At 42.8% G+C, this 144,179-nt stretch overlaps 3 protein-coding genes across 5 annotated transcripts in view; all 3 read right to left on the bottom strand.

Moving 5' to 3' along the window:
- shroom1 (shroom family member 1) overlaps positions 1-5,175 on the bottom strand; it is an 81,802-nt gene extending 76,627 nt beyond the window's left edge. Inside the window, exon 1 of the mRNA XM_084320715.1 lies at positions 5,025-5,175. The gene's annotated coding sequence lies outside the window, so the exon portion shown is untranslated. The remainder of the gene's footprint in view (positions 1-5,024) is intronic.
- Positions 5,176-23,155: 17,980 nt separating this feature from the next.
- On the bottom strand, positions 23,156-104,655 carry aff4 (AF4/FMR2 family, member 4). 3 transcript variants are annotated; one of them, XM_084320724.1, is made up of 21 exons: positions 104,415-104,655; positions 71,328-71,454; positions 66,113-66,919; positions 65,129-65,167; positions 64,351-64,437; positions 62,809-62,842; positions 60,766-60,829; positions 60,173-60,268; positions 58,363-58,507; positions 56,863-57,643; positions 56,188-56,327; positions 55,548-55,633; positions 53,728-53,962; positions 51,321-51,418; positions 49,266-49,329; positions 43,810-43,946; positions 43,112-43,183; positions 40,919-41,012; positions 40,431-40,474; positions 29,268-29,485; positions 23,156-28,052 (listed from the first exon to the last, which is right to left on the bottom strand). In XM_084320724.1, the coding sequence occupies exons 2-21, from the start codon at positions 71,448-71,450 to the stop codon at positions 27,925-27,927; spliced, it is 3,492 nt and encodes a 1,163-aa protein (XP_084176850.1). In that variant the 5' UTR covers positions 71,451-71,454; positions 104,415-104,655; the 3' UTR covers positions 23,156-27,924. The 3 variants fall into 3 exon arrangements, with proteins under 3 accessions (XP_084176850.1, XP_084176851.1, XP_084176852.1); XM_084320725.1 differs by lacking the exon at positions 60,173-60,268; XM_084320726.1 differs by lacking the exon at positions 71,328-71,454.
- A 13,258-nt stretch (positions 104,656-117,913) lies between these two features.
- zcchc10 (zinc finger, CCHC domain containing 10) lies at positions 117,914-139,087 on the bottom strand. The gene is made up of 4 exons (XM_084320152.1): positions 139,024-139,087; positions 136,246-136,407; positions 125,631-125,678; positions 117,914-118,960 (listed from the first exon to the last, which is right to left on the bottom strand). The coding sequence occupies exons 1-4, from the start codon at positions 139,062-139,064 to the stop codon at positions 118,729-118,731; spliced, it is 483 nt and encodes a 160-aa protein (XP_084176278.1). The 5' UTR covers positions 139,065-139,087; the 3' UTR covers positions 117,914-118,728.
- Between the last annotated feature and the right edge of the window lie 5,092 nt (positions 139,088-144,179).

Raw genomic sequence — 144,179 nt, 5'->3', positions numbered from 1 at the left:
TGTCCCGAACATTCCCGATGACATCATCAAGAACATGACATCACAGAATACCACATGAATGTATGGCATGCATCTCATAGCGGTTTGGTCTTAATCGACTAAGAGTTAGTCAAATGTTTTTTTTTCTCCATACTGAAGGACTTATTTCATGATAGATTATGAGCACATCTCGGGTAAATACGAGATTTAAAGAGGTGCTTTTGCATTACTGTACGTCGGAAAACTTTACTAATTTGTGGATTAAATCAACTAATCAATTAACTGACACTTTGTCAATTAATCAATTAGTTGATTAATAAACAAATGACTACTACTTGACTGCACTACGTCTTTCTTTGTTTAAAAATTAAAAAGGCAATGTTTAGATTAAAAACCTTTATCAATTTTACAATTGAAAAACAAATTGTGTGCACGTCAAAAACAGAACTCTTAATAAAAAAAAATATAAAAACGTAAACTCCTGTTGTGGACTTGTCCATTTGTCACAGTGACCTACACACAATACCCCTATCTCTCAAAAGTCGGATGATTCCCCACTTGTCTTGTTGGACTTCAGTCAGCTAAGTATATCATTACCATTACCATTACCACATACACACACACACACACACACACACACACACACACACACACACACACACACACACACACACACACACACACACACACACACACACACACACACACAACACACACACACACACACACACACACACACACACACACACACACACACACACACACACACACTGTGGAGTATTTATATCAAAAGAGAGAAAATAACTCTACACATCGGCTCTTGAATGAATGATGAATGAATGATATACTTGTGAGAATGACAGAAAGCTTGACATTCTAAGTGACATTAAACATTGATGTATCTTTAGCAGGTAAGTAATCGTTTTGAAACACAATGAAATTATCCAGAAATACATCATAAAAATGCTAAATTGGGTAAGTGACCCAAAGGCATCCCAGAGGAGTGCCAACCCCCCCCCCCCCAATATTTTTTGACATGCCATTATTTTGGACCATAGTGGTTAGAAGGTGTTAATTGTAGTGCTAACTTACTCTCAATATCATGTTGAAGGAAAAAAAAACAAAAAAACAGAGCTTCTTTTTCCCGTATCCAAGCATGTATTCTGGTTATTCAAGTGGCGTGAGCTCAACAAGGATATTTAAAAACATCACTGACACGTGTCATATTGTGGTTTACAGTAAACAGAATAACACCATGCATATGCATACTGCACCTTATGTGATACTGTGAATACTGTATATTTCAGTTAATTAGATAGTAAATTATTTTGACTTATTTGTTTACACTGCTTGTGTTGTTTTTACTACCTGTACCCCCCCCCCCCCCCCCCCCCCCATCCCCCATGCTGCTATGATGCCTGAATTTCCCCCAAGGGGATCAATAAAGGAATATCTTATCTTACCATCATCCTTCTCTTATCTGTATCCCCTGCCACAGAAGTCTACCTCTGTCCGACAGTATCGTTGGAAATGCTTGCAAATCCCCCCCCCACCCCCCCCCCCCCTTCTTGGGCGACCAGTACCACTCCGAAGAAATACACCCCACCCATCCCCTCTCATGGGAATTTGTCATTCATAACACTGGTATTATTTCCTTGAACTAAGCTCTAAGGTCTAAGGTGTGTAGTTCTTATTCTCTTGAGACTGGCTAGCATGAAAGGAGCAGGTGGGTTACAACATCACTGCTAGCATTACAGGAAGACGGATGAAACAATGACCCCTAAAAGAATAACCAGGAAACGATGCGTGTTGTTTACCGATGATATCTGGCTTTTAACTCCTACTACTACTTCCTGTACCTGTAGCTCCCCCCATGCTGCTATGACACCTGCATTTCCCCCGAGGAGATTAATGAAGGAACATCTGATCTCATCTTGTTTTTCTCTCTTGCCCTAGCTACAGTTTATATACCAGTGGTTCCTCTGCATTGCATTTCTCTTTGATATATTAAAGGTGAATTATGCAGTTTGGGGGAGACAATTTTGTGTATGCTTGTAGAGCCTGTAATTAGCTTGTAAAACAGATTTACTACGCATGTAGCCTAATTCTAAACTATTCTATTGTGTGTCATCATAAATCAAGACATATTAATTGTGGGGCACTGTGTGTGCACCAGAGCCAGGCCCCTCCAGGCGGACATAGGCATTGAAGAAGGTCAAGCGTAAACAAACCAGCCACGGCGACATCCACCACCAACACTGGGAGTAGTTTTCCACAGTGTAGAATAGGACCTGCCCTACGGAGTCACACAAGAACACACAACGTATTCACTCCAGCGCCTGTGTGTCACACTGCGCTGTTCCAGGCCTTCTCGTGTGTGTGTGTGTGTGTGTGTGTGTGTGTGTGTGTGTGTGTGTGTGTGTGTGTGTGTGTGTGTGTGTGTGTGTGTGTGTGTGTGTGCGTGTGTGTGTGTGTGTGTGTGTGTGTGGTTTCGCTATTGCTACTGAGCTACACAGGCAGCTCTGCAGTTAGTTTTGTTTACAAACATGTTTATTACTATTTAAAGACATATCTTCTATATAGGCTTAGGTTAGGTTCACACACAGTGCCCCAAAATGAATATGTCTTGATTTATGATGACACACGATAGAATAGTTTAAGAATTAGACTACATGCCTAGTAAATATGTTTGACACACTATTCCAGTCTATGTTATTCAATAGTCATAAGATGTGACAAATTTAAAAGGTCTGTTTAATCAACCAGTCTGTTAGATCCTGTTACTGGCTCATCATTGTTCTTAATACAAATTAAATGAATGCTATGAACACTGTGATGCCAGAGATGTGCTGCTCACTAAACTAGACTCGTTCAGCTTGGAAACACAACAACTACTACTACTACTGTACCCTAAATCACTGAACATATCTTTCTCAGATAAGACCCCTAAACAATTAGTCAACTAACCCACTAAGAAGAGGCAGGCTTATATTATTATCATTATCATCATCATCATCATCATCATCATCATCATCATCATGGAGAACTGAGAGAGGGAGAGAGAAAGAGAGAGCAGAGAGAGAGACACACAGAGACAGAGAGAGAGAGAGAGACACAGAGAGAGAGAGAGAGAGAGAGAGAGAGAGAGAGAGAGAGAGAGAGAGAGAGAGAGAGAGAGAGAGACACACAGAGAGAGAGAGGGAGAGAGAGAGAGGGGGGGGAGATACGGAGAGAGAGAGGGGGAGAGAGAGAGAGAGAGAGAGAGAGAGAGAGAGAGAGAGAGAGAGAGAGAGAGAGAGAGGAGAGAGAGAGAGAGATAAAGAGAGGGAGAGAGAGATAAGGGATCATACTGTATTCATCGTCAGGGTCAGTTTACCTGTATGGCTCATCATGGCTTTGTGGCTCTACTCTAGTGTTATAGCCCTGCCCTTCTACCCCTTTGTCTCAGTCAGAGAAGATTAATGAAACTCTCACACACACTCACTCACACACACACATACACACAAACATATACATGTACAGACACGAGGGCCACCTGACCTCACCAACGACTATGCATGTGTGTGTGTGCGTGTGTGTGTGTACGCGTGCGCTCGCGCGCGTGTGTGTGTGTGTGTACGTGCATGCATGTGCATGTGTGTTCACAAAGCAAGCATGCTAGGGGTAAAACCAAGGCAAAGTGCAAACCAATGCAACCCAGGGAGGGCAGGCTTTGTAACAACAGAGGCCAGGGTCAAGATGTATGTACCTGTATGTGTGTGTGCGTGTGTACGTGTGTGTGTGCGTGTGTGCGTTGATCATTCTCCATCATCACACACTGTGTCATGTGTGTGTGGTGCCATCAGCACGTGTCGTCGGTACTACTACGTATAGCCTCTGTCTGTGTTCAGCCACAGACACGCTCCACATCTTCACATCACACCTGTGGGTTGAGGAGCCAGTACCCTGCGCTGAGTCTGCCAGCCAGGCAGCCAGTCGGTTGGCAGCGGGCTGCACAGAGTGTGTTCCTGCTCCCAACCATCTGACCGGGACACTGTGCCACGAGGGCTTCGGTTTCAGCCGAGGGACAAAACACCAGTGTCTGGTTCCCTCCCCCCCCCCCCGTTCAACAGAGCTCTGTCCCAATGGTGGCCATTGTTCCCGCTTTAAATAAAACATCCTTATGTCATTAGGCAGAGAGGCCGTCCTCTGCATAATTCAGGGACAGGTATGGCTATCCCTTCCATTCGAGGTAAGGAAATAATGGACGGATGAATACTACGTTGTACTCACACTATACTAACTAACTATAAGTAATAGAATGGTAAATGGTAAATGGTGCATTTATATAATAGAACATGTTAGGGCCTAGCATGTTCTATTATATAAATGCACCATTTACCATTATATTACTTAGTTAGTGTATAGTGTGAGTACAGTACAACAAAGTATTCATCCGTCCTAGGCTGCAGTAAGAAATAGCAATTGTGTTGTGTTATGGATGCAATTTCTTGAAAACCATTAAAAGTTTTTGTGCAGTAATTATTTACAATGAAGTGCTGTTATCTTTGGCTGCAGTTAGGGTTTCAGTAGCCTGTGTCCACTATGCAAAGAAATCCCTCAGCGTTATCAACAGTGTGGCAGTGAACATGAGAGAAACAGAAACAGCAAGGCAACGACCAGATGAGAGATTAGTTGGGGGGAAAACATCTAATTATGGTTGCCTAATCTAACTGACAAATCACCCACTGAAAAACACTAACACAGCTGAACAGGCCAATTATTTCCCCCTTTCCTTCACTCAATAAATAGTGTATAGTATTCTAAATAAATAAATAAAAATACTGATTCTATATCCATTACAACTGCTGATCATACAACTTTATTCACAGCATGCCACCGCGATTGTTTTCTATAATCTATAAATCATAATTATGAATTATAATAGTCTATAAATTCCAGCCACCAGCGGACCGTTGATGACCGAAACTGTGCCCAGCGGAGCGATACTAAACACGCACCTGTTGCTGCCTCCGCGCCAGACTGCAAACACACACACAACATACCTGTTGCTTATCTCCTGCTGCGTCTCTCTCAGGCGTGCTTCATCTTTCTCAATGTTCTTCAACTCGATATAATAAACGTCGCTTCTATTCACATGTCACACTGACTTTGCTGTTCGTTATTATCGTTTGCGCAGAGAGCGCACTGCTGGTAATAAGCTTTCCTTTCCCCTTCCAGCTACCTTGGCCGCCAGAGAGAGGGAAGAGGATGAAAGGTAATAGACCTCTAACTCAACCAATGAGGCGTGGAGGGGGCGGGCCTTTGTAAATACTTAGTGGTGGTGGTCAGGCAAACAGACTAGGGGAGAGAGCAGGAATTCCACTGGTTTATGTATTTGAAAGTTATGCATTTAGGCTTTTGTGCTGATGTTCTTCAGTTCACTCATCCCATTAGCAACCCCATCAAAAACATGCATTTAAAAAAGTTTGCATCTTGTACTTTATTTTTGTTAGTTCGTACTTTAGTTGTATACTGTAAAAATTGTACAGTGTTTGGTCTTTATTATTTAAACTTTTTTACTGTATGGAGCACAATCTCAGGGGGCTCATACAGAACCAAGCATTTCACTGTAATGTACATGTACCAATATGTTATATGTGACTAATAAAGCAAAACTTGAAACTTGAAACCTCACCTCACCTCACCTCAATCATCTGTGACAATAAGTTCCACCGCAATGAAGTTCTCTTCTCATGATGTTGTGAAGACTATACACACAGTCAACACAGAAAGACACAAGCTTATTCAGAGTTGACAGGGAACAGAAACAACTTTCACTCAGTGACAGAAGTTTAGCCTAATTTGAAAGACAGCTTGTCAAGAATACAGCTTGTCGACAACGTCACTCCGGTGGTATCGAGGAGTTAATGTTCTCAAAGCAGTGCAATGTGTGGATTGACAATCTTACTAATCGTTTCTAAGAGGCTCCGCAACACAGAGAGCCGTATAAACTACTTTGAATACTTTTGTTTCACGCACAGAAAACTCAAATGAAAATGACGAATGAAATGAATAGAATATAGGCAACAGCTTGTGCCGTTTATTACAGCTGATCGATGCTTCACGGTACAGGAAAACACTGATATAATCAACCCTTTTTGAGGTTATGAGGATAGCTGACAACAGTGTTGTATTTTAAATTGTTTAAATTGTATTTTAAATGATTCACTCTTCTCCCTGAGTATAGCCTTGCTGTCACTGAAGACATACCAAGCTAGGACATCATTATAACCACAGGAGGACCTTTCAGAGCTAAACTCCATACAGGAGTGTCAAGAAGAAGGTCAAAGGTAATTTACCATGATGGCCATGATGTAAATATGTTTTATATGGTCATGTTTAAATAGGATTTATACGATTGTGTCTGATCTGCTCTGTGCTCTTGTGTTTCTAGCACATAGTCTCTCCTGGGGAATTAAGAAATGAATGTATTTGAGAGAATAGAAATAGGCTTATATTTACACAAATGTTCAGATTCTATACAAATTCAAATGTTTATGTCACGATTCGATAAAAAAAAATGTATCTATAGTGTTAAAATGAGCTCTAACTATACATTATACATATATACAGTATATACTACAGAGCTTGGTTTGGCTCAGAAAAATACAAAAAAATAATACAAAAATACAAAAAAATACAAACTAACCTTACTGTCATGCACTTGTCCTAATAAACTAACCTACACTCACTGTAACACGCAACACTTTGATGAACATTGTTACTCAGCTGATAGAGTTGTATCCTTCCTGATGACCTGTCGTACAGAACTTGTAAGTCGCTTTGGATAAAAGCGTTAGCTAAATGACTAAATGTAAATGTAAATGTAAGAGAAGCATCATCTATACAGTTTTCAGTTACACCTGATTGAACATACTTTATTTTTTTTTATCAACTGAGATTGTTACACTCATAGCTCATAATGTAGCCACAAGCTTCGATTTGAGAGTATGTCTAGAGACCAAATCTTTTCAGACGGACAAAATACAGTGGTTTGTAAATTGAGCATAGTGGTCAGTTTGGTTTATGGAAGGAATTTGTCAGAACCAACTAAGGTAAACAATAAAGTAAGAAAGGCTTTACTTCCTGGATGCTCTGTGGAATGATATGATGTGGTATCATTCTAAAAGGCTTCAGGCTTTAAAACTTGTTGTAAATTAGCTGTTCATCGTATACAATGGCCTAACTTTGTACCTAAACAGACTTCAGATTCTCATAACAAGGTCGTTAGGGTTATTCTGAATATCCGCATGAGAACACTCTCGTGCTGAGAGCCTTGGGTGGATCAGAGTACAGGAAAGAATCTCTCAGATTGAGTTGTGTGTTGCACTGTACATGGTTAAGTTAAATTAAGTTAAGTTAAGTTCAATTAAATTAAGTTAAGTTTAGTTAAATTAAGTTAAGATTTAAGTTAAATTAAGTTAAGTTAAATTAAGTTAAGTTCTGTATCGTTAGTGGCTTAGCTTGGCATCGCCTTCTGCACTATCTCGCGTACGTGCACGCGTACTGAATAAACCACAAATGTACCTCTAATACCAGTATTAGTCTGACCACACCCCTCATCAGCTTACCTTCATAAGCAGGTGTGTGGTCACCTGCTCTCCTCCTTCTCGCTTTCACCACAAGGAAGAGGTGCCTCGGTAGATCCCCACACTTGACACCATGATGGAAGAAATTGGATTAGGAACAGCTTGGGAAACAAGGATACGTTGACATCATATCTTTATTTTCTCTCTCACTATTTTCGAGAAAATACGGCGATATTGTCTTCGTACTGGAGTGTCTAGAAGATGATGATCATTCTACAAACCCTCCACCGGTTTTCGTATTGGGAGCACGCCGCTGCATGCTTCTCAACTGCAGTTCCTTGCTGTGTTTGTTGGGGTGAAACCTGTCAGGCCACAGCTGAACTGTCGGACATGCCGCTGTTGTGAGGAGCGGTGCGTTCCAGGTTGGGTGAGTAGTGTTTGCTGGCGGGCTCCACTTGTCTGTTAGTGCTATGGGGGCTACTAGACAAAGTTTATGGAAACCGGCCCCAGGCTAGGGTCCTTTGTTTAGCCGTCTAGGCGACAGAAGGCCTTGGTCTGGCGACCATTATAGTTTTAACTAGTGGGCCGCGACCATTGACACTGGTGATCCCTGTGTGTTCTGGACGAGTGGATTCTCTCTGTCACCGTGTTAAGACCCCATCTTTCATATCCAAATGAGAGTATTCCTTCACGAGGGGATATGTGCATGTAATGTGCGATAGCGGCAGATTCATGTTCAAAGTCAGCTATACAGGCCAGTTGGTACTGTGCTGATTCCGCCGGACGTGTTATTGTCACCGTTGTGAAGCGGTGTTGACGTCTTGTTTTCTCTTTTCTCTTAAAAAGTGAGGAGGGTTCAGAACGGCGGCCTGTCTGGGTGAGTGTTATGTCATTGTTTACATGTTCATAGCTTACGGTTAGCCGGTCGGTGGCCTGGCGCGGGGTAGCTTAGGCTTCTCGCGCGCCGCCGGGAGCTCGCTCCTGATCGCGTGCGTCGTAGATCGGTGTCTCGCGAGCGGAAGCGATAGCACCCGAACGGTTGGAGCAGCCGTTAGCTTGATGCTATTCTGTTGAACGTGCTTTGATTTTTAACATGTTTTACACTCTTGACCACGACGTCATCTTTGACAGGGGATGTTCGTCAACCCTGCCTGAGCCTAGACGGGGATTGCGTCAACAAAGAGGGCTGTGTTCTACGGTGGCTTATGACTGCACTTCGCTGATCTGCGTTCCGGGCAGGTACGGGGTTGGCCAGACCCTCATAACACGTCTTCTGGTTTTACCTTGCTAAATGTATTGTGAATGACGGTGTTTTTTCCCAAAACGTGTGTTGTTGCAATGCATTTGAGATACGTTGCGGGTTGTGTGTGAGCTGTTTTTGTCACTGGCAGTAGCTTCTCTGTGCAGGTCGTGATGTATTGATCTGGTTGTTGTGTGAGAAACATCATGGTGTTTATGTGTACCGTGTACTCACTACTAAGGCAACTAACCTATGAAGCTATGCTTGGTGACGAGTGAGTAAAAGAATGTTCTTTCTCAGACTGTAATGACAATGGACAGTGAGTTCACACATTAACAGGTTTTCCTGTTTTAACTGGCCGTATTGAGGGTAAAATAGGAGGATTGTGTTTTTCCCCCCCCGGTTCCCTGGGGACTTTATCACCTCCTATCAGACATGTTGTGCATTAATTGTGTCTTTTGTGTGGTAGGGATACGATGTAACTCTCAGCTTGATTGCTGAGGTTGTGCTAAATCTGCTGGAGAAACTTATTTCCTAAAGGGAAATTGGTTTGGTTGCTGTCATGTGTGCTTAGCAAGGCCTGTGGTCGATACTAATCAAGAATGATGTATTCTCTCATTGTGATGATGATGGGTTGTGTGTGTCATGTGACCTACAACTGGGTTGTACTGACCACAGAAGCACATGTGTATGTTGGACCGGGGTTCTTAGAGCCCTCTCTATTCTGTGTTTTTCCTTAGTAAAAATCAGATAGCAGGTTAGCTCGTGCGCTGTGTGGAGCTGTGAAACGCTTCATAGGGTTGACTATGACTGTGTCATATTCTCTTTTTGTCGTTACGTCGTATCATGGGTGTGGGGTCGTAAAGGGGTGAACTGGTAACCTTTCCTCTCCCCGTTGTTCTGTCGGTCAGGGGTACACCCCCTGTCCTTCAAGGTTCCCGTCACGTGGCGGTTCGGCACGTTACGGGGGGGGGGGGGGGGGGGGGGGGAGGGAGTTCCTGGTCCCACGGCCTGGTATATTGGGCGTGTGCACCGCAGGAATTCCCCCGCCATAGAGTACGTCACCGTGCGCGTCTCTGTTGGTAGGACTTCCGTGTGCTGTTCAGGTCCATGTGATGGATCTGTTTTCAGGGGGGGTGGTCAGGGCTCCTCCTCACCAAGCGCCTACTCAGGCCTTCTGTGAGTTCGGACTCCTTCTTCCATGTGATCCATGTGAGGAAGCCTCCATCAGAGTACAGAGCCTTCCTCCTCAGATTGTCAAAGTGAGTGGACCCTCTAGAAGGGTCCTTTTCTATTGTATGTATATTCGATTCAATTCGTTTATTGAGTGTGTATGGGTTCGGTGCCTCTTCCCCGGAGGCCCTAAAACCAGTTTTTTACATGGCTCAAGGTGCAATATATTCTTTTCAATCTGTACAGCTCGCGTGGGAAGTCTCTCTGGGGATCCCCGTCTCTTTCCTATGGGAGGGTGGTGGGATGTAAAAATGTGAACATTTTTTACCCCGGCTGTGTAGACTGGGATACATACTGTTGATGCTTCCTTCTTTCTATTCCAGAAGTGTTGGAGTTAGGGAGTGTCACACCCCTCTTGTCGTTCCCCTGGGCGCCTTGGGGATTCAATGGCAGGTCTAAATAGCCTGTTCATTGATGGGGGTGTGTCCCGACGCACGTATAGTGCTAGCTCGCTGTAAACAGGCGATTGACTGGCACGCCTTAGTTGCTTGTGGTTGAAACAGCGTTTTTATAAAGCAACTGAGATGGGGGTTTTTCCTCTTCCGGCGACCACATCCCATGACCTGGGTGGGTTGTCGACGGATCCTCGTTCATGTCTGGGGGATGATGACGGGATGGATCTGAACATATGTAGTGGGGTCTCACGCCCTTGGGGTGGGCCACCAGGCGCGGTTCGTCCCGACGTCTGGGTGGCGCCTTCTTTTCATGTTAAGATCAACACGCATATCTGCCCTTTTCCTGGGGCATGTCGGCGTGGTTAGGGCACGGGACTGGTTCTGGTCACGCTGGTCCAGATCAGTTGAACCCGTTGTCCGCCGGGGATGCAGATCTGCTGTTCTGGTACCCTGAGGGACTTGGGCTTTTTTCAGGGGGAAAAATGCCAGGTCGGTCTGGGTGTCACAGGGTTAAGCGCTATGGAGACCCTGGTTGGGTATGTTTTTACTCAGCACTGTCGTCATGGCTTACAGCCATGCCATTCTGTACGCGCTCGATCTCGTCGGATCTCGGCCGCTACACAGGTTGGTCCTGGTTAGTACTTGGTTGGGAGACCGCCGGGGAATACCAGGTACGGTGTGCTTAGGGGCTGGTTCTCCATTGTTTTTCGCTCCTCTCTCACGCATGGCGAAGAGGGGCCTGTGGGGGTGGTTTTTTGACCTCCTCTGGTGACCCTGTGCTTCCCGTACCGCCAGGCCCGGTCCGAAGTGATGTTTGCGACCCGTAGGCCTGGGTTAACCCTTTTTGGAAACTGAAACACTTGTACTGCGGTATAGCCGGTGTATACCCGCAGGTGTGTTTTGGAGTTTTTTCTTGAGGGGTTATAGGAACAACCACCGCATTGGGTAACACCGAGGTGGTTGATTCCCTGGTGTGTTGGAGCAGTGTCAACTCCCGGGTTCACCGGTTGAGGGTGCCCCTGCACGTTCATGACGTCTGCCAATCGTGTCAGCCTTCTCTGCCTCGACCCCTCTGGGTGGGGGTTGTTAAATGGAGGCTTGGTCATGCAACACCGCCAGCTTACGCTCCTTCCGCCGGGGCGGCTGTGTTCAGCTGTCCCCTCTGGCGCCTGTCTCGTCCGCAGTCTCCAGGCTAGGGTTAACAGCCTGTTGCCTGGTTTTTCCCCGGTGCGCTGCCTGCTTCCGTTGGTTAACCTTTTTTGTGTGCTTACGGCCATGCTGACTGCCTATTCTGCAGGGTCAGTGTGCCAGGCGGTGTACTATTGGGGGGACGGGGCCCGCTCGGCTTACTGGCCTGGTTGGTTCCGCCTGGGAATACCAGGTGCAGTAACTGAGGGGCCTTTGTCCGAATACGCTGGCGATGTGGGGGGCGGGGCACTACGTGCCCACCTGGTGGGGTCTTGATGCTGGCATCATGGACTTCTCCGGGCCCCCATTCCAGGGAGTCCAGTCCTTTTGGTGGGTCTGGGTCTTCCTTCGTGCTCCGCTGCTACGGCCTTGCCACGGGGTTGGGTTTGCCCTTGACCCCGTGATTCTGGGGGCAGTAACGAGGTTGTTCCTCCGTTCGTTCCCGGGTGGCATGCGGGTTGTGCGTGTGTGTAGTCGTGGGTCAAGCCACGGTCTGCTCACCCTGTGCGTTGAGTTGCTTGAGTGCCTCTTCGCACGGTCGGGTCCGTCGCCCTCCCGTGACGTCCCTAATAGGGGGGCTACCCTCCATTAGGGGGGGTCGGGGGGGCTCGGCCCTCCCTGTTCTGATGGTTTTGGGGGGCTGTCAGCGGGGTGTATTTGTCAGCCAAGTGGCTCCGCTTGGCCTCCCTTGTGCAGAAGGCGATGCCAAGCTAAGCCACTAACGATACAGAACGTTAGGTTATGACTATAACCAAGTTCTGTTAGTTAGGGGCGATGCTTGGCATCGGACGCCGCTGCAGCCCTTGTCCTCACCTTGTGGTGAAAGCTTGGGAAGGAGGAGAGCAGGTGACCACACACCTGCTTATGAAGGTAAGCTGATGAGGGGTGTGGTCAGACTAATACTGGTATTAGAGGTACATTTGTGGTTTATTCAGTACGCGTGCACGTACGCGAGATAGTGCAGAAGGCGATGCCAAGCATCGCCCCTAACTAACAGAACTTGGTTATAGTCATAACCTAACGTTAAGAGTTAAGTTAAATTAAGTTAAGTTAAATTAAGTTATGTTAAGTTAAATTAAGTTAAGTTAAATTAAGTTAAATTAAGTTAATTTAAGTTCAATTAAGTTCAATTAAGTTAAGATAAGTTAAGTTAAATTAAGTTAAGTTAAGTTAAAGGAAAACTCCAACATTTTGGGAAATTAGCTTATTTGCCATCTACCCTGGAGTTAGACAAGAAGATACATACCTTTTTCTTCTCTGTGCATGCAGTAGGAGTAGGACGACGTTGGGAACTAGGCTAATGGAGGAACCTACTTCCAGTGACTGACGCTAAGCTATAGGCTAACGGTGCGCGTCTTCCTACTCCTACTGCATACACAGAGAAGAAAAAAGGTATGTATCTTAACACTCCAACATTTTGGGAACCCTGGAGTTAGACAAGAAGATACATACCTTTTTCTTCTCTGTGCATGCAGTAGGAGTAGGAAGACGTTGGGAACTAGGCTAATGGAGGAACCTACTTCCAGTGACTGACGCTAAGCTAGGCTAACGGTGCGCGTCTTCCTACTCCTACTGCATGCACAGAGAAGACAAAAGGTATGTATAACTATATTCTTGTCTAACTCCAGGGTAGATGGCAAATAAGCTAATTTCCCAAAATGTTGGAGTTTTCCTTTAAGTGCTGTCCCTCAATACCTACAATATTATTGAATCCAGGTGAGGGATATTTACAGCCATTCCACTAGGGACAGTTCCACTGGTTTTGTTCCTCCTAGGTTTAAAAGTGACCGGAAGGAAACTGTACATGGCAACAAATCTGTGGAGTAGATCGCCAGGAAATGTTAAAATCATAAGCGGCTTGGGAGGTTGCAAGCTGGCGCTTAATAATAGGCTCAGAGGGTATTTACAGTAGGATATTATGTCTGATAATAGTGTCTTTTCTTTATTTCAGTTCTTGGTTTTGTATCGATTTAATTATTATGTACAGACTTACTTATATATAATCCATTGAGGGGTGCTGTGATGTAATGTTGATATCTTGATGTATTTATTTCTGACGTACAGAGTTTGAATTCGTTTTATTAACTGAGTGGCGAGTAGGGTCAGGCATTGAGGCACTGAGGTAGTGATTGATGTTGTTAATACAGTGAATAACTTGCTGAGTGACAGTGTAGGCACCGGTGATGCTTGTATTGTTTTCTATTATTGTTTTGATTCAGAGTCACATTTATTAGGCACGTCATCCATACTTTACAGCTCAAAGGAGTGATTCATGCTTTCGTATCATCATTACCATGACTGTGCGCTCACTCGCCTGGCAGTGCTGATGTTTTCTTTCTCTAACCACAGTCTTTATGAGGTGCTGGTATTGGCAGCAACCGCACATTCAATGTACCGTGTCAGACAGCTCGCTGTGGTTAAATAATCTATTACATTGAGTGTGTGGTATTCCCCCTTAGAGTTGATACCTTAAAAAGTCCATAAATATTTCAGTATACTACCATAAAGAGGACAGGTCACAGCTAGCTATAAATAAAAAAGGTGGCTAAACTGTATCCCCAGTGACCCCACTGCTGTTTATGTGAGGAGCTCTGACACCTGTGGACAGTGGTGGAAGAGGTACACAGTTCCTGACATCACACACTTTTAGCACACTTGGATTTAGATGAGAGTTGTTCAGGTTCTCTAATATTTGTGTACTGTCTTAGACCAGAGGAACAACGTTGTATGAATTCTAAAAAAGGCTGTAGCTTCCCTTTAACTTGTCTCCCTCCCTTATTATTATTATTATTATAGTTGAGGGTATAGTCTGGGGAGCGTGTATACCAAACCAAGCCGCATTTCTCGGAGACGCTCTCTGATTGGCACTGACTGACGCTCTCTGATTGGCCACTGACGCGTTTGCCCAATCCGTGACGAGCTGTGTCTTTGCCCATTTCCGGGTCTAACAGCCTGCAAACTACCTGGCGTTCTATCGCCATGCTCTAAGACAAACTCTAACCTTAACCAACTTCGAAAGAGTGCCTAAGCTTAACCGTCGAAAGAACTTGCCGTCACGCTCTAAGACAAACTCTAACCTTAACCAACTTCGAAGAGTGCCTAAGCTTAACCAGTGTAGAAACAGGCGTCGGCCAATCAGAGAGCGTCTCCGAGAAATGCGGCTTGGTTTGGTATTCACGCGTCTGGGGAGGATACCCACCTCTGTTTCCTGGTATGTAGACTGTAGAGTATACTCAGCTTCATTCCAATATAGCCCCCCCCCCCCCCCCCCCCTAACCCTAATAAATCTAACCTAAAATAGAGATGACGCTTTTTTTTGTATCCACTTTTTTCTCCTTATTTTTCTATTTTTTCTCCCATCCAATTCTCCCCTTCCCTGTCTTGAACGTTGCTCGCATATGCCCCCCACTGGTCGGTCGTAGGGAGGATAGAAGCCTTGCATCACGTGTCACCTCCGGTACACGAGGAGGCAGCCTGTCACATCTTTTCACCTGCCAGCGCAGACTCTCATTGGCGGGGTGGCTATTTCCTGTCTCTGCTGTGCAGGCGTCCCCCAACCGACCTGTAGGAGTCGCTGTCCACAACGTCCAGATTACCACCCATCGACTTCCACCCGCTAACTCTGCCAATTGAGTTAGTATGACGACCGGCCCAAGCCAGAGGCAACGCCGACAGCCGGAGTTGAACCCGGTGTCTCTTGCGTTGGTGACCAGGGCAATGTCCGCTGCGCCACCCAGCCGCCCCCGAGATTACTCTTTTTTTGACTAATTTACCTTTGTTCATTTTCATCCACCCATGATGCTGCGCTGGAGGGATGAGAACGTTTCCTCTTATCTTAAGCCTCACAGGACAGGTCTCCCCAGTCCAAACACCTTAAGGATTCCTGGTTGTGCCTCCTCCCAGCCAGAGAGGGCAGCGGTGGCCTAAAGCTTAGAGAAGTGGGGCTTGTGACCGGATTGGTCGCCTGGTTCGATCCACCGCTGGAGAGCCCTTGAGCAAGGCTGCCTCAGTGGAGCTGCTCAGAGGCCAACAGTGTCAGTCTGTGGTTGTACCGGGCAGCTCCTAGTGGTCAACAGTGTCAGTCTGTGGTTGTACCGGGCAGCTCCTAGTGGCCAACAGTGTCAGTCTGTGGTTGTACCGGGCAGCTCCTAGTGGCCAACAGTGTCAGTCTGTGGTCGTACTGGGCAGCTCCTAGTGGTCAACAGTGTCAGTCTGTGGTTGTACTGGGCAGCTCCTAGTGGCCAACAGTGTCAGTCTGTGGTCGTACTGGGCAGCTCCTAGTGGTCAACAGTGTCAGTCTGTGGTTGTACCGGGCAGCTCCTAGTGGCCAACAGTGTCAGTCTGTGGTTGTACCGGGCAGCTCCTAGTGGTCAACAGTGTCAGTCTGTGGTTGTACCGGGCAGCTCCTAGTGGTCAACAGTGTCAGTCTGTGGTTGTACTGGGCAGCTCCTAGTGGTCAACAGTGTCAGTCTGTGGTTGTACCGGGAAGCTCCCAGGTGTGAACGTGTGTGACTGTGTGAGTGTGAAGCAGGGCGTTGCTGGGAAAGAGCATCCGCGCTCAGAGAACCTACCCTGGGTAAATAATGGTTGGAAAGAAATGAAACTCACTTGAATCACTTTAACAGGTGCTCTCCCTCCTCCAGAGCACCAGAGGCTTCCAGCCACATCCTTTCAAGTTTCAAGTTTCAAGTTTCAAGTTTCTTTATTAGTTGTCATACAGAAGTACAGAATACTTTTATACAAAATGCTTCTTTCTGTTTCGCTCCAGAGACTGTGCTAGGCAAAAATAGATAATAAAATAAGTATAGCAAGTATAAAATAGAAGTCAAGTACGTAGACAAAAATGTTCAGTATATACATATATACAATGCTCTATGTAGAGTAGAAGTAACGAGTTACCATACAATATACTATACAGTGCAAAGCAGAAGTGGGATGAGGTACAATTTAGGTACAATATAATTTACAGTAAGGTGTAATGAGGTATGGGTTGTAGTGCAAATTCTTTACAGATAAATATAAAGTGTGCTTAGGTGTACTAAAGTGGTTAAAGTGGGTGCTGCAGTGAGTTGTATGTTTAAAGTGAGTGTGTGCGTGTGGATGTGTGTGCTGTGAGTGCGTTTGATGGTTGTTACATAGTGTTATTGTTCGTTGAGCATCCTGATGGCCTGGGGATAGAAGCTTCTTCTGAGTCTTTCTGTGCTTGCCATGAGACTCCGGTATCGCTTGCCTGACCGCAGCAGTTCAAAGAGGCAGTTGTTTGGGTGGCTCGAGTCTTTGATAATTCTCTTAGCCTTGCCCATGCACTGCTTGTTGTAAATGCCCTGGAGAGTGGGAAGCCCCCCTCCAATTGTGCGTTCGGCTGAGCGGGCCACTCTCTGTAGTCTGCTACGGTCTTGTGCGGTGCTATTCCCAAACCAGGAGGTGATATTGCCAGTCAGTATGCTCTCTATTGTGCATGAGTAGAAGTTCTTAAGGATCTTCTGACTGACTTGGAACTTCCTTAGGCGTCTGAGGAAGTAGAGGCGTTGCCGTGCCTTCTTCACAACACTGTCAATGTGTGAGGTCCATGTCAAGTGCTCGGATATGTGGACTCTGAGGTACTTAAAACTGTTCACTCTCTCAACCGGTGCCCCGTCGATGCTGAGGGGGCTGTAGTCCCTGACCCCCGACCTCCTAAAGTCCACAATCATCTCCTTTATTTTGCTGACGTTCAGGGAGAGTTCTCTTGACACCATCCCGCTAGAACCTTGACCTCCTCCAGGTAGGCCCTCTCGTCGTTTGTTTGTCTGTGTCGTCAGCAAATTTGATGATTGTGTTGTTGTTCCGCTGTGCCACACAGTCATGTGTGTACAGGGAGTAGAGGAGGGGATTCAGAACACAGCCCTGGGGGGGCCCTATGTTGAGAGTGATGGATGAGGAGGTGCAGTTGCCTGCTCTCACCACCTGGGGTCTGCCCGTCAGGAAGTCCAAGACCCACTGGCAGAGGTCATAGTTCAAGCCCAGGTCCCTGAGCTTGGCTATGAGTTTGGAGGGGACTATGGTATTGAATGCTGAGCTGTAGTCGATGAACAGCATTCTCACATAGTTCCCCTGCCTCTTGTCTAGGTGTGATGCTGCTGTGTGCAGCACATGGGCTATGGCGTCCTCCGTGGACCTGTTGGGGTGGTATGCACACAAGCCTGAGTAGTTTTTTTTCCACGTTTAAGTCAGTGATAAAAGTGTCTTTCAAGGATAAGTGAGCTCCTGCACTGATTATTATAGTTCAATATTCAATATTTGATCACCAAAACCCCCCAAAAAGCATAAAAAGCCCCCTCCCCCGCCCAAAAAGGGCCCCCAAAAATCGGGCTCACGCACTTCGCTCGCTTGCTTCGCACGCACTTCACTCGCTCGCTCGCTTCGCACGTGCACAGCCACAGGCCCAGTGCCCTTTTCAGCCTTTGAGCCTCTAAAGTGCTGTGCACGTCCCTGCACCTGTCCCCCCCATAGTCTGACACTGAACATCGTTGGCGCCATCGTAACACCAGAAGTGTTTCTTTAGGCACTGTAGATTGGAGGTGGTTGGGTGGCGTGTAGCTTTATGCCAAGCAAGCAGTGCAAAAATTTACCGTAGTGGCATGCAGTAATGCGCCTTTCATTTTCGCGGAAATAGGCTGTCTATTGCCATTCTCTTTGACAAACTCTAACCTTAACCAGCTCCTTAACAACGCCTAAACTTAACCGTTCTAACCTTAACCAACTCCGAAACAATGCCTAACCTTAACCTTAACCTTAACCATGCCTAACCTTAACCATAGAAATTATATTGCCATTCTCTTTGACAAACTCTAACCTTAACCAGCTCCTTAACAGCGCCTAAACTTAACCGTTCTAACCTTAACCAACTCCGAAACAATGCCTAACCTTAATCGGCGAAAGAATACACGTTAAAAAAAAATCACGTTAAAAAATATTTTCGATGGGATTCGAACTCGCCAGCAAACAAGCCATAGGATCCACAGCCATGTGTCCTTGCCAATTGAGCTATTTGCTAGATACTGAATAAGGGGCGGTGACTTATATATATTGAGCTCCGCTCGTGTCGCATGCGCGGGCACCTCGCGCGAGCACGCCGGCGCACGCACGCACCTGAGCGACCACGCCGCCGCCGGTGCACGCACGGTAGCATTTGTCTGAAAAGAAGGGCGCTTTACCGCACTAGCGTGCGGTGACGAATGCGGAAGCATTTTTGCACTGCTTGCTTGGCATTAACGTACAGGCGGTTGGGTGGGTGGGGTGGTGGGGGGACACTGTACAATTGTACAAGCAATCTGTGACAATAGACACTACCACCCTCTCTACTATGTCAGACCATGACTTTCTGCCATATTAATGCATGGACTTTCAAACATCCACGTTTACAACTAAATGTCTTAACTAATGTAGCAGGGTGGATTATCCCTGCTTTGTGGGAACGGTTGTTGGCAGTCACAAGGTAGCTGGACACAGCAGAGCTCCGTCTGACTGCACCCTCGTCTTTGGGCCTGGAGCGTCAAACTGGGGCCCGGTAGTGGGAGTGAATGGGGCCCGGGATTTACCAACCTGGTTTGGTACTCTGGTCTTCCTCGCCTCTCCGGGGCGGTCAGCAGTACTCCCCAACTCGCTCTCACTTCCCTGAATACCTCCGTTAACCCTCCCACACCTAGTGACTGACATGCATAGATAGATTCGTTCCTCCCGCAAGCAGTACCCTCCCTTGATGACCACTATAAACCTTATAATGAAAAGGGGAGTTGGATAGGAAGGGGTTAATTGTATTAACGTTACCCACACCAAAAGGAGTTGTTTATAGGCTCAGGAAGAGACACGCACACAGAACCCCATCTAATTCTTTATGTTAATTGTACTGTTCAGTTACAAAGATTTAATAGGAATGGGTCAAATAGAATGAAGTCCTACTATTACTCAATTTGTAACTCAATACCTTATAGACACTTATATTATACACCCACCTCTGGGTTAGTACCAGGAATAATATACTTCAATGTGCTTGACTCATCACCCACGTCTGGGTTAGTACCATGAATAATACCTCTCTCAGGCTTTAATTATATGGTAGGGATAATACCTCTCTCAGGCTTTAATTATATGGTAGGGATAATACCTCTCTAAGGCTTTACTTATGCTACAACAGGTCTGTAACCTCCCCACAGGGAAAGGGTTAATTAGATGGGAAAATATTATTAAAGAACAAACACGTTATCACACTCAAAGAAAATGAAAAGGTGGGCCCATTTTACCAAAACAAAAGTCCTATGCTAATGCCGGCATGTAATGTTTATGGGGTACCCCTATGAACTGTAGTTAGCAACGTTAGCTTCACGCGCAGGCCGCATCACACTGTGTACTGTGCAATAAGATCCTGAGCATCGAAGCTCTATTGTACTCAACCAAGATGGCGGCCTCGCCGCGCCACCCCTGTCCGGGTAGCAAGATGGCGTCGAACGCTCTCGTCACGGGCGCCAGCCAGCGGGGCTGGAGCAGAGGGAGCAGTAGCGGGCTGAGAGCGCGTGCTGGGTGATGGCGACCTCTGCTGGTCGGGACGAACTCCTGTGTTGGCTGAAGACAACCGGTGCAGAGCAGCTGACGAACGCCGGCGAAGACTGGTTGTTGACAGCCGGCGCTGGGTCGACGCGCAACGATACTCTGTGGGTCCCAGACAGCCCTCCTGCTATTCAGTTATACTGTTACGCAACGTGGCTGGCTACACCACCGGTCTCTTCAGCGCCTCGCGCCCGGTGTATACTGGAGTCAATATAGCCGTTAGCAGCATGCTAAATATACCGCACACACTGCTACTATAACACGTTAGCTATGGACGTTAGTCCTTGAGTTCAGTTTCTCTTACTCACACACTATCACGGATACTTCTAGAATAACCCGTCATATACTCAAGTTCAATACGTTCGCCCGTGTGGTCCACAACGGGGGCTCTGTCAAGACACGACCGATCACATCCAAGTCCAATCTCGAAGAGGCTCGTTCCTCCCCCTTCCGTCTCAGTTGGCTTGCTTCCTTCTCCGTCTCTCTCGTGCGCTCTCTGCCTGCCACCGCCGCCCCCTGCTGGTACCGCCAACTAGCCCCACAGGGAAACACTGGGTGGAAGAATATGATCCAGTGTTACTGTTTATAATCCATATTCCAGCCGGTAGGAGAAGGAGGGAATATTAATGGAAACTAATATGTCTTGGTGCACCAGGGGAGATAAAAGGCAAGTCAGCACTTCTGAATAATAGCCATATTTTCAGGGTGCTACACTACGTTTCATTGTGAAGTATAGCTAGTATAGCTTGGTAAACTCGTTTTAAAGTATTTAATCCCTACCTCATTTTAGCATTTTAAAAAGCTTGCATTTTGTACTTCATTATGTACTTTAGGTTGTATATATTTTGTATAGTGTTTGGACTTTATTCTTTTTCCGTTTTACTGTATGAGCAGAAGCACATTCTCAGGGGGCTCATACAGAACCAAGCATTTCACTGTAATGTATGTATACCTTATATGTGACAAATAAAACAAAACTTGAACTTGAACTCATGGTTTCCTCAACACCATCTGTAGGTAGACAGTAGACTTAACATGCTGGGGCGAGGAAGACAAGCAGGACACACTGAAATAATAAGGTGATAGATTATTTAGAACGACCCCTGCGGGTTTGTTTGAACCGTCAATAAAAGGAAGACTGATTCTAGCGCTATTCGTGGTATCCCGATGACGTGTTTCGCTCATTGGCTGCAGTTGCCATTTAATGATAATCATCTATTCGATCACCTTGCTATCGAATACTATGAATAATTCTGTGTTCTAGGACTGACATTACAACTCACGTCCACAAGGTGGCAAGTCAGTCAGCGTATGGGATCAACTACAGCCCCACAGGGCTGACTGGGATAAACCAGCTGATAGTATAATCAATCATTCTCACTGGTTTCATTGAGAACTGATGGTTGCCCATTAGCAGTTACAGTTGGTTGGGCTTTACGACACAGCTGAATAAATACAGAAGACAGAAAGACAGCTTGGTTTCTTAGCAATGTTCTGCAACTCACACACACTCTCCTGGGAGCAAAACCACAGTCTTCAGCTGTTGACCAGAAAGCAGCTCCCTGGAGCAATGGGGGGGGGGGGGGGGGGATAAGTGCCTTGCTCATGGGCACTCTCAACAGTAGTTGTCGAGGGGAGACCATACATTTTGCCCCCATCCAGGGATTTCAACCAACAAGCCTGTTTCTCTGATCTACAGGCTACCACTACCCAGTCACAATACTCAAGACATAATAGTGATAGTGAGAAATGAGACAAATCTGAAGTCTTTGTTAATCTGCTGTTTAATTTCCCATATCCCAGGGTCCCCACTTTCCCACTAAAATTCCCAAACGTTTCCATGACCTTTGCATAATATTCATAGCAGATTTCCATGACTGAATTTCTACAGTGTACTGAATAAAACAACCTTTACTTTAATCACAGCTAGGCCGCTGTGAACTTACATCAGTTACATCAGTTCTACTGTTGCTAGAGTTATGCAAAAAGAAATAGCAACCACCGGCGTCACTCTCTGACCTGTTCTCACCTCACAACTCTTGTCATTTATATTTTCAAATGTATCATAAATAATACATTTATGAGCATGATTTAAAACTTCCATGGCTTTTCCAATGGTTTATGGGTATCTCATAATTTCTCTAAACATTATCGAGGGTCTGGAAAACATTTTAAGATTCCCCAAGTTTTCCAGGATTTTCATGACCATGGGAACCCAGCCACACTCTGGCTCTCTCCGAGAAGTCGGTTAGGGGGGGGGGGGGGGGGGGGGGGCGACACTGCAGGGAAAAGTCCCAAGTCAAACAAGTCCAGTTTTGCTGGCCCCCCCCCCCTGAGTAGAGCAGTAAAGAGTAGAGGTACCTTTTCAGTGGGGGGGCCTGTTGAACTGTTCAAATGGACCAAACCAAATCAAATTACAGACTGTGGCAATTGGAAGTGTTGTACTTTCTTTTACAAGAATTTCTCCAGATACATCTTAGCGAGACGCACTCAACTGTGTCTTGCCGTTGCCAGAAAGCTGCTAAAGTCCAACTTCAGTGACTGCCCCCCCCACGTCATTAGACCGGGAACTCAAACAAAACTGGCCGTCCCGAGATGTCAACCTGAGATACAGACCAAGCCCAGACCCCTAAATGACAGTGGATTTTAGATGTGTGATATGTTCGATTTTAGCTTAGATAAGTGCACCATTTTAAATGTCTGATATACTTAGTATTGATGTTTCATTGTAACGGCAAAATAATTTTGTGTTTTTAATGACAAACTTGGAAGGTGTGGCCAGCGAGATCACCTCCTCCCTCTTCTGTGCAGCAGTTAAATGTTAAATGTCATCCAATGTTCCTAAATAAACTCAAAGCCCACCAGTTTGGCACAAAGTAAATGCGGGGGGGTTATGCAAGATTAATGTAAGCTGAAATAAGTGGGAACAGAATACAGAATGAAGAGGATGGCATAGAGATCCATTAAACATAACCATATATATTTTATTCTCAATACGGCAAAATACAAAGAATATTCAGGACAGACTCCCATTAGTAACAAGTAATACTCACTTCACAAGAATGTTTTTTTTGTTTTGTTTTTAAATTACATGATAGCCCAAGTTTGAAGACCAAACTCAATGAGTACCTTTACTTAATATTGCATCCATAATATATAGCATCTCTATCGTCAGTTCTTGTAAAACTAACCCAATTTCAAACTATTGTACTTTGTGTGTATGCTGCTTTGCTTGAGACAATTGTTCTTTAAAAAAAAAAGAAGTGGCACAACATACCGTATAAACTCCTACAACTCATTCTGACATTTAGAGAAATACCTCTTGTTTCAAAAGACATTTCAAATCAATTGTTCAAAAGGGATACGCATTAAGTAGAGCCTTCTCGTGAGGAAGAAACAGATGGTTTGTACATAATGACTTTTGACTGTATACACCTCATTTCCGCACGTCCGTCCATCCATTTTAAACGTGATCAACAATATACATTTCATGAATTTACACGTCTCTATATTAAATACAGAGGGGACAAAATATTAGCACTTGGATCTAAAAAGACATCGTTGATTATGATGGCGACCGTGATATTAACAGACCGTGTTCTGGAGCAGAAGACAAAGGCGTACAAATACGGTAACAAAATGATTAACAAATCGATATGCAATGTTTAAGAGACTAGGATGTCATCTATAACAACATGGAAGAAAAATACACAAAAGCTCAGAGAGAAAAGAAATGTGCATATAATATCTCACATATATATGTACAACATTTTTAAATTGCAATAAAAATGTCAACCTGTAGTAGAAATTCACCCTTAAAGAAATGTTCTATGTACAATTTATACATCTGTTTTTTTTAAATAGAAACATGCAAGTATTAACATCTTTCTACTGAATGTCAGAAAATGTAATATCTTACCCTGGATTCTTTCAAGTTAGAATTAATAATTACTACTTACACTGAAATCTCATAGTCAAAACAACCCACATATTATCAACATCCTCCTAAATAAAAATGGCATTCAGTACAAAGGCAAAGAAATAAAAATAAAAAGCTAAGAAGAAATTAACTAGGGCTAGGCAAAGGGGCAGAAAAATAAATAAATATGAGTAGCAAAATGTTAGAAATTACCCTAAAGCTAAATTTGTACATTTGACTATTATATACTGTATGGAACACAAGTGTTGGACCTAGAATTAGGAAGTGTACCAGTGTATGAAGACATTGAGTGGGTGGGCTGACCAAAAAAACAAACAAAACAAAACCACCCAGAGGAAATTAAATTGAGAAAAGTGGCCTCCAGCTTAAGGTACAAAATGGCTCAAGCCATCCGTGTTTGGTTATAAAAACAGACCTATATACACATATATACTAAACCAGTACACAAAGATGCAAAAGCTAAAAGGCATTGGACAGTTGTATCCAACAGGCTTCTTATCAGACATGGGGGGTGGGGGTGTCCCAAGTGTAAAAATTAAATATGTATTTTTCAGAAAACGATCTTTTTTGTTGTAAAAATCCTGCATAGATTAAAAATAAAATAATTGTTCCTCCGTCTCTCAATTTTTCCAATGTAAGATGAAATAACAGTATCCCCCCTACAAAAAAAAACAAACAAAAAACACAGGGAGCCAATAAGAAAAGGGTTCTAGTGTTCCAGCATGTTATTTTTAGGAAGTGGGCGAGGCAAAAAAAAAAAAACATCCTTTGTGTTGTTGTGGGTGACCACTAGGGCTGGGTTCAAAACATATATTCCAGATTCAAATCGATCATTTGAATAATCTGATATCAATTCATAAATCCCATATATATATATGCTATATTGTGTTGACTGCTGTAGTGTATTGGTCATGTATAAATAAAAAGTACATTAACGTAACCGCTTTGTGGTCAATTCAATATTCAAATGTAAACATTCATATTTTTAATACAGGTTAGAGGTCTCCAATTTACAGCATTCGTTCTCAGAGAATCCCCTTCATATCCAAGCAAAATTGGCAAATAAATCCATATCAAATCAGGACCTTGTGAATCGGAATGGATTGGGGGAAATGGGTGGCGACACCCAGCCCTAGTGACCGCTGATGAACATCACTGAAATCAAGCCAAGACAACTCTCTCAGGGCAACAGGTAGTGTGATTCTGTGGGCCCCACCTGCCTGCTGCATCATAAATAGACAATTAGGTGAAATATTCCTTAGTTTCTTTGTAATACACTTATGACTATTATGCTAGGTAGAGAATCAAGGAACTACTTATTTATTTTTTAATTTCATTTAAATAGCAATAATTACATATACAATAGAAATACTTTGCATTTCATGACCCCTGTTCAACCTTGTTTTAAGCCTTGTTTTAATGCATTTGAAAGTTATAACTTTGCTTCGCCAGAGAAACCGCTCGGTATATAAATAAAAATCTATATTGGCCATTTTTACTTTGCAATTGGAATATATAACCATCGTTTTTTTTCATTTTAATTGTTCAACACTGCTAATCTGAAGCTACTTTACAGCTTCATCCGTCCACTCACCTTCTTTCCTAAAAGGCCTTCTCTCCTATTTTTCAGTTCGCACTGGCCCTTTTCCTTCACAAACTGCAATGTAAATAACTGCATTGTATACACGAATACAATTTTGCAATACTTAAGACACACCCTGCTCTTCCTTAGAAAAATACACTATGAGCAGCAACCCTTTGCACGCCTCGGAAAGGTCAACAGAACGACACGTGTTTTGGAAGAGACTGTTCCTCTGGGAGATTCCTTAATGAGTAAGAAGAGTGTTAAAAACGTTTTACAGAAAGAAACACTGAAGTGTTCTGGAACTTCAGAGCATTAATGAGTCTCTTAGAGGAAGTGTAGTCGAGTAGCTACAGTTAAAAGGAAGAGTTTTTCATTTTTTGTTGGCTCAAAATAGACTACAAAGTGGCATTCCTCAAAGTTAACATTTCCATCAGTTTAATTCATAGGACAGACATTTGTAAAGAAATGTATGCCCACATTATCAAGTACCCACACTAGACCTTCCTCAGGCCATGTGGGCCTATCCCCAGAGCAACCTCTACAGTAGCTCCTAGAGGCGTGTTTGAAGGGAATAGATGACGGCAAAACAAGATGGGTGTACAGACGCTTGCCTGGTGGAGACAAACTGAGCGAAAACCATCTTAGGCGTTCATTCACCTTATTCACATATTGGTTGATGAGGTGGGGAAGATGAAGAGGTGCCGCCTCACTTCAATACTAAAACTTTAACACCATTAAAAACACCCCTAACGTAATTACAGACCCATGCTTACCTGACTCGGGTTGTTTTAAAACTGCCATAGTCTTCGTGTTTTGAAATTAATGTGAGTGAATTAGTAATCTGCTCACTGATCCATGTAAACAAACGGAGCCGCAAAAAAACAGCTACTTCGGAATGAAATTTGTAGCAGTTAGAATATGGCCTCCTCACCCCATCTTAATTTTCATTAAACATGGCTGTGAATAAGGCAAATGGGCACTCAGGATCTCTTGACTAGTAACTCACTTTCTTCTTTACATCAATGGAAAACATGGAAACACTGAATAAGGTTACAGGAAAGAGTAATTTTGACAGCTGGCTACCAGGTACCAAAGCCATTAAAACCGGAAACAGTTTATTTCCGAGCACTTCGACTATAACGAGTGTCTCCAGCAAAGACGAGTGTCTCCATAATTGGTTAAAATGTCCTTGAAGGACACATTATGCACTTTTGTTGCGTAATTGTTTTTGCGTAAAAATGGTGTTCGAAAGCACAAAATGGCTTCCATAGTCATAAGAAAGAAAAGAGTAAAAAAAAGAAAGAAAAAAAAATAATTAAAAAGAAGCGGAACATGTAAATACGTATTGGACATAATGGTACTCATCCGTTTTTCCTGTAGTTCACGTACAAGGCACAAAAAAGATAAAGAGAAAAACCTTCGTTTTAAAGCACCTTTGGTGTTCAAGGGAGGTACTTTGGTAAAAATTAAAAGAAAAGAAAAGAAAAGAAAAATAACTGAAAAAAACAATAGCCAAATTAAGTCAAAATGTGCTTGTAGCCCATAAACTAAACCACATTTTAGTGTATTCGTCTTCATAAATAACAATTCATTGAACGCTTCAGAGCCAGATAAAAGTTAAAAACATGGCTTTCTGTTACAAAACCAAAAGATAATGGAGTAATGACGCTGATATACGTAGTAGATAAAGACGCTTTTTCTTCTGTGCTGTGGTGGCGAAGACGCTGTCCTGCCCGTGCTGCAGTTGTGAGAGAGGGTGTGAGGGGTGCTGTGGAGGTTGTGAGAGGTGCTGTGGAGGGTGAGAGGCGCTGCGGAGGGTGTGAGAGGTGCTGTGGAGGGTGTGAGAGGCGCTGCGGAGGGTGTGAGAGGCGCTGCGGAGGGTGTGAGATGCTCCCAATTGCTCAGTGTTTTGGCAAAGCTGGTGTAGAGAACGGACACAGTGTTGGAGACATGTCTTGAGACGTTCATCACAAGTACATGGAGGACCAGAGGTGGACGGTGCCTGTGTGTGTGTATGTGTGCGCGTCTGCATGTGCCTGTGTGTGTGTGTGTGTGTGTGTGTGTGTGTGTGTGTGTGTGACTGACTGCATGTGCCTGTGTGTGTGTAACTGTGTGCACGCACAACTGAGCACACAGATGTGTGTATAGAAGTGCCTGTGGTGTGTGAGTGGAAGCAGCCTGTAAAAAAAAGGTAAGAGTCTCTCTCTCTAGGGAACAAGCTTGGTGTCCAGACGCAGCCAGTGGAGACCCTGCCGCGTGAAACGCACCAGTTCTGTCATACTGCTGGTGTTGAAGATCAGAGGCCCCATCGCCTTGTCCAAGTCCGTGAAGAACTCTGGGAAGAGTTACAAAAACATTACTTTATATTATTATTACTAAATGGCAGAAAATCCAATGCCGGTCACAGGCAAATTTGTAAAGCAAGTACAACGTTAGGTGGATAACTAATACTGTATTTTCCAAGATTTATGATTGCAATACAAGTGGGACAGGAAATATAGTCTTACATAAACTTTGACCTTTAGTTATTTTGGCCAATTGGGAGTAATGCTGCATATGAAGCTGGAAGGTCATGTTAGATTAGATTTAAATGTATTGTCATTATACAGCACAAGTACAGTACAACGTAAAGAGGTTTGGCATCTAACCAGAGAGCAAATGTAACGGTAAAATGCAACAGTATACAATGTACAGGTGATGAAACTGGGTATAAAATATATACATTAGTACTGCTGAGTGTAGTGCTAATCAGATGCATGTACAGAGTTGTACTACCAATATGTACAGTGATACAGGTATAAAGACAGTATTCATACTGGCCAGTAGCGTAACTAGCCTCCTCACCAACACCCGGTCCCGTGACCACATCACTCCTATCCTCCACTGGCTCCCGATCAAGGAACACATAAACTTCAAATGACTACTCCTGACCTTCAAAGCCCTCCATAGCCTGCCCCCCCCCCTACCTGACTGACCTCCTTCTCTCCTACCGCCCCACCCGTTCCCTCCGGTCCTCTTCCACGGCTTCCCTCACTGTGCCGTCATCCAAACTCAAACGTTTTGGTGACGGGGCAGTTTCACGAGCTGCACCCAGACTGTGGAACACCCTCCCTCAGACTGTCAGAGACTCTCCACCTTTAAATCCCAACTCAAAACCTACATGTTCTACCAAGCATACAACCTTCCCTACCCATAACCACCCTCCTCCAACCTACCACCTCCCCTACTTTCTCTCTCCCCGCCTCCCCTCGGTTTCCTTACTTCCCTGATTGTTCTCCTACTGGACTTTGTATTTGTTACCCGTTGGTTTTATGTCTTGCGTATTCATACTGTTGCTTATTCCCTGTGGTTCTTTGTTTCTCTGTTCATTTGTTTTGCTTATCGTCAGTGTCTTTGGGTTCTTGAAAAGCGCTATATAAATAAAATGTATTATTAGTAAGAGTAGGCAAGGGTTATGTATAGATATAGTATCTACAGATACGTAAGAGGATTATGGGCAGGCATGTATCAGAGTAGATATCAGTTTAAGAACAACAACACCACCGTTTACCTTTCTGCTCCTTCGCCAGCTGCTCAGCCTGGTCCCAGACCTCTGTGGCATACAGGAAGTTGGAGGTCACCTGGACGTAGCTGGCGGCCATCTGGTGGATGCGCTGAGGTATGGTTACTGACGAGCTGCCACTCCCACTGCTGCTGCCTGAAGAGTAACTGGTCGCCGTGCCGGGAGACAGCTTGGGGGAGACCGGAGACGGCATACCAGCGGCCTTACTGTGTGGGGGTTAGAAAAACATGGCTCAGACATGGGTAATAAAAGAATAGGCCTCCATTTATACATGTGTGAGAGAGAGAGCGAGAGAAAGAAAGAGAGAACGGCATTATTTCCCACATGTTTTAGGTTAGTGGTGGTGGCAAGCTGGGAAGGCCAATAAACAGTAGTGCAGTGTAATGGACCACGTACATGCAAGACAAGACATTATTAACCGGTTAAGCCCAAGCCATATTTTCAGAAAATGCGCCTAAAAGTACATACCCAGTAAATGGAAGATTACTCCATTTCTACAAGGACCATTTGCATGTTCTTGGTATCTAGGGACATCTATGGACCTCAGGGAATGTATTCCCAGTGCCAGAAATATTGTGTCTGTTACTATGCTTGAGTAAATAAATTGTAATGAAGCAAAAGTTGAATCAAATATTTTTTTTCATCTTTGATGCTAACATTGACCAGACGTGAATAATTGCCACTGAGCTCATTCAGCACAGTCTTGAGATCAAGTGTACTAAAATTCTAAGCAAATGAATAAAGGGCAGATGATTTACAGGTTTTTTTGTAGATACAGTACTGAATATTGCCACCCGGACACATGCAATTTGAAATATTAATATTGAATATCAGGTCAATAAATTACCTTATTATGGCCAAGTCTAGGGATGTCCGATATTGGCATTAAAATGTAATATCGGAAATTATCGGTATCGGTTTTCAACCTTTATTTACCCAGGCAAGCAAGTAAGAACAAATTCTTATTTTATTTATTGTCAAAAGTATACAAACGTACACACTCCACACACAGTCTGTATCAGTCCACTGGGTGCTATCATTGGCCAGGAGCCGACTCCCTAATGGCCACCATTGCTATACATACATTGTACAACATATATGTAGCCATCTGAGCCATGTTTTTGTTTTGTCCTTTTGTCATGTCCGTTAATGTACTTTTATAGTTTATATTATGTCTTTATTATGCTTATTGTCATTATTGTTGTTAGTGTCTGTTATTAAGTCTAATGTATTGTGATGTCTTGTTCTATGTATGTTTTGAAAAAATAAAATAAAAACATTTATAAAAAAAAGTATGCATAAAATGTGGTGTTAATTCCAAGACAAGAGATATGCAATGTTAATTACCTGAAATTGTTCAGTATTTTTTTGGGGGGAAACCGGTTGATATCGGTATCGGAAATTAAGAGTTGGACAATATCGGTATATCGGATATCGGTAAAAAAGCCAATATCGAACATCCCTAGCCAAGTCATACATCTATGGATTCAATCAATTTAATCTGGATTTAGTACCACCAGGCACCCGTTACAGGGCAGCAAAGAGCTGTAACAATATACGTTGTATTTTATGGCAATAACGTTCAGGTTTGTTTGACCTGTGAGATAGTCAATTTTCACGTCAATATATTTTTTTTTAACGTCAGCCGGCTGCAGCTTTGACATCGGCTGGTGCGAGCTGGGTAGTGTAGTTTTATGAAATTTTGACGTCCATTGAAAGCCCTGGGTCTCCCTCTTTCTTAGGACTATAACCATTTCATGACGCAGTCATTTCCTCGTGTCTATATCATCCGGTTTCCGATGCAATGCGCAGAGATTTCTTTATGCTGCCATCAGCGGCTAGTATAGATCTGGGGAGTGAGGTTCCACCTGTGATTTCCCCCCATTGTGGCCACCCATTGAAGATTAAAAACAGTATTACAGTCAAATCGTATTGTGTAGGTTCACTCTTTGACAGAGGTATACATTATTTAATTATTATACTGTTACAAACTTTACTATACGGTTTTATATTGTAATCTTTACTCTTTTCCATAGTGTATGAAACATTAGAAACATGAAAAGGCGTTTAAAAACAAACAAGTAATCATGAGTATAATTCCAATAGTGTTATGTCTGTAGTTTTGACTATTTTGGTTTCCTAATATCCTCTCAGCGCGGCAGCGTTTGCTCGAGACTGGTCGTCAAATGCAATTAATCCTTTCCTGGAAAGATGTAGTTTTGCATTAGGTACAGTCTTGTGCCCATGACTTTTTTTTCTTGTTTTTCTCAAATGTAAAAACGCAGATCTCATTTAATTCTGCTAAACTATGCTCCCATCAAATACCAGACCAATTGAATAAATCTAACCATATAAACCCTCTACCTTGAAAAACACCTATGGTAAAAAAAAAATCCAGAACCAGGCGGGTCTTAAAACTACCACATGACTCCCCAAGTCTAAAAGCCAATCTGTCAATCAAGCGGTCAGTTGGTAAAAATAAAATACAAATAAAAGTATAATCCCAAACGTGTCTAGGAATAGCAGAACAATGCAGGGTCTGCATTGCAGGAGGCCAAGGAAGGAATGCCAGAAGGAATGCCTCTGCTCAGGCCACTGTGGGGCAGCAGTGAACAGACGGGCAGCTTGTCAAACATAGCTGGCTCACTAGGGATGGGTACCGTTCACATTTGAACCGATACTGTGAATCGATACCGGTACCCAACGGTACCTTCTTTCTGTAGTTTACTCTCTAAAAATGTAATCTACCTAGAGGTGGGCATAGATACTTTTTTTAAATCTAGATTAATCTATCTGCAATCCTGGAGTTAATCTACCGTACTTTTCGGACTATAAACCGCGGCTTTTCCCCCCATTTTTCGACCCTGCGTCTTATATAACGGTGCGGCTTATATGTGACTAGACGTGACCAAACCTGAAAATGTAAAAATCTAAATATTGCTTTTTTGACTGCATTGAAATGTTATTCATCTGTTCCCCTATTTGCTAAACTTAATACAACTTGTAAATTAGTTAATTCTTGTTATTTGTCCGACAGTATTGTGTCCCAATGCTAATTACATATGGTAATTAAACATTAAAACACCTGCAGCTTATAGTCCAGTGCGGCTTATATATGTACACATCATTCAATTTAGCTGCGGCGGCTTATAGTCAGGTGCGGCTTATAGTGCGAAAAGTACGGTATATTAATCTAGATTAAAATGGCTCCAAAAAAACAAAAAAAAAGTCTGCCGAAGGCATTCAAAATATGTGTTCTACTCAAATAATGACCAGAGGAGGAGATTTATCCTCTCCTCTTCATCTGAGGAGTCACTAGCTGTTCTATCTCCTTGTTCAACAGCATGAACATGTCTCTTCTTTTTGTAATTTCCAGTGTTTCTTTTAAAACCAGACTTATCGTAATTTTCTGTGCCCTTCTTATTTCTACATGCACGGTTCTATGTGGCCTTTTTTACACAATTACTCCAATCCATTTCTTTACACCAACATGTTGGTGCAAGATGTCCTGTTTTTCCACAACGAAAACACAGACCCTGGCCGCTTTGCCCGTCACTGACCTGGTGCCCTCTACTGGTCGTTGCATGTAACTGCTGGGTTTCCTTTGATGCCATTTCCATTGTTACACTGATATTGACAGCTCTCTCCAGTGTCAAATCACTCAGTCAGTAGTTTCTTCTGTGCACCTTCATTTCTTAATCCACACACAAGCCTGTCTCTCAATGTGTCGTTTAGTGAATCTCTAAATTCACAATGTTCAGCTAATTTTCTTAAAGCTGCAACAAACATTGTAACAGACTCTCCTTCCTCCTGGCTGCATCTGTGGACAGGCGGTGTGGGGGGAGTGGAGCACAACTGTTCTCCACCACATGCTGCTCACACACACTGCTTCTGCAGACTGACTGCTCTCACACACACTGCTTCTGCAGACTGACTGCTCTCACACACACTGCTTCTGCAGACTGACTGCTCTCACACACTGCTTCTGCAGACTGACTGCTCTCACACACTGCTTCTGCAGACTGACTGCTCACACACACACTGCTTGTGCAGACTGACTGCTCACACACTGCTTGTGCAGACTGACTGCTCACACACTGCTTGTGCAGACTGACTGCTCACACACTGCTTCTGCAGACTGACTGCTCACACACTGCTTGTGCACTGACTGCTCACACACTGCTTGTGCAGACTGACTGCTCACACACTGCTTGTGCAGACTGACTGCTCACACACTGCTTGTGCAGACTGACTGCTCACACACTGCTTGTGCAGACTGACTGCTCACACACTTCTTCTGCAGACTGACTGCTCACACACTTCTTCTGCAGACTGACTGCTCACACACTTCTTCTGCAGACTGACTGCTCACACACCGCTTCTGAAGACTTTGTCCTCTTCAATTCCATTAGCTATAATGAAGTAATCAAAACGCTCAGTTTAACAGTTCCATTGCTCCACATTGTCATCAAACGGTCCAATATTTCCAATAACCCAAGTCATTTCTGTTGTAAACACTCACGATAGTCCAGTCGATCCTTCCTTTAGTGTGTAAAGTGGATTTCCTCTTCTTAATGTAGATGTTTCCAAGTGCCGGGCCACGACGTGAGCTAACATTAGGGATGGGTACCTTTCACATTTGAACCGATACGGTACCCAACGGTACCTTTTTTCGGTACTTTAGTCTCAAGAAATTTAATTTACCTACCTCAGCCGTGAAAGAAAAAATCCAAACTTCAAATAACTACAATTTCGACAGTTTTCGGCTTGCCATTGCTCCGACTGCTTTGTTGTTGAATCAAGTCAAATCCTAGGTAAGCATATATTGTGCGTGTGAACGTTGACATGAAAAGAAAAAAGTATCTCACTTGAATCGATACTCTGTAGTACCGACGTGTTTCGATTCGGTACCTCAAAAGTACCGAATTCGGTACCCATCCCTAGCTAACATGCTAACTCGCTAAGCTAACATGGTAAACAAAGGTCCCAACGGACTTCTTTCTTGCATTGCGCAGATTCAGACGTCCTCATCGCCGAATTGTGTTATATCCTGAGGACTTCTTAACCTCACCTGTATAACAATGATTACCGGACCACTACTTTAGTTTGACACCTTATTCAGACTACATCTCAGGTACATACGCGCAATCACTTCCTGAGACCACAGCGTCACGCTGGGAACTACGGCAAGTATTTAAGGACAATACATCACACTCCCAGACCCAACTTTGAGAAATAGATTAACGGCGTCAATTGTATTATCGCGCGATAATAGTCCCGCGTTAACGGCCCAGCTCTAATTATTATTACTTTATTATTATTTACATCTTACTGATGTAAAGCACTTTGAACTGCAATCCCCTGTATGAAAGGTGCTATACAAATAAAGTTATTATTATTTATTTAGATCATATATATATACTAGTGCCGTCAATCGATTAAAATATTTAACTCGATTAATCGCATTTTTTTTCTACCTTAAACAGATCTTTTTCAAGTTCCAAGTTTTAATACTCGAATCAACATGCGAGTCAACAAATGCTTGCTTTATGCAGCCATTTAACACAAAAGGATGACCCTCATGCATTGCAAATTTGTATCAAATTCAAAACAGAGTGATGCACAAAATAACTTAAAAGAAAATAATAATTTAAAACAATGAATAAAGTGTGCATGAAATAATAGGGGAAAGAGGAACTTGTTACTCTCCCAGCTCTCTTTCTCTCTTGCCCCTTCCTCATCTCTCTCAACCCCCTCTCTCTCTCTATATCTCACACACACACACACTTCAGAAACAAACATAGTATCAATGAGAGCATCAATAATACACCTGAGTGAAGTCTAGTAAAAAAAAAAATATTTTAAAGTAAAAAAAAATTAAATCAACAAAATGTCTTAAAAGTTAATAGTGACGCAAGTTAAAAAAAATAGTGGTGTTAATAGAATCGGGCGATAACGCATTAATACCGCGTTAACTTTGACAGCCTTAATATATACACAGTCAGTCACACACATAATATTATTCTTTTCATAAATTATGTATTAGAAGGAAGGGTCATCACGTCAAAATACCAGCGTTCTATGCTTATCTGCGAGACAGCGCCAAAATGCAAGCAGGAGCAGTGTCTCTGTCACTCTGCATGTCGACTGCTCCACTGTCTGTGTGTCCGTCAACTGAACTCTGCTTTGGTCAAATCACATTCCCCCACCCACAGTCTGCGAATCAGAGGCAGAGTAGGGCGGGTCTTCATGACACATTTGGTTGTCTCTCACCTGGGGGAGTGAATCTTTTTAGAAGGCTCTGGGGCAGTGTGTAACGCATAATTATGTTTATTATATATATCTATGGTGTAGCCAGGGCATGAAATTAACTTTTTGACTCACTGGCCAGTGGCGGGTAGATGGGAAAAATCTACCCGCCAAGCATATTTCTTACCAGCCAAATTTTTTGTAATTTTTTTTTTATAATAAAATATATATATTATATAATCATACTTGTAGTTGTATTATCTGCGAGACATCACCACCACGCAACAAGTCTAAATGCTCGCTATCTGCAAACAGCTCCACGGTCTTGTGTGTATACTCGAGTAGCCTCCAGCTCCAGCAAGGATTCTCCGGCGCTGCAGCTGGACCCTATACTCGAGTAGCCTCCAGCTCCAGCAAGGATTCTCCGGCGCTGCAGCTGTACCCTATACTCTACATTCAGCATGCCCTCATGCGATGGAAGCCAGGGGCTCGAATACGCATCGAATCAATGTCATAAGACATTGATATCAGGAGCTATCTGTAGCTACTGCTAGCCGGCTAGATAACGTTAAGACAACGCCTCAGTGAACTATTTTGTTTACTTGGTCATTTCGTAGTGAGCTAACGTGAGCTACCTAGCCAACGGAGGTATTATGCACTACTAGACTTGCTGGAGCATTTGTTGATATCAGGAGCCATCAGTAGCTAGCCGGCTAGATAACGTTAGACAATGCCTCATGTATGAAACTAAAAGTGAATAGTTGACTGGGTCATTTTGTAACGGTAGCTAACGTTAGCTCACAGAGGTCCCACTAGAGCAGTCAGCAGACTGCCCGACTCGCCCGAGGCAATAGCCTCTGTGTTTACACGGATTTGGGAGGGGCAGGAGGAGGAGGAGCCGAGGAGGAGCAGTGCGCTGCATGTCTGTGTGCTTGAGACAGCGAGTGAGAACTCCGCTAAGAATTGGATCATGTTTTTCTATCGGTTTTCAGATTACTATTTCGTTGCCCGCCACATGGCGGACAGACCTCTCAGTCTCACTCGCCAAACGTAAAATCTGCCCGCCAATGGCGGGCTCTAATTTCGTGCCCTGGATGTAGCGTATGTTAGCGGGCCTCCGTCATCTTACTACACTTAGTAAGTAACTTACTCGTCACACACAAAAAGTGCCAACGCTTGGTTTGCACAAGCTGAACCGCAACGTGTGGTTTTCGTTTTGCAGTAAACTAAATAAATAACCGAAAATTGGCACCGTTGGATCTCACGTGAATCGATACTCTGTAGTACCAACGTGTTTCGGTAGCTACCTTTAAAAGTACCGAATTCGGTACCCATCCCTATGGCTCACAGACGGAAAATTTCCGAAAAATATAAAGATTCCGTCATAAACGGCATTTACTGGAATATTCTCGAATACACTAGTCACGTTGTCATTTGTCGGCCTATTTATGAATAGTTTTCAAATAAACGCTAGATTATCGATAGTATATGTGTACTTATGCACGCTATAGAAGCGGGTTGAAAAATCAATTACCTCATTTCCTCAACATCACACACACATATACACATACGGGACACGATATCTCAGTGAAATCAGCTGATTATCCTAACATAGACTCCTTACCTTACAACAGATGTTCTCCAAAAAGGATTATTCCAATTCCTGATCGCCATTCCAAATATCGATCGAGTTTATTGATCGATTATTGGCTGCTGTAAATATATATTCCCGGCTGCTTTCCGTCTCGCTATCACTTCCCTCTTCATCAGACGGCTTGCCAGCATAGTGGAGCCAGTAGGCTCCCCACCCACCCATCAACCTGTGTAATCGAATGGGCTGCAGTTACACAGGGATAGACGATAGGGGGCGGTATTTTCCCATCGGAGCTCCTAGAGGGGCTGCTGTACCAACGGGAGACTCAGTTGATGAAATATGAATTCAGATCGGTAATATAAAAAAAAAACGATAATTGGCGTTGTCGGCATTCAACGGGCGGGGCGAAATAACGACATAACATGTCGCCGGCATCCAAAGTGTTAATGCAGATAAAACTGAGATGTTAATTGTTGGCCCCCCAAACCACAGAGGCCTGTTTCAGGACATCTCCCTCAACTTTGATACTTGTCATGTATCCCAGAGCTCCACCATAAAAAACCTCTGAGTCATCTTTGATTCCTCCCTCTCATTTAATGCACATAAAAAATTTCACCAAAATTGCCTTCTTCCATCTTCATAATATCGCAAAGATTCGCCCCATTTTAACTCTGGCTGATGCTGAAACCCTGATTCATGCCTTTGTCTCATCACGTCTGGACTACTGTAATGCACTTTTTTCAGGCCTACCTAATTCAAGCATCAAAAATCTTCAACTCGTGCAAAATGCGGCTGCACGGATACTAACTAGAAAATTTGATCACATCACACCAGTTCTGTCCACCCTACACTGGCTTCCTATTCAAGCCCGATCCGACTTTAAAGTGCTACTCCTCACCTACAACATTTTAAATGGGCTTGCACCGCTCTATCTATCCGATCTCATCTCTCGATACTCGCCTGCTCGTGCTCTGCGCTCACAAAATGCGGGACTTCTATCGATTCCTAGGGTTAAAAAGAAAGCCGCCGGCCACAGAGCCTTTGTCTAACGCGCTCCCTACTAGAGTTGTTAAATGCCGCCGATACTGCCTAAAATTCTGGTATCGGTATCGGCGAGTACCCTCTAATTCTGCGCTCTGATACCATATGACGTAATTCATCAACAACACTGCGGTCTGCTGAGTGAGCAATGAGCATTATAAAAGAAACGTGTTTTTAACCGACCATGAATTAAAGTCAATGCCATGTCATTTTAACAGCAGATACTTTCTTAAATGTCACATCGTCCCGACAGAGCGCTGTTGACGGGGAGCTCTGATGGGTTCGCTTGGTGGTGTTATTAGCATTGAACAGCTAACCGAAAGCTAGCGTTAACTAACGTTAAAGTTTTAGCTTTAGCGTTACCTTGGCTAAAGTTGGGGCTATTCATAATCCAGCAATAATGGCTGCAGACCTGCAAGCAAAGTACAGCAAGTTGGCAAAGGAGTATTCCAACGTAAATCACATTTTCACCAGTAACGTTAGTCTTTCCATCTACCGGTAGCTCATGCTAGCTAACCTAGCTCACGTTAACGTCGTCACTGATCGACCACCTCGCGTACACAATTAATGACATGTTGCGGACAGCCATATCGGTGACAATGTTTAGCTTTTAGTGCCAAATGATAAGAGTCTGAGGCGGAGTCTCAAAAGAGAATGTTGAATATTTATTGTGCAAAAATCCCAACAGAGCCTCTACTACTTAAACGGAGCCTTGTGGAAGCAAGTGCAGCAACGAATAATGTCCGTGTGGAACTAATGTGCCAACAACCTTTCCGTGGGTGAACTCATTGAGATAGTTTTCAATTACTGAAACTAATCTATACAATCACCTGTTGTTGAATAAATACCATTACTTTATAGTTATTACTAAAAAACTGTATATATAAAACAGTACCTGTATACATTTTTTTTTTTATGTTTTATAATTTATATAATATATATATATTTTTTTTTAATGTATGCACTGGTATCGGATCAGTATCGGTATCGGCCGATCGGATCGGGAAGGAAAAAATGGTGTCGGAACATCTCTACTCCCTACCTATGGAACAAATTACCTGCCGTCGTCAGGGGCGCCTGCTCTGTTGAAGCTTTTAAATCCCTGCTTAAGACCCATCTTTTCCCTCTCTCCTTCAACCTACCCTGATCTCACCTGGTTGGGGACTGACCTTTAGATTAATCCGTCTAGTTTAGTTAGGATGTCTATTTTCTCCCATGTCTGCTTTTCTGCAGACATGGGAGAACCTTTTGGCCTCTGTCTCTGTCTCGACCGGTCCCGTGGAACGGCTTCGTGCCGCCTTCTGTCTGGCCTGCAGTGCTGAACCTTCTGAGTGGCTCCTCTAGGGCTGGGCGATATATCGAGTATACTCGATGTATCGCGGCTTGTTCTACATGAGATGTAGTAAATTACTATATCGTGAACATCGAGTATATGTTGTCACGTCGCGGCTGAGATGAGACTTGCTTTAGCGCAGAGCTGTCCTCTCATTTCATTATAGACACAGACTAGCGCAGACCTTTAATGACATGCAATTTAATTAACGTGAGCAATGGGCTAACATTAGCTGCTAACTAGTTATCCCATGACTAGGCTAAGCGAACTAGCGTCAGCTGCTAACTCTGGAAACGCTCAAAGCAGACTCCACAATACTAGTTCCATTCGTGAGGAAAGGGGGTGGATTATATTGACGATGCTTGACAACCAGGCATCCAGTTCACTGGAGGATGCGACCCTCTCTGCGTGCCCTCCTGTCTCCGGCTGTCTCGTAGTGATGACCGGAGTGCTGGACGTCCCGCGATGATGACGGTGAGGTTGCGACCCTCTCTGCGCCGCCCCCTATCTCCGGCTGTCTCTGAGCGATGACCGGAGTGTTGAACGCCCTGTGAGTAAGACGGGGAGGATGCGACCCTCCTTGCGCCGCCCCTGTGCCTCAAATAGATCCGCTATCAGCTCTATCCTATCGGCTTTGCGATAGGTAAATTGGTCAGAGCCATTATTTCATTTGAGGTTTTTCCCAGAAATAAATGTTTTATTTCCAAACATCTCTTCCACGAACTAGAGGCCTGCGGGAGAGGAGGAAAACTAGAGAGGCCTGCAGGAGAGGAGGAAAACTAGAGAGGCCTGCGGGAGAGGAGGAAAACTAGAGAGGCCTGCAGGAGAGGAGGAAAACTAGAGAGGCCTGCGGGAGAGGAGGAAAACTAGAGAGGCCTGCAGGAGAGGAGGAAAACTAGAGAGGCCTGCAGGAGAGAAGGAGAAATGAACTTACTTTCCCACTCCGGGAGAGGGGGCCTGGGTGTTACTCAGGGAATTCTGGGAAACACAAAACACGAAGAGGAACGTCATACATGTGGGAGCCACAAAGTTAATTGATACAAATTCAGTGACTTTTGTTACAACTGAATATATAAGAACCAGAACATTTCTTCAAACTTGTATTACAATATTATAATTATTTTCTTATTTCTGACAGTATAGCGATATTTTATGGTATTTGGTTTTTCCAGTGCAAAGTACAGTGCGAATTAATCTATTGGTATCTTTTTCTTTTGGCAATACAATTGTCTTGGTGCTTTTTCATTCAAAAGAGTATATTTTAATCCAATCTTCATCCCAAAATCTTTATAATACTGCTTCAATGAACCATTTTAGATCAACTTAGAATATACTATATTTTATAAATATGTATACTTTTACGATTTGTATATATTTTATAAAAAAAATTATTAACCAAGCAATGATTTATTTTCTGTGTACCTTTAAATGTTCTGTGAGTGTTTTGGAGTATTTCATCGCGCTCTCTTTTCTAAGCTTGAACAACCGTAAGTACAGGAGGGACTGGCATCGCAGGCTGGAGGAACAAGAGAAGCACAAATTATTATGTAGAAATAACAGCAACAAGGCATATTTGTCAAGGAAAGAAGAAATTAACCGTTGCACAGAACTATATAAGTCAGTTTTGCAGCCAATATATTAGCAGTTGTAAAGTAAATCGTATTTATTTGGAGTGCAAGTGTGATTACATCACCTTTCACTATGAATGTAAGCAACACAATCATTTGTTTTGAAAACAACTATCTAAAAACATAATACAATAAGGACTTATATGGTTCCTCAGTGAAAGTCCAGACTGATTAAAACAAAGAAAAGACCATGTCTGTTTGAGTGGAGTAGGATGACACCATTAAAAGAGTAACTATGCCCAATTCAAAAATGCATACAGTTTATTCCTGTGGTCCAATAGTCAAAGAATATTGGACAATATTATAACACAGAGCACCCAGGGGAATGTTCAGAGTATACAGGTTATGCTTCAGAACTGAGAACATTACTATACAATAAACCTCAAGTGATTTGGGTTTTAAAGGAACACGCCAACATTTTGGGAAATTAGCTAACCGTCTTCTCCGGTTAGCCTAGGCCAGGGGTCAGCAACCTTTACTATCAAAAGAGCCACTTTTCCCCTGTCCAACAAAATAAAATGCTCAGGGAGCCCCACAACCTATTTACCCTTAAAATGAAGATAACAGTGTATAACGTTTTATATATCCCCAAGCATACCCCACATTTAGCATAAAACACCTGACAATTGCATACCCAAAGTAATTTGCGATTTATTATACTTTATACTTATAGCAGTTTGTTGCATTAATGGAGTTATAAAGCAACAAAAATTAAAAAAAATTACTTTTTATTGCTGTTTTTACCCGTTATAACAAAGGAAAACCTCAAACTCTTATGAAGAGGAGAAAAAATACTGGCTGTGTAGACCTATTTTTAAATAAAACACAGAAGAGGGGACAAAACACTGGTGTCTGTAGACCGACGTTGAAATAAAACCCTGAACTATTCAGGTATATTTGAGTCCTTCCCTTATTTGTGGAACATTTATAAAATAAAAAGTACTCCACTTTGAAAAAAAGACTACCATGTGTAGACCTACTTTGAAATAAAACACAGAAAAGGAGAAAAAACACTGGCATCTGTAGACCTACTTTGAAATAAAACCCTGAACTATGCAGCTCTATTTGAGTCCTTCCCTTATTTGTGGAAAATCTATAAAATAAAAAGTACATTTTTCGTTGTTCGCAAATTTCGCACCACATATCAGGCATACAGGTAAGCCTGCATCGTTAGTCGTGAAAGCAAATTAATCTGTCCACGCTGAATTAAACCCTCTATTTTCCTCAGACTTTCCTTTTTTGGATTTATCCATGGTTAGCTTACTGGGGGGGTCGGAAACTCAAGATTAGCCACTTGGAGACGGCAGGGAGAGGCTGTGACGTACTGTATATTTTAGTTGATGAAATATTTTTGTTGACTAAATATCTTAGTTGATGAAATATGTTTTCATTTCAGTGTCACAGTATGACAGCAATCTCCAAAAAAGAAAAAAAAAAAAAAGGTAAAAATATTTTCTTTGGGCCAGGGAGCCGCAGCTGATTGGCTAAAGAGCCGCATGCGGCCTCGGAGCCGCAGGTTGCCGACCCCTGGCCTAGGCATTGTCCAACTAACACCTCTCCCGAAGGCTAACCGGCACTGTCCGCTTCCATTCATTGTGCTAAGCTAGGCTAACATGCAGCCAGATAGCTTTCTACTGAATGCACAGAGAGGAAACTGGTATCAATCTTCTTGTCTCTCCCTGGAGAAGACAACCTAATTTCCCAAAATGTTGGCGTGTTCCTTTAAGAACTAAAAACTAAATTCTGTGGGTCCACAAAACCGGTGCCGCATGCATTGTCCATGGAGCAAGCTCCAGACTTTACACCTGATGACATCACAAGTTTTGAGTCTTATTTGCTTTGGGGAGAAAGTAGCTCATGTTCACAAATATTGATTCAACTTTCCTAGGTCATGGAAAAACAACCTATTGGAATTCTTAATTTGGTGGTGTTCCCCTTTCCATGGTATGGAAATCCAGCATCACCGTCAGACAGTCAGCGTACGTACCACAGCACAGCTAGCCTCTTGTCTGCCGATGTGGCGTCTGGAGCCATGTAGCTTTTTAACTTCATAGTGTATCTGAAAGGGAACAGCACATGTCCGTTTAGCCGCCTATTGGTTAAAGGTGCTGTACATGGAATTTATTTAGAAATCGACATGTTAAAATAACTACATTCCGACAGCCATCGCTGATATAGATTGTCTGGTCAGTAACATGGTTCTGCCAGTCCCTCCGCTCTGCAGTAAACAGAATTGATTCTGTTTTTTATTTATTCTGAGAACTCACTGCAAGAAATCTGAAAAAAATAAGAACTTTTAAGCAAATATGCACTTGAAACTAAAATGATCTGCCAGTGCAATAAGCTCATTTGGCTTGGTAAGATTTCTTGAAATAAGTAATAATACAAAAAATTTTATTGGTTGGATAAAATGGGAAGGGATACCAGGAAATGTATTTCCCGTTTACTGCAGAGCTGAGGGACTAGCCAAACACTCTATACATCAGTGAAGGCTGTCGGAATGTAGAGCTATTTAACACTTATTTTAACAAGAACACACACCACTTAGAGCAACTTTAAGAGTTATTAAAATAATTTACACAATACTTACATACCTTACCATTTAAATGTCAATGTTTTAAAGTGATATTGTGAAGAAAAGTAGCGCGTGAGAGATGAGTATATTTGTGTTGTTTTCCTCCTTACTTGATGAGCTCCACAGTCTCGGCATACATGGGGAAAGGAGACTTGGCCTCCTGGGCACTTTTCTCCAGGGCGTTGCCGCACTCCACGAAGGACACCACAGCATCCAGATAGAACACCGCCTTCTCAAACCGGTCCAACTGCACACAGGCACAGCGGAAACACAGTGGAAACACAGCGACGGGTTAACTATGTATCCCTTGGTAGTAAGCAACTGCTGGATAAACCATAAATACCGCCTTGCAGTTGTATGCCTCTGATGTGTGCCTTACCGTAATTATTAGGATGTACTCAAATCTGTGTTTAGGTTTAACTGAATAGAATATATACTATAGCATAGTTAATATTGTTTCCCATATTAGTCTTATTTAGTTTAAATATTTTTTTTCCCCTGAGAAACAATGACAGTCATAGATGCGTAGCAGTGTTTCCCATTAATTACCTAGACTGTGGCGGCCCGCTAATTAATCTACCGTACTTTTCGGACTATAAGCCGTGGCTTTTCCCCCCATTTTTCGACCCTGCGGCTTATATAACGGTGCGGCTTATATGTGGACAAAACGCGAAAATCGAAATATTGCTTTTTTTACTGCATTGAAATATTATTTATCTGTTCCCTTATTTGCTAAACTTAATACAACTTGTAAATGAGTTAATGTTATTTGTCCGACAGTATTGTGTCCCAATGGGAGTCATTCTCTGTAGAGGTGGGAACTTAAAGCTCAATATAAGAACGGCCATGCACCACCACTCACAGAATCGAGAAAGAGCAATCAATCTGTCAATCCTTTCCGTGTCCGGGCCGGGTGAGGTTTCCCGTGTTGAGTCAAATTAAGCCGCTCCACTCCTTACATATGGTAATTAAACATTAAAACACATGAGGCTGTCACCAGCTTGGCTGGCCGTCTGCACTGATACAATTGGCTGTATCAGAGGGTGGGAGAAGCTGGCGGGGTGGGTCCGGGTCGTTGTAAACAGCGACTCCTACAGTTCGGTCGGGGCGCCTGCTAAGCGCGGATTGGACGTGAGGGGGATAGTGTGGTCCTCCCACACGCTACGCCCTCTCAGGGAGGATCCGCGCTGCCAGGTGAAAAGAAGCGGTGATTGGCTGGACGTGTGTCGGAGGAAGCACGTGGTAGCCTCCACTCTCCCAAAATGATCTGACTGTGGGGGGTAAAGCGCAGCGACCAGGAAGGGACTGGGAATTGGCATACGACTAACATTGGGATGGGAGAAAATCGGAGGAAAAATGGAGGGGGAAAAAGACCAATAAAAAAAAAAACACATGAGGCTTATAGTCCAGTGCGGCTTATATATGTACACATCATTCAATTTAGCTGCTGCGGCTTATAGTGCGAAAAGTACGGTAATTAGTCCCGCCACAGTTTTATAATGAACCAAAAAAGAAATTGTATAAAAAATAAAAAAAAATTTAACATAATGTTTGCCAATAGGGATGGATCAGTAGTATTGGCAGTGGTAGTAGTCGTAATAGTAATCCAGTATATATTTTTATTTTCTAAAAAAATAAACCAGTTCAACACAGGTAACCACTTTTGTAGAGCCATATGAAATCAGTTTTATTTTTTTCCAAATTCCATTTATTTTTTTCCAAATTCTGTTTTTTCCGTTTTAATATTTCAGAATTCTGTATTTTGCTTTGTACGCTCATTTTACCATCAGAAATAGTGTCTAATAAGTGGGAATGAATAAATGTCCACAATTTAATAAGATATAACAGTCCATTTAATAGGGCTGTCTTAAATACTTCAAAGCTTTGTTCGGTATGAAAATAAAATTAGATTAAAAAGAAAAGAAAAAATATATATATATATATTTTTGCAAAATCAACTCTGCCTCTCTTTGTTAATTACAACAAGCAATGCCGTTTGTTATTTAAGATTAGGTCAGACTCGGCACTGACTGACAAATGACGGCTTACAATATTTCATGAAAGCAAAGTGTTTTGTTTGTCTAAGATTTAAAAAGGTTTAAACTTTACAGCACTGACAAAGTTGAACAAAGTGCTGTACAAGTCCCACAACAAAAAAAAATAAAAAGTTATAAAAAAAAAATAAAAAAAAATCTTTTTTTTATAGTTTATTCCATTTTTATTGCTCAATTCCGCGATTCCGTCCGCGATTCCGTGATCGCGGATTCCATATGGCTCTACACTTTTGCTTCATTTGACTAGACTAGTGGTTCCCAAACCTCTCCTCGAGGCACCCCAGCCGATCCATGTATTTGTTAAATTCCACCACCAGCACACCTAATTCAACTAATAAAGGGCTAGTTAAGTTGAATCAGGTGGTGGTGGAATTTAACAAATACAACGGCTGGGGTGCTTCGAGGAGAGGATTGGGAAGCACTAGTCTAGTCAATTTTGTGTTTTGAGCACAAAGTTCATCATAGATCTAGCCTATTTATTTTGCTCTCAAAGTGCACCAGATTGATGCATTTAACTTTAAAATGTACAAACAAATAATAGTTCCTAGAGGGCCTGAGGTTCACCCACCACCACAGTCTCACAAAATCCTGTGGGAAACACTGCGTAGCATTGTTGTATAGATTCAAGTTACACATGCCCTAGGTGAAGAGAGAGGCTGAGCTCTTACTCTCTCTTTCCTGCCAAATCACCAAATACTGCAAAACATGGTTCTAGCTAAACACGGTTCAGAATATCAGTAACTTAAATACTTAGCTAACGTAACTAGCTACAGTATAAACACGGCTCAGAATGTCCGTAACTTAAATAGTTAGCCAACATAGATACAGTAAACACGGTTCAGAATATCAGTAACTTAAATACTTAGCCAACATAGCTACAGTACAAACACAGCTCAGAATGTCCGCAACTTAACGACGATCATTTAAGTGGGACTTAACAACGAGTGCCAACGACGAGATATCTTGTTTGTTCATGCCGACCGCTGAGTGCCAGAGAGACGAGAGATCTCGTTTTTGATCGTTTATTTTTTTATTAGTGATTTCCATTCATATTTCATCAATCTAGCCTCCCGTTACCACTGGAACTCTCTCTGAGCTCCATTGGGAAAATACCGCCCCCTATCGTCTCTCCGTGGTACTGCACCCCTTTGGATTAGACTGAATGAAACGCATGGGGGGGAAAAAATCCTGCTTCCTCATTTTACTTCTCAGGCAAGTCACCCGAGACGATCGGATCCATTGTGGAGCCCCAGAACAGCGTGGAATACATATTTCCAGTACCCAGCGTTGAATCAATAAACGCGATCGATATTTGGAATGGCAATCAGGAATTGGAATCTTTTTGGAGAGCATCTGATCTGAGGTAAGGAATCTATTTGACCAGTTTTAGGATTATCAGAGCTTTTTTCACAGAGATATCAACGTGTGCCCTATGTGTGTGTGCGTGTGTGTGTGTGTGTGCTGATCAGGAAATGAGATAATCGATTTTTCAGCCCGCTTCTATAGCGTGCATAAGTACACATATCGATAATCTAGCGTTTATTTGAAAACAATCCATAAATAGGCCGAAAAATTACAAAGATTTTTGTGTATTACAGTAAAGGGCGATTATCACAGAATCTTCTGAAATTTTCTGGAACTTTCATAAAACGAGCGTTTTTCAAAATGGTATAAAACGGAAATTAACCGATTAAAAAACAATCCGTTTCGACAATGTTGACTGCAAACAAGTCATTGATAAGCGACGGTCATATTATACACATAGCCATAATTTAAGATGTAGTTTATGCGTTCGCAAATATGAGAGCTCTATCATTGAAGTGGTCGTTGGCACGCAACAGGGTTCTGGGGCACCGGAGCTCCGGCACGGAAAGTGTTAAATACGTTGCACGCATCGACCCTTCAGTAACCTAAATAATTGGCTAACGTAGCCACAGTACAAACACAGCTCAGAATGTCACCCTGTGATGTCAATGTTGTGCGGAAGTGTGATTGATGTTAATCAAATGCTTGTGGGACGGCCACTAGGGGGCGTAGCGGCTAAGTGTGAGTGAATCGGTGATTAAATTAAATTAGTGAGATTAGTGACCGGTAACAGAGGTGCTTTGCATCTAAAAATAAATGTAATAAAGAATTAAAAATGCTTATGACTGGCTTAAAGACTCCCTATGTAAGTGGAAATAAAGAAGCATGAGTTTGGTATCTGATGACCCTCAGGTGAATTATTAATACCAGACCCACAATCAAATTATAGCTCCACACCCTACTCGGCTTACAGTAGCTGGAGGAACAGGTAACAAAAGCATTTCGTTTTCCGCTTCAGGACCTGCTCTAACGCCAGGGTTTCCGTTAGCCGCTAAATACTGGCCAATGGCCATCTGGAATTTCAATTCGCCAGCAAATATAAATCTTCCCAATTAGGCTACAGCTAACGTTACATTGATTCTGCGTCTGAGCACGTCTTGATCTTAATACATTTTCAATGAGTATCATCCGTTTGTTGGACAGAGTTGATGCCGTGTACATCTTCACTAGATTTGTGTCCGTTTTGAAGGACAGAAAAGTTTGGACAGTGAACTTTTGGAACCGACTGATATGTTACCATCTGCAAAGCTGTAGTTTCTGCAAATGTCCGATTACATTAGGTTAAAGAAAATATTAATAAAAAAAACTGGGTATCGAAATGCAATACTTTTATGGTATCAATCGAATTACTTCAATTGTATAGGGTATCGAAAAATGCTGTGGTATCAACATTTGATATAGAATGACACTGTCATTCTATACCAAATTCCAATACCCAAGTAGTTAATCTCAGTCAGTGAGCCAATAAGCATGTTTGTTCCAAGACGCAACATTTGTTCTGTCCACAATCATCCAAAATGTAACAACGCCTCCGATTGGCTCACACAAAACATCCTTTAGGGCTTGTGTCCATAGGGGACGTTTTATGAGTTGTAAGCTCCTTTCTGTCATTCATTTATATGCTGGAGAAGCGTCAGGCGCGCTCCTCTTGCCAGAGCCGCGCCTCGCGTTTTATGAGCTCTCGACGGCAGCGTTTTTGGCGGAGCGCTCCCAGCTCATAAAGTTGAAACTAGTTCAACTTTTTTGGAAAGCAGCGCGCTCATCAATGGAACTCATCGAGGAAGGGGCGGAGCCGTGGCTGGCGAGAGCTCTGGGGAGACCCAGAAAGACGCTTGAAGCTTTTTTTTTCTTCTTTTTTCAAAGCGGTCCGCCTCGAAAAAAAGGCTATTAGTGGACACAGCCTTAAGCTGCCGCTTCTCTACTTTGCATATAACACCTGGTGGGGTACACACTTGGTTTCATATATACACTACCACAGTATATAACACCTGGTGGGGTACACACTTGGTTTCATATATACACTACCACAGTATATAACACCTGGTGGGGTACACACTTGGTTTCATATTATACACTACCACAGTATATAACACCTGGTGGGGTACACACTTGGTTTCATATACAGTATACACACTACCACGTCTTACCAGGGCGTCTGCATTGTGTTTGAGTTTCTTGGCCTCCTGTAAGTAGTGATCAGCAGAATGGACCCTGAAAGACATGTTCAAACACAGGTCAGTTGAAAGTTAACCACGTTTTGACAAGAGGTCACAACATGGGCCAGCTACTGCGTTCATTCCCTCTGCGCAGTGTACATAAAACACAGACACATTCTCTCAATCAACCAATCATCCGTCACCTTAACCTGTTAAGCCCTAGCCATATTTTCAGAATATTTGCCTAAAAGTACATACCCAAGTAAATGGAAGATTGCTCCACTTCTACAAGGACCATTTGTATGTTCTTGGTATCTAGGGACATCTATAGACCTCGGGGAATGTATTCCCACGGTCAGAAATATTGTGTCTGTTACTATGCTTGAGTAAATTGTAGTGAACCAAAGGAGAATATAAATTATTCAGTTTCTCCTCGTTTCTTCTTGATTTACATGGGGTTTTTGCAGGTAAAGTACTGAATTTTGCCATCCGGACACATGCAATATGAAATATGAAAATATCAGGCCTCGCCTATAAATTACCTTATTATGGCCAAGTCATACATATATGGGTCGGGCCAAATCTCCCCTTTCAAATGGCACAGTTAAAAGGCGCCCGGTATAGCAAAACAGTGAATGAAATCTACTGTAAGTACAGTCACTTTTGTATAATGTCCATAGCTCCGCCATTTTTACCGGATTGAGGAGTTTTTTTTCTAGACGTTCACAGAAAGGTAAATAAACAATATACGTTGTATTTTATGGCAATAACGTTGAGGTTTGTTCGACCCGTGAGATATAAACAGGACAATCGCATCAATATTTCTAAGAAAAAGGTTGGACTTCCGTTGTCTGCGGCTGGTGAGAGCTGGGTAGTGTAGTTTTATGAAATGTCGACGTCCATCGAAAGCGCTGGGTCTCTACAAAAATGTCATCATGGCTTCCTGTCCTCGCGTCTAAATCCTCAGATTTCCGATGCAATGCGCCAAGATTTTTACAAGCTCACATTTCGCTAATAACACAGAAAATCATTGCTAAACAAACTGCGGTTTTGATAGGGTCTTTACTCTTGGCTACATTTGAAAAAGAAACACAACATTACTTAATACGGACTGTATTGATCCATTTGTGATGGCCCGGTACCAGACCGATCGGGTTAAGACGCCCCTTAAAAAGGAGACATATGTATCTTTTCAACAATTTTATACAACTTTGAATCTGTGGAACCCATTTGTTAATAATTTTTGCAAATAATAAAAAGAAATTATTTTCCAGCATCTCTTTCTTCCCTTGTAATGAATAAAACACATTTTTGGTGCGTGTAGAAACACTTAATTATTTTCCTTCCCTGCCTGGCCTACCCAACACCAAAAGAAAAAAGAAAAGAAAATAAAATAACGGTTTACAAACTAGGCAGTGTTCCTGGCTCCAAAAAGCACAGCTAATTGATTAATTAAAGCCAATTGATTGCCCGTGTCCTTGGTTTGACATCACAAAGGACACTAATTCTGAACAGATTCTGTAGGCTCGTTAATCCGAGAAGAAACCCAGCGCCTGAATTAATGTTTAAAATCCTGCCAAATCCATACAAAGACCAGGCAAAACCTACTTTCCATAATATGCCCCCTTAAAAACACCACCAAACCAATAACTGGTGAAGGGTATGATGTTCCTTTGCCACAGCATGAAGAGGGATAGTTTTCCTCCAGCGGAGAGGCTTTTAAAATGGAAATTTACATCATCTCTGCTCCGTTCTGACACATCCCTTCCTGGGCTCCCGGAGCTTTAGGCATCAAAGGCCTCCTACCCTTACATCCCTCTCTCTATGTCGTCGTTGTCTGTCTGTCTGTCTGTCTGTCTGTCTGTGTCGTCTGTCTGCGTCGTTGTCGCGTCGCCCCCCCCCCCCCCCCCCCCCCATCCCGCCTGTCTGTCTGTCTCCCTCCCTCTCTCGCTCGCTCGCTCCCTCCCTCCCTCCCTCCCTCTCTCGCTCCCTCCCTCCCTCCCTCCCTGTGAAGGGGTTATCCACAGTGGAACAGGCTCTTCTTACCTGTCCTCAAACAGCAACTTGGATCTCTGAGATTTGGAGCCGTCCGTAGAGAGGGGAAGCACAGCCAGCTGGTTGTCACAGCCCTTTGAGGATTTCTCCTGCAGAGGGAGAGAGAGAGACCGAGAAGGAGAGAGAGGAGAGAGATACTGAATAAAGGTTCAGAAAAAGGAGCCTGTGTGTTTGAAGTGATGGATGGAATGGAAATGGGAGACCGCAGAGAAGGTGAGAGAGTGAAGCGAGACTGTGGAGGTAGAAATGTCAGGCTTGCGTCCTACGGCTGTGTGGGCAGATAGTGGACAAAGTAAATCATGGAAGGACTGGCCGCTTTACAAGCCTCTCCTCAGGCCGTCAAGAGTGCCCTGTGATATTTGTGTTACAAACATTGTATATGTGAGTAAATCATAGGGGAAGAAACACGACTCTAAATACTACAAATCTGCGTCGCCAGACAAGTGTGTGCACGCAATAGAGTTGACAAGGTTTACAGGAAGGTATCCAAGACGAAGAAAGAATTGCTTGTTTGTGCTTCATACGTGACGCTATCTGTTGTGATATGGAAAGGCCCTGCTTCCTGCTGTTGAAATATGACTCACTGTGTGGCATGATTTAAAAAAATAAATAAAGATTTACAACAACAATGGATAAATCACATGAAACCAAATTTTCATTTCTCCATTGTGGTTGTAAATCTTTATTTATGTTTTGTGATGTGATTGTCCTTGGTTGATCTTGATTAACAAACCGTTTAAGCAGAAATGTATGTTGTTACCAATCTTCGCAAGCATAATAACGTGGCTAATATTGAAACCGTTAGTTAGCTAGATTAAACTAATATATTTGGTTGATTTCCATATTATCATTACATACAGTAACCAGGGCTCGACAGTTTCACACGCATTTGCGACAAAATACATTTGTGCTAAACAGAACAATAATTTAGGAGCAAGTAAAATTTTGCGAGTAAAGAGGACCTAAATTATCTCTTTTCTCCGGCTACATATAGGTCAGTGGCAGAGCAAAAACAAAAAAAGTTTAGTCAACTACCAACACCTGTTGCTTGGACCAAGGCCAGGTCACTGGTTACATGCTTGCGTCAGCAAAGCACGAGCAGAGACTCTTGTTTACATTTGCTGGGCCACAGCGGTCGATGGCTAGCGGCAGCAAATGCTTGGAATGTTTGGCTGTATTGCTTTTTGCTGTATTCCATCTTTTATGTGAAGCTCAGAGTATTTCATGCAAGCAAGGAGGCACCTTCAAACCGCCGTGCACCGTTTGACGTATTGCACCAGTCCAGTGACGTTAACACTCGGGTTACGATATCTCCTGCGCTGGCACCACCAGTACTAACTTAGCGTGGGCATGTGGAGAGGTCCAACACTGGAGTGTAACAATATACTGACGGCGGGCCGACATTCATCTTTTATATTAGGAGGTACCCAAACGAACGATAATCTTCTATGCAAGTTCACAGGGCACCCTACCACATCTCATTCATCCCCAGAAACCCCCTATTCAAGAAACCCTTAACTTTAGCTATGAAGGGAAGAGGAGCACAGAAAAAGTGGATGAATGTCACTGAGCAGTGATTTAGGGTGAACGTGAACGGCTTACATTCCTCAGCCAACAGTTGTCTCCTTCCTTAGGTACTATAAGCTAAATGCATCATCATCCACAGCAATATAAATAAATTGAATAATTATTCATTATTCCTGTCATAATACGTCGGAAACAGATGGCAAAAACTAAAAAGTTAGGTTACAGCAGGTTAAGAGAAAAAGACACCTTCATGTCATGATTCACAATTTACTGACTAGAGCCTAAATGTGGAAGCCCTGTGTCAAGTCCTGGTGACGCCATCTAGAAAGCCATGGCGTGAGTGTCCCTCCTCACTGTTACCATGGAAACTATCCATTTTCATATCTTATGACATCAGCGGTTCAAGCAGTTCAAATCAAATGCTTTATTGCAGCTACCGTATCACCACTGTGACTGACGCACACTAACATGGTTACCTAGGCTACTTCTGTGGACATTACATGCATTCCCCAAACCTAACCATAACTACATGTCTAAGCCTAACCACTGACCCAAAAATCAGCTTTTTCCAAGATTGGCGACAGGGTTTTTGTCCCCGATTGGACAAGCCGTCCCCAATCAACTGGACTTTAGTCTGAAAGGCGTCCCCGATTTTAGGCTAGGCAGTGTTGCCAGATGTACGATAATTGTCATACTTGTAGAATCATTTTCCCCTCTGTAAGCTTATTTGTTGTATTGGTCATGACTTGCAAATGATCATTTTAAAGAAAAGATTTCCCATCGGGCAACACAGAGTCACTCAGAACACACACAAGACAAACCGCCACCCACCACCATCACCACCCAGCTGGTTCCCACCCCAAACACCCACCTTGCCCTCACGGGTGCTCCTCGGCTTGTCCTCTCCTTTTCTGTGTTTGGAGGTGGAGTTCCCCTTGGTGCTGTGGCTTCCCTCCTTCCCACAGCCACCTCCGGTGGACAGAGGGGCGGAGGACTGGCTGACCGTCCTCTTCCTGCTTGTGTGCTCGGCCTTGGGCGTCCGCTGGAGACCAGACATGGAGGGAGAGGGGGCCGGCTCCTCTTTCTTCTCCAAAGACCTCTTAGACCTGATTAGATACGAGTCATCGTTATTAGAACCCGATTGGATTATCGGTCGTTGTTATTGCCCCCCGCCGACACTTTAAAACGTAATACCCATAGTATCCTCTGAAAACTTGAAACAGACTTATAGGGTTCTTTGTATGAGGTGTAGTCGACCAGATTACTTCAACACTAACATAGTGTGGTAGTGGTTACATTCAATTACTTCAGGATTACTTTGCCTCTGAAAAGTGCAGAATTTGAGGGTAAAACTACCTATTCATATTTACAGACTGCCATTTGAATGATTTAATCATCATCAGCATCATCTACAATCATAATGTTATTTCAAGAATCATATAGTAACATTGGTGTCTTTAATCTCACCATCGGAATGCCTTTTCTCCTCTCAGACATGCTTCCAAGTAATCCAACAAGTCATGGCCAATAGCTTTTCAAAAGTATCTGTAATTTGATTACAGTGTTGGAAATCCCCCGGTGTCTTAAAGGGCCAGTAACCGTAGCAGTAAACTCAAGTAAGTATGCAATCCTAGTAATACTAGCTGGAGCATGTTATAATATCAAACAACCATATCGTCATAACAATGAGCATCTCTTGCAGATGAATAATGATAATATATCTAAAAGGGCAATTACCAATTACCAAACCCCTCTTCTTAACAAAGGCTTTCCTACAAAAGGAGACATGTTTCCATTCTCTAGTTGATTGAGCTCATGGTGCAATGGCCAACACTAGACAACAGGTAAATCAAGTCCACACTCCACCTAAGTGGCTCTTAAAAGGGGCTCTCCGACACAGACGGCGATGGTGAAAACAGCAGACCAGTTGGTTAAAAGCCGGAGCAGATGGAACATGCTGTCTAGACAGAGTCTCTGTGTGTGAGGATGGCAGATTTAACCAGTGCACATTGATTACCTCAATGAGCAACAGGTGTGCAGCCACACCTGCTCCCAAGTTCAATTAGCCTGATGCAGGGCAGGTGTGGCTGCTTAAACGGTCCTCACACCACAATGATATTGTATTTTGGGAAGGCGGAAGGTGCCCCTCCTTCCAATATTAAATGCACAGCACTGGGTGAATTTTTAGCCATGCTTTTAAACATTTAGCACTCAGCAAAGCTATTGGCACCAGTCATGGAACTGGAAGGCATCACCAGCCTGCTTGTCATCCTGCAGATCAATGTTGCCGTGTTGACTTATGCCATTTATCAGATTTGTCATCTAGATTGCACACCGGTTTTAGTCCAACAGGTTCTGCACGTGGCAAGTGTTATCAAGATCGGCATTCTTCTTCTCTCCGAGCACCAAACTGCTCCCAGACCGCAGACTTGACACACTGTTGTTGACAAGACTTTTTAATGATTCATTCTGCTCCGTCTATCAATCATGCAAGACGATATACGGAAGCTGAACACATATGCTGAAATGGTTTGGTCAAAAGTTAAATCAAATAAATAAATACACCATTCGTTTTTTAAATGAGATAATAATCAATTGCTAATCGATCCCAGCGTTGGACGTCAGAAGCCAAGGCCTTTGCAACGCAGCTATGTTTATCTATACCCAACTGGAAAAGGAGAGAACACTCACTCTTTGCTGCTGTTCTTGTGATGAGATAGAGGCTTGTCCTCCAGCTTAGACCTCTTACTGTCTGGCTTGGTGCCCTCATCGTCATTCTAAAAACAACAAAGCGAGAAGGGTCAGCCAACATGGTAAATGAAGACGAGTTAAAGCTGCACTGCATAGTTTGGGGGGGACATTTTTACCTCATTTTTATCTCTTTTTTATTTTTATTATCGTTAAATATGTTTTGAGAAATTATAATGAATAAAAATAAATAAAGACAATATTGATAAAAATCTCTTTACAAAAAGAAATATGACACTCAGTAAAAATTGTGTTTGATATATCTTTAGTAGTGAATTAGTGACTCCAGAGGAAAACTAGTGTCCTAGCGCCTCCTTGGAACAATGTGTAAGGCAGAAATGATCAGTTTGGCTGTGGTGTCCTGCCTGCCCTGCCACCACATTCACCATATAAAGAAGTATTTCTACGGTTGCTGCTCGTCAACTTGGTTACGAAACATAATCTGTTGCAGTTGTGTTGAGATAAGATAAGAAATGGGTTCTTCTAGGTACATGTTTTAGTTTTTTCTTCCCAGAACATAGCGTAGCTTTAAAATATCTTGCGTCACAGGAAGAAAACAAGGTGGTGGTGCTAGATCCGATACCTTGTGTTTCCTCTTGCCCTTGCTAGAGCTCTTCTCAGAGTTTAGCTTGCTGAACTCCTTGCCGTCTCGGTCTAGCGAGTCATCCCTCTCGACTTTGATCTCCACGGGCCGTCCAGGGATCCTCGTCAAAAAGGTCAGGTCTGCAGTCGAGTAGAATAGAGAGGAGTAGAGTAGGACAGAGCAGGGTAGAGTAGAGAGCAGCATAGAGAACAGAACAGAAGATAAAATTTGTCCAAAGAAAAATTCAAGCTTCAGCAAGTACAATCATGTGAAACGAGCAGAGTAGGGAATTAACGTTTCTGTTGGACGGTTGACTAAGAAGAATTCACGAGCCCATTTACATGTTTTCACTAGGCATATCAAAATACAGAAGAATGAAAAGGTGGTTTCAGATAACGGTTTGCCAGATGACGGTCTAGAGTCCGAAACATTATTTAAAGTTGTGCAAGTGAATTTGTGTGTGAGGAAATTATTCTATTAAACTTTGGCAAGATCCCGTTTCATCTTCTACACCTGCTGAGAGATAGAAGATGCGCAGAAGCTCTCTGGTCGAGAGAGTAAACAAACCAACCGCAGACAGAATGGTGTCAACTTTCCACCCTGGAGGCAACAGTGTAAAAAAAATAATCCGACAGAATACCTAATGGCCGCAGGAAGTGTAAATGGTTAACTCACCTATCTTCACCAGGAGAACCTGCTGCTGTTGCCTGGAAGGGTAGCGCTCCTCTGGGTCACTGAGTGGAGACAGCAGCTCTTTCTCTTCCATAGGAGAGAACACGCATACGGGAGTCCGGACGCTCTCCGTGTACTTGGGCGTCTGCGACGAGGACGGAATGCTGTCATTCTCCTCGGAGTCGGACGAGGAAGAGTCCGTGTCCACAAACTCCCGAGACTTCGTTGAACCCTTGGTGGGAGCCTTGGTCTTGCGTTTGTCCACCGTGGCGGCGGGAGTAGTGGTGGTGGTGGTGGTGGCGGTGGCGGCCGCGGTCGGCCTCGGTGACGACTTTGGCTCTTTTTTAATGCTGGGTTTGCGAGACCCCTTGGTGGCCGCTTTGGGCCGGTGAGGAGGGATCTCTGGCGCTGGCTCGCTCTCTACCCTCAGCCCCCCCTTGGGCTCCTCCACCACCGGAGGCTTCTCTGACTTTTTAGGCTGTTTTTTACCCACAGTCCTTCGCTGGCCAGTGCCGCCCTCGCTCTGGGCGGGGGATTTTTGCCGGCCGCGGCTGCTCTCTGCACCTTTGGTCGCGGCCCGTAGGTCCCTACTGGGGGCGGGTGCCCCCGAGTCTTTCGACCCGCTCCCCTGGCCGCTGTAGCTCCGTCCCGAGCCGTTGTCCCGGCCTTCCTTCTTGTACTTGGTGGGGACGTTGTTGTTGTCCACCGGGGACGCCGGGGAGAACTGCTTGGTCTTCTTGAACCAGTTGTCCAGCTGCCATTTGTTGGCCATGGGCTGTTCGGGCTGAGAGGACAGGACAGTGTGTTTAGAGATCACAGAGGACCGCAGCGGGTGAAACCTAACATTGTATCGGGGCCCGGGACCACCCGCCCACCCCCCAAAACAATGACTTCAGAGTAAAGACGGATATCAAAGTGAGATTACAGAAATGTAAAGAATTTTCCGAGACAATGGGTCAACCAGAGACTGGAGATGTTAGGACCTCCCGGACAAATAAACCATGTAATTACTGGGTAATGTTGGGACAGAGACATCTGTGACGGGTCTACGTGAAGTCACTGAGAATCCTTACCTCAGGAGAGGCGGGTCTACGTGAAGTCACTGAGAATCCTTACCTCAGGAGAGGCGGGTCTACGTGAAGTCACTGAGAATCCTTACCTCAGGAGAGGCGGGTCTACGTGAAGTCACTGAGAATCCTTACCTCAGGAGAGGCGGGTCTACGTGAAGTCACTGAGAATCCTTACCTCAGGAGAGGCGGGTCTACGTGAAGTCACTGAGAATCCTTACCTCAGGAGAGGCGGGTCTACGTGAAGTCACTGAGAATCCTTACCTCAGGAGAGGCGGGTCTACGTGAAGTCACTGAGAATCCTTACCTCAGGAGAGGCGGGTCTACGTGAAGTCACTGAGAATCCTTACCTCAGGAGAGGCGGGTCTACGTGAAGTCACTGAGAATCCTTACCTCAGGAGAGGCGGGTCTACGTGAAGTCACTGAGAATCCTTACCTCCGGAGAGGCGGGCCGAGGGGGCTCGTTGGCCTCGCTGTCCGTGGAGCTGCTCTCGCTCTCGCTGTCGGAGCCTGAGCTGCTCTCCGAGCCGCTGGAGTCGTCCCGAGACGGGTCCGCCCCCTCACTGTTATTACTATTGTTACTGTGGCGACAGAGAAAGCAGTGTTTATTACAGTGTACCATCAGGTGACACGGCTACCATCGCTACTCAAGACGCATTTCCTACTCGCCAATGTCCTTTTTTTTTTTACAGTGCAATCCATGCTGTGCATCATACTGGTTACGCAGCTCCTCCTTAGGCTGCCACACAACTAATGTAAAGCAATGGGGCCACTGTAAACAGCAACATATTCAAAGGTGCACCCAAAGCAAACTGTGAAACGTGGCCCCATTGCTTTACATACATTTTGTGGCAAACCAGAGCTGCAGGTATTCCAATATGAAGCATGGATTTTGCAGAGAGATTACTTAACAAAAAAACATCATTGGTAAGTAGGACATGGGGTCCAAAATGAACAACTTACCTACTTATTGTTTAATTAAATGTACAACATTCTGATCAAAAAGAGGCAGCTGCTAAACACCACCACCACTACACTAAAGATGAAATAGAACATTGCATGTATATTGCAGGTACCAAATAAATATACGTATTTTCCATTGACCCTTTCACAATTTGGAAACAGTGATGTATATTGGGCACGCATTTCGGCAACAGAAAGACGGCAGTAATTTTAGTAGTGCAATAGTTTAACATTAACCACCTAGACCTAACAAGCTATACAGGAACATACCTAAACAAACAGACTTTACAACATAGCGACTGACTTCCAGATCCATATGCAGTTGCCGAGTGGATAAGAGGACGTTAGCAATCTTGTGGATTTTTACATCGTCATTTATCTGACGCTTTTATCGAAAGCGACTTACAAGTTCTGTACGACAAGTCAGCAGGAAGGGTACAACACTTTCAGCTGAGTAACAATGATCAAAACAGTGCTGAAACTTGGGTGCTGCAGTATTGAGTGCATAGACATAAGACATATTAGTATAGTAGGAGGAGTGCATGGTAGTATAGGACAGTAAGAAGGTTAGTGTTTTGTTTTTGCAACTGGCAACAACTGGACTTGCTACCAACAGCTTTAATTCAGTGATTTGAACCCGCTACCAAGGCATATATCATATATAACTGGCAAAACTCTACTTCCGTTCCCAAAATGGAGTGTGCGTCTTTGATCAATGGTGTAGTCAGGGGTCAGCAACCTTTTTGACATGAAGTGCCTGTTTGAAATATAGTTGTAACTAGTGTGCCATATCAACAATATTCCATGCATCGTAATTTTTTCTTCTTCTCATAATCAGGTATTTTTAATGATAATTTTTACATTATTACATCATTATTGTTATTGTTATTATTAACAATATTATTATGATGGTTGTATCAACCCTAAATCTGAGTTGGGGGTGCAATGCAGACAAACAGTTTTGCTTTACTGAGCTCCGTTATCTGGGGGCTGTAGTTGGTCACTTTAAGCTGCACACCGGAGCATCTTTTAATCCAGCTGCTTGCTGTTCTGATATTTTCTGACATTCAGAAAGGAGGATTTCAACAAGATAAATGCGACAACAGTGCAAAATATTTCACTATAATATTTAAAAGCGGACATTTTTATTTAAATTTTTTAATGCTGCCCCCTGTGCCAATGAAAATGCCCCCGCGTGCCTATGCGGGCATGCGTGCCTAGGGTTGCCTACCCCTGGTGTAGATGAAGATGTCTACGCCCTGTATCCTCCCCACAGTTCCTACCTGGCTGATGTGTTACGGGACGCGTTCTTGGCCGAGTCCTGCTCTCCGTCGCTGTCTCCATCACTACTGCTAAGCTTCAAGTCGTCCTCCAGCATACTGAAACATAGTAGCCGTGTGTTTAACGCCCAGTTCTCTCCTCATTTATGAGAGACATTGGACGCAGGACCGGAATTGTTGTCAAAGAAGAGTGAATGGCAGTCGATGAACCTCACGTGAAACATGCGTTACTATCGTCTGTGGCTTAGGTTTTTTATCTGAGGTCCATTCACTTCAAAAAGAAAAAGAGTAACCAAGCCTTGTGATAAATATGACCTAGCATGAAATCCCACTTCAATGTGTTTTCAGTAAGAGTTGTGAGTGCAATGTCAGTCATTTACCGTCAAACAGACTTTGATGATATATTGGCAATAGTGCCACCATCCCGATAACAGGAGGTTGATAATGACCGATCAAATTATTTGCCAGGACCATGCCAAAACGGGTCAATCACTTAATTGCTGGGGGGGGGGGGGGGGGCATCGACAAAATAAGTATGTATTGATGAAGAGAGGGAGGTACAAACATATAGATAGCAGGACAGATTAATTACTCACTTGGGCTGGTCATCGCAGGCCTTGGACTGGTGACTGCTGGAGGTCTTGGTAGAGCTGCATCTCTCTAGAAACACACACGCAGCTTGTGAGCAACGAGTCCATGAGACAATACTCCACTAGTAAATGTGTTGTTATGATGCTGTGGAGAGTGGTATGTATTTTAACTAAGTGTGTGTCTGTGTGTGTGTGCGTGTGTGTGTGTGTGTGTGTGTGTGTGAGAGAGAGGGGGGGGGGGGGGGGGTGAGTCCTCAGCCCTTGTGTGGGTGAATGTAACAAGTTCCTAACTTTTTCTCTCCCATATTATTTCATGCACACTTTATTCATTGTTCTAAAAGATTATTTTCTTTTTAAGTTATTTTGTGCATCACTCAGTTTTGAATTTTATGCAAATTTGCAATGCATGAGGGTCATCCTTTTGTGTTAAATGGCTGCTTAAACAAAATAAATGGGGATGAATAGTGTAAAGTTCAACACACTACTTCTATCCCCAGGCCATCAGGCTGCTCAACGAACAATAACACTATGCAACAACCATCAAATGCACACAGCACACACATCCATACGCACACACTCACTTTAAACAAACAACACACTGCAGCACCCACTCTCCACACTTTAAAACACCTAAACACACTTTATATTTATTGGTAAAGGATTTGCACTACAACCCATGTAAATTGTACCTAAATTGTACCTCATCTCATTTCTGCTTTGCACTATATAGTATTGTATATTAGTACATTGCATAGTATATTGTATGGTAACTCAGTTACTTCTATTCTGCATCGAACATTGTACATTATGTATATACTGAACACTGACTTCTATTTTTACTTCTATTTTACATGCTATACTATTTTATTTCATACTTATCTTGTCTAGCACAGTCTCTGGAGCGTAACAGTAAGAAGCATTTTGTATAAAAGTATTCTGTACTTCTGTATGACAACTATTAAAGAAACTTGTTAGTAATCATTACTATGTAATGTTAGTTAGTAAATTGGTATGCCCATCTGTTTTTTTGTTGGGCTTTTATAAAATTTGTTCATGATTTCAGCATTTTGTTTTACAATGCAGTTTGCACATCTTAGTTACTTGAAGATTCTGGACAGTATTTCTCATTGTGGCAATAAATAAACATGATTTTTTTGCATAAAGCAAGCATTTGTCTACTCTCATGTTGATAAGAGTATTAAAACTTAAAAAGATCAGTTTGAGGTAGATTTAGAACAGATAAAAAATATGCGATTAATCACAATTAACTATGGACAATCATGCGATTAATCAGATTACATATTTTAATAGATTGACAGACTTAATTTTTTATTTATTTTTTTTTAATCTTTTTTCCCCCTCCTTTTCCCGTTTTTCTTCCATCCCAATGTTAGTCGTTATGCCAATTCCCAATCCCCTTCCTGGTCATTGCGCACTCTACCCCCTACCGTCGGTATGGGAGGGCGGAGACTATCACATGCTTCCTCCGACACATGTGTAGCCAGCACACCGCTTCTTTTCCCCTGGCAGCGCGGACTCTCACTGAAGGAGTGTAACGTGTGGAAGGGTCACACTACCTACCTCCCCCAGAGATCCTTCCCTTGCTGTGCAGGTGCCCCGACCGAACTGTAGGAGTCGCTGTTTACAACGACCAGGACCCACCCCACCGGCTTTCCCACCCGCTGACACTGCCAATTGTGCCAGTATGGACGGCCGACCAAGCCGGAGGTACCGCAGCTGGATTCGATCCCACTGTCTCTGCGGTGGTAGACAGACGCTTAGTCCGCTGCGCTACCCGGTCGCCCTTGACAGCCTTAATTTTAACCCTTTCAGATGGAATGTTATATATATATATATAAATGTTTTCTCAGAATCGTACCTCAGAGTCCTAGAACTCTATAGCTCTCAGTAGCCAGTAGCCACAGTGACGGCACGACTAGAGCGTTCAGTTCACAAAATTCTCATTGAGAACTGGCAGATGTCATTGTACACACCTGAAAGGGTTCAACTTTAGAGTAGGATGTGTGTTGTGTGTTGTGTGATACTCACTGTGGCCACCTGGAAAACCTGAGTGCTGGGAGTCCTAAAGGGAAGAAAGGATATTCCAAATGACTTTCGTTTGTGGCAAAAAGAAAATGTTTTCATATAAAACATTCAACACATCAATTGGGATCAATACATCCAGGGTTTCCCATTAATTACCTAGACTGTGGCGGCCCACCACAGTTTTATAATGAACCAAAAAAAAAAATGTAATATGTAAAAATAATGATACAATTTTTTTTGCTATTTTTGCCAATAGGGATGTATCAGTAGTATTGGCAGTGGTAGTAGTCGTAATAGTAATCCACTATATATATTTTTTCTTCTAAAAAATAAACCAGTTCAACACAGGTACCGTAACCGCTTTTGCTTCATTTCTTTGATGGCTCAAATGTATACCCAGTAGTCCAGTGGTTCCCAAACCTCTCCTCGAGACACCCCAGCCGTTCCATGTATTTGTTAAATTCCACCACCAGCACAACTGATTCAACTAATAAAGGGCTAGTTAAGTTGAATCAGGTGTGCTGGTGGTGGAATTTAACAAATACATTGAACGGCTGGGGTGCTTCGAGGAGAGGATTGGGAAGCACTAGTCTAGTCGATTTTGAGCACAAAGTTCATCATAGATCTGGCCTCTTTATTTTGCTCTCAAAGTGCACCAGATTGATGCATTTAACTTTAAAATGTACACACAAAAAAGTTCTGGGGGGGCATGCAACAATCTAATTCAAATGGTGCATTGTACACCATGATTGCAGATCGTTAATGTGTTCCAACCAAACGCTTTATTGTATGTATGCATGTCCAGATTCAAAGAATGGTGCTTCAGGTCTTTCCATTCAAGTGTATACAATTGCACTCTCAACCTTGTACTACGGGCATTGGCAAGTAAAACAATTTAAATAATTTAAAAAAGGTCGATACTTTTTTTGTTTGTTTGTTCTGGCAACATAGTTTGGCTAAATATGCCTCATTTTATAAATGTGTATTGATAACAGTGCTGTAATAACATTTTCTAATAAATATGCATGATCAAGTTCAACAACGTGTGCTTTTATTTTGTTATTGCTTAATTCCATGTTGAAATTATGCAATACATTAAGTTAAGTGTGGGGTCGCCAAAAGAAATCCTAAATAAAATGGGGTCATGGTATAAAAAAGTTTGAGAACCCCTGGTTTAGCGTATCAAATATTGGCAGACTGAAAAATACTAGATAATAATTTCCATCCACATTCCATCCCATCTCCTGTGTGTCCGTCACAGATTTTAAACCGGCACGTATACATACATTAACCAAATCAATGACCTACCATGATGACAACTGATAAGTAGCTGGGACAGTAGCACTGGATTAAATATTCACATGCATGGACAAAATCGAATAAAATCTCTTCGAAAGGTACGTCTGAATTGGCACCAATTAGATGACTAAAACAATCTGGTTTAGGTGTTTATATTTGGGTTCCGGTTCACTTAACCTAAGCCCCATCAATGCATTATTAGCCCCGCATGTAAACCTAGTTACTGAGGCCCGCTTCGTTGCCGACCTTGGTTGGGAATGGAAACTTGGAGGGCTCTGTCTTGCAGGGCGTGTGAATGGCCGTCAGTGGGGGGGGCCACGACTGAGTCATCTCCTGGAGAGGGGGGGGGGACGGGGACGGTATGAAAAACAAGGAAATTAAATGAGCAATAGGAAGGTTTGGGTGACTACACAGGTAGAAGTGTATTTCCTTTTTGAATATTCACAAGGATCACTTGACCCGACTCAGGGACACGCACTCCTACGCAGAGAGTTGGACAACGTTTCACGGTGGACAGTGACACTTATTTCCCCTTAACATATTCAATAAATCATCGTATGTTAATTGTCCACTTATCTTTTTTTTGTGCGTCTACTTTACAAATAAGACAATTTGCTTAAAAAGATAGTTAATTTCACTTCACAGTTCACAGCATCAGACTGCAGCAGTGTTCATTCACTCATCTCTGTGGAAAACGACTGCATAAAAAAGGCATGGGTTCCTTACGCAGAGAAGTCAGGCTGCTTTTCTGATAACTATATCACTGGCATAACTCAAACGTTCAGATAAGCTGAAATATTTGGTTATTTGTGATGCCGTGTGTGTGCATGTGATTCAAAGTTATTACCGCGTTTTCTTCTCTTTTCAAGCTCATTTGGTCTCGGAGGTCAGTAAGTCGTAAGGTACTTGGGGGGCAGAGTGGTTCCACAGGCCGTGTCATGAAAACAATACATAGAGCGGCTCTGCGTAGGGGTCTGCGACTGAGGGATATACTGTATGCATTTGAAGGAAATTATGTACCAACCTTTAGAATCTCATCGACACAGTTGGCGTCACCAGAACCCTAGACACACACACAACACACACAGGATGTGTTCATAGACCGTGTGATGTCAATGTATGTCCTGTGTGCTACCAGTTAAATAGCATGTAGCAAAAAATAGACGGAGGCTATCAACATGTTAAGTGCCGTACATAATACAACATCTGTGAAACCATCAACATGTTAGTGCCATACATAATACAACATCTGTGAGGCCGTCAACATGTTAGTGTGATACATAATACAACATCTGGAATCAACCGTGTTGCGTTTCACTACTAGTTAAATTTTATTCACTTTTACCCTGTCACATAAACTTGTTCCGAGTACACTCAAAAAGCAGACTAAATAGTACACCGAAACGTTTGCAAACTAAGCGTTAATTAAGTGCGTCAGGTCAGAGTGCTGGCTTTGTATATCGAGATGACTACTAACGTTCGTTCTCCAAGACCTTTCTAAACGCCACCGTTGCACTCAGCACTGTAGTTCTATAACTCACCGCCGCGGGTGACATCAGACAGCGATGATATCATAACGGTGACATCATTATAAGACAACCTCTACATGTTGGCCCTGCGCAACGGCCGTAAAAACCCATGAATTACGACATGTAGTCATCTACTTCCCTGTGCATGAGTCAATACACGTGTGAGGATTTACTACCCTTCAAGTCATCAGTGCAGAGTACACACACCGTGGGCGAGATCAGAAGGAGATGATAATATGATCGTATTCTGCCCCTGCTCTTCTGCTGTATTGCACTTTTAGCTCGACTGTTGTTTTGACCGATGTCGAGTTTTCATGTCGTGTCAGAAACTATATGTACTGCTGCTGCTGCTCTTGGGACAGGCCTCTCTGGGAAGAGACGGGGGACTAAACCTGATTAAACAGTGGTGAAGTAAAAATAAAGAAATACCAATATGGTGTGAAAACCGTGCGAGAACGTGAACCACAGGGGAGCCTCACCTCCACAGGCTGCGAGGGCATCTTGAGCTTGGAGAGCGAGGCCTTGCCGTTGGCCTTCATCTCCCCCATGGTGCTGCTGTGCGACTGTCCGCTGTAGCTTTCCGCCTGCGAGCTCTTGGGCTCTGCAGTCTCCTGGCCGTCCATGGGCCGCACGTAGGCCGTCGGCTTCTGCAGCATGGAGCCGGGCTTGGACATGAGCGACGGGGGGAAGGCCTGGCCGGAGTGCGGTCCGCTGGGGAACGAGGAGGTGTGGACGCGCGAGGGCGAGTCCCAGTTGGCCTCCCGGTCCCGGGGAGACTTGGAGCGGTAGCGCTGCTCCTTGCCGTGGTGCTGCTCGGCGGCTAGGGAGCCGCGCGCGTGACCGCCGGTGGAGCTCAGAGAGCCTTTGGCCGGGCTAGAGGTGTGGGACTTTGAGTGTTCTGAACCTCCGCCGTGTTTGCTCGACTTCTTCTCACGCGGCTCTCCATGTCTTTGGCTCCCGCCGCTGCCTCCGCCTCCGCTGCCCCTCTGGCTGCCGTGTCCGCCGCCCTGGAGGCCCAGGCGCTTCTGGGACTGGGAGGAGGAGGTGCTGGCCGCGGGGCCGACCGGCGTCCACTTGCTGCTCTGGCTGCTGCCGCCGCCGCCGCCTCCGCCGCGCTGGTCCCCGCCGAACAGGGACTGGCCCGACTTCTCCTCGGCGGAAGACGAGCTGCTGGAAGGTTTACCACCGAGTTTTGGAATGGTGTCTCCTCCGATCGGTTCTTTCATCTCGTCGTAATTGCCCAGCATGCTCTGAATACGGCTGGATAGTTTATCTTCCTTGCTGGACTGGAGAGAGAGAAAAGAGGGAGAGAGAGAGAGAGATGGATAGTTGGTAGGGAGAAGAGTGGGAAGAGAAAAGGAGAGAAGAAGGAGCGCGGGAGAGGGAGAGAGACAACGAAAGGGGATAAAAGTGAGAGGAGAGAAGAGTGGGGGGGGGAAAGAAAACACAGAGGGGGTCATATTGAGAGCAAAAGTTAAACCATTGGGTTAATTGCTTTCAGTCCAAAAAAGAAACACATTAAAAATAAAAAGGCAACCAAAACGTATTATTCCCACTAGAGGAATCATTGATGTGAATGACAATAAGCCAGACAGCAGAATGTTGCATATTTCCACGCAAGTTTTTCCCACTCAACCCTTTCCATCACAAGGTTTACAGATAAAACATAAATTATTATAAAAAAAATTTAAAGGAGATGTTCATATCAGTTGATCACACAAGGCTTATTCAAAAAGATCAGCTCGGGCCAGTCCCGTCCCGCCCCCCCCCCCCGCCCCATCTGTGAAAAGAGATAAGGGCCTTTTCCATAGTTCCACTCCTCGAGTGGTTAATCAATCACCCTGTGGCCAGGGGGCTCCCACTGACCTGTAAGCTACTAGCCCGTGGCAGGAGGTAAACCACAGATTATGAAGGCTATCCAGTTTCACATGGGGGCCCCAGACCCTCATTCTATTTGACAGATGCACACCAAGGGAGCGGGGGAAACACAAGCCGTTATCTGTAGCAGGAAATGTAACTGACGAGGCCATAACACACACACTCACCACCCCCACCCCCCCCACCTCCCGCTAGCGTTGCCAGGTCTGGCTCGCACGTGTGTAGGCGGGCCACCGAGAGACGAATGTCACTCTATTTGACTCAGACGGGGGCCTTGGGTTTCTCTTCGTGATGAGACTTTATGCATTTGTGATAAAGCGTTAAGACATCTTTGTTCAATCTCGAATGAGTGTGTGTGAGAGTTTCTATGTCTTCGACAGGCAAGAATTAGTCTCCCTTCACCGTGTGGAACCGAGAGTTTATCAGTTACCCTACGTTGTAAAAAATGTTACTACTCTGCTGGCCTCCATCTGTGAGAGAACTACAGCTGTAGCCGCGGAACAGTCAACTCCCATTTACTGGAGTATGAAAGAGGGGGGGGGGGTCTGAGTAGAAAATGTTTTGCTTATATAAGATTCTGCAAAGTATCAGAAAGGATACATGGTGAAGCCCATATATGTATTAAAAGAAAGGTAGATTTTAAGTTAGAAAGAAGTGTTTCATAGCTATACTACTATAAATATATATATATACACACATATCCATATCCCTTACCTACTCTTACTAGTTACACTGCTGGCCAGAATAACTATTACCATACTGTCTTTATACCTGTATCACTGTACATATTAATATTCCAACTCTGTACATACATCTGATCATCTGTACATTGTATATTACTATGGCACTTTAAGGTTACATTTTCACTCTGGTTGGATACTTGTGCTGTATAATGACAATATCTAATCTAATATCTACCTTAAAACATGTGACCCTGTTTTATTAAAAACCTGGGGCTTTGCAAAAGCAGTAACATGGAATAAAGACAACATGACACATCTTGTCCACCCTTTCCGTAGACATTAGAGGACATTCCCCTTTTAAAAATGTCCTTCCTATCTAGCAGAACAACAACATTCATTCTATGTAGTAGTAGTTTTTGTAATTTTTTTCCTTCTCCAGGAACTTCTGCTTTTCCCGTGGTTTCCTCCATCAAAAGTGTTGCTTTGTACGTTTCACTTTATTGTAGGACAAACACACACACACACACACACACACACACACACACACACACACACACAGGCCGGCAAGTCCCGTGTAGCACTCGACACTCCACCTCTGATCCCTGCCCATTCCCCAGCCTGTCAGGACGCATTCTGTCCCGCATCTTTGACGGCTGGCTCTAGCTAAAGGAGAGGAGCCACTTAACTAGGGGGCTGGGAGGTACGCCGATTACCCAGGAATCCCAACCTGAGCTCAACGTGAGAGCAAAATGGCCACCGTGTGAATATGGTCAATGGATCCATGCAAAAAGGTAGGGATTTTTTATATATATATATATATATATATATATATATATATATATATATATATATATATATATACAGTCAACCACGATGTATTACATATCGTTAAAGACATTTGTATAAACATACTGCAAATGTTAGGTTTACTGTTAATAAAAAATGTCCCCCCCTTGTGCCAGTATTAAAAGCTTCGAAAGTAGAATGAAATAGCACCATGACAATTGTATTACAAGATGACAGACATATGAGGATGTCATATCACATTGACATTTGAACTGAAGATCCAAATAGCTGTCAGTCAACTAAGATATATCAAATATGTTGGCCATATATAACCCATTCTGTATGATGTACAGAACACAATTTTACAGATTCATCGATCACATCGACAGAACCGATTAGTCGACAAAATCAATTACTTATTAGTAGTAGGCCAAGAATTGTTCGTTAGTCAAGGACACAGCCCTACAAATCTGGTTAGTGGCAAAGATTAAGCCCGGCAAGGAGGACCGGAATCCTCTTTTACAATTAAACACTGGCCCTGGTGGGAGGGAGCGCAAGCTTACCGCCCCACATACCCCGCAGCTCTGCCAGCGAGGAGGTGGGAGGAGACCGGGACGTGTGCCGTCGCGGACCGAGAGGAGACTATAGGACACGCGGCGGCTAGTCGAGCGCAGCGGCAAACTAAAGACCCGCGGTGACAGGCTGCGGTGTGAAGGGGATGCGCGTGTAAAGCAACGGAAGATAGGCTCAGCGGGTGCAACAGAGGAGGGGGGGGGGGGGAACACTTGTCAATATGTGTAGTCGTGTCAGTTTGGGGGAAATCCATTTGCGGCGGGCGGGCACGTCTGCAAATGGGTCGCTCCCCGCGGGTGAGTCTATTAATGGGAGACGCTGGTGAGTGTGTTGGGGACATAATGCACGGGCTCCTCTTTGGCCACTGTGTTACGAGGGGGTGTATTGTCAAAGTGAAAAAACACATGGGGTAGAGGGTTAAAGAGGGATAATCAGATGAGGCCGATGCTATCTTACCTGATCTTTCGTGCGTCATATTTGGGATTCAGCCATGAACAGTGGCAGGTGAAAACAAGCTGTTTAACACAAACGCCAATAATAAAATAACATAAGACATCTAGGGGGGGGGGGGGGGGGGGGCATATTATTCACCCGTCAAAAACTGAGAATAATAAGTATAATTCTACCTCCGTTACCAATAAATAGCTAGATGAAAAAAAGAATAATCAACGTAATAAATAAATGTACCGACCCACATGCTGAGAATTGGGCTATATAGGCATGGATAAGAACAAGCTACCCGAGGTCTCTAGGCACACAAACAACCTGCAGCTAACAACTCCCAACTCTTTACTCTAGGGTTTTAGAGATATAGCCAAAATATTCCATTCCATCAAGAAATGTAATCAAACGGGACATCCAAAATGTTTTACAATTATTTCCCTTATTTTAGATATTGATAGTCTCCGTATTAGGGATGTCCCAATCAAGTTTTCCCCCCGTTCCCGGTCATTTAATATTGACCACAGAAGAAAAAAATGCCACTCCACTATTTGTGTTTCCCTAGATAACAAATGCACAGTGCACACTTCCAAGTATATTAAAATGAGTAAAAGTGTTGGTAAGATATGCTTGGTAACTGAATAAAATAAAAATAAAAAAGTCTACATCACAGCTTTTCCCTCAATGCTTTTCATTAACTTTAACAAAAAAAAGGGATCGGAATTTGATCAGGCTTAATATAGCCGATATCGATCAATTTACGCACAAGGCGCAAATCGGCTGAGATTCCAAATCTAGTTCCTATTCTTTTCATCTCGCCGATCTGCACAAACTTCAGAGACATCAAAAGAAAAAGGTTTGTTGTTGTTTTTCAAAACAAGAGTCTAGAAGTCTAGACGGAGTCTGCAGAGAGAGAGGGGGTGAGAGAGAGAGAGAGAGAGAGAGAGAGAGAGAGAGAGAGAGAGAGAGAGAGAAGTAGACAGACCGGTCCCACCTCTAGCTATGGAGGGCCGGAGAGTTAACCGGGGCGATGGTTTAATAAAACAGATGCTAAACAGCACTGCGGTCAAACTTGCCAGACACGTGGGTTTGTAAGCTAAGGGTGGGACATTGTGTTGTGTGAGACTAGTAGAACACCAAACAATTCCAATTTAAAAAGAGCTTCCCTGTCACTGCTCTATCCTAGACAATGAGAAATGTAACGCACACATTACAAAAGCCGGTATAAAAACACTTCTTTTTGGAGGAGGAGAAACAAACACACCACAATTCAAATCAAAGTTAAAAAAATAAAATAAATTTAGGATATAAAAAAAAAAAAAAAAAAACTTACAACTTTATATGGTTCAGGAAAGAGAGGGGAATTAGCTGGAAAGGCCTCTCCTCCCTGCTGGATTTCTTGATTTCGCCTTTCTCTTTCTTTCAGTCGGAGCACATTCCGGTCCCCCTGGTTCATGTTGCTACCAACAAGAGACACACAGGTCACTCAGCATGATGGCGAAGAAAACAACACACACACAGGTCACTCAGCATGATGGCGCAGAAAACAACACACACACAGGTCACTCAGCACCGACCGTATTCCCACAGTGGCCGTTTTGCGCTTATGTCACGCACAACATGAGTGCAAAATGGCCACCGTTGGAATACGGCCAATGGTGAAGAGACAAAGATACACGCGGATCACTCAGCATGATGGCGAAGAAACAAGACACACACACACACACACACACACAGGTCACTCAGCACAGACTGTATTCCCACGGCGGAATCCCAACTTGAGCACGACAGAGGCAGCAAAATGGCCGCCATGGGAATATGGCCAATGGTGAAGAGACGAAGACACACAGACACAGGTCACTCAGCATGGTGGTGAAGAAGAAGAAGAAGAAGAAGAAGAGGAAGGAGGTTACAAGGTCACAGCTTCAAATCCTAAAGCTAGGAAACACACCAAGGGGAAAGGGAACAAATGCACTGTAGCAAAGAAAAACAATACAAAGTGGGGGGGGATGGGGGTAGAAAATTGGCTAAAATATCATAATGGGGTGCCGTAATAAGTATGGCTGCCCCATTAGTGATGTCACTCACAACTCCTAATCTACCCCACAATGCAAAGCATTTAACAAATCCCGTCTTTTTGTTGTTAGCTAGCATTAGCTAGCAAACATTAGCTACCAGAAATTATAGCCAATGTCAGCTACCAATTGTTGCCCGCTAATGCTAGCGAGTAGCGACTGTTAATCAAAGACCAAATTTGATTAACACTAGTGTTAGTTGTAACATCTGGTAACTGACGACATGTTTGGTAGCATATTTGCGGTAATGTTTGCTAACAGCCAAAAGAGGATGTCAAAAACTTTGCATTGTGGGATAGATGGAACACTTTTAAAGGCTACTAAAGTGGGGGCAGCCACACTTAACATAGTCCTCCATTAGTTTAGGCTACACTAGTCTAGCAGTTATAAACAGTTAGCTAGGTAGCTAAACTTAATAAAATAGCCTATCTGTAATATGGTTGAAATAGTCATTTAAATGACTACCAAGTTAAAATAGCCCTTCTGTCTGTTGGGGACCTCCCTAGTTTTCGACAAGATAACTAGTAAAACAGCACTCAGAAGAACTAGTGAAAAAAAGAAAATCATGAGGTCAGGCGTCTACTTTATCTTAAGGCCATCAGATAGTTTTCTCAAATAGCTGTGGCATGTAGTGTGGAGGCATGTGTCCCAGTTCCTGAGGCAAGCTGCCAACAAGACCGGCGAGAACATCCAACATCATTACCGAGAGTCTGTATACCGCTATGAATTCAGTGAAATGAGTCGTGGAGAAAACCTGAAGGGAGAATAGAAAGGTTTTTACGCTCATCCAAATACATACTAGCCAACATGTTCCGTCGATAGCCACCTGCAAATGGTCGATATTCCTTTTTCATCCTTTTAAACACGAGTTAGGCCGGGGTGATCAAATTGACCAATTAAGTGGAATTCCCCTTATAGCCTAGGCCAGGCCCACTTCTGACTGTCTGTTTATTTCCTGTAGCTGAGCTTTGTGATAAAAACATGTGTGGATATTCCAAAACAGTGCATCTATAAGGACAAAAAAATTTAGCTAGCTCAGTATCATAATAAGCAGGGGCTCTGCGTTTGTCCGTGTTTGATATCCCTTCCTAGATATAGTGTGCTCATAGGAAGTTGAAAGGACAAAACAAGCAAGCTGGCAGCGTGCTTATCACAGAGAAACATGAGGTGTGAATAACTGAATACTTTTCAACATAGCCCGAGCTATTTAATGCATCACAGGCCCGTGTTACAGCCTGTAAAAAGGCCCGCCACAGATTAACAAACGGTGTGTAAAGAGTGGGAGAATAGAGAAACTCAGGGGTGGTGTGTGAATGCTAAGAACACAGACATTATACACGGCAGTAGCAACAGGTAGCTAAACAAATCGTTCAACCCTTTATTGCCCTGGTGTGTGTGAGAGAGAGTAGCCAAATGGAAAGTTTGAAATAGCTGGGCTGTTTGTGGTTTTATTACGAGTAGGCTCTTTATCCAAAATCCATACCATTATATTATTACCCCAAATCTTGTTTTTTTATGTCTTTTTGCTGAAACAAAAACAGCAAACAAACCAACAGAAACGCCTAAGCAAATCACAACGTCTGGCACTTTGCAGTTGGGCCTGACGACTTTTGGCATGGTAAAGAGTATGACAATGATTTAAAGACTGTGTTGACAGAGTAAGATTACCCAGCCCCCTCCTGTATTCCTAAAAACAACACTGTACCCATTCCTTGGTTGGGCTGAAACTGCTATGCTCACAACTCTTCAGAGAAAGAGTTAAGACCCGGGTCTGTTCTCCACTAAAGAGTCGACTGGGCTAATAGTCATAGGACTTTGTCAACTAATGGATCGGTTGATTTCATTGACAAATCTGGAAAATTGTGTTTCCAACATGCAGTCATCATGCAGAACTGAAGGACCGTTTGAAATGTAGTGCTTTCCAGAGAAATGGCCTACATGTAATTTAACAGGAAATACTCATTCAACGTGGGGGAAAAGCATTAAATAAGAGTCTTGGGTGACTAAGGCCAAACAGCTCTAATACTTTATAGCCGATGTCCAGCCTGCTTATGAGATATTAGACTAGACAAACCGTATATGACTTTCCCCCAAACAAATGCAAGAATTTGCTTAGTTCACCGATATGTTCAACAAAATAAGACATTTGCACTTAACAGCTAAATGGGTTAATCTGGGTTAAAACTCCATTAGCTCACAAATGCACCATTTGTAATTCACTCACTTTTAATCAGATTATCTACATATGAGTAACTGGGGGGGGGGGGGGGGAAGCATAAAATAAGGCATTTCCCATCCAGCCCTTCTACCTGTGTCTTTGTTTGTTTTACATCATCAAGAAGAAACCCCAGCTGTGAGTCATCGTGCTCAGAGCAGCCAACGTGACTCAAGAACCTACAGTTGGCGTCCATTAGAACAAGCCTCCGAGAACTGCTACGAGGCACCTGGGACCAATCATTAACACCGTTTTATCAAGGGAGGTGTGTAAAAAAGAAAAAGGCATTATCAAAAAATCCAAACATTAACACCACTCTCTTATCACCACGTCCCTCGTGTTTGACCTCCACAGCACAGCCAAGTACCTCGGCTTAGGCTACATAGTGACAAGAAGGAAACAAGGGGATTGGGTAAATGCTAAATGGGGGGGGGGGGGGTACTGGTACAATTGTGCTTAAGAATCAGATCAGTAAGAATAATTCAAAAAGCAAGAATCGTGTGGTATCGCCAAGTATGACTTACACATTCAAGGAAAACGACTTGGCCGCTTGCGCACACAAAAGATGACCAGAAGGCTAACGACGGAGGCGAACACAATCCACTATGACTACACACTACTCACCACTAGCTCAAAACAAAACGACAACCGTGAGCGTACCTCTAGAGTTACACTAGCGAGACCAATGAGGACATTAAAGGAGAGATCCAAAACGGTGACCGAACGGGAGGGTCTTGCCATTTGTTGATGCAAACAAGCCCATTAGTGCTGGTCCTCGAGTGAGGAGCGGTGTGTGAATGGGTGGCTGTTAGCATAGATAAAAGCTGAATGATCAAATGCACTGGGGCTCCTGCTCCTTTTGTAAACACGGTTCCTGGCTATGCAGGGTATGCTAATGACCTTGTATCTTTGTTAGTACAGGAGTTACAGCCTACTGATGGGGGCGTGACGGAAGGATGATCAAGACGGACGGGTTTGATAAAAGCCCCTGCAGTAGGACGGCACCAGGTCCCCATCATTCATCCCTGTCCCTGCTTTATGTAGGTGACTTCTCCTAAAACGACATGAAGCCATAGCCCGGGGGCTAAGTATAGACAATCAAGATGTGCCTTTTGCTAAATAAAGTGCCTTCCGAGTCTATTGGGGAATGAAAAGTGCCCACGTGAACATAAGGGACGGGGCAGCGTTGCACTGAAGACATTAGTCCTCGATTGTGTGTGTGTGTAACATGGAACATCCTTCAGAGCTTGAGCCCTTACACCAACTTCCAAACCCAGAAACTGGGTCATGTGGAATTAAAGAAAGGGGAATCCAAGGCGATCCAAAATCTTTACTCTTTTTGGAACCGTGATGAGAAGTTACCACCACCCAGTGCATGGGTATACCTAGCCGACTAAAGAGGACCATTTGTTGTTTGTGCAGCCAACCCTATACCACTTAACTCATTCCCCGCCAACAACGAGTTTACTCGTTATTGGGAGCCGACGCTTGAATGTAACGTTACTCCACAGCGTATGCTGTTGGTGACGATCAAAGGCAAAGCATCAAAAAAACTACCCCCCCCCCCCCCCTTTTCATGCATTCATGATGAAACATAATACCTATGATATATATTTGATTTGGGAATAGTAGCGTGTACAGGCAAGAAACGGCAACGTTTATAGTAGAATTGGCGTATAAGGCTATTACTCAGGCTAGGGCGGCTACGTGGCGCAGTGGGCAAGGCGCTCGCAACGAATGCTGGAGACTGGGCTCGAACAGGATGCCTCCTGTTCGAGCCCCGCTCTCCACATTGCTTTCAGTTTAGCTGGTCGTCCACAGTAACACACATTGGCCGTATTACAGGGAGGGAAACTGAAGGGTGGGGATCGGGCGTTGTGGACAGCGACTCCTACAGGTCGGTTGGTGCGCCTGCACAGTAGAATCAAGAAGCAACGGGGGCGGGGCCCCTCCAAAGCCCAGACCCCGACGCTGAAAGATCGAGCCGCGAAGGTGAAAAGATGCGACGGCTGTTACCTCGAGTATCGGAGGGGACTCGTGCTATGTATGACTTAGTCCACATTGCAGCCGGCTTGTGGGAGGCAAGAAACAACGTTCGAAGACAGGGGAGGGTTGAATTGGACGATATGAAAATTGGGATGGGAGAAAAATAGAAAATGGGAGAAAAAGTGGATAAAAAAAAAGGCTATTACTCAGGCTTTCGGGAATTACTCCAGACCACGCTATAACTATAATTATATTCACCACGGTATAACACGGGAACTTATGGATGAACAAATTAATTCTTTTTCACATATTGAACGATAGATAGGTGATGTCAAATGGGGCATAGTATTGTATCCATAGCTATAATATAGAATATAGTTATAGCTCTACAAACAAGGTGACGCACTCCTATCTTTTAAAGCGTGGCAGTGCTACCACGGGGCCCGTCTAATCCCCGGCGGTCAATGAGTTAACCATTCCATTGTCTTGTGCAAAATGGGTAATCTAATGATCAATTGACATCTTCCCCACTACTTCTGTAGTGCACATTACTACAAAACAGGTATAAAACATGGTTGGGCTTAGGGCTGGGCGATAAAACGATAACTATCGCAATAAATTATTTCCTCTAAATAATCATGAACGTGGTCGCAAAGTTTCGATATATCGATTTTCCAAGCTTGGATATGAGCACACGCACTAACAACCAATCAGTGAAGAAGATGGCCGACAGCGAGGGAGACCCGCGGTGCACCTCTGGATAGAGGTAGGACTCTAGTAGTAAACAAGGCTGGCTAGGATAATTAGCTTGCACGCCGCTATTTTATAGTTTACGTGCGGAGTGGGTGTGTAGCGTGAATTCTGAGGCCACGGTTAGAGTAGTGTGGGGTATGCGGTGGACGTCGTTGCAATGTATTGGGGCGGAACGGAGTATTTTAGGGTGATAGTACATTGTCATGGGATACACCGCTTGCTCTGGCTAACTGTTAGTTCCATTAAAGTGGCGGTAGGTTGCCCCCTGGTGGAATATAATAATCTATGCACTGGTGCGTAGAATAACGTGCGCGGACTGATGACGACATCAACTCGAGACATTCGCAGCAGCAAAACAAGTCTATTAACCCATTCTTCGCCAGGCATTGTACCCTTCTTATACCATCCTCTGCCAGCTCTATTTGTCTATGGAGATGTTCATCTTCTTTGCAGGGCTATAACTTTTTAAATTGTATTGCTAAATTGACATTACTATGGCCCATTCAACATCAATTATCTATCGTTCAGGGTGTAGGAACGTTTTACTTTTTCATTCACACATTCATACTAAAATACTGTCTAGAGTATAAATATGTTTTTATCGTTTTCTGCTGTATTTCATAGAACGTGAGATATAGCCATTTATGCATATATTAGATCATCAAATGCAGTTCGATAGCGATTGTCGCCAGATAAAAAATTTCAACTGTACATGATCCTAGACGTTATGATTTATCATCTGATGTTGACCGGAGGGGGGGGGGGGGGGGGGGGGGGTCGTTTATAATTCCGTGGCCCACGTTACATCATTTATGTAGTATGGGTGATATATATATCAGAGCAGTTTGTATGGTTAATAATAATCAAAAACGCTGAAACTCACCGCAGCTTCCTCTTACCGTTGGGTGATCAGCGTGGAGCAAAAAGATCGCTATTATGGGATGTTGATCTAGATGAACCATTTCCGGGTTGTATAATACTATATACGTCCAAATAATGTTGTTTATTGAGTTATGGCAACGGATCAATTATCCAGTGTGTCGAGATGGAGTCCCGGGAGCGATAGCGAGTGGAGTTGAGTGGAGATCTACAGCACCAGTCATGGCTCTGTGGGTGAAATGTGAATACCATGACGAAAATTTGAAATATTGATCTCGATGACATCGTAATCCGTCATTAGCAGATTATAAACATGGCGAGGAATGACGTCTTAATCCGTCAATGGCGGAGAATGGGTCAATAGCCCGTCCATCGGCGCCGGGCATAAGAAGTTAATTAAACTTGACAGAAATTATATCGACGATAATTATCGATATAGAGTTATATGAAAATAATTTAATAATTTTATCGCGATAACGTTTTTGGCCATATCGCCCAGCCCTAGTTGGGCTATACCTGACCAAACAGTGATGAGCAGCTAGGCTCCATGACAATTTAATTTATTAAAAAGGTGGCAGTACCACAGGCAAAAACAAAATGTTAGACCTGGTCTACATCTGAAAAGGGGAACAGAATTTTTTTTGAAAATGTATATTTACTTTAGTAGGTAGTACAACACGTTAGGAAAAAAACCTGCACTGAACTGTACTCATTCACAGAGAACGTGCTTCAAAACCTTGCGACAGGAGAGCATCATCACCAGAATCTCTCCAGGAAGCTCAGCGTTTGGTAGTTTTCCTGTAAGTGTGGAGGGCTGAGTGGTTGGAGTGGAGTATGCAGGCTACATCAGATGAGCGGTGCAGGAGGGCTCAGTGGTTGGAGTACACAGGCTACATCAGATGAGCGTGCAGGAGGGCTGTGTGGTCGGAGTACACATGGAGTGCTGTGTAAGGTTGAGCATATGCAAATGAATGATTGTATATATTTTCTTTTTTCTTCTTTGTTTACACTGTTATCGCAGAATGATGCAGCACTGATGTTCCAAGTAAATGTCCCCCTCAGGTAAATAAAGTTTATTCTTATCTTATATGTATTCAAAATTTTAATTTCACTGTCATTTCGTGCTCCATTAATTTCCTTGTTGAGCTGCCAGGTGAGATTACTTTGATGACGCTGTCACCAAAAGGATTTGGTGTGTTTTTTCGATGAACGCACAGTCATCAGTAGTGTGGGCTTGTTGTATTACCCCCTAAACAATGTCAATTGTAAAATAAAATAGTTGTTGTTACATTGAAGTTTACTTTCGTTTTATTTTCCCCATTAATGCACACTGAAATATAGCTAAAGCAGGTACTTTTAACTTTTTAGAGCATTTCTGAACAATCTTAAGGGTCTCTGAATGAGATGCAGATTATTTACCAATGACATGTTTAGAAGCATCAATGCAGTCATACATCATAGAAATGCCAGAAGGATGTTTTAAACGTGCTCTTCATCACTAGCCTAAGCAAATCACATTTAATAGGCTACATGAAGCATGAATCATTCAGTCCGTTTGGACTAAGTTATAACTTACAGTGGTTACGGTCAATGTGTGTCAAGCCTCCAAACCTAAGTTACTGCCATGTAATGATTTAATCCACCAGTCGGAAAAGGTCAAAGTCTGTAGTAGAGTAGAAAAGTTAAAGTCAAATGTGTAGCTAAATGAATCTATCCGTCTCTACCTTAGTGTTGCACTGATACTAGAAAGGTATCGCAATGGAAGTGGATGCATAGATAGTGGCTACTGGCTAGCCTATGTGTTAGCAAAAAACACTAGCCACTCCGCAATCCGCTGGCATTCATTTGTGCTAAGCTAGGCTATCTTGCAGCCAGAAAGCCTTCCACTGAACCCACAAGAGAGGAAATCAAATGGCCATCCATCTTCTTGTCCGATTCTGGAAAAAACGGTAAGTGCATTTCCCATGATGTTGGTGTGTGGAATAGTTTCCAGTGTTGACTATTAGTTGAAGAAACATTTAAACATGTTGTTTAATCGCACATATCCCATTCGCCTTCATGTGCAGTTTAAACAGTGCTTTCCCAAAAAACATTTCAAGGTAAGACCAACTGTGATGGCCAAGTTCATTTCTAGAATATTATTATTAATAAATTGTACAATGAATAAAACGTCTCAAACGTAAGTGTACATACTACATATCCTCTGTTCCATTTATTTCTGTTATGTCAGGACTGTCATCTAATTCTAATATATTATTCCATTACTTTTCCTGATGTTCTGGGTTTTTGATGTGGTATCGTTTCATAGAGAGATATTAGGCAGGTATTGGTATTAGTAATCGTATCAAAGTCCTAATTCTACACTACCACTCCATAAAAGGCTAGCCTCATCTTATACACACAAGCAAAATAGGAACTGGGGCTGATGGTTATCTTAAAACACATTGAATATAGGGCTGTACCTCTGAGAGACATTACCAAACCTCTCATACGAAAACTAAGCTACAAAAAACAGTTTAGTATAAAACAAACAAAAACGGTGGAAGTCTGACTAGATCCAAATGACCATGAACTGTGAATGAATACTGAGCACTAACTCAAGCCGCTAAGAGAGAGAAGAAGAGAGGCAAGTAACTAGTTTGATTCTTACCCTGACTGAGAGACCATGGCCCCAACCACTGAACCATTGGAAGGGGGTGGGGGGGTGGGGGGGATTGGGGGGGGGAGGGTTAAGAGAATCTCCAGGGAACTCACAAGTGTTCTTGTCATAGTCTGCTAGGGTAGGGCTACCACCTCTCTCCAGTGACGCTGACTCATAATGAGGGTTCCAGGTGTAAAGCCTGTCGTTACTAGTTTCTTTACTCCGGTCGTTGGTACAGTCAGTGTGTTTCCTTGGGCTGAGGCAAATCTGACTTGGAAAGGGGAGGCGACTACTCACTCGCGGGAGATACCATGTCGGCAAACGGCGGGGGTGGCCGTGGGCAGGGGACAATAGGTAAGATCCAGAGGAGTTGGGAGCTTTTGGTCTGCATCAATGTGTATAAAAAAAAAAAATAAAAAAAAAGGACAACGTATGCGGGAGCCCAATCAAAGTAAAAAAGTGAGGGTGTGTGCATGTCTGTTAATACATTTGCGTTTCAGAAATAGAGAGAGATGGTGTGTTTCAGACAATCTCCAGGGTGTATAATAAATAGTCTGTAATGATGTTAATACTTAGGACTGTCCCTGACAAATTCTTTGCAGACTATCATAGGACTTTGACGATTAGCCTACCGAGCGATTTGTTGATTTGTCCCGGTCCGCCCCCCCTCACACGCAATAATGCATAAGGACCTCAACAGAGTTGGGCTTAGAATTTTTCTGAAAATAGCCTAACATCTCATTCAGCATGGGATAAAAACTATTAAAAAATAATAATAATAACTTAGTCTTAAGTCGACTTAAATCAACCTATTAACCGAATAATCGACTAATCGACTGGGGAGGGATCAGTCGTATAACGATGAAACACAAAAATGCAAAAACAGATCTGACAAGAATAAGGAGAAGAGGAGGAATACGTCTCACCTCTCTCTGAAAATGGAACGGTCCTCCTCGTTCCATAAAAGGAGATGCTATTTTATACCACAGAGCCTCTCCTCCTTGTGATGTCACTGCTCAGGACGGCCCCAGCCAACCGGGGGACGCTTTACCTTCAACAACCTCCCTCCCCCCCACTATGCCTGCAAGCACAGGGTAAGCCAGCAGTGGAGTCTCTTAAAGACACAGAGGCCCCCTTTAACCGACAGCAGTGCAGGAACGAATAGCGAGGCCCTAATACAGTGTTGTAACTAAGAGGAGACATTTGCATCAGAAATATGACGACACGCACAGACAATGTGTTCTCATCGAAGGGAGCCCATTTTTACACAATTGGATAATATTCATAATAAGTCTCACAACATGATGATGGCGTTGTCATTTTGTCATGCTGCGTCAAATAAAAGGAATAATGAGAATGATGATCTTAAAAAAAGTGGAAAATGCCAACCCTGATAAATAATAAAAGTCCTGTCAAAGTCTAGTGTAGGGAACCTAGAAACGTGAGACGTTTCCAAGTCTGTGACTAATTCCAGTAGATTTTTCTGAGTCTTACCAATTTTTTTTAAGTCAATCCCAATCATACCATTGCACGAGTGGAGTCAGCCAATAACAATTCATTTCCGGTTTCAGCGTTTGCTACTTTCAATAGTAGAGGGGGAGTACACTCACAAAGCTGTTCCACCAGCAAATGGGGTTCTAGTGAAAGCGGTCTATAGATAGACCAGTTCAGCGAAAAATGCGTTGCCAGGGGAACAGCTTGGACACAAGTTTATTTCCCGCTCGCTGTTGATAGGATCAAACACCGCAACAGGAAATACACTTGGGTCCATTTAGAATGTTTATGTTGTCACGTTGAAACGGGTGTTCCAGACCATCACAGACGTGGTGGTCGACAAAACAACAGGTGACTGTAATCAACTAGCAGGTTATCATCATTAAGTGGCACGGCGCCATATTGGTCGATGCATCATGGGAATGGAATAATACTATATATAGGATAATGCAATAGGTCGGGCGGCTACGTGGCGTAGTGGGCAAGGCGCTCACCACGAATGACGGAGACGCTGGGCTTGCCTGTTCGAGCCCGGCGCTCCACATTGCTTTCAGTTTAGCTGGTCGTTCATTCTAATACACATTGGCCGTATTAGGGGGTGGGAAACTGATGGGTGGGGATCGGGCGTTGTGGACAGCGACTCCTACAGGTCGGTTGGTGCGCCTGCGCAGTAGAATCAGGAAGTGTCGGGGGCAGAGTGAGCCTCCCACGCGTTACTCCTCGCCACTGAGAGATCGAGCTGCGCAGGTGAAAAGATGCGACTGCTGTTACCTCAAGTACCGGAGGGGACTTGTGCTATGTATGACTTAGTCCACATTGCAGCCGGCTTGCTATGTATGACTTAGTTCGTGACAGGGGAGGGTTGAATTGGATGATACGAAATTGGGATGCGAGAAAATATAGAAAATGGGAGAAAAAGTGGATAAAAAAAAGGATAATGCAATAGGTCAAGTATCTAATATACTCAGGACTGGGCGATATGGCCAAAATATCACATCATGATGTTTTACTTCGTTTTTTTGACAGTATTTAGTTTTCTAATACAAGTTGCAATGTGATGTGTGATGTCATTATTTGTGATGTCGTTATCTTAATACAGTTGTCATTCTCGAAGACACTCTGACGTCACGAGAATGCCGCCATCTTGGTATTGGGGAAACAAACGGATTTCTACGATCAAATGTATGCGTTGAGCTCCGTTTTTATTACATATTTGATCACATTCTTGTTCATTTCATAACCTTTTCATATAATTTGTTTTGAAAATATTGAGGCCAACATGGCATTTCACTATTTCGAAAGCCTTTCTGGTGATTCTAAGTGCATGTTTCCCCCAAGCCATAGACATGCACTTAGACAGAAAGTTAAAAAGACAGGAAGTTGACTTCGAGAATTGTGTTACATCATTGAAAATCGTCTATTTCCCTTTACATGTTTCAATGTTGCAGTTAGGAAGAAATATTTTGATTAAAGAATATATGTGTATATACCGTGGACGGCGGTATAGTAAAAAGTAATACATGCATGGATCCACGACGGTATACACATATTTCGATATACCTCCCAGCTCTACTCAGAACCTTACATTAGAACATTAAAGAACCATGTAGATGAAGAAGCCTACGTCAGTCGAGGTGGTACGCAGGGGTGTAAAAGGTAACCAAACTCACAGTGCAGTCTCACGTTTTCAAGGTGAAAAGCTTGATGCAGTGGGAAAATATACTGGCATACTCAGAAACATTTTGTAAAATCTTTGGACCTTACTTGGATTTTCTTAATTTCTTTCTTTCTTTTCTTTACAAACAGAAAGAACGGTCTCTACAATACTATGTTCCTCGATTAGACAGTGTTTATGTTTTCCTCTCAGGAGATAAGATAGTCCTACTTCTCCATACATACAAAACAAATAATAAATAATTAAATAAAATACAGGTCAACATGTAACAATCCGATATCGTTCAATTCAGCATGGATTTGAAGCTATTTATTCACGCCCAGATTCAATTAAGCTCCGATTTGATAAAACTCAGTATAACCCCCTCGGGGACATGGTAACACCATAGTGGCGATTAGGGATGGGTACCGAATTCGGTACTTTTGAGGCACCGAACCGAAACACGTCGGTACTACCGAGTATCGAATCAAGTGAGAAACCGGAGGGGGAAAAAAATAATAATAATAATAATTATTATTATCTTTTTTTTTTTTTTTTTACTTTTTTCTTTTCATGTCAACGTTCACACGCACAATATATGCTTACCTAGGATTTGACTTGATTCAACAACAAAGCAGTCGGAGCAATGACAAGCCGAAAACTGTCGAAATTGTAGTTATTTGAAGTTTGGATTTTTTTTTTACGACTGAGGTAAGTAAATTAAATTTCTTGAGACTAAAGTACCGAAAAAAGGTACCGTTGGGTACCGGTATCGATTCACAGGTACCGGTACCGGTATCGGTTCAAATGTGAAAGGTACCCATCCCTAGTGGCGATAATATAAGGCTGACCGCATTCTAAATCCAATTCACACACTTGGAGGCACACAGAAAAGTTATTTTACTGCATTCACTGACAATTATTTGGCCCAACAACCAGACTGAAAGTGTATTATACTATTGTTCAGTGTGATATTAGTAGAGCTGCCGTGGTTACCACAGTAACACAATCGCGCCACACCCACCGCAGTGTCAAGCTAAGAAAGATAAAGATTTAAAACATCTTATTAAAAAAATAGTTCATGTTCGTGCATTTCCAAATTGTGCCAACAACACATCGCCTACTTCACATTCATAGACTATCGAGTATTGACACAGTCGGATATACTTAAGTTGTGGCTAACGTTAGCGAACTCAGTTGTGCTACGTGGATGGATCCAAACACACTCAAGACATGATTCCTGACTGTACCAAACAGTTTTTTCTCAAGACATATGCCATTCCATGAGTGGAGAGATGATTGATTATAGCACAAGATTCACAAAAGGTGTTGCATAATTGAATATCGTTCCGTTATCGGGGACACATGAGGGCCATTATCGTTGCCATGTTCCCGATATGTAAACGATAACATTGTAATATTGCCCAAGCCTAGATATTAGGCTACATCAAACAAGCTTAGCTGGTCATCATCAACAAACTGAATGAATAGCCTGTGTAGTCTTAAGGGGCAAATAGCAAGCAAACATTAGCAAAGACAGGTAGCAATGTTAACATTAGCACATGCCAATATTGAATTAGTCTAGTGCCTTGGTTCTCAAAGAAGGTAGCTATGACAAAAGGTAGGCGTTGCTGTTAAAGACGAATATCTGGGATGTTTTAATCCCATTTATTCATGAGTCTCGGCTTGTTAGCCAGCCTGCTTCTCAGTTAACCAAAGCTATCACTATGACTCTTCCACAACTTGCTTGTTAGCCAAGCTCCCCCACTACAAAACTGTCTGCATGGTGGCTCGCTGGCTAGACGTCTCTGTACCTCTCCCCCCTCACTGTAGCAGTGGAAGTGGGGCTGGGTCTTCCCTCCCTTCTCTCTCCCATTATACATACACAGATGACAGGTAAAAAGTCTACTGAAGTAGGGCTATTTGAGTTGTTCCGATACCGATACCAGTATCGGAAAAGCCGCCGATACTGCCTAAAATGCTGGTATCGGTATCGGCGAGTACCCTCTAATGCTGCGCTCCGATACCATATGACGTAATTTATCAACAACACTGCGGTCTGTTGAGTAAGCATTATAAAACAAACGTGTGCTTAATCGATTAAAGTGTCAATGCCATTTGTCATTTTAACAGCAGATACTTTCTTAAATGTCATCGTCCCGACAGAGCGGTGTTGACGGGGAGCTCATGGGTTCGCTTGGTAGCTGGTGTTATTAGCATTGAACAGCTAACCGAAAGCTAGCTTTAACATTACCTTGGCTAAAGTTGGGGCTATTCATACTCCAGCAATAATGGCTGCAGACCTGCAAGCAAAGTACAGCAAGTTGGCAAAGGAGTATTCGTTAAATCACAATGTCACCAGTAACGTTACAGTCTTTTCATATACCGGCAGCTCATGCTATGCTAACTTAGCTCACGTTGACGTCGTCATTGAGACCACCTCGCGTACACAATTAATGACATGTTACGGACAGCCATATCGGTGACAATGTTTAGCTTTTAGTGCCAAATGATAAGAGTCTGAGGCGGAGTCTCAAAAGAGAATGTTGAATATTTATTGTGCAAAAATCACAACAGATCCGACTGCTACTGAAACGGAGCCTTGTAGACAGACTGAGTAGGGTATATCTGCAGAGCCAGTGGGTAGCAATGTATAATGTCCGTGTGGATCATTGGAGTAGGGTATATCTGCAGTGCTGAAGCCCCATACTCATTGATTAATGATACTAATACAAATCTATACAATCACCTGTTGTTGAATAAATACCATTACTTTCTAGTTATTACTAAAAAACAGTATATATAAAACAGTATTTGTTAAAAAAAATTAAAAAAAAATATAATTTATATAATATCGTTTTTTTTTTATGTATGCACTGGTATCGGATACGTATCGGTATCGGCCGATACCCAAAGCTTAGGTATCGGAATCGGATCGGAAAGTAAAAAATGGTATCGGAACATCTCTAGCTATTTCTGACATTTCGTTTTTTGACAGACGTATCGATTTTGGACCTGAAAATGCTCCTAAACAATGCTTTATATAAGCCTACAAGTGGGATAACTGTATCTGGAGTTTTGGATCATTTCTGTATCTTAGACTGCTGTACTATTAATTAATACACTTTTGATTAGCTGTGGTCTATTATATATCCACACACAACATTCCCTACACATGAATTGAGTGCAGCGCCCCTGGAGCAGTTTTGGTGTTCAGTGCCTTGCTCATGGGCTCTTTGGCAGAGCTGGTGGAGACTATAGCCGGTTTCAAAGTGATAATTATTTCCTTTTATATGTTTCAATGCTACAGCAAGGAAGAAATTTTTGGTTAAAGAATATACAGTATACACAATATATTAGGGGTGGACGGTATGGTCTAAAATTTATATCACGGTATAATCTGAAGCATAGACGGTAACAGTATATATCACGGTATCATCGTTTTTGATAAAAAAAAAAAATTTATTTTATATAATTTTTTTTTTTTTTTTATAAAATATATATATTATATAATTAGACTTGTACTTGTATTATCTGCGAGACATCGCCACCACGCAACAAGCTCCACTGTCTGTGTGTACTCTAGTAGCCTCCAGCTACGGCCAGGATTCTCCAGAGCTGCATCTGGACCTATACTCGAGTAGCCTCGAGCAGAGCTACGGCCAGGATTCTCCGGCGCTGCACCTGGACCCTATTGGCATAACGTTACTTAACTGTGCTCAGCAAGCCCTCAGCTCGAATACGCATCGAATCAGTGTTATAAGACATTGATATCAGGAGCTATCTGTAGCTACTGCTAGCCGGATATATAACGTTAATACAACGCCTCAGTGAATTATTTAGTTCAATGGGACATTTCGTTTTGAACGGTGAACTAACTTGGGTTAACGTGAGCTAACGGCTAACGGAGCTATCATACACGTCTACTCTCTACTAGACTTGATGGAGCGTTTGTTGATGTCAGGAGCTATCGGTAGCTGGCCGACTAGATACCGTTCGGTTAGACAATGCCTCATCATGTATTAAACTAAAAGTGAATAGTTGACTGGGTCATTTTGTAACGGTAGCTAAGCTAACGTTAGCTCAGGGAGACGTCCCGTCCCACTAGACTACTAGTAGACCCGTGTTTACATGCGTGCGGGAGGGGCTGGCACTGCGCGAAGCCTCCTAAATAACCTTTTCCAGTTCGCACATATCTATTATCTATGACTAATTCTATCTATTTTTAGGGGCAAATGCGAGTGAAATAGTCGCGCTGTGGTTACATGACGTCATTGCTATTTTAGAGCTGCACTACCGGTTACACGGTATAGGCAAAATCCATACCGTAGAGCAAATTCATACCGTTTATACCGTATACCGTTTATACCGTCCACCCCTACAATATATATATATATTTTTCGACAACGGTATAGTAAAAAATGCATACCATTGCATTCATACCATTGCGGTATACCTTCATATTCTATATACCTCCCAGCTCTACTCAGAACCTTTACATTAGAACATTACAGAAACATGTAGAAGAAGTAGCCTAGTTATTTTTTTTATCTTTAGACCCTTACACTCAATTCTATTTCTATCATTATTCTTGAATTCTAAGAATAAGAAATTACATTAGAGTCCTTTAGAGTTCTATTGAAGCTCCATTCCTAACATGGAAGTATGACCTCACATCACAATAATTTTCAAAACAGTAGTAGATAAGGCGGCTGGGTGGCGCAGCGGACATTGCGCTCGTCACCAACACAAGAGACACCGGTATCGTCATACTGACTCAATTGGCGGAGTTAGCGGGAGGGAAGTCGATGGGTGGTAGTCTGGTCGTTGTGAACAGCGACTCCTACAGGTCGCTTGGGGCGCCTGCTCAGCAAAGTCAGGAAAATGGCGGGGGCAGTGTGAGCCTCCTACACGTTACTCCTCGCCAATGAGAGTCCGCACTGGCAGGTGAAAAGATGTGACTGGCTGCCTCCACATGTATCGGAGGGGACATGTGATGGGCTTCTATCCTCTCTACAACCGGCCAGTGGGGGGCACATGCGAGCAACGATCAAGACAGGGGGGGAAAAACCCCAGTAGTAGATATAGTAAGTAGACAATGACAATAGTATCTAGACCAGTGGTGCCCAACCAGTCGATCGCGATCGACAGGTAGATCGCGGGCTGATTTCAAGTAGATCTTGATTAATAAAATTTGATTATTAAAAAAGAAAACAATTTTTTTTTTTTTGCTAAATCAACTCTGCCTCTCCTTGTTAACTACAACAAGCAATGCCGTTTGTTATTTAAGATGAGGTCGGACTCGGCACTGACAGATTTGTGTTCATTATGCTGCTTTTATAAAGCCTCAAATGACGGCTTACAATTATACAATTTTGGCTGGTAGCTCTCGGCTAGGTGGTAAATTAAAAAGTAGATCTTGGTTCAAAAAAGGTTAGGCACCCCTGATCTAGACTATACACAATGGCCGGTATCGTAATAGTTTCCACTGTACTATTCCAGGGCTTTTAACGAAAGACCACATAATGACTGTAATGTTCTTAAAAATATGACCCCCAAAAAAGGCTGACATGACTGCTTGAAGGCACGTTATTGTAGACCAAGTATCATGATTCAAATCTCTGGCGATTTCCACCCCTACTGTTCAGTTCATAGCTAATCCTTATCCGCTTACTAGTTATCTAAAATATTCCAGTCAGAGATGTCTTCATATCCTGTAAAGTAACTATAACAACCGCCTAAGACAATCTGATTAGGGACATAACCTGATTTTTTTTCAGGCCAACACATAACATATATATATAACATTTAAATTTTTTGCAAATAAGATAGCAATAAGCCAATTCAAACACATTACCCCATCTATTAGGAAACAAGGGAGTTAACTGTATCAGTACTACTGTGTGGGCTAGGGTTGGGCATCGTTTGGATTTGAACGATTCCGGTTCCGATTCCAATTCGATTCCTGTTCTAAACTATTCTCGATTCCGATTCTTTGAGGTGCAGGTCAAAACAGGTCACAGCTTAAGTTATTTTGCAGGATTTTTTTTTTTGGAAAGATCTTAATTTTTTTTCTTACTATTCACATTGTCAGTTGACTTGATACAGTTTAATTTGGTTGCTGTAACTAGGGTATTAATTAACAAAGTTAAAAAAAAAAAAAAAAAAATCGAAATGCAAATATTCCAGAACCGGCAATTAGGAACCGGTTCCCATTAGAACCGGTTCTCGGTGCCCAACCCTAGTGTGGGCCACAGTACACATGTAAAATCAGCCAGTTACAACAAGCTAGTTAGTCAGTCAGAGGCCAACTAAGGCCATTTGGGACAGTAGAATTGACATCTCTCAAGCCCCGCCCTCTTTCATTGACCCTCCAATCACAACTGGAAAGCAAAATGTTGTCAGAGGGAAGAGACACTTGTGATTCGAGGACCAATAAAAATGGGCGGGTCTCGAGATAGATCAATATCTCTCCGGTTAGTCTTCAACTACTCTACAAAGTAGAGTGGAGTTTGCATGTTCTCCCCGTGCTTGGAAAGGGGTTCCCCCTTTAATTTTTTTTTGAAAAACATGCAGAACAGATCACTAACGCTGTCACATCCCTGACAAAGAAGGACGGGAGAACTTGGATCGGGGGGGGGCGACAACATTTCAATGGCGACCCAAAAAATGCACGTGTGCGTGTCCTATGTGTCGCCCATTGTGTGTGTCAGCGTTTCCGTTAGCCGGTAATTACCGGTATTTGACCGGCAAAATCTGTTGAAGTCCGACATATTTAATCTCTCCGGTCTTAATGTCCGGTGAAAATAATTCCCTGAGTCTAAGCACAATTTGATTATTTGAATTGTATTAAAATAGGCTAAAATTAAATAGCCTATGCGATGAACGAAACGATCATTACATTTGTTTCCTCGTTGCTTCTAATAATGACAACGACGTTGTCAGCGAGAGCTTAGTGCTGGGTGTGCGAACTTTTGTGAAGCTGCAGAGCCGGAGCAGCAGCAGCACAATGCAGTATTCCAGCAGTACTCCAATTCAGCCATTTTCAGCCAATGTTGGGTGGGGGGCGCTGCTGTGCGGTTCCCAGAAAAGAGCCAATAACAGCTGAATCAGCCATACTCTTTGCAAATAAGTCGTTGCGAGGTGGAGAGTCGTCACGCAAACCACGATAATGTTGCCGTCTCTCTGCTTTCTCAGTTCTTCGCTTGATATAATTAATACAAATGTCCAATATAACGGAATTCGTTAGCTCATAAAAATGTGATTATAACAGACTGCTTTTTAGTGTCGGACCGACTGCCCACTTACGCGGTCTATTTTATTTCAAGTCAGCAGCAGCACGGAGTATCGAGGGACTTATTTTATTTGGAATATATTAATGACTGTATACGCAAAAGTAGCCTAGTTTTAAGTAATAATATTATAAATCTACATGCCTTGAGGATGACATTCTTTATATAGCCTGCCTATCAATTGTTTTAAAGCTCAATAAACTATGACCGGAATTAATCTCATTTGTCCGGTAGATTGAAATCTTGCAGGTCACGGAGACCGGCAACAATTTTTTCTAACGGAAACCCTGGTGTACGCTGCATGACGATGTAGCAATGTGCGACAAATAAAGGCTTCTTCAAAGTCCAGTTTCATTCAAATACGAACTAACTACTACAACTAACTACTTCTCTGGACATCAAAGTACACCACCTGACTCTGGCACTTTCACAACATAACCTGATGAAGGCACCCAATAAAATGGTTTTAACCCATTCTCTGCCGGAGCTTATATTCATCCTTGTAGCCTCTCTGCCAGCACTATTTGTCTATGGAGATGTTCACCTTCTTTGCAGGGCTATAACTTTTTAAATTGTATTGTTAAATTGACATTACTATGGCCCATTTAACATCAATTATCTATCGTTCAGGATGTAGGAACGTTTTACTTTTTCATTCACACATTCATACTAAAATACCGTTCAGAGTATAAATATGTTTTTATCGTTTTCTGCTGTATTTCATAGAACGTGAGATATAGCCATAAATGCATATATTAGATGATCAAATGCAGTTTGATACCGATCAACGTTATATTAAAAATGTCACATGTACATGATCCTAAACGTCATGACTGGTCATCTGCTGGTGACCGGAGGGGGGGGGGGGGGGGGGGTCGTTTATAATGCAATGACAGACGTTAAATGATTCATGTAGTATGGGTGATATATAGATCAGAGCAGTTTGTATGGTTAATAATAATCAAAAACGCTGAAACTCACGGCAGCTTCCTCGTAGCGATGGGGGATGATACTGGAGCAAAAAGATCGCTATTATGGGATGTTGATCTAGGTGATCCAGTTCCGGTTTGTATAATACTAATATACGTCCAATCATGTTGTTTATTGAGTTATGGCAACGGATCGATATGCACGGTGTCTGGATAGAGTCCCGCGAGCGATAGCGAGTGGCCGGACGGAATAGCGGACGGACTAAGCACTTCCGGCCACTTCCGGTTTTGGCAACTCGCCGATCGGCCACCAGGTGGCGGTATTGAAGCGTTGGAGAGTTGAGCGGAGATCTACAGCACCAGTCAAGACTCCGTGGGTGAAATGTGAATACCATGACAGAAATTTGAAATATTGATCTCAAAGACGCTGAGACGTCATTGGCAGATTACGCATGGTGAGGAATGACGTGATAACACGTCATTGGCGGGAGATGGGTTAATTGCAAGTGAAAAATACATGTCTGCTAGTGCCTACACTTTGTTGTGGGCCCATGGTCTCCTCCTCCTACACACATGTCTGCCTACACTTTGTTGTGGGCCCATGGTCTCCTCCTCCTACACACATGTCTGCCTACACTTTGTTGTGGGCCCATGGTCTCCTCCTCCTACACACATGTCTGCCTACACTTTGTTGTGGGCCCATGGTCTCCTCCTCCTACACACATGTCTGCCTACACTTTGTTGTGGGCCCATGGTCTCCTCCTCCTCCTACACTTTGTTGTGGGCCCATGGTCTCCTCCTCCTCCTACACTTTGTTGTGGGCCCATGGTCTCCTCCTCCTCCTACACTTTGTTGTGGGCCCATGGTCTCCTCCTCCTCCTACACACATGTAGGGCTGACCTTCGAAAAAAAAATTGGAATTCGAAGCCGAGATTCGATTTTAATTCGAAGCTTCGAAATAATATTTAATTTTTTTTTATGTTGTGGGACTTGTACAGCACTTTGTTCAACTTTGTCAGTGCTGTAAAGTTTAAACCTTTTTAAATCTTAGACAAATGAAACACTTTGCTTTCATGAAATATTGTAAGCCGTCATTTGAGACTTTATAAAAGCAGCACAATGAACACAAATCTGTCAGTGCCGAGTCCGACCTCATCTTAAATAACAAACAGCATTGCTTGTTGTAGTTAACAAAGAGAGGCAGAGTTGATTTAGCACAACAACAAAAAATAACAATAATAATCATTATATATATTTTTTTTTAATAATCGAATTTTATTTTCATATTCGAATCCCATGCCCATCGAACGAAGCTTCGAAGTATTTAAGACAGCCCTACACACATGTCTGCCTACAGTAGGGTTGGGTACCATTCACATTTTAACTGATACCGGTACCAGTTCCTGGACTTCGGTACCAAACAGTACCTTTTTTATGTACTCGGTTATAACAAAAAAGATTGAAAAGTCCAAACTTCAACATTGTTATTTATTTAGAACATTGTTACTTGTAACTAGAGATGTTCCGATACCATTTTTTCCTTTCCGATCCGATTCCGATACCTAAGCTTTGGGTATCGGCCGATACCGATACTTATCCAATACCAGTGCATACATTAAAAAAAAAAAAAAAAAAAAAAATTATATAAATTATACTTTTTTTTTTTTTTTTTTTAACAAATACTGTTTTATATATACTGTTTTTTAGTAATAACTAGAAAGTAATGGTATTTATTCAACAACAGGTGATTGTATAGATTTGTATTAGTATCATTAATCAATGAGTATGGGGCTTCAGCACTGCAGATATACCCTACTCCAATGATCCACACGGACATTATACGTTGCTGCACTCGCTACCCACTGGCTCTGCAGATATACCCTACTCAGTCTGTCTACAAGGCTCCGTTTCAGTAGCAGTCGGATCTGTTGTGATTTTTGCACAATAAATATTCAACATTCTCTTTTGAGACTCCGCCTCAGACTCTTATCATTTGGCACTAAAAGCTAAACATTGTCACCGATATGGCTGTCCGCAACATGTCATTAATTGTGTACGCGAGGTGGTCTCAATGACGACGTCAACGTGAGCTAAGTTAGCATAGCATGAGCTGCCGGTATATGAAAAGACTTTAACGTTACTGGTGACATTGTGATTTAACGAATACTCCTTTGCCAACTTGCTGTACTTTGCTTGCAGGTCTGCAGCCATTATTGCTGGATTATGAATAGCCCCAACTTTAGCCAAGGTAATGTTAAAGCTAGCTTTCGGTTAGCTGTTCAATGCTAATAACACCAGCCACCAAGCGAACCCATGAGCTCCCCGTCAACACCGCTCTGTCGGGACGATGACATTTAAGAAAGTATCTGCTGTTAAAATGACAAATGGCATTGACACTTTAATCGATTAAGCACACGTTTGTTTTATAATGCTTACTCAACAGACCGCAGTGTTGTTGATAAATTACATCATATGGTATCGGAGCGCAGCATTAGAGGGTACTCGCCGATACCGATACCAGCATTTTAGGCAGTATCGGCGGCTTTTCCGATACTGGTATCGGTATCGGAACAACTCTACTTGTAACCTGCCACACAAAATAAATTGTGTTTAAATATCAACATTATCTGACCATCATCAGTAAATATTATCAAACTCCTCTGCCCTAGTCTGGTCTTTTCCTTGTCTAGTATATTACAAATACTAAACATGCAAGATACCGTCATTTGGTACTGATTAATCTAGCGTTAACCTGTACTCCGTAGTACTGATGTAATCAGGCCGGTACCCTTAAAAGTACAGAGTTCGGTACATAACCCTAGCCTACACCCATGTATGAGTTCTGTTTTTGATACTTCATCGACACAATACAACCAGCCTTCAGTGACTCCCGAAGAGAGATGGCTCATAAAATAAAGCAATTTCATTATTCATAATTCAATGTCATTACTGCTACAACAGGCCTTATGTGCCACTAGGCACGAAGTGGATAGGTAACAGGTAACTGCTACAACAACATAAGAGGTAATTTTTAGGGATGCAATAAATGAGTCTGCTTTATATCCTTATTTACTATATGCCCGTCGCGGTTAATCTGAGTGATCTAATATGCATATTCTTCAGAGCGAGATGGGGGGGGATTGTGTTTCTCACATTGACGCCGTCTGTCGTTGATAATATAATCTGAAGAGCATTATTATTATCATTCTCGAGCATACACGTTGCGCGTCTACTGTGCCGAGTCAAGAGAGAACATTCATCTGGGGACTAGAAAGGTGCGCTCAGTAGAGCACAGATGTCCGCCGCGGCAGCCAGAGAAAAGATGGAATTAATGTACTGTATGCATTCAGAAATGCTGAATAAATGTTTTATGGACCCATAATAGTGATTATTTATTATTTAAGTTAATTTTTGCCATAATCATATATTTTTCCATAATCATATATTTTTCCATAATCATAATGTTCCACAACATTTGAAATTCTATTCTATGAATCATTTTCGGCCTTTCGGCATTCGGCCAACTGTTTTCTATTTTCGGTATCGGTTTCGGCCAAGAATTTCCCATTCGGTGCATCCCTAGTAATTTTGGCTATTTCAGGGAAAGTAATAGCCTATGTGCAAGCAATGAGATCAAGTAATATTATATAGCCTAGGTCTGGGCCAAATCTATGAAATAAAAATAGCCAGCGTCAAATGAATATGTTGCACATCGTAATCATTAATCATATCCAAGCTATGGCTTGAGTAGAGCTGCCGCGGTATTGATTATTTCCTTACCGCACAAATTTGCAAAATATTTCCTACCGCCGCGGTTTTTACCGCACGCACAAAAAAAATTTAAAAAAAAGTTTGAATGCATTTTTTTTTTTAGTAGTAGTCTACTCTTTATAGCATATAGCCTGCCTCTAGTCTAAATGTCTATCTTTAGAGGATGACTTTGCAGCATGAATATTGTTTGGGATTCGGCAAGCACGCATTAGTTATTGAAAGTGAAACACGGATGCGCAGTTCACTCGGTGTCGCGGGCACCCCCCCGACCCTTTCTTATTATTATTACTATAAAGTTACTACTTTATAATAAAGGCATTCGTTTTTTGGCATTGACATTATATAGTTATACGTTCAATAACATCAGCGTATTTACCGGACCATAGCAAGCAATACTCTATTCATATCTCAGTTCCTTTCTTTGCTCAGAGCGTGCCGAGTTGTCCCATTCTGCGGTCTGTTAATAAAGTTTTCAATCAGACAAGTGTATAGAACGAAGGGCTTTTATTATAACATTCGTTGCAGACAGTAAAATCATTATGTCTCGTTTAGTACTCCTGAAGAGCGATGATAGTCCACTCCGGCGGAGAGTTAAAGCTAACGTTATTAGCTGTTGTGATGAACTGACATTCAGGACGTAAAAACGTGTGACGCGTCTCTCTTCTGACCAATCAGTGGTCTGCAATGTTTCACGTGACTTTTCTGGTACCCAATAGGGTCGCTTGGAACCTCGATAGACGAGTAGGGTATATCTGCAGAGCCGCAAGCCCAACGAGAGGAGGATAATTTATTATTATTATTATAAAAAACAGCGGTGACGCGGTATTCAGCCTACTCTGCGGTGGCCGTGATGTAACAGCGATACCGCGGTAATGCGGTAATCGCGGCAGCTCTAGAAGAGACCTCAAACAACTGTCTCTCTCCACAAACCCCATATTTTACGAAGATGTGATTATAAACAAATGCTAGAGATTAAGCACAGATAGCACTACGTCACTTCAGAGTCCTAAACTCTCGGGTACGGGCCAATACAGAGCGGCACAGACCCAATCCATCACCTTTACTGAGAAGAAGTATAGACTAAATGAAATGATAGAGATTAGGGCTGTACCGAATGTCATTATTTAACATTCGAAGCTTCTATTGAAGTATTCGAACAAAGCTTCGAATGTCTGTCGTCATATTTTATGACATAATCGGGGGGAAAAGTATTTTTTTTATCCTCAAACTAAATCCTCAATTTGAATAAAGTGATTAATCTGATTAAATGAGTATTTTTTTTTATTAAATCAAATTTCTTTAATGAATATAACTAGGGATGTCCCGATCCGATCACGTGATCGGAATCGGCGTCGATCACGTGCTTTTCAGAGTATCGGCGATCGGGAAAAAATTATAATAAAAATCGGCAGTCAAAAAAAGAAAAATTTTATTCAACAAACATGACCATGTCCACGTCTTAAACTCATACGGAGGCCTTAGTTTTGGTTTTAAATTACATATAATATATCATCATTAATGTATTTATTGTCACACAGAGCAGAATAATTATCCACAACAAACACATTCCCCTTTAATTTTCACCGTTGCAACAAACATTCCCTTTAATTTAGACGCTACACGCTACACGCGAGTCGCGACCACATCACAACAACAACACGTCGCTCCCGAAACACGGTTAATATCCACTGACTTGAGCAGCTAGACTTAATGTCAGAGGTTTGGAACTAAGCATTTTAAAATAGAAAGTCAAACAAGTTGCAATGTTTGCAAGGAGGAGATTCCGCGTGGAGGAAAAACTCATGAAGCAGCAGGCTGGAGGCGAAGTTTTCAGACTATCTTTTCAACTGGAGAATAACGTTACGTCGTCGTTTCAGACCAGAATGGACCATTACGTAAGTCGAACACTGAATGTATACTAATGTGCAAACATATATTGAAACTTTTAATATTTCTCATGAAGCAGAAGCACATTTCTCAGGGTGAATGTAATAACAAAAGCCTCCGCTCTCGCGCCCTATTATAGGCAACAGATGGGCTTGTCTCACTCTGCCAGTTTCTGACAAAAATGCGTCAAAATTGATTACTAATGTGAAAGATCGGATCGGAAACGATCGGATCGATAGATATTTAAAATCATATGATCGGGATCGGATCGGAAGCAAAAAAAGGCGATCGGGACATCCCTAAATATAACCCATCAGTTTATTAAATTTTTTTATCCACTTTTTTCTCCCATTTTCTATTTTTCTCCCATCCCAATTTCGTATTTCCAATTCTCCCCTCCCCTGTCTCGAACGCTGCTAGACTATGCCTCCCACTGGTCGGCTGCAGTGAGGACCAAGCCTTGCGTCACGTGTCCCCTCCGGTACACGAGGAGGCAGCTGTCGCATCTTTTCACCTGAACAGCGCGATCTCTCAGTGACGAGGAGTAACGCGTGGGAGGCTCACGCTGCCCCCGATACTTCATGATTCTGCTGTACAGGCGCACCAACCGACCTGTAGGAGTCGCTGTCCACAACGTCCAATCCCCACCCACCGGCTTTCCCACCCTCTAACACTGCCCAATTGTGTTAGTACGACGGCCGGCCAAGCCGGTAGCAACGCAGAGAGCTGGGCTCGATACCAGCATCTCCTGTGTTAGTGGCGAGCGCCTTGCCCACTGCGCCACTCAGCCGCCCATAACTCATAAGCGTCTTTGTGCATGAATTGTGGATGTGAATTACGAGGAATCCATCTGTGGATTGTATCACTGTCACTCACACGTTATTGTGAAATTGTAACTGGGATTAAAGTGTCTGAAATTGCTCATTCACTTTTCTCAAGTCACGTCATCAAATCCGTCAAACAGCTGTTTGACGCATTTGATGACGTGGACGTGACTTGAGAAAAGTGAATGAGCAATTTCAAGCTTTTGACGTTTTAATGCATTACCAAAAAAAAAAAAAAAAATTATCAATGAAAAGAATAGAGTGAAGTTGTTCGGTTGGTGAACAATGGCTGCTGGGCACGAGCAAATTAACCACTTGTCAGAAATAAATCACGTTTCCAATATATGTCTTGTTTTCAGTTGGGGGGATAATGAGGGAAGAAAAACACCAGCCACGTCCATCGTTCCGATGATGACACTGTGATGCAAAACACCTATGTGAGCTTTTACAATGTATCCAAGCTTAATGATTAAGACAGAACGCTGAAAGATCAGTGCGTTTATTGTCGAGCAATAGAGCAATAACATTAAGTCTCTCCAGCAATGGCAGCGGTCTCCTGAAGTTCATATTTGAACCCTTGCACTCGCGAAGTACCATATACCATATATATTTAATTGTAGAGGGGTGGGGGAAAATATCGATACGTAGTAGTATCGCGATACTAGTCCATATACACGCACACGTGTGCATTCAGTTTAGTTGGAATATGACTGTAATACAAACAGTTCAGTTTGTCAGGTACATGGAACACAGATTACAATGTTTACATCGACTGTCTGCTTGAGAAAATACCATGTTCTGCAATAAAAATGATTGAAGTGAGATGAACAGACTGAACTTTATTTTATTAGATAAAACATGTTGACAGTTTTACTTTGCAGTTGAAAAAAGGTAATAAATCGCAGCATATCGCAATATATTTAGTATCGCAACACTATCGTATCGTGACTCAAGTATCGTGATAGTATCGTATCGTGAGGCCTCTGGTGATTCCCACCCCTATTGAATTGTTTACGGGGAGCTTCTAAATAACTTGGGAGTGATATATCACAGGAAACGACACCCTCTACAGTCTTTAACTTGAGTGAACACTAGGGCTGCAACGATTAGTCTGTGTTTTTTTAATTAATTTTTCTGTTTTTTAAGTTCTTATTATATCTTTTCTCAATTTTGGCATGTGAAGGTGTGTCACATTTAACTACTAAACTACCGTACTACTGTTATTGTTACTATGTACCGTATGTTCTAGGCACTTGAGCTGCAATATGGTCTGTAAATGTGTAGCCTATAGGCTAATTGATTTGAACTTTGACCTGGCTCAACCTTGACCTTTAATTTGTATAGGTATATATACCCCACCCCTTTTCACATGTCGTTGACACTTGAAAAAGGCCACAGGCCGAAACGTTGTGTTCAAGTACATTAAAACTTGGGAACACTATAGACGATGTGCAGACTTTTTTTCCACAAACACTGCAACGATTAGTCGACATAATCGACGACGACGATCAAAAGAATTAGTCGCTGCGGAATTTTTGTGTCGATGCGTCGTATAAAAACAGAGAGCCCGTAACGTTCATTCAAAAAACGGCACAAATGCACTATAGGAAGTGCTGGGGCAGTATCATTTCCCTTGTCTGCCATGACTGCATTCTGTGTACTAACGACAAAGAAGAAGAAAGCAGTGATGCACGAGCAAGCACCCTGGAACCGTGATGACAGCTACTCGGATTACATGTTGGAAAACAGAATGTCTCATGGATAATGCTTGCTAAGCGAACGCGATTTCAGGCCATGGTTACACTTACATTTTCGAATTATTTCGTTTGCATGTCCAAGCTAAAAGGCAACGCCGTTTTGGCAGGCAATTTGGTTTTCCTAGTGGCAACGCTCAAAGGGGGTTTTCATTTTGAAAACTCGCCGGCAACAGTGCCATGTAATATGCGCGAGCCAGATAAGGAGCCGTTCACACCCAACGCCCATGCGCAGTAGACAAAAAAGTATCCTTTTTGCAAACTTTTTTTTACTGTATGTGCATTTTGTTTTTCAATAAAAACACCAAAATAGCCTTTCAGTGATTCAAGGGCTAACTTTGCTGGGCAGTTTGTGTGTACTGTGTTGTGTCACTCACACTTACATATAGCCTAGTTATAAAGTTTTAAAATTTGATTAATTGATTTATTGCTCCTTCTGACGTCACAATAAGTAAAATTCTGCAGGCAAAGAGTACTTTTTCCACCAGCACCTAAATAACATGACAGACTGCCAAATCCATAGAAAGACTAGGCTAAACCCATTTTCCATAATTATGTCCCATTTAAGCCATTATCTAATTATTTGCCAACATGGCCTGGAGGTAGCGGGCATTCAATTTACACTAGATTCTAGGGCTGGGTGATAAAACGATAACGATAACTATCGCGATAAATTATTTCCTCGAAATAAACATGAAACGTGGTCGCAAAGTTTCGATATCGATTTTCCAAGCTTGGATATGAGCACACACACTAACAACCAATCAGTGAAGGAGATGGCCGACAGCGAAGGAGACCCGCTACCTCTGCCTCTGGGTAGTAAACAAGGCTGGCTAGGATAATTAGCTTGCACGCCGCTATTTTATAGTTTACGTGCCGAGTGGGTGTGTGGCGTGAATTCTGAGGCCACGGTTAGAGTAGTGTGGGGTATGCGGTGGACGTCGTTGCAATGTATTGGGGCGGAACGGAGTATTTTATGGTGATAGTTAGTACATACATTGTCATGGGATACACCGCTTGCTCTGGTTAACTGCTAACGTGCGCGGACTGATGACGACATCAACTCGAGACATTCGCAGCAGCAAAACAACACATTAGAAACAAGGCTGGCTAGGATAATTAGCTTGCACACCGCTATTTTATAGTTTACGTGCCGAGTGGGTGTGTGGGCGTGAATTCTGAGGCCATGGTTAGAGTAGTGTGGGGTATGCGGTGGACGTCGTTGCAATGTATTGGGGCGGAACGGAGTATTTTATGGTGATAGTTAGTACATTGTCATGGGATACACCGCTTGCTCTGGCTAACTGCTAACGTGCGCGGACTGATGACGACATCAACTCGAGACATTCGCAGCAGCAAAACAAGTCTATTAATAGCCCATAAGAAGTTAATTAAACTTGACAGAAATTATATCGACGATAATTATCGATATCGAATTATATGAAAATAATTTAATAATTTTATCGCAATAACGTTTTTGGCCATATCGCCCAGCCCTACTAGATTCTATAGACATTTTCACTGGAATTCTGTTGCTACAGGAACAGTTTGGACCCAAATGTATTTCGTCAACTATTGCATTTAGCAAACATTGCAACAGGAAATAAACATGGTTCCTTTTAGAATGTTATTGTTGTCATCTATAGTGTCCTTAGCCAAATAGAAATGCCCAAACTATATGACAAGGTCCATGAGCAAGTGGAGAAAAACTCAGTACAATTAAACACTATGCAACGACCACTGCAAACGTTGAGTGAATCGTCAAGTAACGTTAACGTCATTGCTACTGCTGTGACTAGTTGCTCTAGTCTACTGTAGCGCAAATTCATACCGTTTATACCGTATATTAGGGGTGCACAATATTGATTTTTTGACCCCGATATCGATAACTTTCTGCTCCTCAAGGTCGATACAGATACCGATAATATATATATATTTATTGTATTATAAAAAAATGTTTAATGTATATTTCCTGTAGTTTTGACCTAACCAGATTTATCATGACATGAGTGTTACTACTATGAACAAAACAACAAAAACGCTTTCTTTGCAGCTGGCTATGGATTCGCAGCAGCTTAGGCACTTAGCCTTTAGCTGCTCGCGCGTCGTCTGATTTTAATACACCATCATAGCGGTGGTGATGTTTTCAGGTGACTTATTAGGTTGGATGCGTTATAGCTTGTTGCCCCTTTCCCTCCTCGTGGAACTTCATGGTATTTGGTGAATTATATGAATATGTACTGTTGTTGGACTGTGGTAATTCCATGTACGAATAAATAAATTATGATGAAATAGCAAGCGAACTGTTTTCCTCTGAAACTTTGAAAAAGTCCCACACTACAGACGCCGCCATGTTTGTTTTGAGTGTGCTGCTTCTGAAACTTACGTCACGTGGCTACGTCACAGCCAGGCATGAGAAAGGGAGCGCTGGATTTGTGAAAAACTCCCTCTTCCTAAACCACACGCTATCAGTCGTACTCGTACCACAGTACTGGCAAAACGGGAGGAGCCTACAGTAAAAACAAATGCCCTTTATCGACCCGATAATTACTGTGCATCCCTACCGTATATACCGTCCACCCCTAGCGCCCCGCTACAACGGTCATTTCACGAGGAGACATAATATTGATAATCTAGCGTTGATTTCAGGATGATTAGATAATCAGCCGAAGAATTACAACGTGATGACTGGATTACAGTAAAATGCCCTTTTCTCGCATTTTTCCTGGAATTACTGAAAAACACCCAAAACATACTCTATTCAAAACGGTATAAAACGGAAATGTACGGATGAAAAAACAATCCGTCTCTGGAATGTTGACTAGAAGCAACTCACTGAGACCCGACGGCATTATTAGACCCATAGATATAATATAAGATATATTTTAAGCACTCGCAAATGTCACAGTCTAAAACTATATCCATTGAATAAAGACCTGGCAATGAATGGGATATCAGCGCCCCCTGCTGCTGGCGGTCAATGTGTTAATAGCACCCTCAGAATGCCCATCTTAATTAGCCTGGACATATATCTACTGCCTGACTATAGTTGTGACTGTTCACCTGCCATAAACAAGTTCATGAAGTTAAGGCACTCATTCCCCCTTTTGTTTACTTTCTAGTCTCAAACAAAATAGACACATGTCACATGTGTCACTCTCTGCCTTTGTCTGTAGTGCAAAATCTGTTTTATGCTGGCAGGCGTGCTATGAAATTAGTAGCCTAACTATTGAGTTAGGCCTAGGCCTATGATACATTCACTGGCCCTTCCCCCAACAGCAACTCTTAAAATGGCTTCCTAAAAACAGGATATAAACTTTTTTTTTATTACATTTTTTTTATTTCTACTTTTTGAACAACATAAGCCTACATATCACATGTCTTCGCTTTACATTTCTTTATGGCAGCCATTCGTTGCTAAATCTAATGCTAGCTTGATGTAACCTTTAAAACAACATTCCGTCTGAAAGATACTGACAAGTATACCGACATACAAGAATGCTAAGAGTACACAGCAAGTCTTCAGTTGTTATTGTAAAATAGTTAACGATTATTCAGGACCTTGGATTTGGATGGGTTACATTAAGCTGTGTGTGCAATTCATAGTATCCGTTTAAAAAAAGAAAACAGACATAGTTAGCTCAGCAGTAAGGTATGGCTGTTGTTTGTGTTTCTAGCCCAAATTGAACATCTCATGACGTTAGACAAGAGATACACCTGGAAGTAGTAGTAAGTTATAACCTCTTTGAAATGTCCATGTAAAGTTATTAACGTTATAATAACAAACGTAGCATAATCTAAGTGACACCATCCAGAACAAAACATTAACGTTAGACGTCATGATCTACGATGCAAAACAAATGTGACCCATAATAATCAAGCTAGTAACAACACAGTCAAACTGTCTGGAAAAACGCGAACGATTAACAAACACAAGGTTAAGTTCGCGATTGACAGCAAACTAGAAGCTTACATGTAACATTAACACTGTCACCATGAACTAGTTAGAAGAAGAGCAACCTGCTGCACAGTGTTCCCCGTTAGCTCCAAGCTAACACGCTAACTAAGCTAAATGGCTAACCCTGCATCTTTGACTTACGTTGATGTTAGCTCACGGTGGCTAAGCTAGTGCTTAGCTGTGGGTGATACAACGAAACATTTAATTTATGTTCAAACAAAAATGCCAAGCAAACCATTGAATTATGTTAATCGCTATAACGTTAAAGGTTTTTTCGCTAACGTTACAAAGCCAACAAACGCGCTTACCTCTTGTCTTCTTTATTAGGCCCAAACCATTCTAGCTATTGGAAAGCCCTTTTCTCTTTGTCTTTTCCTCTCTTCCCAGTTACAGACAAAGATGGGACTCAACTAAAACGTTCCAACAACAGTTAAAATAATAAAATCAAATGGACAACAACAGACTTCGCCCGGTCTTTCAAATACACCTGTAAATCGAGTGGAAGACTGAGCGATATCATTTTGTCTGTCGTTAATTGCATTGTTCCTCCACAAAGCTGCTGGTTTGTAGGGTAGAGGCTGCTAGCTAAGCCAGCTAGCTGTGGAAGACAGACAGCACTGGATGGAGGCGGCCGAGCAGCTGGGGTCGGTTCTCTCTCTCTCTCTGCGCGTCACGTGACCAGCGGCGGAGCAGTGAGGCTGCCAGAACACATTCACGGCTCTGACTCCAGCCAGTCACCTACCTACCTACCTGGCTGTATCGACTTCGATTCGATAGATGATGAAGCCGTCAAGCCGATATATTGTATTATATATCTGTGTGTGTGATTGATTGATTGATTGATTGAAAACTTTATTAACAGATTGCAGAATGGGTACAGTACAGCAGGGATGCGTTCTTCATGGGACGATTGCACTCCGCGCACCCAAAGATGTACAACTGTACAAGCAAAACTGTACATTGGAATATTTACAAAACCATACTTGGTAATTTACTGTGCATTTGAGGGGGTTGGGTTAGGACATTTACAGGGGCCAGTTTCGAATTGCAGTCTCCCGTAGGTGTTCTTTGAGAGTGTTTTTGAAAGTGGGTAGTGATTCACATTCCTTTACAGCTTTGGGTAGGGCATTCCACATTGATGTGGCATAATTGCGAAACGTGTTTAGTCCCTTGTTTGAGCCGAATCTGGGTTTAACATGATTTGTGATTTGTGTGTGTGTGTGTGTGTGCGTGCGCATGTGTGTGTGTGTGTGTGTGTGTGTGTGTGTGTGTGTGTGTGTGCGTGCGTGTGTGTAAAGAAACAAGTGACAAATAAGATGTTCCTTTGGCTCAGTGGCTCAGGAGGTAGAGCAGTCGTCTGGCAATCCGGAGGTTCCCGGTTCGATTCCCGCTCCTCCCGGGCAGCGTGTCGTTGTGTCCTTGAGCAAGACACTTAACCCCTAATTGCTCCCGACGAGCAGGTTGGCACCTTGCATGGTTGCCTCCGCCGTCGGTGTGTGAATGACGGTGGTCAAATGTCAGTAACAAATTGTAAAGCGCTTTGGATAAAAGCGCTATATAAAAAAGCAGCCATTTACCATGTAATCCCCTTGGGAAATTCAGGGGTCATATAGCAGGGGAGGCGTACAGGCAGGGTAATATAAATGAGAATAAAAAATATAAGAATAAAAATGTACATGTATACATATACGTGATGTGACGTGACCGTTTCTGCTATTGTTTCAGTTTCACTAGATTATGAGCACAATCATCAAAGTGGAATGCCACTCAAAGTAAGAGCTCATATTATTCTTATGATCATGGACAATCCAGCCAGTAGTTCTGTTGAGTGTGTTATTTGACCTTATATTAGTCGCCTACTGTTTACAGCTGAATTAATATATGAACATACAGACAGTAGTAGTAGTTTGATTGATTGAACATTTTATTAACAGATTGCAGAATGGGTACAATACAGTACGGCTCAATACACACAGTATAGTAGTAGTAGTAGTAGTAGTAGTAGTAGTAGTAGTAGTAGTAGTAGTAGTAGTAGTAGTAGTAGTAGTAGTAGTAGTAGTAGTAGTAGTAGTAGTAGTAGTAGTAGTAGTAGTAGTAGTAGTAGTAGTAGTAGTAGTGCTATCAGTCCCAAACCAGAAAATAGCTAATCAGTGTGGGTAGGTTTATCTGCCAACAGTCCTGTTTTCCCAGGTTTCTCTCATTCTTAAAAAAAATAAATAAAAAAAAAAACGATTTTTCCCACTGTGCTCCCATGTGGTAATTTCTCCTGTTAATCTACCGTTTTCCGCAACAAAACACTTTTAATTGAGTGTACCATAGTGACATGAACTATAATAAAAAAAAGTCAACCAATGAACAAGATTCTTGTACCGGATCTCTTCTCTGGTAAACAAGAATACCCTGAAGACTACTGTAACAGGCGCACTCATTCAAGGGTACTACGACTATGCTTGTCATGGTACCAAAGCACCTCAAAGGCGCTAAAAACAAGATTACAAACATCACAAAACAAACTGGTCAGACTACTGCTTGACCTTACTCCTAAAATCCACCTCACCCCTGCCCATTTTGACAACCTAGGATGGCTTAGAGTAAACGACAGAGTACAGCAACTTGCAATGGGCCTGATCTACAAGATACACTATACTAAGGTACCCGTGTACATGTCGAACTCGAAATACTTCCCAACGGTCAGTGAATACCACGACCACAACACCAGAGGGAGTTCCACAAATCATGTTCAACCCAGATTCGGCTCAAACAAGGGATTAAACACGTTTCGCAATTATGCCACAACAATGTGGAACGCCCTACCCACTGCCGTAAAATTATGTGAATCCCTACCCACCTTCAAAACCGCTCTAAAATAGCACCTATGGGAGGCCGCAATTCGAAACTGGCCATGGTAAATGTCCAACCCCCAGCCCACCCACCCACCCAACCCCCCCATTGTACAGTTTCCTCCCCCTCAAATGTATATATTCTCTTTTAGAAACTCTGTCTGTAAATAAGCAGTACTGTATATTTGTATGTCATAAATGTTATGATGAATTGAAAATGGGGGACCCTGATGTAAACGAGACGAAAGTCTTTCTCTGGTCTGCATGTGTATTGAGCCGTACTGTATTGTACCCATTCTGCAATCTGTTAATAAAATGTTCAATCAATCAATCAATCAAGTGGGGCTTTTTATGGGGGATATGTTGCCAGATTAGCTTGAAGAGACTGTCTAATACCCTTCCCTGCGTTTAATTATTCCTGCCCAACTGGCAACCGAGAGTGAACTTGAAACTCCTCAGTAACCTAAGCTCCCAAAATGAAAGAAATATTCCTGCAAATGTATTTCCATCTATTGTGAAATATTTACCATTTTAAGACTAATAGCCTATAACTATGATAGCATACACTCTACACACAATGCCCCCCCCCTCTCTCTAACTATTTCAATGGCATTCATGACCTATAGCCTCATAGTATGAGGAAGACATTCCATTCTATTCCGTAACTTCACCGCCACATACATCTGGTGGTAGGCAAACAACAACAGGTGCATGTAGCCTAATCAAATACTGATGTAGAGGGTCATCTGGTACTTTCTTATAGCACTCTCATTGTGATTACTGACTGGAGTCTAGTCATCTTACTTCTGCATCACCATAAACCAGTGATTTTCAAGACATGTGATGCTATGATGCTATGTGATGCAAATTTCAACTTGCTCATGAATGTCACAAAATACAAGCAGCTTCTGGCCAAATCTATTAACTTTGATTGGGCGAAATATGATCATAGATTTTGTTTTGATTTGAAATCTTTATTTCGAACATGTAAAATAAAGCAAAATAAAACAAAAACAAATCATTAATCTCTAGCAAGGAAATGGAAAACAAACAAAAAACAAACAAAAAAAAGAACATAACTCAATTTACATGTTCGAATAGGAGTAGGAAGAAGTACACTTATTTAATCCTACCCCTTTTCCACTACTCAAAATGAATGTAATTCCTTATTGATTTAAATCCTTACAAAACAAATATATATATACAAATATATGTAAAACATAAACAAAAATATGTAAAACATGAAGAAAATAAAAAACACCCATGAATGTCAAATCCCTTCCTCATCCTTGTACCTCGTGAAAATTATTTCTTTAGCTAGCATATGAATTGTAGTGCCTGGTTAGGAGCGAAGGATAATGGATGGATTATCCAAATGGGGGTCCGGGGGGGGGGGGGGGGGGAGCGAGCGAGAGCATATGTGTGTAGGGTATTAGATAGCAAATTAGGTGTATATCTCGTATAATACATTTATTTAAATGGTGATTTCATTGGATGTGTACTGTTAATTAATGCTTGTATATCTAATTTTATGTTGTTATGTTTATGTTTATGTGTATGTTTAAAAAATAATAAAAAAATAAAATATAAAAAAAAGATTTCTTTTTTTATCCACTTTTTCTCCCATTTACTATATTTTCTCCCATCCCAATTTCGTATCATCCAATTCAACCCTCCCCTGTCACAAACGCTGTTTCTTGCCTCCCACAAGCCGGCTGCAATGTGGACTAAGTCATACATAGCACAAGTCCCCTCCGGTACTTGAGGTAACAGCAGTTGCATCTTTTCACCTGCGCAGCTCGATCTCTCAGTGGCGAGGAGTAACGCGTGGGAGGCTCACGCTGCCCCCGACACTTCCTGATTCTACTGCGCAGGCGCACCAACCGACCTGTAAGAGTCGCTGTCCACAACGCCCGATCCCCACCCATCAGTTTCCCACCCCCTAATACGGCCAATGTGTATTAGTACGAACGACCAGCTAAACTGAAAGCAATGTGGAGCGTTGGGCTCGAACAGGCGAGCCCAGCGTCTCCGCATTAGTGGCGAGCGCCTTGCCCACTATGCCACGTAGCCGCCCATAAGAAAATTATTTCTTTATAACTCTGTTTGAATTGTATTATATTGTATAAAAATAGTGTAAGATTTACAAAATTATCAACATAGCAATAACAAAAAAAGAAATATCATCAATTTACAGTACAAGTGTATTGTGTGCAAATCTGTGACTCTGCAAGTCACTATTGTGTCAGTAGGAGGGACAGCGATATAGCACTGGTTTCTTTCAGTCATAGGCTGGTAGCCGACCGTTGTGTAAGTGTTATATTTCGTTCTAGCTTAGCGTTCTGCTCGCTGTTGGACCAAGCTTACATATTGTATACATTGAAAGGTATTTTCTGACTTCCGGTTTGCGACGTTCTGGTGTACAGCCACATGAAAGAGCTCCCGGTCATTGAATATCAAAAAAGGAAGTAAAACAATTCAAAGCGAAATAAAAAGTGACAATCCAAGGATATAAGAGAGGAGGAAGGAGGAACACGAGAAAAGGCGAGAGAAAAACGACCCCAGAAGAAGTACAAAGGAGGACGCAGGAGATGATTCAGGCTGCCATGACACAGTGGGAAGCTAGCATGCAGGCTAGCATGGCGCAGTGGGCAGCTAGCATATGGGCCGGCATCCAAGCTGAAATGCAACAGGCTAGCGCAGTAGCTAACCAGGAGCTACAAGCTAGCAAACAGGCTAACGCAATGGATATCCAAGCTAACACGCGGAACATCCAGGGCAACAGCGATGGACTCGGGAGGAGTTGGAGAAGGGTCGGGGAATACAAGCTAACGTGGCGTTGGACCGCAGCGAGGCCTGGCCAGAGAAGGAGCTGCAAGCTAACATGGAAGTTATCACGGTGAAAATGAAGCAGAAAGGGATACAAGCTAACGGGACGTGGGGCCGCAGCAAGGCCTGGTGGGCGAGGGAGCTATTCGATGCAAGGTGGGGTGTTGGGAGGAGCATGGAGGCTGGTTCGGGAGAGGCGAAACAGACGGCCCCCGGGGGAGGGACAGGGAGACGCTGGATACGAACGGACCAACCGGGACTCGGGCACCGAGGTCGGCCGGACCATCCGCACACGAGATGCAGGCGCGGAGGTCGCCCGGGCCGGCCAAGTTGCGAACACGGAGGCCACACACACCAACCGGGACCCGAGCACCGAGATCAACCGGACCAGCCAGGACTCGAATAACGAAGTCTCACACACCAAGCAGGACTCGAGCACTGAGGTCATACACACCGACCAAGATTCAATACCACATATGCATATAATTAGATAGTGAATGGAGGCAATGATTCAAGACATACTGCAGACAACACACAGACCACTGGGAATACAGACAAGGTGAACACATTAGTTGGGGAAATGGAGACTTGACTCGGGACATATAATACAAATAATACGTACTAGACTAAACTATAGAGACTAACACACAGGACACACAGCTAAGAGGACGGGGAACATGGGGAATCACATTCGGAGACCTGATCGGGAGCTCTGGAAATCTACTATCATATGAAAGATAAAAATTCAAATAAAATGTTGGACAATAATAGGGACATTGGAGAACCCCCACAGGGGACATCTCTGTCGTTATAGGAGGGGCCCTCTCCAGGAGAGCCTTACCCCTCCAACCCGCCAACAGGGGTCAAACAGGGTTAAAAGGAATTACCTGGGAAGTGCCAATTGTCTTTAGTCTTCTTTTATATTATTTCTTCAGAGTTATGTTAGAATAGCAGTTGCTTTAAATGTGCACATGGACAAATATGAAGGACAAGAATTCAAAATGTTGGACATGAAGAGAGGCTTGGAGAGCCTCCTTCGGGGGGTATCTTCGTCTCTGGGGGGGGGGCTTCTCCAGTGGGAGGGCTGATCCCCCTCCAAACCGCCAACCGGGGGAAGAGTGCGAACCATATAATCATTTATATCCATGTAATTTTTTCTTATTGTGTTGTTAGTTTTAATTTCATAAATGTATGCGGTGATGTCGATGACATGGGAGGTACAGTGGGTTCAGTGGGGTCGGGGGGAGGGGCCATCGTTCCGGCGGTTCGACCCGGGGGAGAGGGGGCCTTGCGTGTTGTGGGATTGGTGTGGGGGGGGGGCGGGGTTTCCTGGGGTCCTCGGCCGTCGTGCCCGGGCGCTCTGGTCTCCGGGCCGGGGAGGCACCGGGCGGGGGGTCGGGGGGCCATTGAGGCGTGGTGCTTAGGCCTTCTGCGGACCTGGGCTTGGGGTTCTCGTGGACCGGGGGCCTGGCGGTCGGGCGGGGGCGGGTGGGGGCTCTGGGTGCTCAGCTCCGTGCATGGTGGACCAGGATATGGGGGTGTTCTATCTCTCGGGGAGGAGGGCGGGAGGGAGGGGTTTCTCTCCTCTTACGGGGGTCTGGACGGCTGAACGAGGCCATATTCAAGGGACCCATATCTGTATGTTGTTATGTTATGGATGTCACTGTAAATGGTGTGTTGTATGTCTATAAATGTTAAATAAAAATGTAAGTTTAAAAAAAAGAAAGGTATTTTCTACATGCACCTTATATCTACCCGGCCACTGCCATTTCCGGTCACGTATATAAACCGCAGGGCGAGGCCGTGCTAATCCTTTCACTCGTCTTTCATACGAAAGTATAGCTACAGGCGCTCTGACAGTTTGGAAAAATGTTGGTGTTTTTTGCTACAGTATCTTGAGAGATAGTTATTAGTTTGGAGATGCACCAGACAAGTCTGTATTATGTTTGCGCTTGGCGTGCTCTGGGTAAACCGAGAGCCTCGCGTAACATGTGCGTGACAGCCGATATGAAGATAATTCTGTTGCCTCTCCCAGTTTGTGTTTGTTTGATTGACTGAACATTTTATTTACAAAGCAGTGCGGATCGGTACACACGGTTGTTGCAGGGCGGACTGGAGAAAGACTTTTGTCTTGTTATATCAGAGTCCCCCATGTTTGCAATTTGTCATAAACGCTGTTTGGCTCAGCGCGGTCCGAGGCGTTGCGCAACACGCGACCCTCGACCGCACGAGGTAGGGGTTGCGGACCGAGCTAAAACGCCGGTGATTCCCCGTCAAACCTCCGTTTGCATATGTTTTTGTTCAGTAAAGATGAGATGCAAGCTCGCTGAGTCAGGGTTCGTGGCAGAGCTTGCAGAGTCAGGGTTCGTGGCAGAGTCAGCTCGCTGGCGGTGTCAGGATTCGAAACCCCAACCCCACGAGATTATGACATTATGAGCGTGGGGAGCCTCCTCAGAGAGTTTCAGAGCCTCCCCCTCAGTGAGAGAGCCAGAGAGTTTCAGAGCCTCCTCCTCAGAGAGTTTCAGAGCCTCCCCCTCAGTGAGAGAGCCAGAGAGTTTCAGAGCCTCCTCCTCAGAGAGTTTCAGAGCCTCCTCCTCAGAGAGTTTCAGAGCCTCCCCCTCAGTGAGAGAGCCAGAGAGTTTCAGAGCCTCCTCCTCAGAGAGTTTCAGAGCCTCCCCCTCAGTGAGAGAGCCAGAGAGTTTCAGAGCCTCCTCAGAGAGTTTCAGAGCCTCCTCAGAGAGTTTCAGAGCCTCCTCCTCAGAGAGTTTTCAGAGCCTCCTCCTCAGAGAGTTTTTTAAAGCCCTGGGGACCCCCATATGATGGGACGTGTCCTGCGGCAGGAGGTGATGGGCGTGGGACCGATCCTAAACCATCTGTGGTTTCCCTTCCCTCCACCCCCTCTTCCCCTTTTCTCTTTTCACCCTCCCCCCGTTTTATTAAAGAAGACCCTCTTTTTAAGAGTGGCATCTTTTTGTTGAAACAACGGGCAGTCATTTCACTAATGTGTTTTGTGTATGCCTCAAACAAAGTGACGATGAGGGCTCCGCTACCTTTTTCTGATAAGTAAAAGTAGGCAGGCAGCAATTCTTGTTTTATGAAATGGAGCTGTGGGGACTCATATGGACACGTTTTTTAAACAAACATAGACCCAGAGCCCACGGATGGTGGTTAGCTATCGTGTTTTTGGCTTTTCAAGCGATGAAGCAAACATATGCTTCGCGTATGTTTTCGCTTATAAATCAACACAGAGCTAGAGACACTACTCCTTTTTCACCTCGTATGTTTTTTCACTTTACATGAGGTGGTTCTGACAGGTGCGAAACAGGCGCTCTCATATAGGGATCCCCTGTACACCAGTGTAATGACGTACGTATGTGGGATTCTGCTGTCAGGTTGGGCTGGTGTCCTCAGGGTCAGAGCAGGCATTAACATATCCTGCTCGTCGCACGGGGGGGGGGGGGGGGGTTCCCATGCCCACCGACTCAGAAGAGTGGGGCTGGGGGTGGGCCCCCTGCCATAACGACGTCACAGGGTTAGAGTTTTTTAATTGACCCGAGGGGTATACCCGTGAATTGGGGCCTGCATAGTTCAGATCCCAACTCACGCGCTGTCAAATGAGGTCTCTGCGGGATAAACTGGCATCTTCCCCCCCTCGAAGAGGTAATGAGTCTGACAGGTGTTTTTTTTCCCAGGTTCTGTGTATAAATCCCGTGTCAAGGGCCCTTGTGGGGACCGGTCTCCCTCTTTTTACCCGAATGGGTGGGAGAGACGATGGGTTGGGTTTTTTTCTTATTGAAATTCACCCAACACCGTGCTCAGGTTTTACGAATCTAGCGCTGTTATCGGGCAGAGACCGTTCTTTTTCTTTTTTCGAACCGGGACAGTTACAACCCATTGAATGGGCATAATGTAAAGGTCTGTTCCCTATCCTTCGATATCAGTGCCTGGTCCTTAGGGACCGATATCATCGCCTGGTCCCGGGCATTTTCAAATGATCTGATTTGAACTAGCTATCTTAGGGACCGGCGCGCCCTGGTCTGCCCGAGCAGCATAACGGTGTTTATGCGTTCAGCCAGGAGGGAGTTCATCTCTGCCGAGCGGCAGGCGGGCTTTGCTCGTGCAATGTATCTGTAGCTTGAAGGCTCCCTACATTTCCGGGGGGAAATGATGGGGCAGATCAAGCGTCACAGGGGGGGCTTCACACCCAACGGGTGGGCCACCGTGGAGGTGTTTTTACAGTCCGTCTCTGTGGCGCCCCCTGTGGTTTTTGATCAAAACGTGTACCTCCCTGCCGGTAACCGGTTTTTAGAAGTGGGACGGCAGCGTTAGGGACCCAGGACTCGTTCTGGTCGCGCCGGACCAGATCAGTCCAGCCCGGTGTTCCGTACAATGTATCTGTCAGTCCGAGGGCCCTGTGCATTTCCAGGAGGAAATACCGGGGCGGACCAGACGTCACAGGGGCCTCTCCTACCCCGCTCAGCGGGTGGGCCGTAGAGGTACTGTTTTTTAGCAGTCAGCCCCTCTAAGCGCTCCTGTGTAGTTCACGGTCCTCCAGGCACGGTTCGAGCCATGCTCTTGCTAAGGAACCTGGGTTAAAGGAGCAACCCTCTTTTTTGGAGTGGTTGTCTCCCCGGTATGCCAGTCGCAGAGTCAGCTCGCTGGCAGAGTCAGGGTTCGAAACCCTGACCCCACGAGATTATGACCCCACGAGATTATGACATTATGAGGGAGAGCCTCTTCAGAAAGTTTCAGAGCCTCCTCCTCAGAGAGTTTCAGAGCCTCCCCCTCAGTGAGAGAGCCTCCTCAGAGTTTCAGAGCCTCCTCCTCAGAGAGTTTCAGAACCTCCTCAGAGAGTTTCAGAGCCTCCTCCTCAGAGAGTCTTCGCGGCGTACCAAACGCCCCCTGTGGTGTCACAAGCAAACGCCTGGGAAGGTCTCGATGCCACGGCCTTGTTGTCCTCACCAGGTCCCTTTGGTCGGGTCCTGGCTCCTGGACTCAGGGTTCAGAACCCCGACCCCACGAGATGCCTCGCTGGCAGTCAGGGTTCGACAACCCCAACCCCACGGGATGTGGGAGCGGTAAAACATATGCTTTGCGTACATTTTCCCTTGTAGCGAGCGGGATGCACGGTGGGGTAGACGCCTTTTTCCCCACGGTCTACTCACCTTGTGCGTCTTTTTGGGTGCTGTCACCCTTTTTTCGCACAGTCTGTGTTCTGTCCCTCCACCCCTCACTAGGCCCGGACCCTCCCCATTGTTCTGATGGTTGTAAAGGGGACCTCAGCGGGTGTATTTATCAGGCCTTCGCGTCCTGCTCCACTCCTTGTGAACCAACAGCGAGCAGAACGCTAAGCTAGAACGAAATATAACTAAATGGGCGTGGCCGGCTAGATATAGGGTGCATGTAGAAAATACCTTTACAATGTATACAATATGTATAACGACTTGGTCCAACAGCGAGCAGAATGCTCGCAAGAACTCATAACTAGGGTTATAGGATAACCTTCGTTATTTGTTCATGAGTCTGACTGCCTGGGGGGGGGGGGGGGGGGAAACTGGAGTCTGCTGGTTTTGATTGATTGATTGAAAACTTTATTAACAGATTGCAGAATGGGCACAATACAGTACGACTCAATACACACAATTGTTAAGGGGATGCAGACCAGAGAAAGACTTTCGTCTTTGTTCTTTGGTCCTGGCCTTGAGGTTGCGGCCAGACGGCAACAGTTTGTGGTCCTAATCCTGCAGGCTTTGCTGACACACCATCCGTTGTATACTGTATATCCTGGTTGGAGGGGAGCTCACAACCACATTCTGTTCTGGACTTTGTGTATCTTAAAGATTTATTTTTTTAGCGTTTATCACTTTTCATGGTCAGACATGACCGACAGATGAGGAGAGGATGAACGGGAGAAGAGGCGGGGAAGACATGCGACAAATGGAAGTCACCGGGAGTGGGAGGCGAACCCGGGACGGCCGCTTCGCGACGCAGCGCGATACATGGTGTGCTACTAGAGCGCCCCGGACTTTGTGTATCTTAACCATATGAATGTATATGGGTTAGCTTCCATCTCCATTAGGCTACATATCTAATGCGCATGGGAATTACGTAATCTCAGATGACCTATCTCCTCTGACTTTATGGTCTTCGGTCTGCACTTGTCCCTATCAAATCATTTAAATATAAGGTCCAAAAAGCAATGAAAGGGTTTACACCAGTTTATGTAAATGTTAAAGATGCAAACCAGAATTTATTTGACCATCTCAATTTTGGGTATATTTACATTTAGTCATTTAGCTGACGCTTTTATCCAAAGCGACTGTATGACAAGTCAGCAGGAAGGGTACGACTCTTACAGCTGAGTAACAGTTGTAATAACAGAGTAACATTCATCAAACAGTGCTGCAACTTGGGTGCTGCAGTGTTGAGTGTATAGTAGTAAAGACATATTAGTATAGGAAGAGTGCATGATAGTATAAGACAGTAAGACGTTTTTTTTTCTTCTTCCATTTCAGATATTGATTTAAGAAGTGTGTTTTTAGTTGACAGCGAAAGATTGGTCGGGTTTCAGCTGTCCTATTGTGGTCGGAAGTTCATTCCACCATTGTGGAGCGAGGACCGAGAATAGGCGGATTCTCTTTGATGACCCTCCCGGAGCTTGGATAGGAGTGTGTATATTCACATATAACCTTTTAGGTATGCTTAAGTATGTTTTCTCAAATGAAACTTAAAAGACAAAAATATTATCTACCAACCTCATGTCATCAGGCAGACTATTTCAAAGTTAATAGACTTCAGTCATGTTAATCAAGACCTGCTATTGGTCTGTGTTTTTTTGACCATATACAGTACATGTATATGTATTCACATATTCTTTAACACTTTTATCTGTAGATGGAAAATGTTTTTTTTATTCCATCATAAAACTCCAACATAAACAAACCTTTTATAACCACAAAATAAGATTAAAAACTCATATTTATCTGTTGTCTAGTGTCAATCAACTAGAGAATCATAACATGTCTGCATGCAATTTCCTTTTTGTGTTGAGGCTACCCATTTGTTTATTTTTGGTTAACTGATTGGGCCTTTAACTCAATTCTAAATCTGTGAATGGAGCATCTCTCTTGACTCTGGTCAACAGCCTTGCTGTATAGTATTTTGTACAAGCTGCCAATGAGAAAAAATGTAAAACTTGTAACTTTATGGCCACCATAGGTTTGACATAGATGTCAAAGAACCATAGCCCTATATGAATACAAATAACACCTGCCCAGAGAAGATACAATATAATCCACAGAAGGTACATATACACAGTAAATTTCACTGAGTAAATTTTACTCAAACTGAGTAAAACTTTACTCACTTGGGCTCAAATTGACTCAGTTTGAGTACAATTTACTGTGTATAAGCATTTTATTTTTTAGATGCTTATAATAACTAAATAATGCTGTTTGTTCTGTGGCAAAAGAAAACAAAACAGGGTGAAATGTTTAAAATAACCCATTTATGCTAAAGCAATCAGCGAATTTTGTGAGCAACTTCAATGAACATTTGATAAAAATAAATGAAAAGTTTAGTTCATATTAGGCTTCATAAAAAGAGTGCAGAGAAAAGCATGTTGTAAATTGGATAGCAATAGAGTGGCTAAAAGAGCTGCTGATAATAGACTGTCTGGGCTGACTGTATGCGTAGGGGCTATATGCTAATATGCTATTAGGATCTCCATTTTCACAGATAATAAATAATCTTCATATGATTTGGTCCTATAACATGTGTACTATTCAAGAAATTTTTAGATTAGTCAAATTTATTGTCATCGTACAGCACAACAAAAGGAAGTTGGCATCTAACCAGAGTGCAAGGTATAGTAAAGTGCATAACAATATAGTGTAACAAGGACAAGTGGTCAACAGGATTCAGAGATGATCGATTATGGCATTCGTGGTACCCCCTTGTGGTCAATCTTTTAATATTTTTGAACAGTCATGGAGTTATAGCCAATTTTGTACGCCCTATATGGTTATTGAAACTCTAACAAGTAACCATGTTTAGAGACCATGTCCGGTTGTACAAGATATTTAAAAAATATAAAAAGAAAACACCAACTGAATCAAGTAAAATTAAAGGATGTTTTATTTTCAAATTCGTATGTTCAACAATATGCTAATGATGAAAATGTAACAACCAATTAAACTTTTTTGTTGTTAACCTATAAAGTTACAAAGACACAAAGCAAATATACAGTGTTTTTTAAATGCAATTTTTTTTGCACAACTTAAACTGCAACATAAAAAAAACAAAGGTGTTAGGATATGTGACACATCCAATGACAACAATATCTTTTTTCTTTTTTTTTCATTCGACCGGTTCCCCTTTAAAGCTTTTTAAAATCTAGTTAGCTAAATGTTAAGTTTCATTTAAGACCGTCAGCTGTACAGAGTAAGTTTGACAAAAAAATATATACTTTTGTACAAAAGGATCACAGGATACAATATGAAGATCTTAAAAAAGGATTGCTTGGGTAGAGCAATTTAGTTAACTTTCTGTCCTATATTTATTCATAATTCAAACATTTCATCCAAACCCTTTCCACAGACAAAATGTTGAAAAAAAAGACCTTTAAAAAGTATCACAATAACATGTGGATTAATACCGTTCACACCTCGCTATGGGGTTTATGCACCTTGTCCACAAAAACATTACAAAGAAGAAAAAAAAAAACAGCATAACAACTGGCCAGCTAATATGAAACTCGTACATTTGTAAAAAGAATGTCAGATGCAAAGCATTCTCAGGTTGAACTGATCACGTATGCCTGTGAACCACCACTAGGGGCAGAGCGGCTAAATGTGAGCGAACGATGAAACGAGTGAGTTAGAGACACTGCCGGTTATAGAGCTTTCGCATCTAAAAAAGGAGAAGGAAAAACGACTCATTAACACTAGAATGTCTATTTCTTCTTCTTCTTCTTCTTTGGTGGCCCTTGATCCGAGTCACTGCTACTTCCTGAGTCAGAGCTTTCCGATGACGAGGAGGAGGAAGAGGAGGAGGAAGAGGAGGAGCTGTTGTCGTCGCTGTCGCTGCTGCTGTCGTCCGAGGAGGAGCTGGAGGAGTCGCTGCTGTCGGACGACGAGTCGCCAGAGGAGTCCGAGTCGCTGCTGCTGTCGCTGGAGTCTTTAGACCTGAGGGCAGAACACGAGAGATACCAGGCGTCACGTTGGTGGGATTCTTTGCTTTGATTTCAACGTTCGAACATGGCCACCGGTGATGTCATTGGGGACATTGAATCCTTGTGTTGTGTTAATTACAGATGGAAAAATAGCATGAATAAATTGTCTCATAGGGGCTGCTACCTTGTGTAGCTTTAAATAACACAGCACAAGGATTCAATGTCCCCTATGACATCACTGGTGGCCAACTAATTTACTCTCAAACTAAATGAATGTGTGCAAAAACGTAGAGTTAGAGGCTTAGAGTTTTTGGACGTGTGTGAGATTATGTGCAAAATAAAACAGCTTTGTTTCGTTTTTTTTCGTGATGTGCCCCTTTAAAAGAGGTACTAATGCGTAGTAAGAAAGATTCAATTATATGAAATAACGTCGCCTGGGAAGACTCCCAAGTTCATCTCAGTGAGTGAATGTTCATTTCACAGGCTGTGATATGTCAGACGGAGACCAGCAATGGCATTCTCTATTATGTGCAGGCAGGCAGTAAGATGCTATGAGGGTTAGGGTTGGGTACTGAACCCGGTACTTTTAAGGGTACAGACCGAATTACTACCGAGTACCGATTCACGCTAGATCAATCAGTACCTTTACACATTTAGTATAAGAGTGTAATATGCTAGACAAGAGGGAGCCTTTTCCACAAATATATATATATTACTGTCCCGTCACTTGGATCTTTGGAAAGACCAGACGAGGAGTTTGATAATATTTACTGAGGATGGCCAAATAATGTTGATATTTAAACATTTAAAAACACAATACATGATCATGCGATTTAGTTTGTGTGGTGTGTTACAACAATAAATAGCTAAATGTTCTGAATAAATAACAATGATGAAATTGAGAAGTTTGGACTTGTTTTTTACAACTTTTTACAAATGAAAAACGTTTGTTATTACAGAGTTATGTACAGAAAAAAGGTACAGCTGGGTACCGATACCGAATTCCAGGAACTGGTAATAAGGCTGTCCCCGAAGCCTGTTTTTGGGATTCGAACTTCGTCAGGGTTTTTCCGAACGGACGTTCGAACCTTCGTTTTTAATTCAAAAAAATTATAAAAATAAAAAGATTATAAATCATTTAAATTTTTTATAAATATCCTCAAACTAAATCCTCAATTTGAATAAAGTAATTAATCTGATTAAATTAGTTTTTTCTTTAACACAATGGGGACGAACAACGGAGATCTCCGTGTTTCGATTCCACCCGTTGTTGACAGAAGCACGGATAAATCCATGGCAAGTTGTTATTGCTTTTATTCCATTTTAATAACCTATTCAAGGTCGCCGAGCGGCACTGCAGATGTACCCTACTCTTTTGAATTCGACAAAGTGCAATACCGGCCAGATCCTCTTAGGGGCGCTATCGCAATAATGCAGTGTTCCCTGTGGCCGAACGGTGGACTCTATTTTTTGACTTTCAATGGAGTTTTATGTTAGTTCAATTCTGGATCTGCAGCCTGTAGCTTGGATTACGTTTTGCATCGCAGATTTCACCATGCAATAAAGGGGATTTATCATCAGCCAATGGACACATCGATCTACCAGATGGCGATCGATAACGGGGAAATGCTCGGGGGGATCCCACCGGACCACGGTAAGATCTTTTTCACGTACATCCCGATCGGGCCTTGTTTTGATAGCCATCCAGGCGTTCGGCCTATGAGGCTAACGCGGTTATTGGTAATCAATAATCAGAAATGACGTCCCCCGCCCCCCCCCCCCCCTTTCATGCATACATGCGTGAGGATCGTGCCGATCATATGCAGTTTGAGTTTTAACTGGAGCGTATCTATAACCGAAATGCCATTGGATTTAACGTTATTAGCAAGACCAGCCGCATTTCATAGTATACCTATATGCCGTGACAATTAAAACTCTTGACTTGACTTGACTTGACTATTAGCCCATTATCTCTGCTTCCAGGAAATATACTAGACCAAATCCGGTATAATGCTTATATGCACGGCGCTATAAAATGAGAATGTATTGATGAATTTTTTTTAAGCCATTTTGAAGGGACGGTTTATGGTCTCAATTCACAATGAGAATGGACAGATAGCAATACTATAAAGTATAGATTTAGCTCTACAAACAGCCCCACGTCAAAAAATAAAGAATTCAAATGTTGATTTAGAATTCGAATGCCAACGTAGGTCCGAACGTTCAAACGTTTGGGCTCAGCCCTAACTGGTACCGGTTCAAATATGAACGGTATCCAACCCTAATGAGGATTGTACCTTTTTACATTTTAGGCATCAACTCATCTCGTGTTTCATTGCCAACGGTTGAGCGCCAAAAGAGAGTTCAAATTTTTTGATCCTTTGATATTTTTCCTTTGATCCCCATTCTAAACACTCACTCGGAGCTGCCTGTGTCTCCCGCTGCCTACGTTAAAATTGCAATGGTGATCGAATCCCACCAGGTGGCAGTATCGCCTACCTTTTGAACTGGGTATGGTCTCTTGTCTTTTTCTCTCTGCTTTTTTTGGCTGCAGGAACTCCTACCCCTCAGAGGGAATCAGGACATAGCAATCGGTTGGAGATTTGATGCCTCAAACCTATTGTTTCGAGGTAAAATGACCCCCCCCCCCCCTTTGATGATTTTGTGAAGAAACATATATATATGGTATATACCTTTGATTTGGAAATATTTGGAGTTTCAGGCGAGCAACCCGAACGATTTGGGCATAATGCATATAACACGTCATATCTTGCGATCTAGAAAAAAAAAGACTGGATTATTTTGGAAAGGGGCGATGTTTAGCATGGAATAGCGCAGGGGTTCCCAAAGTTTTCAGGCCGCAACCCCCGAAATAACGGTGTCAGAGAGCCGCTGACCACTGCCCCCACCCCCACCGGTGTATGCTTTCAGTTTCACTTCTAGAGTAGATTTGACTTCATGTGAGGAAGAGAAAAAAGACTCTAGAGAAGAGATGACATGTTACACAACAATGGCAGCAGATTTATCAATATTTTGGATGTAAACATAGCAGCAGCTCGACAGGGGAGGAGCTCAGCAAAAGTACGTTGTGAATTTTATGATCAGCTGTGAGTGAAAGTCGCGCGGAAGAAAGTTGGTGTGTGTTATTTGGCGAACAAGAAAATTATTAACATTCAGTAATGACCCTGCTGTGTTACAAACATATTGTGGCAGATATCATTCCCCGTCCCAAGGCTACGTGAAGGAAGGGATATACTACTGCCACGGGCAGAGGAGAGTTAGGCCATGTCCACACGTATCTGGATCTTTTGCAAAACGGATATTTTCAGGCTCCGTTTAAAAACAAATCCTCGTCCACACGACAGCGAAAAAAAACTCGATCCAGACGCAAACGCATATAAATTGCTCCAACAAGCATGCTGGGCCAGTAGGTGGCGATAAGCGACATCTCAAATACCATAGCGGTACAGAGCAGACTGGACGATTGAGAAACGATAGGAATTGTCCATTGGTTCCTCCAGCCCACGTGACCATTCCTATGATCCTATCATATCCATTGGCTATATTGACATGCATACATAGATGATAAATAGATAGATATAGCGGAGGATTAGATGCAGTCCAGAGGAAACAACCAATCTAGATATGTCATGATTTCATGCTTTACTTTTGCGCACTGCCATTGGGCGACGAGGAGATAATGTAAATGAGATCACAATCTCCCGAATATGAAACAAAATATGGCGAGTCCTTATCACAAACTGTTCCAAAGATATTTAATGTTTTGCTAAACATGTCTAGTGTTGCGCCGGGCTTTAGACCAAATAGCAAATTCTAAATTGAGTTAATAGACGCCAGACAGAAGAACATCTGCACCTGATGCGCTGATGTTGTGGATAGTTGAGGATGTTGGCATTACGTGTGACTCTGAGTGGTCTTCTGTCTTCTGTCTATTAAATTTAGAATGCAGTTTGGCTTTTAACTGAAGCCGGGCGCAACACTAGAAATATCTTTGGAACAGTTTGTGATAAGGACTCGCCTTATTTTGTTGCGGAATCGGGATATTGTGTGATCTCAACATTGACATTGTATCTCTCCGGCGAGAAATAAGCGGACAACGAAAAGAACGTCACTCGCCACTTAAATAAATCAAACACGTGTATTTAACAACCTCAAAAACGTTCGAAACACGGTTTATATTAACTTAATAAATAAACAAAAACGAAAAGTCTACTTATGTCAACGAAAATTTCCAGTAGGCCTAACTAAATAACAGATACATCTCCGTTACACGCAAGCAGCGTCTGATGGCCGAATCAGTCAGATGGCACTGAAGTAGATATACAGTACTACTGTTACATCCAGACATTTATGATACAAGATATACAAATATACAGTACTACTTAAGAGGCAGAGATCAATAAAAGAAAATATATACATTCGAGGGGGAAGAAACTGTACATGGTATTTGTTGTGAAGGATCAGATTAAACCGAATATGTATATTTATTTATATATATATATTTAATTGTATTTGTATATCGTTTGATATCCCCTGTATATTCCTTGTACAATATGCATTGAATATCCCCGTTTCTACTAAACAGCCCATAATAGTTTCATTCTACCATTGGACGAGAACCTGGCGCCAGGTTGCCATACCCCTAGGTTCAAGTTCAATCGTGCCGCCTAACATGTCGAGGCAGCCCCCGGTTCCGCGCAGTAATATGCCGGGCGAAATACGTGTGGTACTATTTGTTCATAGCGCATATATATATGGCGCTCGTAAAGTAGAACTTTTTTTAGTCCAGTTCTTTACCCTCCAACAGAGTGACAGACGCAAAAGCCTCCCCACGAAGCACGTGCGGTGTAGTAGGGCCTACTTGGCCCAGAATAGGCATTGAGATATCGTGTAGATTAATAGTTGAATGGTCATAGTTTGGCACCATACCGTCGAGTTGGACGTATTCTATTAAGCTAATAATAGTCTATTTATGTATGGTGCATCGTTCGGTTCGAGTTCTACAGTTATCAGTACCCCCATTGTTCCTGACGTTATCTGGACGCTTATCCAGGCTGGTCAGACCCCTAGTGGTGATTGCATCCGAGGAGCTCCGGGTCAAGAGCGACTGGACCTGTATATTGGATTACTCTACCCGACGACGGCGAGCCTTCCACGGCTCTTGGATTATGCTTTGTGTGCTTTGGTTATTCCCTGGATAAAGGCCAACACTGTCGAGTGTTGGAATTACCCCCCGGAGAGGACTACAGGTGAGGCGGCGCTCTACACGTGAGGTCGCACCACGTCTCTCCGTTGTGGACCGGCAGATACCGTTCCACAGAGGGTCCAGCTGTATTCGTCTGCGGCCCGAGGTTCTGTGGGCACTGGGTCTAAGACTTTGGATTCTCCCAAGACACCGTCGGCCAGATGGGATACCGCCAGCGACTTCTCTAACCCCCCCCTCCTACTGTCTTACAACCAGCGGGACCCCCCCCCCCCCTTAGTGTATCCAGCTATAATCATTTAAGTACTATCGCTATCGTTTCCTAAATATTCCAGGTTGTATACTTACTCCCTGCGCAACCAGAGATTGGACATTCAATGTTGATTTACCTACGAATACTCATTTGCCATAAAAGTGCATACTCAACATTTCAAATCATAAATGTAATTAAGTGAATGTTGTATACACCCTTTGCTGTATTAAATATTCGATTTGGTCCATTTGTGTTGGTTCGTTTCATCAGGTGGGAAAGTGTTCATCATACTTATATCTTGTACTGGGTGGCCAGAAGTTAAAGTACATGAGGTAGTGGTATTAAATATCATATCTAACAATACAGTCAGGGAATTGTACCCCTCAGCTACAGTATTTCATTCTGCCATTTCAGCACCAGGCGCTGTCCATCGTTATTACCTCCATGCGCTTCAAGGCTGTACGGGCGCCTATTGCCATAGAACAACAGTCTGAGCATGCGTAGTGAGCTGTGACGTCATCGTTTATCTAGACTATGCGTTTACTGTGGCTACACGGATCCACTGAACCGATATTTTGGAAAATCTTCATTTTAAAATGTGTTTATGAAAGTCTCCGTTTATGTTTCTGAAAACACCGTTTACGTGTGGATGAAAGGCCCAAACGTGGAAGAAAATGTGCGTTTTGCAAAATATCTGGATTCGTGTGGACATGGTTAATTATGGAGCTTGTGAGGTGAGAGGTAGTTGTGAGGAGAGGTGAAGCGAGGTGTTCGTGGTACTGGACCCTGGACTGGCTGAGATACCGGAAGACAAACCCTGAGTATTGAACAATCCCTTTTTGTATGAGAGCCTGATACGCGTTTTGAACCTGGACTGTTATTCGACCACTCTATTGCCTATCGGACTTGTTTGCTAAATAATCAATAATATTCTTATTTATTGAAACTGTGATTGTGTGGAACTTGGATTTGTTTGTTTTGAACGTGAACACCACCACCACGTCAAAATATTTTGGGAAGGGGTGAATTTTAAGTTTTGAATAAAATTCTGCACGCAAAAAAAAGTTCTGCATGTGCGTTCAGTTAGTGGTTTTTAACGTACCGTTGCTTTAGTTCGGTAGATAGCGCGTACTGAACCTAAGGTCCAGTACTGAAACGGTTCGGTACGGATACATGTACCGTTATGTATGTGTGTGTGTGTCTCACTTTTTCTTCTTCTTTGTTTTCTTCTCACTGGGACCGTCTTTGCCTTGTCTGGAAAAATAAAAGAAATAATAAAAAAAGAGCTTCAGTGAAAACATTCTGTTTGACATTTCTGGAGACGTACTGAACAGCAGACCAGGAATCCTGGCTCCTGAAAGCCTACGAGAATGGCTGACATACAGACACACATACATGTATATAAGAGGAGACGAGTGGTAGTGAGGAGGAGAAGAGGAGAGGGAGCAGTAGTGCCAGATTCAAAACAGGTTCTCCTATTATGATGATGTCATCAGAGGATTTACTGGCTCCCGGACAGCTTAACTGTTAGCGAGCATTGGCAGAACACAGTCTGCTCGTCGTGGATTTGTGGGCCTGCCTGGTGAGCAGGACGTGAGGCATTTCTACTGTTGTTCCTCCAGTCTCCTGTCAGAAGGTTTATAGACCCTTTCATAAACAATTCTATTTTCGGGGGCCGTGAGTTTATTTCCTGTTGTAGTGTTGGCTCGTTGTACCGTAGCGGACAGGAAATACACTAAAAACATTTTCCCCAGCGACTGAATTCTGAAAAGATTTATATAAAATAAAAGACCAGGCATGAACTGGTACCACATTTTCACTGCAGTTAGTGATTCCGAGCCGACACAGAGTACTGATGCATTAGTTTAACAGGACAGTATAGATTTAGTTTAAAGGGACAGTATAGATTTGGTTTAACAGGGCAGTATAGATTTAGTTTAAAGGGACAGTATAGATTTGGTTTAACAGGGCAGTATAGATTTTGTTTAACAGGAAAGTATACATTTTGTTTACAGGAAAATATAGATTTTGTTTAACAGGACAGTATAGATTTAGTTTAAAGGGACAGTATATATTTAGTTTAACAGGACAGTATAGATTTAGTTTAACATAGCAGTATAGATTTAGTTTCACTGAACAGTATAGATTTAGTTTAACAGAACCGTATAGATTTAGTTTTACTGAACAGCATAGATTTTGTTTAACAGAACAGTATAGAGACCATTAGTTTGGGGTCATTGGACAGAAATCACAAGATGTAATCAATTTTCCACCATTAACACAGTCCCGGCCAACCACGTATATATACGTTATTGGGAGCCAGCGGTTGACGGCCAAAAGCGTATATATAAGTTTTTGACTCGTTTTCCCTTTTATTCGATTTTAATACCCTATGTCAGGGAGCTGTATTTTGCATGTAAAAGGCATACCGGGACTCCGAAGGTGCAGTACCAGCCAGATCCTGCTAGTAGCGCTGTATCGAGAATGCAGTTCCAGACCGGGTGCCACACTGAAAACGCTCCGGGCGCTCTTTTCTACTAACCTGAACCTAGGTCGCATTGAATAGTTTTCGGGACCCCCGATTCATTATGCTGTGGTGGGTTATGTCGTCGAACAAATGGACATAGGATATATATATTTTTTTTAACACTTTGACTGCCATGAAACGTCTTTTCACGTCATTGCTGGCCATGCTCAAGTTGCCGGGGGACGCTGTACAGCGTCCTTATATCAATATTTCAAAAATCCGCGATCGGATTCATATGTCCCCTCCGCTGGCCTGAGATCCACCAGCAGGACCCACTGAGCTCTCTGGCGGTTCAGGAGCGCCATCTGGTGGCCGATCGGCACAATCGCCAAACAGGATGTTGAATAGAGGTTGTCATGACGACCGTAGTACTTCCGGGCGCTCGCTATAGTTCATGGGACTCTGGCTCGTCACGCTACACGGTGATCGATTGGCAATAACTCGATAAACAACATGATTTGGACGTATATACCATTATACAAGCTGGAGATGGACCGGGTAAAAATATATCCCATAATGATACGATTTCTACTCGACGATGATCGCCCAACGGCGCGCGGAGACTGGGGTGAGTTTCAGCGTGTAACGTTACCGTCTGCGATACTAACTGCTATTATCAACATTTGACCCACATTAGATGATTGGTATAACGCTGCCCACGGAATTATAAACGCCCCCTCGCCCATCCGGTCAACATCAGATGACGTGTAGTAACTTCTAGAAGTACGTCTAGTTGGAATTTTTTATATCGCGCTGATTGCCATCAAACTGTATTTCATCATCAATATAATGCATTTGGGGCTATATATCACGTTCTGGAGAAAGCTGCAGAAAGAGATGAAAACATACTTATACATTAGACCATACTTTACTATGAATATGTGAATGAAAAAGTTTAACGTTGCTACACAATGAACAATACATATAGGACTTTGAATGGGCCCTAATAATGGCAATGTAGCAATAGAATTTAAAAAGTTATAGCCCTGCAAAGAAGGGGACTTTCTCCATAGACAAATAGCGCTGGCAATCTATGGTATATCATGAATTTAACCTTAGGCAACCAAAGTGTTAATATTTTTATTGTTTTTTTTCTTCCTTTTTACACAAACGACAAAAAGACAGTGAAATTGAAAGAATGACTTTGAAATACGAAAAAATAATAATAAGTATAATAAAATTAAAAATAAACTGAGCCCTCCCAGTAACCCACCCCCCTAAGTCCGGACACGTAAAGAACATGTGACTAAGATCGCATGGTGTATTATAACACCTGCTGCATTTATCCTCCACCTCCGGGTATATCTCAGAGAGCCTGGATTTGGAGAAATGAACTCTATGCAGTACTTTGAGTTGTATGAGGCTGAGACGAGCACAGGGCGTAGTGGTGTGTATTCTCTCTATGGCCTCATCCCACCAGTAATTAATCACTTTATTCAAATTGAGCATTTAGTAAAAAAATTTAAATTAAATCCTTTTTTGTATTTTTATATAAAGTAAAAAAAAATTGTAGACATTCTAAGCTTCACTCGAATACTTCAATCGAAGCTTCGAATGTTAAAAAATGACATTCGGTACAGCCCTATTGACAGCTATGACCTTACCTGCTACACTTAGGGTACCTAGCTAGATAAACCCAACTTCCTTTATACTTACCGGTCATACTTAGCTATATAAACATTTAAAATAAATATTTCATGTCAAAAAAAGATTTTTTTACTTCCGTTTTTTTGTGCCCCCCCCCATACTAGCTCTTGCCCCCCCTGTGCCCCCTTGTTTAAAAGTTCCTAGAAACGCCAGCTAACCTGATAACAAGATAAACTTACGTGAAATAGACGCTGCAGTCACACAGGATGGCCTTGTGGGCGTTAAACTCAGTCCTTTTTTCCTCTTCCATGTGGTGATTTTTAAATTGTATCTACAGTATATATTAAAGTTATAGACAAGTAGCCGGAAACAACAAGTGATATCTTCACTTGTCTACTGAGATCCGAGTTCTTCTGAGAGAATTGTTGAATAGATACACAAATGTTCTAGAATGTTTGATTATGACATCATACTGTGACATCACAACGGAACATGTTTGACTTCATTTGAATAATATAAATAATATGTATGATAATGTAATGTAATATTATATATTATAATATAATGCAATATAATAATAAAGTATATTATATTTAGTCAAAACAGAGGATATGGAGAGGGCTTCAGCGTTCTTGTTTTGTTTCAGGTAGGTGCTCTTTAGATTAAATCCGGGGTAGGATTAGTTTATAAAAGAAAGGTTGCGATCCAAGGCAGCTCTACAAATTTTTAAAAAGCCTTTATTTGTTGGCTTACATTATTTAGAAAAATATTTTAAAAACAGACATGTTTCGGCCTACATGGCCTTCTTCAGAACATGACATTCTTTAGAAGTCTTAAAATAAAATACATAAAAAAAAATGATAAACTTTTTCTCCCCATTTTCTATTTTTCTCCCATCCCAATTTCGTATATCCAATTCTTCCCCCCCTTGTCTTGAACGTTGCTAGACTATGCCTCCCACAGGTCGGTTGTAGTGAGGACAGAAGCCTTGCATCACGTGTCCCCTCCGGTACACGAGGAGGCAGCCTGTCGTATCTTTTCACCGCAGCAGCCCGAACTCTCAGTGGCGAGGAGTAATGCGTGGGAGGCTCACGCTGCCCCGTCACTTCCTGCTTCCGTCGCACCGGCATCACCAAACCGACCTGTAGGAGTCGCTGTCCACAACGTCAAATCCCCACCCACCGGCTTTCCCACCCTCTAACACTTGCCAATTGTGTTAGAATGAACGACCGGCCAGCCGGTAGCAACGCCGAGAGCTGGGCTCGAACTCAGCGTCTCCTTCGTTAGAGGCGAGCGCCTTGCCCACTGCGCCAATCAAATAGTTAAAATAATAAAATAGCTAAATTAGATAGTAAACAATAAGAAAGAAAATTATAACAGTAAAATAAGACATTAATAAATAACAAATAAAATTATAAACTACATAAAATAATGATAAAAATTATAATAAAATATTTAAGTAAAAATAATAGAAATAAAGAAAAATAAGACAATAAAATAAAGATAATAATTCATTTAAAAGCTATAGTTTAAAAAGGTACGTTTTGAGCAGTTTATTTAAAGTGCCAACCGAGTCTGCTGTCCTAATGACCTGCAGGAGAGTGTTCCACAGTTTTGGGGTTTTGTAGCAGCTGAAAGCACTGATCACAACATGTTAGGTTACCACTTGTAACTCTGCTGTGGACACTGAGTGAGCACCCGGCACTAGCAGACACGAGGATAAACAGAGGGAGGCTACTGATGCCAGTGGGTGGTAGGGGTGTAAAGGTACACGTATCCATACCCAACCGAACCGTTTCAGTGTGTACCATACCGTACCGAACGGCTGTGTAGTGTACCGAACGAATACAACGGTATGTTAACCACTAACGACCTCCCACCGGGGGCTGTTTTTTTCACAATCTAATATAATTATTATTCTTTCATTTTTTTACAAGTCGATTATTAATTTCAATATAGAATATTCGTTGACAGCGAGTGGCGCAAGCAAAAAGAAAAGAAAAGTGTGACGGTAAATTGAATGGACCACGGCGCCATGCTATCCACTTGGTACTTGTAGTCTCGTGCGATTAAAAACAATGTCCCGTCTTGCGTAGAGTCCATAATCAAACACCAAATCCCATAATCCCTAGCGAACAATATCCCCGCGAGTTGCGAGCCAATGTACAGTGACTGGGTGACTTCGACAAGATGAAGCGCTTTTTTAAGGTATTAAATCCAACAAAAGAAGTACAAGATCAAAACCCCAAACGAGCCCGAGAGGGACCACCGTTAATAGAAACGAGACAAAAGGAGAAGATTAACAAGATGTACAGATATAACGCAGTGGAAAAATGATTTTCCGTGGATATTTTTTAATAAGGAAGCGCAGCTATTATTCTTCCATCACTGGTGCCGGGAGACTCCGGAAAAGATCCGATCAGAGAATCCCTATGTCGCACATGTCCCTATGTGGGTAACAATATCCTAAAAAGGGATAACATTAATAAACACAATACGTCCCATCGACACATTCTTGCCCGGGATGCCTTCAACGCTAAACAAACCCCTGAGCGGGCCACCTAAATATTAAAGGTAACCAACTTGTGTCTAGCCACGCCCAACTTGCGTCTAGCCACGCCCCCGCGGCAGCAGCAGAGCGGAGTGGCAGCTCCGTTGCGGCAGCATTATGTAGCCGTAATCCCCCCTTTTTTCCTATCGAGAACTAGCTCAACTGGCAGCGCTGCCTTGCTGTGGATCCTTCGGTCCGTTGGTGATAAGTTCGATTCCCTTTAATTTTTTTTTTTTTTTTTTTTTTTTTTAAACGTGCATTCTTTCGCCGGTTAAGTTTAGGCATGTTAACTTTAAGCATTGTTTCGGAGTTGGTTAAGGTTAAGGTTAGGCATTGTTTCGGAGTTGGTTATGGTTAGAAGGGTTAAGTTTAGGCACCGTTAAGGAGCTGGTTAAGGTTAGAGTTTGTCTTAGAGAATGGCAATAGACAGCCTATTTCCGCGCTGCAGCGCGAGGCAATAGACAGCCTATTTCCGAGCTGCAGCTCTCTCGCGCTGCCGCGGTCACATTGGCGTAGTGGCCAATCAGAGAAACGCTAAACACAAGTTGGTTGCCGAAAATATTCACGCGAGCGGGCCGGCACCCTCTTGCACTCGCTGAGTAAACAGGCGACCAGAGCGGATGATGCTGATCTCCGTGAGGTAAAGTTTAAGATGAATGTGGCATATTGCATCGCCAAGGAAGAAATGCTGTTCACTAAATTTAAGCCGCTAATTTTACTCTGTAAAAAGAACTCCATCGTATGGCTACTTAAATTCCCCTCCGGGATCAATAAAGTATTAATTATCTATCTATCAATCAATCCATCTATCTATCTAATAACGAGACAATATGCAAATAAGGTAATAATAATTCATTTTATTTATAAAGCACTTTTCATTCATGCAGAGTTCCTTGTACTTCTGATTAATGCAATAGTGTGTGTGTGTGTGTGGATCTGAAAAAGTGGCCAGCAGACATGATGCTGGAACTGTGACACGTGTGCAGTGCACACACACACACACACACACATGCACACACACGAATAATTATAATAATAATACATTTATTTATTTGGTTCCACAAATATGTACAGGTGTTTGTATGCATTATATCTATTTGTTATGTTGGTTTCTAGGTGTTTCTAGGTTGGTTTCTAGCTTTCCCTGTAATCTGAGTCCACACCAGCGCTGCCTGGTCTCGGACTGCTTCATATCGGTTATATGGTTATGTCCTTGTTTTTTTTGTTTTACATTATGGGCAAATAAAGAAAGAATTTGTCTGAAAGCATTTCTTGTTAAAGTTTGGATTTTGTGTGCCCTGTATGCAAGATTCATGTCCCTTGCCAGTCACATACCTATTTAAGTAATGAACTGCACTACTTGTGGTTGTTTTTAGAGATTTTAGAGACGTTTTATACTCGTGCTACAAGATTTTGGCCTGTGCTACAAAACTATCAACCTCTGTAGCACCAGTGCTATGTGCAAAAAAAAGTTAACGTACAGCCCTGTCTACAAGTACAATTAGTTACTGCACACTACATCACCCCTGAGTGGAACATGGAAAGCCAAACTTTCCCCCACTGTACCGAAAACCCGTACCGAACCTTGACTTCAAAACCGAGGTACGTACCGTACCGTGGTTTTTGTGTACCGTTACACCCCTAGGTGGTGATGGTGACATTCGAATTCTAAATCAACATTCGAATTTTTTTATTTTTTATTAAAAATATATATTTTTTTGGTCTATTCAATCTGTTTAAACCAGGGGTCAGCAACCTTTACTATCAAAAGAGCCACTTTTCCCCCCTCCCACAAAATAAAATGCTCAGGGAGCCGCACAACCTATTTACCCTTAAAATGAAGATAAGTGTATAACGTTTTATAGATCCCCCCCAAGCATACCACACATTTAGCATAAAACGCCTGACAATTGCATACCCAAAGTAATTTGTGATTTATTATACTTTATACTTATAGCACACAGTTTGTTGCATTAATGGAATTATAAAGCAACAAAAATAAAAAATAAATACTTTTTATTGCTGTTTTTACCCATTATAACAAAGGGAAACCTCAAACTCTTATGAAGGAGAAAACATACTGGCTGTGTAGACCTATTTTTAAATAAAACACAGAAGAGGAGACAAAACACTGGTGTCTGTAGACCGACTTTGAAATAAAACCCTGAACTATTCAAGTATATTTGAGTCCTTCCCTTATTTGTGTAACATTTATCAAATAAAAAGTAGTCCACTTTGAAAAAAGACTGGTCCATGTGTAGACCTACTTTGAAATAAAACACAGAAAAGGAGAAAAAACACTGGCATCTGTAGACCTACTTTGAAATAAAACCCTGAACTATGCAGCTCTATTTGAGTCCTTCCCTTATTTGTGGAAAATCTATAAAATAAAAAGTAAATTTTTCGTTGTTTGCAAATTTCGCACCACATATCAGGCATACAGGTAAGCCTGCATCGTTAGTCGTGAAAGCAAATTAATCTGTCCACGCTGAATTAAACCCTCTATTTTCCTCAGACTTTCCTTTTTTTTGGATTTATCCATGGTTAGCTTACTGGGGGGTCGGAAACTCAAGATTAGCCACTTGCAGACAGCAGGGACGTACTGTATATACTGTGACGTACTGTATATTTTAGTTGATGAAATATTTTTGTTGACTAAATATTTTAGTTGATGAAATATTTTTCTCATTTCAGTGTCACAGTATGACACCGATCTCCAAAATAAGAGAACAAAAAAGTTTTTTTTTAAAGTAAAAATTTAATATTTTGGCCAGGGAGCTGATTGGCTAAAGAGCCGCATGCGGCTCCGGAGCCGCAGGTTGCCGACCCCTGGTTTAAACCAATGGGGGTTTTCTTCACAGTTGCAGTTAAAGATTAGGCTACTACACTAATATTATACTATAATGGATTATTTATGTTGACGAAACTGATGAGTTATATTCATTAAAGAAAGTGTATTTAATAAAAGAAAAAGACTAATTTAATCAGATAATCACTTTATTCAAATTGAGGATTTAGTTAAAATAATAAAAATACATCAAAGCTTCGAATGTTAAAAAATGACATTCGGTACAGCCCTACAATGTTCATGAGGCAGAATTATTACAATAGCCGATAATACATTTTCCCAATGATAAATCCCTATATGGGTGGACCGCGCAGGAAACTAAAGTGACGTCAGACTACACCTCCCTATAGGCGCTGTTCCGAACAGGTCAGTTGGCAGTGGAAAAAGCAAAACAAAGCAGGAGCACGGATTCCAGCATGGGACGGCAATCGGTACACAAAAATCACGGTACGGTACGTACCTCGGTTTTGAAGTCAAGGTTCGGTACGGGTTTTCGGTACAGTGGGGGAAAGTTTGGCTTTCCATGTTCCACTCAGGGGTGATGTAGTGTGCAGTAACTAATTGTACTTGTAGTGCTGTCAACAAATATTCTATGTTGAAATTAATAATCGACTTGTAAAAAAAGAAATATATATATTATATTAGATTGTGAAAAAAACTGCCCCCGTGGGCAGTCGTTAGTGGTTAACATACCGTTGTATTCGTTCGGTACATTGCCGTTCGATACGGTACGGTACACACTGAAACGGTTCGGTACGGATACGTGTACCTTTACACCCCTAGACGGCAAGGTAGTGGAAAGGCACCATTACAATTGTTACTATTACGCACTATTACACGGTAAGGCAAATATATTTGTCATGTTCGGTGGAAATCAGATCAGGAGATAAACTCATGAGTATTAAACGTTTGGCCCGACAGTGCCGCTAGAAGAAAGGTCATGGGGTCACCAACATCAATAGGATTCTTCCTCTTGGGGCCATGAATGTGCACTGCAAATTTGAGAAGATTCGGATGAAAGCTGCTCAGATACATGAATGTGAAAATGTAACATTTGGCCTGATGGTGGCACTAAAGGAAAGGAGCTGGGATCACCAAAATCAATAGAGTTCATTCTACAGCAGTCGTGAATGTGCACACCAAATATTAGACCAAACTGCCTTGTAGTTCGCAAAATATAGCAGTGGACGGAAAAACGCCTGTTAGTGATAACAATGACTCTAGTCAAGTGACGTCTTTGGCAAGATATGGTGCACTATACATTCCCGGCCTACTTTAACCCTTTCACTGCAACAATACAGAAGGTTAACCCTTTCACAACCACACCACAGAAGGTTAACCCTTTCACTACCACACTACAGAAGGTTAACCTTCTTCTTTTTTTTATCCACTTTTTCTCCTCCTATTTTTCTGTATTTTCTCCCATCCCAATTTAGCCGTTATGCCAATTCCCCCTCCTGGTCGTTGCGCACATGTGCCCCCCACTAGTCGGTCTAGGAAGCCCTGAAGTCTATCACATGCTTCCTCCGATACATAGGAGACAGCCAGCAGCCTCTTTTCACTTGGCAGCGAGGACTCTCATTGGTGAAGTGTAACGCGTGGGAGGTCACACTACTTTCACCATTTCCCTCCCTCGCTGTGCAGGCGCCCTGACCGACCTGTAGGGATGGGTACCTTTCACATTTGAACCGATACCGGTACCTGTGAATCGATACCGGTACCCAACGGTACCTTTTTTTGGTACTTTAGTCTCAAGAAATTTTATTTACCTACCTCAGTCGTGAAAAAGAAAATCCAAACTTCGAATAACTACAATTTTGACAGTTTTCGGCTTGCCATTGCTCCGACTGCTTTGTTGTTGAATCAAGTCAAATCCTAGGTAAGCATATATTGTGCGTGTGAACGTTGACATGATTTTTTTTTTCTTTTTTAATTTTTTAATTTTAAAAAAAATTAAAAAAAAATTAAAAGAATTGGTATCTCACTTGATTCGATACTCGGTAGTACCGACGTGTTTCGGTTCGGTACCTCAAAAGTACCGAATTCAGTACCCATCCCTACAGACCTGTAGTAGTCGCTGTTTACAACGACCAGATTACCACCCACCGGCTTCCCTCCCGCTGACACCGCCAATTGTGCCAGTATGACGACCGGCCAAGCCGGAGGCACCGCTGACAGCCGGATTCGATACCAGTGTCTCTGCGGTGGTAGACAGACGCTTAGTCCGCTGTGCTACCCGGCCGCCCAACCTTCTATAGTGTGGTAGTGAAAGGGTTAACGACTGGCCGACTGATTAAAGATGTCCTACCCGGCAATGTTTGTTTGATTTTCTTCGTTCTCCTTGAGCTTCTTTGTCATCTCAACTGTTCGCGACGGTCTGTGGAGATATTTCCGCTTCCCTGTGCACTCGTAGGTCCAGTGTCCAAATTCCAAGCACTTCTGGCATCGCACATTCTGCTTGTTGGCCTCCCTGTATGTACACACATCAAAAACGTCAGTACTGTGGTGGCGGGGTGTAATTATTTTACGACATTTCTATATCAATTTATTTGCTAATACATGCAACAAGCACATCATCTGACTCCATTGCCTACATGCATAGCGTTACCCCCATACTGTACAACTCTGAACTCTGTTGCCTTACTCAACTTATACCTACCTACTGATTCACTGTCTACCCATATACTCTGTATGATAGCATGTACAATAGTGCTGTATATACCACATATTTACATTTATATCTTTATATTACAGCATGTAATAATAATATATATACCCATTCATTTGTCTGAATATACCTGCATATAACCCCTCTATACACCTGCACATAACGCTTAGCTCTGTATGATAGCTTAGCATGTACTATAATGCTGTATATACCATATATATATATATTTATTCGCACCACATATATACCTATCCTCACCCATCTGTACTTTATAAATAGTCCTCTATTTATATAATACAACTCTGTACACATCTGATTAGCCCTACAGTAGTACAAATTTGTATATTTCGTACCCAGTTTAACCACCTGTACATTGTATATTGCTGTAGCACTTTACTGCTACATTTGCACTCTGGTTGGATGCCAAACTTCTTTTCGTTGTACTGTACTTGTGCTGCATTGACATTGACAATACATTTGAATCTAATCTAATATGCTGCAACCTGCAACCAATTTGACTATAGGAAGCCACCTATAGAAAGTGCAATGTTTATAATCTTGTCTTTAAACTGAGCCATAGATTCACAGACACAAGCCAAATTGTTACTGGAGGACAAGTTAACGTATTGTGCCTGACGCCATGTAGACAGGAAGACAGATCACTGGCTCAAGTTACCCGTAGCAAAATCAAGTACAATGAGTAGGCACATTTGTGACCGTTCCAACGAGATTGCATTTGCAGGTGACCCGCCATGCAAGAATGAGGGTCTCAAATTGCATAGCTCCATTTAAGGAAAAGCCACATTGCTGGGATTATAAACATTGCACTTGACAAACGATCGACTGAATATTGCAGCATGGTAGTGTCATAACAAGGCTAGGCTAACAATGTAATTTCACGTCTTTACATTACATCATGCCCAATTGGCGAGCATTTGTTTTCTGGCCTATGGTATATTATCATTTTATAACATGAGGTTGGGACTACCGGCTACCTGGGTCTATACTTCAGCTTGAGCACTGCAGTCACTAGGTTTCATTTGAAGGTGAATGGGTTAAACAACACAAGTGCACCAACTCCACCAAGTTCAAGGATCCGCCCTTCAAGGTACAACGAGTTATGGTCATTGATGGATTAAACAACACTCTTAAATGTAGTATAATAATAGATAGCCTAATATCTTAAAAATCAGTCAACTTTTGAAGTGCACGGTTCCTAATGTTCCTGATCAAATTGTAATTGGCCCAATGATGTCAACGGCCAGACCTGCTCAGTCTTGGGCGTATGATATAGGCTGCTACTAGCAGGACAGGGGTATGATATAGGCTGCTACTAGCAGGACAGAGGTATGATACAGGCTGCTACTAGCAGGACAGATGTATGATATAGGCTGCTACTAGCAGGACAGAGGTATGATACAGGCTGCTACTAGCAGGACAGATGTATGATACAGGCTGCTACTAGCAGGACAGATGTATGATACAGGCTGCTACTAGCAGGACAGATGTATGATACAGGCTGCTACTAGCAGGACAGAGGTATGATACAGGCTGCTACTAGCAGGACAGATGTATGATATAGGCTGCTACTAGCAGGACAGAGGTATGATACAGGCTGCTACTAGCAGGACAGAGGTATGATACAGGCTGCTACTAGCAGGACAGATGTATGATATAGGCTGCTACTAGCAGGACAGAGGTATGATACAGGCTGCTACTAGCAGGACAGAGGTATGATACAGGCTGCTACTAGCAGGACAGAGGTATGATACAGGCTGCTACTAGCAGGACAGATGTATGATACAGGCTGCTACTAGCAGGACAGAGGTATGATAGGCTGCTACTAGCAGGACAGAGGTATGATATAGGCTGCTACTAGCAGGACAGAGGTATGATACAGGCTGCTACTAGCAGGACAGATGTATGATACAGGCTGATACTAGCAGGACAGAGGTATGATATAGGCTGCTACTAGCAGGACAGAGGTATGATATAGGCTGCTACTAGCAGGACAGAGGCCATGGATGAAAATAATACTGAGGTTCACGCTGAATTGATAGGGAAATGCTATACTCGTCACCAGTAGGCTTAGGCTAACGCTAAGTTCATAACCATAACATTTCTCTTATTGTTTCTTAGCATAAACAGACCTCTTGTGCATGCTGAATCCCCATTAAAGGCATACTGTTTTGATCTGTAGGTAATGGTATACATTAATGATCATCACAAAAGGCTAACGTCCGAGAAGCCCTTTTGAGCACTAGCTAGTAGCTACATGCGTTGACTCAATGCTCGGTATTGGAGTCAGCTATATGGGAGCCACAAAACTAAGTTTATCACAGAACTCCACGTTCATAAGTTAACACTTTGCCAGCAATACAACACTTTAAACGTTACCGCTTAACAGCATATACTTACGCCTGTCTTCGAGCTATGATTCTGTGCATGGGAGTCGCCATGTTGCAATTTACTTTGGTCTTCTTCGTTGGTGCCCCTGCGCCTGTGCACTTCCGGTCGTGTTATGACGAGGATGTCTCCGTTACTATGGAGATGTAAGAGTGTCAAAGAAGAGATACTGCTTTTTGGTCAAAGAAGGTAACTATTAAACGTGATTTGTTATAGGCTACTGTGTTCATCGACTTTAGGTAATTTAACGTTACGAAGGTTTTTATTTTTAATTTTTTCTTTTTTTAAATCTAACGTTATACATCTTAGAGATGGAGAAGATCCCGCCTGAGTTGGAGAGAGAGGATTTGAGGAGAAAAGGTGGGTCACTGGTCAAGACATCTTTCAGAGGTCTAAAAAATGTCATAGACAGAAAAAATGCCATGTCATCTTATGTTTTATTATGAAGTCTGGGGGAAAACGGTTAACGGGAGATACATTTTGACAGCCCTATTAGAAACATTTTCACATTTTTGGCATTGACAAAGATCTGTACATGGCAGTTTTGCAGACACACAGGAACATCTTCCTGTCTCACATTTGCCTTGTTTGTAACCACAGTGGACTACCTGCAACACACTATCAGGGGCCAGATTTGTAGTCATCCAGGTCACTGTTAACTCCCCATCCTCGATATGCCACCCATTGCCAACGGGTGAAGGGGTACACATTATAGCTTTCAATGAATGTCTCATTATAGCTGCTTGGTAATTTGCCCTTTTGCAGTGTTGGTACAATGCGTCACTTGTCGTCGGGGACTCTGGGGCATAGAGAGTTAATAATAATAATAATAAATTCAATTTGTACCGCACTTTACATTTGTGAAAATCTCAAAGTGCTAAAGTTCTATTCCCCCGAGGGCAAGGGTGACCGCAGGTGACCACACTAACCAGCTAAGTGAAAGGGTCAAACACATTAGCAGGTGCTGGTTGACTGCGACAGACTCATCAGTAGTTTATTTGTTTGCTGCAACTGCATAAGTGGTGGCAGTTCTTCTAAGGTCCCAGTAATTGTTGCAGTTGATGTAGTCCTGATCTAGTCCTGACGTTAAAATTAGAATTGCGCAAAACCGGGTAAATTCTAAATGGAGAACTTTTTATTCCTAAATCTACACCAATAGATCTTTCACCCAGAGTGAAAATTGCTTAGTCCCCCAAGGTGGGAACGGGATGAAACGATAACAGGCTTCACCTTATGGTCTAGTTTGACACAATTTGTTCCTAATTCCTTGTATGACATTGTCAGGAGGGTGTACCCCTTCAAGGCTTGGTTGTCAACATGTTGCTCTTCTACCAACAGACCGCCTGTACAGTACTGTAAAACCAAGCTGGAAATATTACTTGGAGACGAGTAAAGAGATATTCCGAACAGAGGTAAGACAAAAAGACACACTTCACTAATAATATTTAGTGGTGGAAGTCAAATGATTATAATGTTATCTAGTCAGGTAGACATTGTATGTAAAGGTGCAGATCAGTGGTTCTCAACTGGTGGGTCGCGGGGCCATTTTGAGTGGATCGTGGATGTGTGTGTAAATTGTATTCTCTATTTTTTAATGCTGCGCTTTTATTTTGAAGGACATACGTTTCCCATGACGCAGCGCACATGCAGTAGCCGTTTTCTGCCAGCGTTGTCATGAGGCTTGTTCGAGATGGGATAGGCGGACGCAGATCTGCGCAGGTTTTACTGCGTCTTGCGTCTATACAAATAGTAGCTCTAGTTCTGCAGACGCCTCTCTGATTGGTTGGGCTCCATTTCTGCAGCCCCCTCTTTGATTGGTTGAGCGAAGCCCCTCTCTGATTGGTTTAGCTCGTCATGCGGTAAAATGCGGATGTAATGTTATCATCTCAAGAAGATACAAATAAATATACTACCAGATTCGCGTTTATAACGTTATTTCGCGTGACTTCGCGGTTTATTCATAACGTTATGCACATTTCACAACACAGCCAGCTGTCAGAAACTGTACATTGTAACGTTATATGTTTATTCACGTAACGTTATTTCACGTGACGCGTTCAACTTGTTTACACTCCCCACTTACTGAAACTGTACCATGACGCACTCCCCACTTAACCCAGTTAATGCCTTAACTAGACAGTTAACAATATAACATTTAGATTAATTAACCCAGTTAATGCCTTAACTAGACAGTTAACAATATAACATTTAGATTAACACAGTTAATGCCTAACTAGACAGTTAACAATATAACATTTAGATTAATTAACCCAGTTAATGCCTTAAGAGAGAGAGGCTGGTGGTCAAGTCAAGAGTTTTATTTGTCACAAGTTGTTTATTTGCATACACGTTTATGGGACAGTTTTCTACACCTGACTGAACGGTCTGGGGACAAATGATTAAGGTGGGGTTACAATGATATCAAGGATGAATATGAAAAAGGGGATCTGATCTGATGGTACTTGTACTTTATAATGTGTTATATATGTATGTACATGGATTTTATGTCCGGATGGTATATCTATGGAATGGTCACTGTCTCTATCACACTCTCATATGCGCATGTTTAGCCGCATACAAGTATCTAGGATACACATATTCGTATGTGTACATAATAGGTTTACACACACTCATATGCACAAGGCTAAGTTATACATGTCAGGGGCACACATACATGCACATACTCACTTATAGGAAATAGGCATACACACACCTACATATACACATAGTTGAGGTATAGGCTCTCACTGACACATATGGGGGATATACATGTACATAGGAGACACACACATACGTAGCTGAGACGCACATATATATGCACACCTGAGATATACACTCACATAGGGGGCGGAGGCACACATGGATACGAGACACACACAAGAGATAGGAGTACAGTCGCATACCTGGAAGATGCACACACACACACGTGAGGCATGTACACATGCTTACGTGATACACGTACCCACATACATATGTTGGAGACACACATGCATGCATGCTATCATGCACACCTACATGTGTCTGGGACGCTTTCTCTCACATGCAATATGGAGAAGGGTGGCATCCCGATAGAGGATGCAGCACATACCTGCTCGCAGGTAGATCGGTCTACATGCAAAGTATATATATCAGGGATGTATACGCACAATGTATACCTACCTAGCTCCACTTCAACCAGCCGAGCGTCGGGAGCTCCAGCAGCTTGTCGGTGTGCTAATAGCCTCGGCAAGCTAACGGTAGCTGGCTCCAGCAGCTTGTCGGTGTGCTAATAGCCTCGGCAAGCTAACGGTAGCTGGCTCCAGCAGCTTGTCGGTGTGCTAATAGCCTCGGCAAGCTAACGGTAGCTGGCTCCAGCAGCTTGTCGGTGTGCTGGAGCCTCGGCAAGCTAACGGTAGCTGGCTCCAGGCTATTAGCACATCGACAAGCTGCTGGAGCTCCCGACGCTCGGCTGGTTGAAGTGGAGCTAGGTAGCCAGCAGGCTGAATGCTCCGCGACGCTGGTTGAAGTGGAGCTAGGTAGCCAGCAGGCTGAATGCTCCGCGACGCTGGTTGAAGTGGAGCTAGGTAGCCAGCAGGCTGAATGCTCCGCGACGCTGGTTGAAGTGGAGCTAGGTAGCCAGCAGGCTGAATGCTCCGCGACGCTGGTTGAAGTGGAGCTAGGTAGCCAGCAGGCTGAATGCTCCGCGACGCTGGTTGAAGTGGAGCTAGGTAGCCAGCAGGCTAAATGCTCCGCGACGCTGGTTGAAGTGGAGCTAGGTAGCCAGCAGGCTAAATGCTCCGCGACGCTGAACTGCCTGGGCCGGTCTGTCTGTCGAAGACCGAGGGAACCGCGTCAGGCTTCAGCTGATTAGTGGTCTTCTGGACAAACCTCCCACCCCCAACAACATAATCCGAGGCAATGAAGTGTTCGCTGCAGATCCTCCTTCCCTGTCCAACAGGCTGGTCGCGCCGCCTGAGTGTAGCCAGCCTGAGCCAACGTGCCAACAACACTGTTTTTTTCACTGGTAGTTTGTGGAAATTAACCAACTTTCCTCTCTTTCACACGGTAAAATTAGTTTAAACAGCCAGGAGCAATACAAAAAGAACCACGCGGTCCCGTTGTTTTGTAGGCAACATTTTATTTACTGACTGACCCATTCACTATAGGCAGCTAACCAGCAGTGTATACACCAAACCAACACCGTGACGTCAGCAACAAAATGGCGCCGCCCATGTTCATAAATGCTACATAAATGGACATTACAAATCGTTTTTTCTTAGAAACGCCTTATTTTTATAACGTGATTTTTTCTGTGGTTTATCTAAATACTAATTTGATGCTATGACTATGTGTTTATCGCTATGCTTCATCTCCACTTTAAAGGGTTAGAATTATAAAATGAATATGTGGTGTTATGATCAGGGCTGAAGTTGAATAAAAGATTGTATTATTTTCAATTTGACATTACAAAGAATCTGAAAATCCATCAAAATCAGTGTTGTTGCTAATCATACATAATGCTAGCCTGTTTTTTAACAATAATTTGTGATGCCATCACAAACACTGGCATTTAAAGGGTACAAATAAAAAAATTCCTGCACCAGAATGCAGGAAATTAAGTCTTTGTAACAAAAAATTTCCTGATGGGGGACCCCCAGACCGCCGCTTAAAAAGTGGCCTGACTGGGGCTATATTTCGCACTATATTTCCTGGCCTGAATGATTTCCCCAGTCCGGCCCTGGTTACAAGCCTCCAATGCTTATTAGTGTGTGTGTGATTTTTTTTTTGCCTCCTATAATAGTGGGGGTCGCGGCTCTCTGACACGTTATTTTGGGGGTCGCGGCCTGAAAACTTTGGGAACCCCATAGCACCCTTAACTCATTGACTGCCACGCTGTTTTTCCATCTTTACTCCCTGGCACCAGCATTATTGACCATTTTCACGATGTTTGCGGACCCATCGTATATTCTATATTATAGCTATGGAGACAATAGTATGGCTCATTTGACAGGCAACAGGGACAAAACTGTTTATTTCTACATACCTTCGTTTGTGCGCTATACCACGCTAAACAATCACAATCACAATATAATATAGTGTTTTGTGCGCATATGTGCAAATCTCGCAGCTGCTCGCCTAAAACCTATATTATTGCCAGGTCAAAGGTAAACATGACCATGTTTCTTCAC

The sequence above is a fragment of the Notolepis coatsorum genome (assembly GCF_963971535.1).
Source record: "Notolepis coatsorum genome assembly, chromosome: 8".
NCBI lineage: Eukaryota > Metazoa > Chordata > Actinopteri > Aulopiformes > Paralepididae > Notolepis > Notolepis coatsorum.
The sequence above is the reverse complement of the archived record's forward strand: the minus strand, read 5'-3'. Positions and strand labels throughout refer to the sequence as shown.

Excerpts from the sequence above, each read along its gene's own strand:
- aff4 (XM_084320724.1), bottom strand. The coding sequence starts at position 71,450 with ATGAACCAGGGGGACCGGAATGTGCTCCGACTGAAAGAAAGAGAAAGG. Across the intron at positions 55,634-56,187 it reads AGGGCAAGAGGAAACACAAG|AATGACGATGAGGGCACCAA; the intron begins GTATCGGATCTA and ends TGTTGTTTTTAG. Across the intron at positions 41,013-43,111 it reads AAGAGGCTAGCTGTGCTGTG|CCTGCGATGCCAGTCCCTCC; the intron begins GTACGTACGCTG and ends TTGTTCCTCCAG.
- zcchc10 (XM_084320152.1), bottom strand. The coding sequence starts at position 139,064 with ATGGCGACTCCCATGCACAGAATCATAGCTCGAAGACAGGC. Across the intron at positions 125,679-136,245 it reads AATCAAACAAACATTGCCGG|ACAAGGCAAAGACGGTCCCA; the intron begins GTAGGACATCTT and ends TTATTTTTCCAG. Across the intron at positions 118,961-125,630 it reads AAAACAAAGAAGAAGAAAAA|GTCTAAAGACTCCAGCGACA; the intron begins GTGAGACACACA and ends TTCTGCCCTCAG.